This window comes from Capra hircus (genome assembly GCF_001704415.2).
Source record: "Capra hircus breed San Clemente chromosome X unlocalized genomic scaffold, ASM170441v1, whole genome shotgun sequence".
NCBI lineage: Eukaryota > Metazoa > Chordata > Mammalia > Artiodactyla > Bovidae > Capra > Capra hircus.
The window spans coordinates 41,202,659-41,346,837 of NW_017189516.1; positions in this window are offsets into that span (position 1 = coordinate 41,202,659).

Genomic DNA, 144,179 nt, shown 5'->3' on the forward strand with positions numbered 1-144,179 from the left:
ATTTCCTCAAGGAAGACATATTTGATGTCATGTCATTAACCAATCCATGACATACCCATTTCATCTTCCACCAAGTAAATGCTTATTCATATTTGACTTCAAATATAATTATTGGAGAAGGAGATGGCAACCCATTCCAGTATTCTTGCCTAGAGAATCCCATGGACAAAGGAGCCTGGTGGGCTACAGTTCATGGGGTTGCAAAGAGTCAGACATGACTGAGTGACTAACACACACACACATAATCATTTCAAGATAGAAAATGAAGAAGCAGTTACAGTTTTAACTTAATTGCAAGGGCATGAATTGGAAGGTTGCCTATATATCAGGAGGTTCACTGTGATCCCCCTGCTGGCTCCCGAACTGATCCACAGAGACTGGAAAATTGTTGCCCTGGCTTAATGGGCATTGAAGCTTCCATGATAATTAGGACTTCCATGACTTCCATGATAATTAAAAATAATTCATGCCATAAAACTGTGCACATTACATAGAAGCAATGATCTAGTGGAGTAACAAGAGTATTCAATTTGACTACTGAAGTGGATCATATTTTACTATCTTCTTCTATCTGCTAAAATTAGTCTCATTAAAATCTATATAACACTCAATAGAAGTCAATTTTTCAATCTATTCTTTAGTTTCAGAACAATAAAAATGAAAAAAGAGATTTCAATTATAAAGGTATTTTTCAATTTCAGTAACATATTTCATGTATCAAAGATGTACTCTTTCCAAACAAAAATATTACTCCCTGTAGTTCACACTCTGCATCAATCTTTTAAATTTTAAACACAAACAAAGACCCTAAGGGGTCATATATAATGTCAAAATGGAAGCAATTCAAGTTCTATTTGTTCATCTTTACAAACATTGTTCCACCATTGTTTAAATCAAATCTCCTGTTTAAATAAAAAAAAAATATCAAGTACCACTGGACTGGAGACACCAACATTTTTCAAAGTCAGCTCAAGCCAGTTCTAAACTATTTCAAATTTACTCTAGAAATAAATGCATTGTAGCTGAGAATGCATGTTGGGGATCTAATATATAATTAGGAGGTTCGAGTTAACTGCTAAGTTGAATTAAATATTTGTTCAAGGATAAGTAATAAAAATGTGTTACTCTGAAACTTACACAAATATTAAACTCAGCAGTAGCCACATCAATTGTTTAGAAATTAGCCCAACAAAATATTTTTTGGGAAAGAAGTATTTTATCACAGACATTGTTTAGAACTGGTGGTATATGGTGACAATAAAAAAGGTAAACAAAGTCTTAGTCAAAGTTTGTTTTTATTTTTCTACAGACACTTCACCGCCTTATTGTCAACTCATTAGGAGGATGGCTTTCTATTACTTCCCACCTCAGGCTTCACTGATATAAATTGATTTAACACTTGGATTTCATTGGTAGCCTTTCATTTTGTACCTGAAATTCCATCTTGCAACATGAATGAAATTTAATGAGAAATTCAAAATTTTGTTGATGCACTTCTAGGCATAACTTACAGTGGAAAACCATAAAAACTCTTTTGCAGTATTTTCTCTGAAATATCCTGAAAAAGACAAACTGGGGGCATAGACTTCATGGACAATTAATAGGAGAAAGGTATTTAGAGGTGATCATTTCTATATCTGATGAGTTATGACATTGAGTAAAATGGAATTAGATTATAATCATATATCATCCATCCTCTAAATCCACCTATTTATTCAGTTAGCCAACTTTTAATTATGTCTTTCACGCCCTTCTTTGTGCTAGGTGTTAGGAAGTAAAAAATATCTTGTCAATCAACATTCTACTTAACTTTTTCCTTCAAACAGCATTGCACACTTAATACATTTTCAGATTTTTTGATGGAAGTCTTTGTAAAACATATGCTTCTCAGTCTTTAATAAAAGGATAATTTAACTTTTCTCTTTATGGCTCAAAGTCATCATTATGAGCATCCATTTTGTGTTTTTGTTCAGTTGCTAAGTCATGTCCGACTCTTTGCAACCCCATGGACTGCAGCATGCCAGGCTTCCCTGTCCTTCACCATCTCCTGGAGTTTGCTCAAACTCGTGTCCATTTTGTGTATTTTGGTCCTGTCAGCTTTCACATCTCCTACTGTCATCTGCTTGCTTTTTACAGCCTCTTACCTGATGTTAATCTTAAGGTTTCCTGGTTTGAAAGCCCTATGTGCAGGGAAACTAGACAAGGAAACTTGTTAAAAAAATTTATTGCTGAATAATAGTAACAATGAATGAAACTCTAACATATAAAAGTCTATGATCAAAGTATAGGTAGATATATGTTAGGTTATAAACTGCAAGAAAAAGAAAACTCCAACTCAATTACTTAAAAAAAAAAAAAATAAGAGGACGTTATTGACACACAGAAATATTCAGTCCAGTCTGCCATCTTCAGCCTTATTCACTTGTTGCTTGCCTTTCAGGTGACTGATGGCTACAGCATCTTCAGGCATCATGCCCTTCAGATAACATACAAAAGAGCAAAAGGGAACTTTTTCTTCCCTGTTCATGTACGTTTTTCAAGACTCAGGAATTTCTGCAGAGAAGCATTCCCACTAAAATCTATGCCTCTCAACTCACTGGTCAGAGTGTAACATGTACCCTTTCCAAAATGAAACAGAGGCACAGGGAATGAGTCTGCCATGATTGGCTGAGACCATGTTGGCCTGGGTGGGGAAAAGAGTCAGCTTACTCTGACAATACCTGGCAAATCAGAAGAGGGCAGATCATGAACGAAATAAGGAGTGTGTTAAGAAAGTCAAAGCTGGGGAATATAACAGGCAACCAGCAGCATCTTTACCTGGAAGCTTTGTGATCAAATGCCAATTTCCATTTCATTCTGTTTGTATTTATGGTTTGGAGTGTTTAAGTTGTTAGAATATTAAAAAATGATTTACATGCTGCACATTTCTCCTGCATCAGAAACTCTTAGTTATTCACCACCACCATAAAGTGAACAGGGAGGATACAAAAGCAACAGTTTATCTCACTGGCTTCTGAAAATGAGGTTCACGAGCCAATCTGAGTACAAGAAGAAAATATTTTATATTGTTTTTTATACTCATTTTCTTTTTATTCACTTATTTTTTTTAAAAAAATCAAAGCTTTACTAACATTTCTTCATGTAGATTGACCTTGATCCTCCCTCTGTCTGTGTCAGACACTTATAAGACCCACCACACCAGCTATATGGAGAGAAAAACAAGTCAAACAGGGAGGGGTTTGACAATGCTCCCCTCATTCATTTCTATATCTTCAAAATATTTTGAGCTATTATCAAGGTAAAGAGATTTATAGGTTTCATCATCTTAAATAGTAAAATCTCTTCAATACTCTGCAATGAAATGAAGAGCGATTATGAAACTCCCTCAGTCCACATGGGAGTTTATTGGTTATTTCATGGCAAAGTACTTAAAAGAGCTGTCAGATTTACACATAATTTAAGGTTTCTTTTAGTGTAAAGAAAGGTAGGTGTTCAGAACTTGCCACCTTGTTTGCCAGTAACCTATTTCTTACAAGATACTTAATCAATCAATAAATGGCACAGAGTCAGTCTAGTCAAAGTTGAGGATTCACTTTAAGAATGAGAATGTAACTTAAAAAAACAATTACTGTTTGTTGGAGAGAAAATGTTGAAAATGGCATGTTTGCAAATGTATCCATTATTATGTAATTTTGGGCCCCAAGTGATCATATATGCATATTTAAAAAACTGAGAAACAGAAGTCAAACTCTTAATTGCTAAAATTTCCTCTACAAAATATTTGTCAGTTTTGTGAATAAAGTACAAAAACATAACAATTGACTACATTGGAAATATAACTAGTTGCCTTCAGGGAAAATGAAAACTGACTAATTAAATTTCAATAAAAAGATCTGCATGTTGGAAAACATGCTTGAAATACCAATCGTGGTTCTTCAAGTCCAGCTAACCAAGCACTTATCAGCTGAAGATATTCATTTGGGTGTCCTGACTCCCAAAGTTCTGGGAAAAATAAAATTTCTGTAAATATTTATTTCTTAAAAATCATGCTAACTATATAGAACAGATTTCATAAACAGTTTTAACTATTATATCTGATTTGATTCTAACTATTGTAATAAATTATCAAAACCCACAACTATTTGGCATTCATTCACAAATGACGATTATATGATGTAAATCCAGAGTAGCCTTTAAAATGTACTTATAGTTACCAGGGGGGAAGGGTGGGAGAGAACAGATCGGGAGTTTGGGATGGACATGTATACACTGCTATATTTAAAATAGATAACCAACAAGGGCCTATTGTATATATAAAAAAAGAAAACTGTCTTTGATGTTAAAATTGTATCAGATCTTCAACTGGATACATAGAAGGGACTCAACAGAGGAACAACAACAACAACAAAAACAGAGCAGTCTCTAAAAGTGCTAAATAGTCAATAAAAAGTCTAAAAAGTGCTAAATTGTCAATCTTCTGGATTGACAATTCTGAAGCTCATCAATAGTAACACAACAGATAAACTTATAGTTATTTCCATAAGAACAAATTTCTGTGATTTCTCCAGGGATCCTCTAGGGAATCTTAAAGAAAGATTTAGAAAGAAAAGATTCTGTGAAAGTTTCATACTTTTTTTTTCCATTTTCCAGCGAGGATTCGGTTTGAGGAAGGCAGAAATTAAAAATTGCCAGATTTGATCACTTCAGATGGGATCGTGTATGCCTGAGAACGTGAATGATTGTGACAGTGTGATATTTGAAGAACAAAAATCCTCAATGTTTTCAGAGATGAAGAAAATTTGTTGTTTCTTTCATTTTGAGGAGAATAATCAAGGACACGACAATGTCAGCAACACAGTGTAGAATGTCATTCTGCTGAGATAAAGAATCTTCACTATTTGGGAAAAACTAGCCTCTCAGGCAAAGAGCAAACTTTTATAACCTCTTATTAAGAGAGGACGAAGACAAAATACTGTAGGATATTACATGTAGAAACTAACAGTTACAAGAATCCAGTGATTATAATAAAAAAGAGAGAGATTCACAGATACAGAGAACAAAGTAGTGGTGACCAATGGGGACAGGAAAGGGGGGAGGGGAAATTTAGGGGTTTGGGAGTAAGAGGTACAAACTATTATATATAAAATAGGCTACAAGGATATACTGTACACAGGGAATATAGCCAAGAGTTTATAATAATTATAAAAGGAGCATAAACTTTTAAAAAGTGTGAACCACAATACTCTTACACCTGTAACATCTAAGATTGTACAGCAACTATAACTCAATAAAAATTATAATTTAAAAAAAAGAGCAAATGAACACTTCAAGGAAACTTTGTCACAGAAAGGAAATCAAACTTTAGGTTTGCCCCACTGAAATATTTGATTCTAAAGGAACAAAAACTTTTTTTAAAAAATCTCATGATGAAACCCATCAAAACTGAGTCCTACTTGGCAAAATATTAACAAAAATTTGTCCTCCTTTTCAGGTTATCTTTCTGTGAATCTTCTTTAGATTGATCCATATGCTCAGTATTGTCTTTCGCCATGTTCTTTCTTATTCTGCAACAAAAGTCATTTCACTTCAGGAAAGGAGCATTCTCCTTTTTCCCCTTAATCTAACTAAAATAAGCATTATTACACTGAAACTTCTAATAGAGTCTCATTTACTCATATTAATTACAACTTTTCAGCAAAGTTACTTCCATTTCACAGAGAAAACTAAACAATGGATAATTGTGAATACTCTGTCATTTTGGTGGACTAGCAGAGCCCAGAATATACACAGTTCAGTTCTCTATAGCAGCACAATCTCTTTGCACAGTTTCTCACCATGGCAGAATAGAACATGTTCAATGACAAACCCAAAGATATAACCTCTCTGTAGCATATATAAGAAGCAAAATTTTAAAAGCTTAAAGTTATGCTTAACAATCAGTACTTCAGTATTATGTCTCATACAGAAATGATCTAGGCATCCCATGGATGTCCATCAATTACTTCAATACAATATCTATTCAAGGGTTAGCTGAATATCTTGGAAATTCTGTTCAAACTGACATATTCCTAAACTTACTTACTGTGGAAACTGTTAAAAAAAAAAAAAGGTTCAGTTTGGCCAAACATAAATGTATGTTTTTCACAACATTAAGTGATAACTAGGAGTAATGTTAGTTTTATGATCAGTTGATCTGCATATATTAGGAGAAACATATCCATGTAGAAAAAAAATTATGCTTCTGTGATACTTGATACTTAACACTGCCAAATCGGAAAAGATATGGTTGATTTTATTAAACACTAAAGATTAAATGTGCCTTTTCTTACCAACTCTTTACCTAAATTACATAAATTTGAAATCTTACAATGCTTTCGTGTTGTAATTGGAGAATATATTTTTTTAATCCAGTACATTTAAAGGATCAGTAGTTCAATTTCCTAATTTTCAGGGAATTTTGGAAACGTTCTGCTTATATAAGTAGGTATTTTGAAATGCCTCTCAGAATAGTTTCTCTAATTTAAGAGACTTTATAAGCTAATATATTAATACCACCTGGAGGAAGGAAAATAAACACTAACATAGTAAGAGGCGAAGGTATTTCTGAATTATAGATATATAGACATACAGGCACAGAAAAATAGATCTTATAACTTCAATTCTGCAATTTCAGCTATAGGGCAAAAGCCAACAAAGAAACAGAAATACTGCCTGGTTCAGATGAAAGAGCTGTTCTCCTGGACAGCATACCATTCTTTATTGATTTGAGCTCAAAAATAGACAGACAAAAAGACTAACAAACCAGATTCCCTGTTGTCACTCATTCAACAGAGATTAGGGCTCTATAAACCATTAGTCCATTTAGAGGGATCTCCAAATTGTCAGACGTTAAAACCAAGTTCCCAACCATTGCTGCCAAAAATGGGTAATAACTTACTGGCTGTAAATAAACCAAAATAGAATAGAAATACAAAATTATTAGAGAGGAAAATTAAAATCAGAAAAACAGAGTCAACAATGTTCTCCCGTTGCTTTGGATTCACCCAAGGAGAGCTAAGAAAAGCACATCTGGGCTTCAATTGCATATGACATATACATATCTGTCATGAAAATCTACCTGGCTCTGTCAGGTGAATTTATTGGACATCTTGTTGCAATTTCCAAAAGAGTTAAAAAGTATTATTTTCAAACAGGATCAAGTCATGGGGTTCATATAGACATAAAATGAGCACATGTTTACAAAGAGTCTAATTTAACCCATGAGTGAATGTGTAGGTGTTACAACTGGTTCCAAAAATGGATCCAAAGATAGACACTGGAATATTGATCGAAGTATTGGAATTATTAGGTAAATAGAGATAAAATTGGTTTTATTACAATGGGAAAGGGAAGACAATTGTTAACTTTTTACGCCAAAAATCAGGACCAATAGTCTGAAAGCAAAGAGAGTATCTGAAAATAAGGCTGACAAGGAAAACACATTAAACTAAAGCTTCATGAAATCAGTGACATGGCTTGTTGGGTTCACTCCTCTATCCACAGCTCCTAGAGCAGTGATTAACACCAAAGCTACATCAGTTTGTATTAGACAAGTACTTCTCAAACTTGAATGTTCTTCCAAATCTTTACCTGGAGATCTTGTTCTAATGCAGATTGTGTTTCAGTATGGGTAGAGCCTGAGATCCTGCATTGCGACCAAGCCCTGCAGATATTCACACTGTTAATTCAAGGACCATACTTTGAGTGGCAGGGACGAGCACACCTGGGTGGTATAAACAATTGTCAGGGGATCTCTACCTTAGGATCTGGAGCACTGGTAGACTGGCTGGCTCTGAACAACACTGAATGCAAGTAGCATAAATAATTAGACTTGATGTCATTGATGAACCTATATAAGCATTCTACTGAATTCTTTGTTCTTTAGCTCAGCTGGTGCCTGGTTTTCCTTTAACATAATTTACCAGGAATCAGTAACTTCTGACCATCTGCCAGAGCTTCGTTTAGATGATCTCCAGGGACTTCAGTTCAGTTCAGTTCAGTCACTCAGTCGTGTCCGACTCTTTGCGACCCCATGAACCGCAGCACACCAGGGCTCCCTGTCCATCACCAACTCCCGGAATCCATCCAAACCTACGTCCATTGAGTCAGTGATGTCATTCAACTATCTCATCCTCTGTCATCCCCTTCTCCTCCTGCCCTCCATCTTTCCCAGCATCAGGGTCTTTTCCAGTGAGTCAGCTCTTTGCATCAGGTGGCCAAAATATTGGAGTTTTAGCTTCACATCAGTCCTCCCAGGACTGATCTCCTTTACGATAGGCTGGTTGGATTTCCTTGCAGTCCATGGGACTCTCAAGAGTCTTTTCCAACACCACAGTTCAAAAGCTTCAATTCTTCAGCGCTCTGCCTTCTTCACAGTCCAACTCTCACATCCATACACGACCACAGGAAAAACCATAGCCTTGACTAGACGGATCTTTGTTGGCAAAGTAATATCTCTGCTTTTGAATATGCTATCTAGGTTGGTCATAACTTTCCTTCCAAGGAGTAAGCATCTTTTAATTTCATTACTGCAATCGCCATCTGCAGTGATTTTGGAGCCCAGAAAAATAAAGACAGCCACTGTTTCCACTGTTTCCCCATCTATCTGCCACGAAGTGATGGGACCGGATGCCATGATCTTAGTTTTCTGAATGTTGAGCTTTAAGCCAACTTTTTCACTCTCCTCTTTCACCTTCATCAAGAGGCTCTTTAGTTCTTCACTTTCTACCATAAGGTGGTGTCATCTGCATATCTGAGGTTATTGATATTTCTTCTGGCAATCTTGATTCCAGCTTGTGCTTCCCCTAGCCCAGCGTTTCTCATGATGTACTCTGCATAGAAGTTAAATAAGCAGGGTGACAATATACAGCCTTGACGTACTCCTTTTCCTATTTGGAACCAGTCTGTTGTTCCACGTCCAGTTCTAACTGTTGCTTCCTGACCTGCATGCAGGTTTCTCAAGAATCAGGTCAGGTGGTCTGGTATGCCTATCTCTTTTAGAATTTTCCACAGTTTATTGTGATCTACACAGTCAAAAGCTTTGGCATAGTCAATAAAACAGAAATAGATGTGTTTCTGGAACTCTCTTGCTTTTCTGATGATCCAGCGGATGTTGGCAATTTGATCTCTGGTTCCTCTGCCTTTTCTAAAACCAGCTTGAACATCTGGAAGTTCAAGCCTCACATATTGCTGAAGCCTAGTTTAGAGAATTTTAAGCATTACTTTACCAGTGTGTGAGACGGGTGCAATTGTGCGGTAGTTTGAGCATTCTTCGGCATTGCCTTTCTTTGGAATTGGAATGAAAACTGACCTTTTCCAGTCCTGTGGCCACTGTTGAGTTTTCCAAATTTGCTGGCATATTGAGTGTAGCACTTTCACAGCGTTATCTTTCAGGATTTGAAATAGCTCCACTGGAATTTCATCACCTCCACTAGCTTTGTTCGTAGAGATGCTTCCTAAGGCCCACTTGACTTCACATTCCAGGATGTTTGGCTCTAGGTGAGTGATCACACCATCATGATTATCTGGGTCGTGAAGATCTTTTTTGCACAGTTCTTCTGTGTAGTCTTGCCACCTCTTCTTAATATCTTCTGCTTCTTCTTTCTGTCCTTTATTGAGCCCATCTTTGCAAGAAATGTTCCCTTGGTATCTCTAATTTTCTTGATTTTCTAATTTCCAGGCATTTAGCACTAGTAAAATGTGATGGAGGCCAAGCGTATCCTTACTGCCTTCCCAATTCTCTCCTTATTCTTTCCCACTCCTTGATACTCTTCATCAGAGTGTGGCCCCCCTTGTGTCTTCTACCAAGAAGGCACATGCTACAAAATAATTTTCCCTCTTTTAACCATACCGTCCACATACAAGGTGGATGATGACAAGGTGATGATGATGTTAAACAACTCAAGCTCTCATGGGCAGGTTTTAGACAGTTTCAGTAGTTAAAATATTTCACTCTAAGTTGCATATGACTCAGAGCTTCCATTCATTCTCAGCACTACAGTTCTCCATACTACACAAAAGTAATACCACGTTCCTCATTACCTTGCTCATTGTCATTGTGGTTTATGCAAAGAAAGCCTTATCCATTATGTAGTAAATTCATAGGGGCAGAGGCCTTATCTATTATTGCTTACCATGGAATATCTAACGCCAAACTTAGGGGCTGCCATATAATAGGTGCTCAGTAAATATTTTACTGAGTGAATGAATGTGTCCATATTCAAAGAAAGCATGTTAATGCCAGTAGGCCTCAAGGGCAGTATTTGTTAAACTGAGTTTTAAGAGTTCACAAGAGAAACTTTAAAGTACTGTATTTTCACTTTGGAGATAATCCAAAACTATTAGCTACCATATAATTAAGTATTGCCACAAGACTTCAGTGCTGGAGTTGTATCTGTGCTTATGACTGAACCAGAGCCAAACAGTACCACTGGGTGGAAAAAAAACAAAACAAAAGGTGCAAATGAAGGGTCTGTCGTAGTTTGAATAGAAAAAAGCAAAGGGAAATGGAGCTATAATTTAGCATTCAATGGTGTGCATGTGCAGAACTCAAGAGTGCTACTGCAATTGACAGAATACGGACAGTAGATATTTTTAAGCAGAGGCCATTGGTATCATTTACCCATTTGGAACACTGGGCATGTTATCTTGCCTCTGATAGCAGTTTTCTCAGGGAAGAGCAATAGAGAAAAGAGAAAAAAAGCTCAGTGGCTTATGTCTTTTGAACTACATTTATAAAAATCAAATGATTTTGCCAAATACCATTGTTTCATTAGTTTTGAGACTGAAACTCAAGATATGATTTCAATAACACGTGAAAGAATAACTGAGCCAACCCCTCTTTTGCTCCTTAAAATTAGAATGGCACCTCCTGCTGGTGTCAGCTTCACATAAGACCTTGCAATGTCCATGGCTAATGTATCTGCAGTCTAAGTTTCAAATTCCAAGGTGTTCATGAGAAATGCCCCTTGCATGAAACTGGGTTGACCGAGTTTCATTTTTAGGATAATGCAATGTTGACCCATTAACAAATAAATATTGAACAAATATACCAACATATCTTTAGGGGGTAAACAATTATAGGAGGATGTACACTTTTCTGGTTTTGTTCTAAAAGTGCTGCTGCTGCTACTGCTGCTAAGTTGCTTCAGTCGTGTCTGACTCTGTGTGACCCCATACACGGCACCACCAGGCTCCTCCGTCCCTGGGATTCTCCAGGCAAGAACACTGGAGTGGGTTGCCATTTCCTTCTCCAATGCGTGAGAGTGAAAAGTCAAAGTGAAGTCGCTCAGTCGTGTCTGACTCCCAGCGACCCCATGGACTTAACAGGCTCCTCCGCCCATGGGATTCTCCAGGCAAGAGTGCTGGAGTGGGGTGCCATTGCCTTCTCCGTCTAAAAGTGCTGGAACCAGACAAATATAATTTATCTATATGTTCCGAGAAATAACTGCTCTTGAACAGAATAACTGTGAACCAATCAAACACTTCATTGAAAAAGACTAATGCTCACTAACAATCATATAAAGTTCCACGTATTATGTGTCTATTCATCCAAAACAGTGGTGATATAAACTCAGTCCAACCCCAACCATTCTCCCACTTTCCAAGAACCACCATGAAATTATCCAGCCTCAGCTAGAAAGCCTCAAAATATCCCTTTTCAACACACTCCCAAGGCTCCAAGTAATCAGTGTTCTTCCTTCACTGCAGTAGGACTAATTAACTTAGCTTTTGCTCGGTCAACAGGTTATTCTGTTGTGGTTTGGGGGAGTTTCCAGTCAACAGCATTAAGTAGTCAGACCTGCTCTTAACTCTGAGAGAGGGTGTAAAGGATAAAGAGATATATTTTCTAGGCTTAAGAATATTATCCTTTTGACAAAATGTGTAAGTGCCACAAGAATTCAAAGATGAGAAATAGTGTCAACAATGTTTCTCACAGGATTCCAGAAGTTTTAGAAGGACTTTGAGGTGCTTGCAAGACTAATTTAGGAATTAAAACACTTTTAAAAAAGTCTCCACAATAATAGAGTTCAGGACACGACTGTGGCTCATCTTCCCCTCTGCAAACTCTGTTGGCATTTCGTCCCAACAGGGGCCTGGGAGGTATAGCAGTAAGATGGAAAAAGCCCCTTGGTTATTCAGGAGAGCTAGATTTCATTTCTAACTCTTCCAATAATTTATAATCCAACATCTGAGAAGCTATTTGATGTATCTGAGTTGTACTCTGTAACCTGATAAATGTGGAAGCTGTATATAATACATGATCTCTAACATCACTTGCAGTGTTAACAGTTTAGAATTCTTGTTCATATCCCTTACTTGAATTATATATATATACACACTTGTAGATTTCCTTTAAAATCAGCACAAGCAAAATCTCAAAATGATAAAGCAGTTTTAAAATGTGTATTGTGACGGCATCTTTGCTCTGTTGCCCTTTATGCATGTCTATCTGTTTGATGTACACAGCTCATATAAATGCTAACGGAATACAGGACATGACGTGAGTGGAGAAATTGATACTGCAGACCCACTCCACTTGCTGAGAGGAAGCCATCTCATTGAACCTATTTTGGACTCTATTGAGATGGAAGATGTTTTATTTCCATAATGTCAAGTTATTTCATACTTAGATTAAGATGAAAGGAGTCACATGTGAATTCCATAAATTGATGAAGAAGGCTCAAGTTCACAAATAGAATGGAGGATGCAACAGTCAAGGAAAATGGAACTGCTTGTCATCTTGTATAAGTCAATAATGTATCCTTGCATGTTGTTTCCCGTCTTCACATCTTATATATTGAGACACCTTGTTGTCTGCATTCAAATTAACAAATAGAAAAATTGCTGTCAGAGTCACCTACCAAAAACACACCAAGCTCTAAAACCTACAACGGTTCCGAGGAGAATAATAGACACATGACACTGACCTAGATCCAACCTACATCTCTTGGAGTCTAATGCAGCTGAGCCCAGACTAGCTGAGCCCTTCCCCGCCAGCAGGTCCACAGATGCATGAGTGAGAATTAGGGACTGCTCTTTGAAGCCACCAAATTTTCAGATGGTTTTCAGCCTTAATGGGGAAATTTTCAGCCTTAATGGGGAAATGGGGCTTCCTAGGTGGCACTAGTGGTAAAAAACCCACCTTCCAATGCAGGAGATGTAAGAGACAGGGGTTCAATCCTTAGGTTGGGAAGATCCCCCAGAGGAGAGCATAGCAACTCACTCTAGTATTCTTGCCTGGAATATCCCCATGGATAGAGGAGTCTGGCAGGCTACAGTCCACAGGGTCACAAAGAGCTGGACACGACTGAACACACACAATGGGAAAGTACCTAAGTAATAGATCGAGGAAAGACTATAGGGAAATAAAAAGAAATAGTTCTTTTGCCTGAGACAGAAACACAGGCTTTCCCACCTGCAGAGTGAGCTCTCCACGTGGAGACACAAACCTACAATCAGGGCTGGTAACATGAGCCCAAGCTTATCAGAGGAGAGAAAAAGAGGACAAAGTAATTTAATTACTTTGAAACACATTTTAAGTCATGAAGATAAGTATCAATAGTAACAGTAATAAAAAAATCAATAAAAAGCACTAGTAGAAGTGGTATTGGATATTTCTAAGCTAATATTAAAGAATTTTAATTCATGAAAAGATGTTCCTTTAAAAGTACTTGATATAGTATGCATCAAAGGGAAAAGAAAGATTTTCAGGGGCAAAATACCACAAAAGGAAAAGGAGAGACCATCTTGCTATAGCAAAATCACTGTGAATACTAAATCAAGAAAGGAAAAAAAAATGTCTACCTTTGTCTGATTTTATTTCACAGTCTAGTGGTCTATATAAAATGGTTACATAAGAGCAAATCAATTTAAAATTCTATTCATGAAAGCAAATCTATAACAAAAACATCTATAAAATTTGGAGAAGAATTCTATATAGAGTAAATAAATACAGAAAATGGTTAACTGCCACTGTATCATTTTTGTTGTCATAAATTTCTCTCGGGTTCTCTCAGGATGTGACATAGACTTTGGTCTTGGATCAGAGTTAGATATTTTGGTTCTGAAACTGAATAACCTGCTTTGGAGTTGAGATTAGAGGAATTTCCTTTTGGACTAGAAATGACATATATTACTTATACCTTTTATTAGCATTCTAAAAGTTTATGAAGGAGTCAACTAAGAAATAGAATATTTAATTGGTCATTTGAGTCCTTAATGAGTTTTAAAATACGCCCTGCCCCTGGAGAAAAAAAAAAATGGTTATCAAAAGAAAGCAATTTCAGAAAGGAAATACAGTCTGGGTCTGTTATAAGAGAATACATAGATAAGACCCTGTGCTCATTTGCTGCCTTCTGCTTTCCTATTTCAGTTAATCAAAGTTCAGTTCTCATAATAACTGAGGTCTCAGCTTCTACTTAAATATGCCTGTCCCTTGCCATGCACACCAGATTATCTGCCAAATCCTATCTCTAATGTGTCTTTTATATGCCCAAGCCATCACCCTTACTCTGACCTCAATTCCTCCTATCAGTCCTATTTCAACAGGCTACTGTGAAAGATGACAAAAAAAGGCCACAGTACTTTGTAGCAGCTTCCATCAAAAGTGGAGTACTTTTCCCTATCCTTTGGACATGGGCTAGCTACATGACCTCTTTAACCTAAAGAATGTAATAGAAATGATATGGTGTCGGTTTGATCTTTGACCACAAGAGCTTCCAATTCTCCACTCCTATAAACTGTTACCATCACATGAAAACACCCAGGCTAACTTGCTAGGTAACAAGACACCCACAGCTTAGTCCTGCCTATCACCCCAACTGCAGCCAGACAGCCCCAAAATAAAGAGCCGGTAGGATGAATAACAGCTGACACAGATGCACTTTTGAGTCCAGAAACACAACCACCCAGCAGGTGGTGGTGGGGTTCAGTCACTAAGTCATGTCCGACTCGTGATCCCATGGACCAGCAGGCTCCTCTGCCCATGGGATTTTCCAGGCAAGAATACTGGAGTGGTTTGCCATTTCCTTTTCCAGGGGATCTTCCTGACCCAGGGATTGAACCCGGATCTCCTGCACTGTAGGCAGATTCTTTACCGATTGAGCACCACCCAGCAGAGCACAGGTCAAATCACCAACTCAAAGGACAGTGAGGCAAAATCAAAAGTAGTTGTTGTTTTAAGCCACAAAATAGTGTTTGTTCTGAGGAAGTATGCCACACAGTAAACTCTCAATTGATAACCTACTAATTCATCTACTCATGTATAAACAACACTTCCAATCTGTTGGATGGAACTGTGGGTATAAGAATCCAAAAGAGCAAGAAATACTTGGAGGCTGAGAGTGGGGATAAGGTGCTGGAAAAATAAGAAATATAATACGATCTTTTTCAGAAATTTTTGATGTCCATCTCCCTAGTTTTTGTGTGGTCTGCCTACTGAAAAGAAGTCAAGTAGACTCTGGTATTTCTGGGGTCATTATCATAATAATTAGCACACATATGGGATATCTGTTTGTTATGGCCCAACATAAAGCTAAGTACTTTATGCTTATGACTTCACTTAATCCTTACAACAATCTTAAGGAACAGGTATAATTATTAACTTCATTTTACTAATAAGAAAAGTGAAGCATAAAGAAGTATCTTGCTCAAGCTCACACACTAAAGGGCAGAAAAGTGCTTTAATCCGGGGGATTTCTTTGGTCCTCTTAATCAACCTGTTTCCCTCCCTTCAACATTGGATTGGAGCTGAGTAGCCAAGATCTTCACTCTCCAGTTTCCACAGACTCCATCATCTACAATTTTTCTTGCATGGCTTCTTAATGTGTAACTATTGAGACTGGTCCTCTGTAGGCATCTGACATCTACTTCACTCCTCATCCTTGTTTAAAGCACTGGTTCTGGGAGCTTTAAATACCCCAGTGACTGTATTCCACTCCCAGAGAATCAGATTTAATTGGTTTGGAGTATGGCCCGGACATCAGGATTTTTAAAAGCTCCCCAGGTGATTTTAACGTACAGCCAAGGATGAGAAAGAATAACTGGTACATAGTGATGAGAGAGTATGTATCACCCCACTCTGCTCTTCTGAAGAAAGGTACTTACAAAAAGGACCTTGTAAATCAAAATATCAAGTCAGGTTATAGCAGAACCAGCGGTACTAGGAGGCAGAAAAGCCCTCCTGATATCATTTTAGGATTCTGTCCCCAAAATTGCCTTTCTCATATGCTGCACTGCTTGAAATTTTACCACTGGGAAGCGTTAAAGTTTCTACCATTGTATTTTTCCACCATGATTTTCTAAAGTCCAAATACACTTTCCTTTACCCCCAGAGAGGATACACTTGCTCATGGAATTCTTACAGCTGCGATTCTTCATTTCCCAGATCACTCTCCTCGGAACAGTCAGAAGTTTAGATTGGGGCACCGAGGGAGTATGAAGTCTAATGTTAGAGAAAGGGAAACGTGCTCTTGGATCGTGGATCACTACTCTTGGGGGTTGTGGCTCTGCTAGGGAACCCAGGAATGAATTCTGAGAACTTCTGACAGTGTGTGCGAGAGTGGGGAGGTAAGGAACAGAACCTGCAGGCTAGGGTGGGGTATAGTAGTATTCCGTTGGCCAAGAAGTTAGTTTGGGTTTTATGGAAAAACCTGAATAATCTTTTTGGCTAAGCCAATATATGGAGGACTCTGCTAAGTATTGCTTTTTACTTCCACCTAGAGTCTGATAACAGCACATTTCCTTTTTTCTTTATAACATGTGTTTGTCCACTCATTTATGAAATATGCAAAAAGTATCTGTGGTATAAGAAAACACTACTGGAAATACAAAGATGTCAAAGATATATGCCCTCCTGGAGTCTAAAGTCTTAAACAACTTTTAATAACATTGGGATAAAATAGAGAAAATAAGATTGAATCACATTTAGTTTTCTTAAATTCAAGAGCCTATATTAAATGCATTACTTTGACTGGCCTGAATTACTGTCTAATAGCCTTTTGTAACTCACAATACTTTTCTATTTCACTGATAATTTTAATTCTTAAAATGGAAACTGAATCACTGACAAACACTTCTCATTTTGAAGTAAAGCAGTGCCCTAGAAGTGGAAGAATTTACTGAAGGTTTTTTTTTTTTGTAACCAGCAACATCTTTATGAAATATAAATCAATATTAGAAACCAAAATTAAATTCAAAACCCGCAAAACTTAACCTAGACTAATGGAAGGCTTGACAACTTCAGCAGAACAACAAAGGGATTTTTTTTTCTTTCATCTCAGGTATATCTGAAATTAATTCTGCTAAAGAGAGTGAAAGTATTGATTTTCACTTGTTTTGTAAGACCTAATATAATCTCCAACCTTCTAGAAAGAGTCACTATCTTACAATCAAGGCAATAGTGACAAGAGAGATAACATGATGGGAAATAAATCAACAGTTCAAAAAGAATTATCATATGGTACTAAGAAACTATATGTCTTAATAATCATAAGGATCATAGAGGACCAAGGGGACTTTGAGAAAGGTGGATAATGATAAGAAACTGTCCCAAAGTCCCTAATCTGAATTAACTAAAAAGATCTCTTCTAGAGTATTGCCATCTCTGAAACTCCCAGTTACTTACTCCTTGACAGTCTTCTGAAGAAATGAACATTTTGATTGCATTAAGACACAATGTAGAATGAGAGGAATAAATGATTAGAATTATACAGTCATAGAGAGCTGGAATTAAAACATAATCTAAAGAGTGTCATGTTTAGCTGTGTACTCCTGTATCATAGATCCGTGCATGCTCAGTTGCTTCAGTCCTGTCTGACTCTTTGCGACCCTGTGAACCATAGCCTGCCAGACTCCTCTGTGCATGGGATTCTCCAGGCAAGAATACTGGAGTGGGTTGCCATGCCCTCCTCCAGGGGATCTTCCCGACCCAGAAATCGAAGCCAAGTCTCCTGCATCTCCTGCATTGCAGGTGGATTTTTTTTTTCTTTTTACCCATTGAGCCACCAGGATAGGAGGGGTTAAAAATGTAGACTTCAGTGCACCATTTCCAAAGATTCTGATTTCATTGTTCTAAGGTGGGACCTAAGAATCTGGAGTTCAGGAGATTCTGCTGAGGGTTATCTGAAGTCCACACTTAGAAAAACCCCACTCTAGTCTTTTCATTTTATAAAGGATAACAGAGATGGTGAGAATGAAGCTGCATATTTGAAGAGTAGAGAAGGATCACTGTAATGCCCAGGGGTTCTTCTTACAGTCAACTAAACACTCAGAGTCTCAAGACTGGGACAGTCACACTTGCCACAAGTCTACTGAGAAGATAGAAATCTGATGATAGAGGTCCTCTGCATCAGAATTCTTGCAGCAGTTCACATAAATGAGAGTTCACACAGTCCTCTGAGAGCGAGCCTTTCCCAGATGACGCAGTTCAGGTTCAAGGAAACAGTTCTATTAATGCATCAGGCAGTTGAGTAACTGCCCTAGATTAGAAGAAGTCTCACTCCTCATAGATACAAATGTTGCTTGAAACATCCCACTGGCATAGCTTCCAAAGTCCTCCAAGGGGCATGCCCCATATCAAGAGTCCCTACAGGGAACCTCCCCAGTTAAGACTCCGTGCTTCCACTGCAGGAGGCATGCGGTTCGGTCCCTGGTTATGGAACTAAGATCTAGCATGTTATGTGGTACAACAAAACAAAACAAAACAAAACAAAAACTGTAAAGTAATTAACCTCCAATTAAAATAAATAAATTTATATTTTAAGAAAAGAGTCCCTATGCCCAAGGAAGCCCACAACTTCAAAATCTGCAAAAATATGTATGGTTTTTCCAGTCCAGGTGCATTTAACCCATTAGGAGGCATTTTAACCTATTAAAATAGCACACTATCTTACCTAGGTTTCTAAGATAGTAAGGCTAGGACAGTAAAGCAAGGTGTTAAGCCATAAGTCAGTTTCTCTTGCAATATGGTTTTGTTAATACCACAATCATAAACACAATTCCTCAAATGATATTTTTACATGGATCTACCTAAATGGTTATTGCCTGTATCATCTCACTGTTACAGAGAAGTTCCAGGAATTGGTGGATGATGAAGTACAAAAAACAAACAACCAAAAAAAACACTTTCCTTTTTTTTTTTTCCTTTTAAACCAGGTAACTCTTTCATACAACTCAATGAAAGTTCCTATATGGTCAAGAAAGTGCCTCAGGATATTCATCTTTCCTTTCTCTCATTTTACCAAACAGAAGCCTCATTTCATAAGGAAAAACAAATTTTCAAGAAACAGACTAGTATAACAGACCTATTAGAAAACAATTATTTATTTGTAAATTTATTGGAGTTGGGGAGAAATAGGAAAAAAGAGTCTTTCCAGATTTTACAATTAAGAACAGTACTTGATATATACTGAATATTGCTGAATAATTATTCATTGAATAAACTGAATAACAAAAAGCAGCATCATTTAATTTCAAGACCTCTAGGGGCTCTGAATTATGAGACATGAATTATAGAATATAGTGGCATCACAGGAAGAAGAGACATAAATACTATGATCATTTAGCACTGAAAAACCCATTTTTTTTAATCCATTCTCTTTATCTCACCCTCTCTCAGAAACTCAGAATGCCACAACACAGCTACTGAAATGCAACTGGGAGAGTTTACGTTGCCATTTTAGCCATGTCTGTACATTATATACCTTATATATGGGAGGGGAAACATACAAGATAAAAGAAGAGACAACAGCTACAGACTAAAGAAACAAGCTTAGAAAGGAATCTATTAGAACAACAAGGAAAACTGCAATCTAACTGGAAATAAAGTGCTATATTTTCCTTGATATCAAATATTCTCAGGTCTCTTGATGGATCTAATGGATACATAGTAACTACTAGAAACTAATCTTATTTTCATGCATTCTAGCCTACATAAAAGGGCATTAGGGACAAGCTTCAATATGTTTAATAGGGTACAGTTCTTAAATTCTAACTCTGGAATATTTAGGGACTTCGAATCAGCATCACAATATGAAAAGTATGCTCAAGAGTAACCGCTTAGGCAAATGATTTTGCACATATCTTTGGGATGAAAGACAAATAAGATACACAAGCTTTTTCATATATTTTCTCCTGCTTTCATTTATACAAGTACAATAAAGCAATTCAAGTATAAGATTAGAAGCTCTTATCACAACTATTTGTGGGCAATTTATTCAGTGCAATCTAGTACTCAATACCATTTGTCAGGGGAGGCTTCCGGGGCTCAAGAATGGAACTTTCCTGGTATTCTGTGATACTCACCTAACTCTTTTGTTCAAGGCTGTGGTCTTAGGCAGACTTATTAAATCAGCCTAGTATTTAGGAAATAAAGCAGAAATTGTAGATGTATTCATGCTTATTAATGTCCTCTTTATAACTGAGAGCTAGAAGTAAGGAATCACATAACGCTACCATAAAAGTCTTAACAATCTGAACAACTGTGTCCAAATTCTCAACACCCCCTTACTTTTAGTAGTCATATGTTGGCAGAAAAGATATCAAGGTAAACTCACCAGTGTAATTGTATTTAACCAGTCGGAGCCTTTTCACCTTTAGATCTTTTACTAAGAAAGCATCTAATGTCCACTATATTAAAAAATTCTTTTCATATTCATTGGACATGTTTTTGTTTCATTCGTCATTTAGATTAGTTATAGCTGTTTTAGAAGCCAACTTGGAATTAAGGAACATGAACACAGATTAATAGATAAACACACACTACTTAGATACCTTTGATTAAAAAATTCATTTAATAATAAAATTTGCAATTGGGTACCTATAAAATCTTTCTGAAACATAAATCTCACAGTTTTGGATAGTTAGCTATATTTTTAGGGTCCAATATATCAATATGTTTATCTTTTATTAGCAATGCATTTGTCTGATGGAGAAAATAATAATCATTTCACTGTTCCATATGACAGTGACATTGCTATGTCCTCACAAAAGACTGGAACTGCCTTCACACATTTCCATATGATGGATCATATTAAAACATTACTTAAATGCCCTCCTATATCCATCATAACACACATGGGTTTACCAGACCACTAGGTTCTAAATTATAAACCTGTGTTTGGTTGTGTTATTTATAGCCTAAAGCATTAGTTTGATAAATTCTTGGGAACATGTGAATTAGCAAATGTTACTATTCAAATAATAATATATTTTCATTTATCTTATGCATGCATGCTAATCACTTCAGTCCTATCTGACTCTGTGCGACCCTGTGGATGGTAGTTCACAGGCTCCCCTATCCATGGAATTCTTCAGGCAAGAATACTGGAGTGGGTTGCCATGCCCTCCTCCAGGGGATCTTCCTGACTCAGAGATGAAACTGTGTCTGGTGTCTTCTGCATTGCAGGCGGGTTCTTTACCACTAGTGCCACCGAGGAAGCCCTTATCTTATATTGATAGGCATTTTAACATGACTATAAGTTATTAAAAGGTAGCTAGACTTTTGTTTAGACAATCTGTTTTCTTATTATTAAATGTAAAATAGAAAAAGATGGCATCTGTCATTATTTTGCATAGTACTTACGGTCATGACAAAGTAACAAGAAAATTAATCATTGTATATTCTTTATACTGAACTAAGGGTATAGCGATGGGACAATATGATAAAATGCGAGGATTAGGCTTTGAAGTTATATAGTATTTTTTTTTATTTTTTAACTGTACATGAACATGCTCAAAATGTAAAGTATTTCCTGTTTTCACCCTGAAAATGACCCTTGTTTATACACCCCAGGTGGGTCATGTTCTAGCCGTGTGGTCTTGGACAAGTTCCGCAGACTCTCTGAGGTTGAAGTCATAATCATATTAAGAGGTGCATGGAGAGAGTAGGCAACAAAGAAGAAAATACCAACTCAGTTACTTTTTTCCAGTCAAACTCTAGTCAGAACCTGAATACTGTTAAAACATACCATATCTCATATTCATGGCTCCATCCCCAACTCTGTAATGATAAAGCTTCAATGGTTGGGATCACCTAGCTAGAAAATATAAGGCATTAAACTGCTAGAAGGTGGAGGAATAAGGCATATTTCTATATTATATAGTAAACAATTCTTTTCAGTTTTGAGGAACAGAATTGTTCATCTGTTTGGTGGAATAAAAATTGCATCAGAAAAGATTTAAAGTGGCTGTCAAGGCTCAGTGACAACAAAACCTACGGTGGGTAGTTTCTCAAAGTCATCTGCAGTTGTCTCCATGGACGTGCCCAAGGACCATCACGTCTCTTTTTTAACCAAGTGATACAGGGCTGAATAAATATTCTGTCTAAGACCTTCCTGGCTTTCTTTTCTTTTATTGAATTGAGATCTTCTTGTTTCTCGAGCCATGGAAAACTTTTGGTCTGTATTATACAGTATTTAGTTATGGCAAATCCTATTTTTTAAATTTATGAAATCATCCCAGTTGAAAACATTACCGAGGCCTAGTCCTAAATACTATCTGTTTTAACGACTCCTTCTGTATTATATATGATCCATAGTTCTAAATAAATATGCTCAATTGAGAGTTCACTTGATAACTGTAAATAATTTAGTTCAAAACAATATGGACGATTTCCCCAGAAAATCACCATTTTAAAGCTGATGTAATAACAGTAAATCATCTTGCATTTATATAGAACTGATGCTTTTGAACTGTGGTGCTGGAGAACACTCTGAAGAGTCCCTTGGACTGCAAGGAGATGCAACCAGTCCATCCTAAAGGAGACCAGTCCTGGCTGTTCTTTGGAAGGACTGATGCTGAGGCTGAAACTCCAATACTTTGGCTACCTCATGTGAAGAGTTGACTCATTGGAAAAGACCCTGATGCTGGGAGGGATTGGGGGCAGGAGGAGAAAGGGACGACAGAGGATGAGATGGCTGGATGGCATCACCGATTCGATGGACGTGAGTCTGAGTGAACTCCGGGAGTTGGTGATGGACAGGGAGGCCTGGCGTGCTGCGATTCATGAGGTCGCAAAGAGTCGGACGCGACTGAGCAACTGAACTGAACTGAACTGAAGTTCTCAAAAGAACACAAAGTTCACTGTTCCTGAAAAAGTGCCTGCGTACACAACTGGTATACTCATAATCCTGAGTTTATAACATTTTTCATGCATGGCTCTCTTTTATTTGATTTAATTTTACTTATATGAATCTGTTGTTCTGTTGTTGTTCAGGTGCTCAGTCATGTCCGACTCTTTGCAACCCCATGGACCCCAACACACCAGACTTCCCTGTCCTTCACCATCATTGTATATTAGATGAATAATATAATAATGAATCAATTACTCTTGATCTTGAAAATAAGTTTAATAGGTCAGAACAGAAATATATTACTTATTATTAGCTCAACATATAACCACTGAGTTCTTATTATGTACCACACAACAGATTTCCTTCAGTAATCTGACACATTACGTTGGAATTAGGGGTGATTCCATTCCCTTTTCATAAGATTTGTATGAAAATATTGACAACCCTCACGTAGCTGGTTGCTGGTTTTCTGCACTACTTTTTCCTCACAAGTCCCTTTGAAAATGCCACAATTCTCCTGCCTTTTATTAATAAACAAGGAAGATGCTTTCCAAAAATAAAATCTTAGTACCCTGTATACAAACAGAATATCTGTATACTAACTTAAATGTCTAGTTCTTCTTTTTTGGTAATGAAAGTAACATTACATGTAATTTTACTTTGTTTTCTATGTCAGTCTGCTTTAGAATCAAAGACTGCCAATTTCTGTATACTGGCATGAACTACATCAATTTTATCAAATAGTTGACTTATAGTCAGTTGACTTATTTTGAACTTTTCATAAAGTTGCATCAAGAATAAACTTTCAGGAGTAGAATACAAGTTTTTTCTTACTTGGTTTCTAAAGGAAAAATACTGGAAATCAGATTGTCTCAAACAGAAGCTTTATCTTTTTTGAGAGAAGAGAAAAGGAAAAAAAAACTGCATTGCTACTTAAATCCATTCTGGTCACTTGGCTTCACTTTTCTTCATGCTTTTGAAGCCTCAAACCTTCAGGTGAATTTATGGGCAAAACGTGGTCTCAGTTTTTCACTGACAGAAGATATGTTTATTTTACCTTCTTAATAATAATTTAGCTAGGCATAGACTTTGAGGTTGACAGATCTTAACTTTGGTGCTTTCATGAAATCCCTCTATTGTTTTCTGGCATCAATTCTTGCTGTGACAAGTTTGCTATTGTTCTTTTTTTTAATTTTTATTTTTACTTTATTTTACTTTACAATACTGTATTGGTTTTGCCATAAATCTGCAAGCAATAAATGCTGGAGAGGGTGTGGAGAAAAGGGAACCCTCCTACACTGTTGGTGGGAATGCAAACTAGTACAGCCACTATGGAGAACAGTGTGGAGATTCCTTAAAAAATTGCTATTGTTCTAATTGTCTTTCCTCTAGTTTCTAGTAGGTAGTCTGCCTTTGGTTCCTGGTAGCTAATGAGATGTTCTCATTAAACTTGATGTTTCTAGATATGGATTTGGTCCTACTGGACATTTGATGTGCACATGTAAACAGTGGACTCCTGTACTTTTCAGTTCTGGAAAATCCTCTGACATTACCATTTCAAATATTGCTCCTCTGCCACTTTCTTATTCATTTCCTATAAAATAAGAATATAAAATAATAAAATAATGTTGGAACTTCACAAGCTATGTTCCTTGTCTCCTAATTATTCCCTTATGTGTCATTTTGAATCTCTTTGTCTCCTTATTCTGCTTTTGGTATAAATTCCCCTGCACACTAATTTTCATATTGACTCCGTACTTTCTAAAGTTAATGTTGTTAAGCTTTTTTTTAAAAAATTTCTTCTGGTAAAATTACCCTGAAAATATGTTTATAAATTTCAAAAGCACATAAAAAGAAATAAAAATAAGAGGCACCTATAATGCCAGCTGCCAGATTTAATTACTTTTGCAATTTAATAATTAACATCTTTTACCTTTATTTGTGTGCTTTAAAAACTAATATGTCCAACAAATACAATATTGTAAAGTAATTAACCTCCAATTAAAATAAATAAATTTATATTAAAAAATAAAATAAAGCACTGATATTACAAAGTAAAAAAATAAAACATAAACTAATATGAATTTAGGTATATTTTTAACCAAAATAGATCACACATAAAGCTCAAGTTCTCTTCAATCACCACTTCCATTGCTGATCCATTCTTCCACTATATTGACATAAACACTATTAAAAATTTGGTTTCTATCTTTAAAGTAATTTTTAAAACACACATATATATGAATATATATGAATATGTACCCATGTAAATTCAGTAACATTTTTTACATTCCCCCATATGCTGAAACACATAAATTTAGAGCATCTCATTTAATTTCATTATATGTTTTGCCACATCATGTTTATTTACTCCTCTTTTGTTAGCTTTTGCCTATTTTTGTCATCAATTTTTCTCTATTATAAACATCAGTGGAAAAAAACAATATCGTGCATGTCTTTTGATACATGTGCCTGAGTATCTCTCTAGGGCAAACACCAAAAGGTCAGATGTGAGGGTGATAAGGTTTTAGATTTACTCAATATAAAAGTGTACCTGTGCCATCAACCTTAAAAATGACTATTTAAAATTTTAAGTCTATTCAGTAGAACATGGTACAGTACATGTATGTTGTTTAATTGATATTTTCATGATTACTAATGAAGCTGAGAAAACCTCTGTGCTTATTGGTTTCTTTATCTGTTTAAATATTTTTACTATGTTGAATTAGGTCATTTCCTGTTAAGGAAGAAATATTTGCATATTCAAAATAGAGATCCTGTTCTATATATCGTACAAAATTTCCCCAACAATAACATTTAGTTTATTCACTAAGTTCATTCTTTCAGGTATTTTTAGGGCCTCTTATTGTTTTCTTAATAATTCTTCTTTTTGAATAACTGCTATCTATCTCTTTGGCAATCATGAATATAATTATTTTAGTATTTTCCCATTATTTTATTTTCATCTGAAGTAACTATATAACTTGACTGTCAATTCACTGTCTGTTTTCTTTTTAAACTTTTAATTTGTTGTCATTTTAGATAAACTTATTATTATTTTACAAAATATGATCAAGTATCTTTTTTTAGTCATATTACTGCCATTGCTCCTTTAAGAAATAAAAAGAGGAAGGCAGGAGGGTAAGAGGAAACAGAGGAGAGGAGGTGACGTGACAAAGGCAGAGAGTTGGTGAAAAACATATGATTGTGCTATGCTGCTACTTTGAAGATAAAAGCATGGGCCAAGCCCCTAAGAAATGCAGGTGGTTTCTAGAAACTGGAAAAAGCAAGGAAACAGATTGTCGCCTGAAGCCTCCAGAAGGGATGCAGCCTTACTGGTACCTTGATCTAGCCCAGTGAGACCCATGTTAGATTTCTGACCTACAAAATATGAGATAATATATCTGTGTTGTTTTAAGCCACTAAGTTTGTGATAATTTATTACAGCAATAATAGGAAACGTAGCTTGCTCCATTGTAGCCTCCGAAGAGTTAGACTCTGCCAATAGGGAAGATCTCATCAATCAGCTTCCATCCCACTCACCAGTCTGCACAGTGAGCTCTGCCCTAGTTAAATCCTTCACAAGGGGCACTGTTAGTTCCATAGCCCGAAAGGATATCAATTCCAGGACATCTCTTCTTACTTCCAGGTTTTGATCCCAGCACCTTAGGCCCTTAGATCTGCCTGCCAAACTGCATATTTTGTTTCTGCCTTTTGTGTTTGGTCTGGAGAGGTTTACTTTGTTGGCATATGTCTTTTATCTGTTTTTATGTTTTATTCATTATTACTATTAGAAAAATAATGACAATATTTTACTGACTTGTTGGTGAAGACAGTTTTGTAAAGTAATGCCAGAGACTGTCCTACTATTCTAATAGCAAACAAAGAATACATTTATAATTTCTAGCCATTTCCTCTCTTGCTCTATTTGTTCCCTCTCATTTCTGTTTCTCCCTTTCACACACAAACTTTCAAAAGATTTCCCCTCCACTTAGACTTTGGGATAAGGAAAACACACAGAACTTGCAAAAGTGGCAACATCTTGAACCAAGTACTCTCCAGAGTATCTTGCCAATTCTGTCTGTTTACTGTGGTCATTATTTCAGAGGAGGTCAAGATGCAGGAATGACCATAAAAGACAAAATTTGAAAGGAGGAGTTCAACCCACATGGCTCCCATCTCAAAAGTTTGCAAAAAAAAAAAAAAAAAAGAAGAAGAAGAAACTTTTTTATAAAATGTAAGGCAATGGCACCCCACTCCAGTACTCTTGCCTGGAGAATCCCAGGGATGGAGGAGCCCAGTGGGCTGCCATCTATGGGGTCACACAGAGTCGGACACGACTGAAGTGACTTAGCAGCAGCAGCAGCAGCAATACATCTTTAAGACTATATCCAAGTGAAAAAACTTGTTCAGCAGAAAATAGGATCTCATTTCTTAAAGTGTTATAGGGAAATTGGACATGCAGAACAGGATTCTAAATCAAGTAGTTAGTATTACAATATCACTAATCTAGTACACTACAATCTGCATTACTATAAGAATCCATGGATACCACTTTTCAATATGTATTAAATTTGGGAACAGGGTTGGTAGGCTCTAATGGACCCGTTATATCCAGTATCACCTCTTGATATCTTAAATGAAATAAATAATTATCAGTAATAAAATAAACCAATCAAAAGTACCTGAAAGCTCTCTACAAACATGTATTACCATTATATATTTTTTCAACTTAGTAAAATAAAAAAAAACAACTCTTTTTAACAAGAAAAAATTTAAAAACAAAAGATTATGATTGTCATCTTATAAAAGACTTTCCAATTTATGAGGGAATGTTTCTCAAGGTCCTACCCAAACTACATAATCAACTATAAAGAAACATGTCACCTAAAGTGACCTCTGATTCCTGATTCTTAAAACCATTTAAAGATTGAAGGCATTAGGAGAAGGGGTTGACAGAGGATGAGATGGTTAGATAGCCTGACCAACTCAGTGGACATGAAACTGAACAAACTCTGAGAGATAGTAAAGGACAGGAGACCCTGACGGGAGGCAGTCCATGGGGTCGCAAAGAGTCAGACACAACTGAGCAGCTGAACAACAGCAACAAAAAGACATTTAACTATTACTTGATTGATGGTATCAACAAGGAAATAACATGGACTACGTATGTTTTTCACTTTTTGCTTTCAATTCTTTCTCATTTAAATTCCACATCAAGACAGTATGGTACTGGCACAAAGACAGACATATAGATCAATGGAACAAAATAGAAAGCCCAGAGATAAATCCACACACATATGGACACCTTATCTTTGACAAAGGAGGCAAGAATATACAATGGAGTAAAGACAATCTCTTTAACAAGTGGTGCTGGGAAAACTGGTCAACCACTTGTAAAAGAATGAAACTGGATCACTTTCTAACACCCCACACAAAAATAAACTCAAAATGGATTAAAGATCTAAATGTAAGACCAGAAACTATAAAACTCCTAGAGGAGAACATAGGCAAAACACTCTCAGACATAAATCACAGCAGGATCCTCTATGATCCACCTCCCAGAATTCTGGAAATGAAAGCAAAAATAAACAAATGGGATCTAATTAAAATTAAAAGCTTCTGCACAACAAAGGAAAATATAAGCAAGGTGAAAAGACAGCCTTCTGAATGGGAGAAAATAATAGCAAATGAAGCAACTGACAAACAGCTAATCTCAAAAATATACAAACAACTTCTGCAGCTCAATTCCAGAAAAATAAATGACCCAATCAAAAAATTGGCCAAAGAACTAAATAGACATTTCTCCAAAGAAGACATACGGATGGCTAACAAACACATGAAAAGATGCTCAACATCACTCATTATTAGAGAAATGCAAATCAAAACCACAATGAGGTACCACTTCACACCAGTCAGAATGGCTGCGATCCAAAAATCTGCAAGCAATAAATGCTGGAGAGGGTGTGGAGAAAAGGGAACCCTCCTACACTGTTGGTGGGAATGCAAACTAGTACAGCCACTATGGAGAACAGTGTGGAGATTCCTTAAAAAATTGTAAATAGAACTACCTTATGACCCAGCAATCCCACAGCTGGGCATACACACCGAGGAAACCAGAATTGAAAGAGACACATGTACCCCAATGTTCATCGCAGCACTGTTTATAATAGCTAGGACATGGAAACAACCTAGATGTCCATCAGCAGATGAATGGATAAGAAAGCTGTGGTACATATACACAATGGAGTATTACTCAGCCGTTAAAAAGAATTCATTTGAATCAGTTCTGATGAGATGGATGAAACTGGAGCCGATTATACAGAGTGAAGTAAGCCAGAAAGAAAAACACCAATACAGTATACTAACACATATATATGGAATTTAGGAAGATGGCAATGACGACCCTGTATGCAAGACAGGGAAAGAGACACAGATGTGTATAATGGACTTTTGGACTCAGAGGGAGAGGGAGAGGGTGGGATGATTTGGGAGAATGACATTCTAACATGTATACTATCATGTAAGAATTGAATCGCCAGTCTATGTCTGATGCAGGATACAGCATGCTAGGAGCTGGTGCATGGGGATGACCCAGAGAGATGTTATGGGGAGGGAGGTGGGAGGGGGGTTCATGTTTGGGAACGCATGTAAGAATTAAAGATTTTAAAATTAAAAAAAAATAAAAAATAAAACATTTTAAATCTTAAAAAAAAAAAAAGAAATATCATATGAAAAAAAAAAATTCCACATATGTGAATTATCTTGACCAAAACTACTTGAACAGGTCATATAAAGTCACCTGCTAGACTATAAGTTCCCCCCAGGAGAGCTGCATCGAGACTGTCATGGGAACAGCCTCATTCTGAGAGGCGCCTTTCAAACCTATGTTTATTTGTATGTATGTTCATTTTAGTTTAATCTATTTCATAGTTGTTGTTTTTCTCTTACTAAAAATTAAGATTCATAATTCTTATTGGATGACTGGTGTAACCCCAGCATCTTGCACTCGGCCTGGCACAAAAGAGGAGTTTAACTTATATGCACGAAATGAACAAATGAAAGTGTCTTATCCAAACTGTGGCCACTGCAGTTTGACTTGAGATGGGTATTTGCCAAAAGCAATCACATCTGGTATGGCATAAGAGCCCAGTTCAAGATGGATAACCTGTCCTGAATAGTGATTAACTGACCAAGGAAAGATGCAAAGATGGGCTCAATAAAGGACAGAAATGGTATGGACTTAATAGAAGCAGAAGATATTAAGAAGAGGTGGCAAGAATACACAGAAGAACTGTGCAAAAAAGATCCTCATGACCCAGATAATCACGATGATGTGATCACTCACCTAGATCCAGACATCCTGGAATGTGAAGTCAAGTGGGCCTTAGGAAGCATCACTACAAACAAAGCTAGTGGAGGTGATGGAATTCCAGCTGAGCTATTTCAAATCCTAAAAAATGATGCTGTGAAAGTGCTGCACTCAATATGCCAGCAAATTTGGAAAACTCAGCAGTGGCCACAGGACTGGAAAAGGCCAGTTTTCATTCCAATCCCTAAGAAAGGCAATGCCAAGGAATGCTCAAACTACTGCACAATTGCACTCATCTCACATGCTAGTAAAGTAATGCTCAAAATTCTCCAAGCCAGGCTTCAGCAATCCATGAATCATGAACTTCCAGATGTTCAAGCTGGATTTAGAAAAGGCAGAGGAACTGGAGATCAAATTGCCAACATCCACTGGATCATTGAAAAAGCAAGAGAGTTTCAGAAAAACATCTACTGACTTTATTGACTATGCCAAAAGAAGGAAATGGCTACCCGCTCCAGTGTTCTTGCCTGGAAAATTCCATGGACAGAGGAGCCCATGGGGTCACAAAGAGTCGGGAACACACCATAGTTGCTCTATTTTTAGTTTTTTAAGGTACCTCTATACTGTTCTCTCAGAGAAGGCAATGGCACCCCACTCCAGTACTCTTGCCTGGAAAATCCCATGGACGAAGGGGCTTGGTAGGCTGCAGCCCATGGGTTCGCTAAGTGTCAGACATGACTGAGTGACTTCATTTTCATTTTTCACCTCATGCATTGGAGAAGGAAATGACAACCCACTCCAGTGTTCTAGCCTGGAAAATCCCAGGGACGGAGGAGACCGGTGGGCTGCCGTCTATGGTGTCACACAGAGTCAGACATGACTGAAGTGACTTAGCAGCAACAGCACACTATGCCAAAGCCTTTGACTGTGTAGATCACAATAAACTGGAAAATTCTGAAAGAGATGGGAATACCAGACCACCTGACCTGCCTCTTGAGAAATCTGTATGCAGGTCAGGAAACAACAGTTAGAACTGGACATGGAACAACAGACTGGTTCCAAATAGGAAAAGGAGTATGTCAAGGCTGTATATTGTCACCCTGCTTATTTAACTTATATGCAGAGTACATCATAAGAAATACTGGACTGGAAGAAGCACAAGCTGGAATCAAGATTGCCGGAAGAAATATCAATAACCTCGGATATGCAGATGACACCACCCTTATGGCAGAAAGTGAAGAAGAACTAAAGAGCCTCTTGATGAAAGTGAAAGAGGAGAGTGAAAAAGTTGGCTTAAAGCTCAACATTCAGTAAACTAAGATCATGGCATCTGGTCCCATCACTTCATGGCAAATAGATGGGGAGACAGTGGAAACAGTGGTAGCCTTTATTTTTGAAGGCTCCAAAACCACTGCAGATGGTGATTGCAGCCATGAAATTAAAAGACGCTTACTCCTTGGAAGGAAAGTTATGACCAATTGGACAGCATATTAAAAACCAGAGACATCACTTTCCCAACAAAGGCTATGGTTTTTCCAGTAGTCATGTATGGATTTGAGAGTTGGACAATAAAGCTGAGAGCTGAAGAATCGATGCTTTTAACTGTGGTGTTGGAGAAGACTCAAGAGTTCCTTGGACTGCAAGGAGATCCAACCAGTCAGTCCATCCTAAAGGAGATCAGTCCTGAATGTTCATTGGAAGGACTGATGTTGAAGCTGAAACTCCAATACTTTGGCCATCTGATGCAAAGAGCTGACTCATTTGAAAAGACTCTGATGCTGGAAATGATTGAAGGCAGGAGGAAAAGGGAATGACAGACGATGAGATGGTTGGATGGCATCACCGACTCAATGGACATGAGTTTGAGTAAACTCGGGGAGTTGGTGATGGACAGGGAGGCCTGGCGTGCTGCCGTCCATGGGGTCGCAAAGAGTCAGACACGACTGAGCAACTGAATTGAACTTAACTGAACTGAACTGACCAAGGGAATCATCTCTCTTGGAAAGCTTGAAATGAGGCAAACAGAAGGGCTAGCAAATAGCTGTGGAGAAGGCAATGGCACCCCACTCCAGTACTCTTGCCTGGAAAATCCCATGGATGGAGGGGCTTGGTAGGCTGCAGTCCATGGGGTCGCCAAGAGTCAGACACGACTGAAGCTACTTAGCAGCAGCAGCAGCGAATAGTTGAGGGGCAGAAAATGGATGCTATTACCAGTCAGTATGCTGAGGCCACAGGCTAGAGCAAGTAGTGAAGTAGAGAGGAAAGAAGAGAAAACTAAGTCAGCGGTGGCACTGGTACTAGAAGTGTGCTGAATTTACCAGTAACATAAATAACAAGGGATTCTGCCCCCTAAGAAGAGATGATGTGACAGCTCCAGTTTTACCATACATGCACTCATGCTACTTTCTAGAGTCTCACCAAGATGCTTCCGAAATGACTGCCTGTCACCTTCACGTTCCCATGGGTCTTTAAGGCCAACCACCATCAATCCAAGTGTGGCTGTGCTTCCTTGGTGCTCCAAAGAGTCCAAAACATCTCACTGAATACACAACTCTGCCCTAGATTATTTTTTTCCTTTCATTTTAAATTCACAAAAGGTTGGATCCAATTACTTATTTATTTGACTCTAAAGCCAAGGACTTAATTTTTGTTTGTTTGTTTTTGCAGGTCTTTCTCGAGTCAGGTTCTGAATCCTTTAATAGCATCTTCCTCTATTTTTTTTTTTTCTATCAAGAGTGATAGAAGATGATTTCCCTATTATACATTTCAACTTTTTGAAATCTGTGCATTTCTCTTTACTCAATCTAGTAAGCTTTTGTGATCATCGTGCTTATTTGCTACTTTCACTGCCCCCGGGGTCTGGAAATACCCTTTAATTGTCACTTACTCTTAAAATCACAAAGTGGAAATCAACACTTCCTGGTCAGCTGAATCACTTTGAAAATGCCATCAGTAAGTTCTAAGACACTGACTTTTCCACTGGGTCCAAAAGATATAATACGTTTTCCTTGCAGTTTAAATAAATTAGCTCACATCAGTTTAAAATAGACTTCTGATGAGATAAAGATTAATTTTTTAAAGAAAAGTCAAATATTTAAGAGAGGTCAAGACCTTTCTACATACTGAGTGAGTATAATTGTCTATAACAGTAAAGAAACTCTTCTCCAAGGTAAAAGACAAGACAGAACAAAAAATATATTATGATTTACAAAGACTGAGGTATATGAGTATTTGATTTCAGCCTCCCTTTGTTGCTCCTAGGACTTTAGCATTAGATACAGAATTGCCAGTTTCACTACTTTGAATCCATCAACAATGTCAGCACTACAGGCAAGTAAACTGATGACTGAAAATAAGGTAGTCAGTTTGAATCTGAGAGTTGTGTGCAAAGTGATGAAAATAAGGAGTTAAGCTTAGAGCTGAAGTTCTACTTCTTCCTGCTCAGAGATCTCAAAAACAAAAAAAAAAGTTTCATTTAACAGGAACTTTCAGAAAGTGAAAGTGAAAGTGAAGTTGCTCAGTCGTGTCCGACTCTTTGCAACCCCATGGACTGTAGCCTACCAGGTTCCACCACCCATGGGATTTTCCAGGCAAGAATACTGGAGTGGGTTGCCATCAGCTTTCAGAAGTCACCATTTAATGATAACCTCTAAGTTATATTTGAAAAAATAATGCTGTGTGATGGCTATATTAACTGCAGTGACCAGCAATAGAACTTTACAATCTGAAAAAATGGAAATGAGTGTCTTAAACTTCTTACCAGCTGCTGCTTAAAATCTGACTTGTAGATTACTAAGAAGATAGGTACTATTTTTGGAAAACTAGGTATAATATCTCTGAGGAACTCTTTATTAACATAAATTTTTAAAAATCTCTGAATAACAGCTTTAATTTAACTCTGTTATTGAAAGTCTAGTGGGACCAAAATTAACTTATTCAGAATTGAAAGAACATGCCCCAAATATAAAGGTCCATGTAGGTTCTTATTTAGAAAGCACCTCTGTAATATATGAAACTATATAAATATGTATATATGTAACATATAAAATTATACTATTTTGGATTTATATAAGTAGTTCTGTATTTCCAAAAATGTTTATCATGAGGTCATATTTCTCAAGTTTTATGAAAAATATAAATAAATTTTTTAAAATAAGGTTATTTACTTCTGCATGGTAACCGAGCACATCCTGATGGGTACACCATTTCACCCACCATGTGGTGCACTGTTGATGGGATGCTCATGTTCTGCCTGTCTATTCCATCTTTCCAAAAGTATCAACTCCTTTATCTTTGCCACTCCCAATAAGAATGCCTTTCCATCTGTTTTTCTGATTGCCATTAACTACCAAGATGAGATTCACAGAGTAACACAAACTTTGGGAGGTTTGGTGATAGAAAGAATCTTGGGGGCAAGAGAAACAATATCCACAAGGAGTAAGCACTTTAACTCTCTAATACCCCAATTAGCAATATTGACAGGTACAAACACTCTCTGATAACAGGTAAACATAAATATTCATGGATAATAACTCTATTCTCTTGAAACTCACCTTTTGGTCTTTTATTATCTAAATTTGCATCCTAATAATGCTTATGTATTAATAATGACCTAATTCTTGACAATTCACCACAATAATGATTTTATTTTGCCCTTCTTTCCAGGTTTATCACTTTCTGCTTCAAATGAGAGACCTGCTAAGCATCTCCAAATACCCATCGTTTTTGTGTCTCTCCTTCCTGCCAGAAAGGTCATTCTATGATTTTCTTAGGAGTCTGGCATCCAGTGAATAATCTATGGCTTTCTTTCATCAAATCCTTCTTTCAAAAAAAAATTAACAAACAAAAAACAAAAACAAAAACTCATAGCTACCTTTTATCTTGGGATATTTTTCCCAGAAGTAGCTGCATTGTAAACCATGGCTTTAAAGAAGGTGAAAGCTCCCTTACTTTCTTCAACATACTACTCATTGGTTGTCATTTGGTTGGTTTTCTGACAAAAGAAACATCTTTCCAAATATCTAATAAGAAGTTAAACAGCCAGCAACTTATTTGCTACCAACTTAGTTTGTATGAAGAAGGCTCCCCTAATGCAAAGCACATCCCTTTTGGATTTTTCATGAGTATTTGCCATTTTGGGGAAAATTACTGTCTAAGTATTTAAAAGAAAGGGCTGAAAAGATAAATAGTTTTCCTTAGAATGATTATGAATTACTTGGTAATCTAGGGTCAGTCGTATAAAAAGCTTAAACTTTCTTCAGACCAAAAGAACCTGAATCAGAAGTTGGATTTAGGTATCTGTTTGTATTAATTAAAAGCTTCTCAACAATTCTGATGCACAAACTGAATTGAAAAGCACTACTTTAAGGGACACCAAGTTTACTTCCTTGTAAAAATATGTATTTTTAAAATTAAGCCAGCCCTTTTTCTAAACCAAGTATACCTTTCATCAAGTAGTTTCCACACCACACACTCAAACCACAATATACATTCAGCTTTGATGTTAAAATATGGTTCTTAAGAGTTCCTCAGATGCAATTAACACATAATTAAATGCACAAGTACTGTTTTTTGGTTTTGTTTTTTAGCCAACAGTTACTGCATAGAGATAAACAGAAAATCATCTACGCCTTTCAGTCTGTCCCATATTACTACACAGAATGAAAGTGGAAGATAATGTCCGAGGAAGTACCAGGGGAGGAGAAGCCATGGTTGAGGCAGAAGGTGAACAAATCGTGGAAATAAATACAGACACTGGGTTCTGCTACTTCTTTCTAGAAAAGCAAGGTTTTTGATGGAAGGGCGGAAGACACTGGACTTATTTACCTTGATTATACAGTACACACTGCTACAGATGTCAGCATGGCCAAGTTACTTCCCCAACACACAGACACGTACACTCTTCACCCTTCCTAAATAGTTTTTCCTTAAGGAAAACTGAAAGGTGACACACATATGGGCCATTCAATTACGTATTGAATAACCCCACCAAATACCAATTACGTGCCAGGCTTGATACCAGAGCTTCAAGGAATGCAGAAATAACTCATTATAAAGCTGATCTCAATATCTTATCCTGCCATTGAAGGCACTGAAAAAGATATATATGCACCCAGGTAACTTAAAGGGTTAGAAGGACTATACTGAAGCTTGGAAACATCTGAGCTAGCACAGAAGGGATGGCCAGGCATCTTTTCAAGACTTCGGGAGAGTGTGGCAAGGATGTCACTGGGCATGTGCAAGGATGGAGGCAAAACCTAAGAAACTTTTCTGCTCATTTTTTGTTTTTCAAAATTTGGGCTAAAGGGAGCTAATTCTTTGGCTTGAAATGGTATACCAGTGGGATGTCAGAAGCCTTAGGTTCAGGGTGCTTCAAACTTGTACTCAGTTTATAGCTGCTTACAAAATGATTCCCTCTCAACACTTACCCCTCATTTAGAGCTGCTCATAGAGCACTACAGGTCAAATACATATGGCAGTGAAAACTGCGGAATGATGCTACAACACTGTCTGAGAGCACACTTTGAAATGCAGGCATATGGTTATAATGGCATTATTTTTAATCCAAATGCTATATAACATGCCTCATTTAGGATTTGCTTCATGCCTGGCATGAATTAATGGGAAAAGCTATTTGTGAATTATCCAAGTGTAACAGGTGGTCTGGCAACTCAGTTTAGGGGGTTTCTCAGTCTCACTGCCACCAGGGGGGTGACCTCTGGGTGGACTTTCAAGGCCACCTGGATTTCCCAACATCTGTAGCAAAGGGTTATTTCAACTGGTGTTTCAGAAAGCATTGAAAATTGCTGTTTGAGAGGAGAGGAGATTAAAAAAAAACATTATGGAAAACAATGGACAGAGTTAGTGAACAGTTAAACACGGAATGTGTATGTGTGGTTGTGTACATAAGTATACTCACGGCATGCTCTCAGTGACCTCAGTTTTATAGTAAAAAGAGAATTATAATGTACATGATTGATTTTTGAGGCAGCCTTTGAAAAAAGCCCAAGGCACTACACAACTGTGCGTCATATATGTGCAGTGGTCCCTACCCTTTTTGGCACCAGGGACTGGTTTCGTGGAAGGCAAGTTTTCTACAGACTGGGGTAGAGGGTGGTTTTTGGATGATGATTCAAGCACATTATGCTTATTATGCACTTTTTTTGTATTATTATTACATTAGCAATACCTCAGATCATTAGGCATTAGATCCCAGAGGCTGGGGACTCCTGTTGGAGGCACAAAGCGAATATAAGGCTATAAACTGTGGTCTTGAGGACACTTACACAAATCCTAGGGTAGAACTTGAAACTGTTAAAGGAGTGAGTGAGTAGACAGCCACCATCTGAGAGGGTATAGTGAATATATTACAGTATTACCTCTTTTGTGGGTTATTAAGGCACTGGCTAGCAGGAAGTCTGAGATAATCTTTCTAATGAAGACCTTAGAAGGCTGTTTACCTTGACTAAGACCAAGTTTGGTCCCTACAGAAATCAGCTAAAGAGGTGTCAGCATTGACATATGAAGAATGTTGAGGGGGCAGACCACTGAACTCTCTCAAATCAAAGACCCTTCATTTGTATATAAATCATATATTATAATTTTGAACCCTTTCACCCCCAAGTTTACAAGAGGAAATGACGTATTTGTTTTGGTAACAGACAGAGGCACTTGGATAACTGATCTTTTGTTCTAACTCTGAATTAGGGGATTCCCAGGTGGCGCCAGTCCTAAAGAATCCACCTGCCAATGTAGGAAACACAAGAGACATGGGTTCAATCCCTGGGTTGGGAAGATCCCCTGGAGGAGGAAATGGCAACCCACTCCAGTATTCTTGCCTGCAAAATCCGATGAGCAGAGGAGCCTGGTGGGCTACAGTTCATGAGGTCGCAAAGAGTCAGATACCAATGAGCACACACACATGCTGAATTAGATGGCCAATTTGTGGTCCAGGCTCTGCTGTCTGATGATCTTTTTTCACCTTTACTACATCCCACTGGACTAATTAGTAGTTTAAAAGGCCACCCAAGAGCTCCAACATGTGAAGAGTTTAGAAGTTACACTTCCATTTTTACAAGTCAAAGCTGAACCAACTCAGTTTAGTTCAGTTCAGTCCAGTCGCTCAGTCATGTCCAACTCTTTGCAATCTCATGGGCTGCAGCAAGCCAGGTTTCCCTGTCCATCACCAACTCTTGCAGCTTGCTCAAACTCGTTTCCATTGATGCCATCCAGCCATCTCATTCTCTGTCGTCCCTTTCTCCTCCAGCCTTCAATCTTTCCCAGCATCAGGGTCTTCTATAATGAGTCAGTTCTTCAAATCAGGTGGCCAAAGGATTGGAGCTTCAGTTTAGCATCAGTCCTTCCAGTGAATATTCAGGACTGTTTTCCTTTAGGGTGGACTGGTTTGATCTTCTTGCAGTCCAATGGACTCTCAAGAGTCTTCTCCAACACCACAGTCCAAAAGCATCAATTCTTCGGCGCTCAGCTTTCCTTATGGTCCAACTCTCACATCCACACATGACTACTGGGAAAACCATAGCTTTGACTACACAGATGTTGGTCGGCAAAGTAGTGTCTCTGCTTTTTAATATGCTGTCTAGGTTGGTCACAGCTTTTCTTCCAAGGAGAAAGTGTCTTTGGAACAAACTGAACAAACTGAAAATCAATGATTTTTCTTAGACCCATGAAGAAATGACATCCCAAAGCAAACTTCCACCCTGAAATCTGGAGAGAGAGGCAAGACCACAGCATCATAGCTGAGAACTGATAAAGCTGCTGAAGCAGTTAACACTTAAATGGTCTTATCAAATGGCAATTTTGAGAACCACTGGAAGCTTACTGAAAAGCAGACATCACTTTGCCTACAAAGGTCAGCAAACATTAGAGGCAGGCCAACTCCTCGTCATATTAACATAAATCCTCACAGTGAAAGACCGTTTACTTCAATTCTTTTGACCCAAAGCAAAAATGTACTGCTTTCAGTAAAAACTCTGTCATGCTGAAAAACAAGATACAATAGTCTGAAGAGACAAAACAAACATCAGAACCAAACTTAAATATGACACATGTTGAAAGAACTAGAGAGGAAATATAAAATGACTATGATTAATATGTTAAGGGTTCTAATGGAAAAAGTAGACAACATTCAATGACATATGAGTAATATAAGCAGAGAGGTAGAAGCTCCGAGAAAGAATTAAAAGGAAATGTTAGAACTCAAAACCACTGTAACAGAAATGAAGAATGCCTTTGATGGACTCATCAGCAGACTTGACACAACCAAAGGAAATCAACTGACTCTGTCAAGAGAAACTTTTCAAATTAAAATGGAAAGAGGAATGAAAAAAAATTTATATTTAACCATGGTATCAATTTAAAAAAGTTAATTTTTTTAAGTGAATGAACTTAGTATACCAGAATTTAAAGTTTAAAATAGTTTGCTAATGATTTAATTACACAATAAGTACAGATTCAAACATCTAAAAGGACTACTGCATATCAGTGGAAAGAGAATCATTACAAGAAATTAATAAATACTAGCCAGTAAAGCAAACATTTTCTACTTTATAAAATGAGTGAAACTGTTACATGACAATGTGAATGTACTTAATGCCACAAAACTGTACACTGAAAATGGTTAAAATGGTAAACTTTATGTTATTAATATTTAACCATGGTATTAATTTAAAAAGTTAATTTAATTTTTAAAACTGAGTGAAACCATGTACACCACTCAGATTCCCCCTCAGTCTCTCCCATCAGGAAGCTTCCATAAGCCTCTTATCCTTATCCATCAAAGGGCAGACAGAATGAAAACTGCAGTCATAGAAAACTAACCAAACTGATCACATGGACCACAGCCTTGTCTAACTAATGAGACTATGAGCCATGCCATGTAGGGCCACCCAAGACGGATAGGTCATGGTGGAAAATTCTGACAAAACGTGGTCCACTGGAAAAGGCAAACCAGTTCCGTATTCTTGCCTTGAGAATGCCACAAACAGCATGAAAAGACAAAAAGAACACTGAAAGATGAACTCCGGGAGATGGTGATGGACAGGGAAGCCTGGAGTGCTGCAGTCTATGGGGTGGCAGTTGGACACAACTGAGCAACTGAATTAAATGTACACCACAGGTATTCATTTTTTTAAAAAAAATTATAAATTTATTTATTTTAATTGGAGGTTAATTACTTTACAATATTGTGTTGGTTTTGCCATACATCAACATGAATCCGCCACAGGTATACACATGTTCCCCATCTTGAATCCCCCTCCCTCCTCTCTCCCATCACCAGAACTACACACTCAGATATAATAAAAAAAAAATGTGTATCTCTGGAAAAATAAAACAAATATGAAATTGGAGAAACAAGGTAAGGCCAGTGAAATCAATACATCCAGGGATTAAGAGACATTTACATCAATTCTTATATATCCCTTCCATAGATTGATTTATAAAAGTAAATTTATTGAGATGCTATTATACACTAGTCATGTTCTTAATAGTTCAGCATTTGACATTCAGAAAAAACTCTTTCAAATTGCATTCTATATTTTTGGAGAGTTTTTTTTTTAATAACAATTTCTTAATTACCTTTCATACACAGTCCATAGCATTTAACAAATATATCTCAAATCTGCCCAGTTCTCTTTTTCTCCTTTTCTAACATCTGAATCTAAATGATCATCATTTTTCGCCTGGATTGTTGAGATGGCTTCCACTCAATACAGACCTACTTCGACCAATTCTACACTTCCACGCCAGAGAACTTTTAATGGCATTATTCAGTTAAGAGAAAAGAAAGTCTAGAGAATTAGCAAGTTATGAATTTTTCAAATAAAGCTTTGTGCCTATAAGTACTGAGAACAGGCTTTTCACTTTTAATAGGGCAGAGATCTAGGTGCTTCCCTGGAGGCTCAGTGGTGAGGAGTCCACCTGCCAATGCAGGAGACACAGGTTCAATCCCTGATCTGGGAAGATTCCACATGCTATGGAGGAACTAAGCCTGTGCACCTCAATTACTGAGCCTGTGCCCTAGAGACTGGGATCCACAGCTACTAAGCCCATGTGCTGCAACTACTGAAACCCATGTGCCCTAGAGCCTGTACTCTACAACAAGAGAAGCCACCACAATGAGAAGCCTGCACACCACAACTCGGGAGTAGCCCTCACTAGCTGCAACTGAAAAAAAACCCACACAGCAACACACACCCAGCACAGCCAAAAATAAATGAATAAAAGTATTTTAAAAAATTGGGCAGAGATCTGGAATACATATACCATACTTGGACTGAAGAAAATTCTAAACATTAAATTTGAGATGGCTTTATCACTTTGCCATACAGCAGAAATTAACACAACATTGTAAATCATCTATACTTCAATAAAATTGTTCTTTTAAAGTGCTTAAAATACAGTATGTAAAATTTAAATGATAAAAAAATGTATTGCACTAAAAGAAGTTGTAAAATAATAACTTTGTATGTTGAGAAGGATTTTATATGTCAAATTCATTGTTACTAGTTTGAATCTTCAGACATCGATATATATTACCTAAAAAAGGTTGTGACAATATAGCTTGAAGTGAATGTCATTAAGGTAGGAGAAATATCTGGAGGTGGCAGGCTTCCCAGAAGGAATGACCATATAACACATAATTCTGGAAATAATGATTCAAAGTCATTAGGCTTGGAAGTTTTAAAGGCTTTTATTTAGCTGAACGACAGAGTTGTAATGCTATCCAGTTTATACAATCATCATTACAAAAGGTAAAAGGTAAAAAGAGCTGAAAAACTTTAAAGCACCTTCATCCAAATATATTTTAAATTCCCTAAAAAGCATTCCACCTAGAAGGATACATGCATAACAAAAATGAGTTTTCCACTGGTACAGGAAAACTTTCCCATCGTTAAAACTTTTCTAATCAAAAAGAATATTCCCATTTCTCTGTACAATATATGCATAGAAAAACTTACAAATAAATAACTTACTGGTTTCAGTTTCCTGCCGAGAATTCCAATAGATGATTTCCAGGGCTATAAACGCCTATTCATTTTAAAGAAATTTCATCTATGATGTGATTTATTGAAAGTAAGAACTTTGAAATAACATTTTGGAAACCCCTTGAAGACTGAGGGCCACCAGTTTACTGCAATCAATGTCCATAGACTTTATTTCTCATTGGACTTTCTTTGCCACCATATCTGCATAGTAATAATCTTTTCTATCCCTATTGAAATAAATCATCACAAAAGTTCAGCTACACAATTCATTCCAAGGAGTTTTATTTTATTTTCCTTAAAATAATATGAGTGGATTTATTTTATATATAGGGATTATCGAGAAATTTAATGGAGAAAATACAAGCATTAAAATCAATAAATTTATTAAATGGGTGCTAAATGATTAAACATTTCATGCCGATGAGTAGATTTCATATAAAAGCTTTTGTTTCACAATTTCTATTTATTTATTTTTCTTTTCGTCTCCCATGTGCTGTGCTGTGCTTAATCACTCAGTCGCATCTGGACTCTTTGCGACCCCTTGGACTGTAGGCCTCCAGGCTCCTCTGTCCCTGGGATTCTCCAGGCAAGAATACTTGAATGGGTTGCCATGCTGTCCTCCAGGGGATCTTCCCAACTCAGGGATAGAACCCAGGTCTCCCACACTGCAGGTGGATCCTTTACCATCTGAGCCACCAGGAAAGCACTTTTTAAAAAATTTGGAGGATAATTGCTTTAGAATGTTGTGTTTGTTTCTGCTGTACAACAAGGTGAATTAACTATAAGTATATATATATATATATATATATATATATATATATATATATATATACTCCCTCCCTCTTGAGCCTTCCCCTCCACCGGGCCGCATCGCACCCCTCTAGGTCTTCATAGAGCACCGAGCTGAGCTATACAGTGCTATATAGCACTGCGGTATATAGCAGCTTTCCACCGGCTATCTGTTTTACACATGGTAGTGTATATATGTCAATGCTACTCTCTCAGTTGCAATTTCTATTTTTAAACAAAAATTTATATTAGTTTTGAAAATATTTACATAGTAACATATCATATTGGGACAGTCATAATGCATAATGCAAACGTTAAGATATGGGTAAAATTTAATAGATATATTGGGTCAGGAAGATTCCTGGAGAAGAAAATGGCAACCTACTTCAGAATTCTTGCCTGGAAAATCCCGTGGACAGAGAAGCCTGGTGGGCTACAGTCCATGGGGTCGCAAGAGTCGGACATGACTTAGTGACTAAGGCAATAGATGAATTTCTAATCTAGTTCTTGAAATCTTTCAGACACCTAAACTTAAACTCTACCTGGTTTTTATGTGCAACTTTAAACCTGTGCAACTTCCATCTGCTCTCCAGACAAAGAGAAAAAGACAGCAGTGACAACCTGTCCAATGAGCAAAAAAGCTAAAACCAAATCAGATTATGAAAACTAGTTTTACAAACATTAAATGTCCCTTGTCAGCATAAACCTCAAAGCATCTTATGAGAAGCAAGACATGTAAAACTGCCCTCTTCATTTGCATAAGCCAGGAACAAGTCAGGGTTGAAGGTCAGGTGTTTTGTTTCAGATCTTATTTGACAAAGCTGCAACACTAATGAACTAACCATGTTGCTTGACTTGAAACGGGAATAAGTGTTTCACTAGTATAGCCAAAGATTGTAAAAGGTAAAACAGGGAAAAAAAATCTTTGTTAGAAAATAGAGAAGGAAATGAGCATGAATATGATTAATGATAATGTTCTATTTTTTAGAACATTTTGCAGCATTTATTTTGAAATTTTATTCAGAAGAATGTCACACATAATGACTGTGAATATGGAACTGATCTTGATTCTGTGTTTAAGAATAACTTGTCTGTCACATCCTCTTTCTAGAGTTGAAAAAAAAAAAAAATTTACTACCAAATTACTGACCACAGTTCACAACACTGATTATTATGGTTTCACATTACGTGTGCTTTGTCAGACTCTTATTTAAGGAAATGATTCACTTCATGTTCTTTGTTGAAATGCAAATTATCCTTAAGATAGCAATGTAAGGGTGGTCTTAACAAAGAGAAGATAATGTTGAAGAATCTGTTTGGATTTACCAATTAGGTAATTAAAACCATAGATTTAAGAGGAAGGTTTACTAGGGGATCTTTTAAGGTACTATGAAACACTAAACTCTTTTATTCTATGCAATAAAAATGCTGGCTTTGAATATTATTTTTAAATTTTGACTAGAATGAGAAATATTACTGGATACTCTGACTTTGCGTAGTCATTTTTCAAAATGTTTTTCATAGAACATTTAGTTCATGAGATATTACTAGATGTTAGGTGAAAAAAAGTGCCCTGTAATCTTATGCATTTAAAAAAATAATGCATATTTAATTTTTTAAGGACCGCCACACTATTTTCCATAGTGGCTACACCATTTTACCTACTAACAGTGTCCAAGTGTTGCAATTTCTTCACATCCATACGAAAACCTGTTCTTTTATTTTTCTAATAACAGCCATCCTAAAAGGTGTGAAGCCAGATGTGGTTCTGATTTGCATTTCCCTAATGACTAGTGATATTTTCAGATATCTGTTGGCCATTGGTATGTCTTCTTTGGAGAAATGTATATTCAGGCCCTTTGCCTATTTTTTCATCAAGCAGTTATTGTTATTACTGAGCTGTATGAGTTCCTAACATATTTCAGATATTAAACTCTTGTCAGATGTTTTACAAATATTTATTGCCATTCCATAGGCTGCTTTTTATTCTGTTTTCTCCTTTGCCATGTAGAAACTTTGTACTTTGAGGTAGTCCGACCCGTCTACTTCTGTTTTAGTTGCTCGTCCTTTTGGTGTCATGACCAAGAAATTATTTCCAAGACCAAATTCATAAGGGTTTTTCCTTGTGTTTTTCTTCCAGGAGTTTTACAGTTTCAGGTCTTATATTAATCTTTTTCTGGTTGATTTTTGTGTATAGTATAAGGGTCCAATTTCACTCGCTTGCATGTGGATATCCAAGTTTCCCCACACATTTGTGGTAAAAAACAAAAAAACTATCCCTTTCCCATTGTGTATTCTTGGAACTCCTGTCAAAGATTAGGTGACTAAATGTGCTTGAGCTGATCTGTGGATCCTCTATTCTCTTCCTTTGGTCTATACATCTGTGTGACAAATGGATGAACATGGAGGACACAATGCAAGCAAACTAAGCCAGTCACAGGACACATGCTGCATTGTTCCACTTATATAAGCTACCTAAAATAGTCAAACTCATAGGAACAGATAGTAAAATGGTCGCTGCCAGGGACTGAAGAGGGAGGGAAGTGAGGAGTGTTTGTTCAATTATAATAAAGTTTCAGTTATTCACAATGAATAAATTCTAGAGATCTGTTATACAACGTAGTGCTTTTATAGTTAACAATACTATATTGTGCACTTAAAATTTTGTTGGTCAATCTTGCGTGAAATGTTTTTGCCATAGTAAGAAAGAAAGAAGGAAGGAAGGGAAAAGAAAAAAAAGACTAAAATGACTCTTCTGTATAGTAAAGGCTTTGATTTTTCCAGTAGTCAAGTATGGATGTGAGAGTTGGACTATAAAGAAAGCTGAGCACTGAAGAATTGATGCTTTTGAACTGTGTTGTTATAGAAGACTCTTGAGAGTCCCTTGGACTGCAAGGAGATCCAACCAGTCCATCCTAAAGGAGATCAGTCCAATTCACTGGAGGGACTGATGCTGAAGCTGAAACTCCAATATTTTGGCCACCTGATGTGAAGAGCTGACTCACTGGAAAAGACCCTGATGCTGGGAAAGATGGAGGGCAGGAGGAGAAGGGGATGAGACAGGATGAGATGACTGGATGGCATCACCATCTCAATGGACATGAGTATGGGTAAGCTCCGGGAGTTGATGATGGACAGGGAGGCCTGGCGTGCTGCAGTCCATGGGGCTGCAAAGAGTCAGACACGACTGAACTGACTGAACTGAAAGCTTTCAATATTCAAATCCACCTGGTTCAACTAAGGCATCATAGGGGTGGAGGAAAACTTTATGCAATATTTAACTAATTTTTTTACACCATAGTAGTAGTCAGGGATTTCCACAGACAGAACCAAAAGGATATATAAATACCCATAAAAGAAGAGATTTATTATAAGAATTAACTCCAATAGTTTTGGAGGCCTAGATGTCTTAAGATTTGTGGTCTGCAACCTGGATGACCAGGAAACCTGGTGGTTAATTTAGTATAAGTCCAAAGGCAACTGGGAAACCAAAGATATAGATCTGAATCTGAAGAGCTGAGAATCAGGGTTTCATGATATAAGTCTGGATTTAAGTCTAAAAGTCTGAGAACCAGAAGCATTGATATCTGAGGGCAAGAAAAGAAGAAGGTCTCAACTCAAGCATTGCCCTCAGTGGACTGGATGACGCTCAGTCATATCAGTCTACACATCAGACCTTTCTTCCTCAGTCTACAGAGTCAAATGCTAATCTGTTCCAGAGATACTCTCACAGACTCACCCGGAATTAATGTTCTGCCAGCTATCTGTGCATCCCTTAGCCCAGTCAAGGTGACATATGAAATTTACAGTCACAGCCACAGAACCCTTTTCTTTCCAAGGATATATCACAGTTAATGCTTAGTTAATGCTGCTGAAGATGAAAGGAAAAAACATATTTTTTCTTTAAACAGACCAAAGAAGTCATTTCTCTATGATAATAGTTAATAGCTTAAAGAGATATTTCCCAAGAGTTTGAGTGCAGATCTAGTGTGTCCCATAGCTTTTCTATGATGATAGAATTACAGATTGAGGATCATTTGAAAAATTGTTATCCTCTTTTATGTTGCTGATTGCCAAGGAAGTCATTAGTATGTCTTAAAAATAGATGGTCTTTCTTTCTATGAGACATTTTCATAGTATGGCTGTGAAACATCATAGAGCCAAGGCACTAAATATCAATAACTATGAGTTTTAAAATTAAGGAACCAGAGAGCTAAAGTTTAAGTTATGAAAGCACTCACCCGCCAAAATCTCTTGACATGTTAGAGCTGCACAGAAAGAATTATTTGTAATAATTTTTAATTTAAGAGGCAGTTATATAGTATTAAATGTGTTCTATTCACATTTAGTAGTCTTAGTTACCAGTGGTTTTCAATTTTTGAAAGAGAAGAGGGCAAATGATGACTTTTCAGTTTTTTAAGTGTCAGGCACTACTGAGTTGTCAGCCAAAAATATTGCATATTGTGTGTTTAAAGCCCAAAGCCAACAGAACACTATTCTTCCTTTTCAATGTCACTGAAATAAATGAAGGCAATCATATGAGGTGGAAATTCTATGCCTATTTGGAGTGGTAAGTAATCCCCTCTGTCAGACCTGAAGCTAGACAGATGATATAAAATCAGCAAATGTATAAGTCTTAAGCTCAGTTTCCAGAAGCAAGGACTGGTGGGCATATGGGAGAAGAGAAGTCTCAGATGTATGGAAACAGAAAATCATGTTCATTTTTTATTTTAAGTATTTCTGATAGCTAAAGTGAATATAATATACTTTAAGTTACTCTGAAGGTTAGAAGAGGTTGCCTGATAAAACAATGAATGACATGTGGTGGTCAGAATGGACTGATCAGTTCCAGAGACTGGGAAAACTGACAGGAGGGACTTCAGGAATATTCTGTACAAATTTTGAAACAGAATAAGAGACCATGGCATGGATGCCTAAGTAGAAACAATGGATGGCATTTATAAAGATAGACATATGATTTTTTTCTTGCATAGAATGCCGTATTATAAGCTTAAAGTGGAGACATGCTATTTCTCTTTTCCAGAAATATTTATTGACAAAGTCAAGCTCATTTGATGCCTGAGCTCCTTTGACTCAGGCCACATAGGTGCTGAGAGTTGATCCTGCAGACAGAATGGGGAAGATGATGCTCCATTTACAACTACCTTTTAGAATTCCTAATGAAATACAATATAGGGAATAGGCTGGTTGGTCAAGCAATAAAAACTGGTGTTGATATCCAGAAGGTGAAAATACAAAGTTAAATGCTATTGATCTAATATACAGGGCTTCTCAACAAGCACTGCTAACATTTGGTAAAGGACAATTTGTTGTTGTCGGGACTTCTCTTGTATGTTGTAGGCCATTGCAGCAATCCTGGCCCCTACCCACTAGATGCCAGGAGATGTGATAACCAGAGAATCTCCAGACAAAATATTGCCAAATATTCCTTAGGGGGCAAAACCATCCTTTGTTTGGAAAATGTTAGAAAATTCTATTGGGGAGAGTAAAAGGAAGTACTCAAAATACAGAAAAATATTGAGTTCATGGTACTACTAACATTAAAATGGAGACATTGTATAGCATTGTCATGTACTTCTTATACAAGAGAAATCAGTGGCCCACCAAAAACAGCTACAAGAATGTCCACAGCAACTTCATTTATTATTAAGAAAAACAAGCAACTACATAAATGCTCAACACTAAAATAAAAAAACTGGAACATATTCACTCAATGGAATAATATTAAAAACAGGGAGACATGAACTATTTAGCATATAGAAACATGGATAGAAAGCAGAATCAAAAGAGTAATGTGTGATTCCATTTATATGAGGTTCAAAATATATGCAATGCCAGAAGTAACATGTGGTTACTTTGACAGGGAGGAGCGGTTGCGGATTTGGAGGAACATGACTGAGATCTCTAGGGAACTGAAAAAGTTCTAAGTTTTTACCTGCGTGATGAATACACGGATGTGTATATGCGCACAAATTCAATAGTATACATTGGGTTGGCCTAAAAGTTCATTTGGATGTTACAGCAAAACCCAAATGAACTTTTTGGCCAACCCAATACATTTAAGATTTGTGCTCTTTATACTGGGGTTTCCCTGGTGGCTCAGATGGTAAAGAATCTGCCTGCAATGTTGGAGTTTCAGCTTCTATCTTTGGGTCAGGAAGATCCTCTGGAGAAGGGAATAGCAACCCACCCCAGTATTCTTGCCTGGAGAATTCCACAGACAGAGGAGCCTGGTGGGCTGGTTCTTTGTACCAAATAAGTTATTAGTCAATAAAAAGTAAATTATAACTAAAAATCTATATACTTTAGACAGTGAATGAATAGAAAAAGATTCAGGAAAACACAGCATGTTATTATCATTTTTATATTATTACAACCATTTTTTACCTGTTTTAGATATTAATAAATAAACAGTATTAGTTTGTGAGGGCTGCCAAATAAAGTACAGATCTTTTTCTGACTTATGGTGGGGATACATCCTGATAAACCCCTCATAAACTGAAAATATGGTAAGTCACAAATGCATTTAATATACCAAACCTACTGAACATGATAGCTGAGCCTAGTCTACTTTCGAGGTGCTCTGAACACTTTCAGTAGCCTAAATTTGGGCAAAATCATCTAACACAAAGCCTATGTCATGGAATTTTTGAGTGACCATGCTAAACATAAAAAATAGAACCATTGTCTTAGTAGAGAACATTTGTATCAGGCAGCTGACCCTGGTGGTCACATAGCTGACTGAGAACCGTGCTTGCTGATGCTGCCCAGCTACACAAGAGGGGGTCATGCTGCATATCACTAGTCCAGGAAAAGATCACAATTCCAAATTCAAAGTCCAGTTTCTACTGAATGTGTATTGCTTATTGTGAAGTTAAAAAATTCTAAGTCAAACCATTGTAGGTTGGGGACTATGTGTACCCCAGACAATTTTGGAAGCTAGAAGCATAAGATCAAGGTGTCAGCAGCCTTGGTTTCTTCTGAGGCCCTTCTCCTTGGTTGACAGTTGGTTGCCTCCTCCATGGGCTTTTACATGGACTTCTCTCTATGTGAGAGCCCCTGGTGTCTCTCTATGTGTTTTAATCCTCTCCTTGTACGGATATCAGTCAGATTGGCTTAGAGTCCACACTAATGGTCTCATTTTAACTTATTGATAATTATCTATTGAAAGGCCTTATGTCCAAATACAGCCACATTCTGTGGTACTAATGTTTAGGGCTTCAACATGTGGTTTTGGAAGAGGAGGAAAACAATTTAGTCCAATATATACAACGGACTAAATTCTACAAAATCTTCACATTTAAAAAATACTAGTATGCAAACCTGCTCAGTGCCGCCCAATGGTTTACACAATTAAGACACTGTTGAATTTAATTAAAATTAAAGTATTTATTAAAATTAAGTAGTTAATTATTAATACTCACTTCTGATGGGAAAATAGATCCAGAGCACTAAATAACTTATTCAAGCTTAGCTAGCTTTTAGTTGGCTAAACTGGGACTCAATCACTGGTCTCTTTACTGCCAAATGTTATTATATCAGGGATTCTGCTGTATCCATCATATCAAGCCATCTCTTCTACGATATACACACACAGACACAGATACACATATATATTTGAAAGATATAAGTACCATTATGTATTTATTGTGTGAATTCTAAATAAATTAGGTACATTTTTTAATATACTGGGCAACTATTGACCATTTGCATATTTAATTGATGTGATGTAAGCAATACATAACTGGGTATACACACACACACACACATATATACTACACATTCAATATTATTTTGATTTTGTATTTTTCCATTACCTGAAACCTAGGTACCATAGCAACAGAGCTGGTTTAAACCAAATTTCCATGAAAGAGAAATGTTTGGCATAAATAGATTTTAGAATCCTTCTGCACATCCAGAGAGAGAAAACAAAGGACTGGGTGACAAGTTAAAAAATTTAAAAATTAGCCAAGTCCCTGAGCCCTTATATAGAAGATATTTAGGTCAAAATACCTATGTGACTCTAAGACTCAAAATTCTTTCAAATTATATTGTATAACCATATATGTGACATGTAAACAAAGAATCAATTTTAAAAATCTGTTTTCAGTATAGATTTTGAATTCTAATATTAATCATTTTGACACTTCCCTCTCCCAAGTCTACAGAATCTTGCCCCTATTCCCTGGCATGAATTTTTCACATAGTCTTCCCTTCACTCTCCCACTGCTATCACTCCACTCTGTTACTATAAATTTCTTTTCCCTGACCTCTCAACCCTATGTCAGGATCCACAGAAAGGTACAGAATGGCAATTGTCTAAATGGTCATACAGCAAGATCTAAATTTTAATCCAGTTATGAAATGGGTAAAAAAAAAATTATTATGGTCATTTTAGACAGGAGAACATTGAAAAACAAAGGTTTAATTACTATTGAATCTTAGTCACAAAGGCATCTTTTGCTTAAAGGAGTTATTAAATACCACCCTGAAATGATTAAAGTAGCTACTCATATTCCGTGTTCTAATTTGTGTCTTTGTATGGGGAGAGAGTCTTGATTAGGTTTAATCTCTAATCTGTCCTTTTTGCTTTCTTAATATCTTAGAGCATCAGACAATGTAACAAAAAAGTGCACTTATTTTCACAGGAAAGGATATCTTATTTCACTACCCAGTAAGTAATTTCATCTCTCATCTATCTATCAGTCCATACAGTCATTCTTCCAACACATATTTTAAACACCTGCTAAGTGTTAGGCCTTGGATTCAGCATTGATAGTACTATGGTGAAGAGAAGATGGTTGCCAGGCTACATAATGGGCCCATAGGACCAGAAAAGAGGTACTTACTATAAAAGGAAAAGGTATATACTATAATGGGAAAAGTGCTAAAAAACAGAAATGCATGGTATTATAAGCAAACAAATAGGATCCACTAACCAATGGCTAACTTATCTGGATCACAGAAGATACACAGACCTATATTTGGAAATATGAACCCTGAATCTTGGTTTCCAGTCTATCATCTAAGTTATCATTTCTTTATTCACCCTGAGTCATTCTAATAGACACTCACAACAACTTGGTTTCCTTTTAAGTATATTCTGGTTGGAGCCATTCAAATAAAAAATGTGAAAGAAATTCAGGGGAGCCAAGAGAGGAGCCTAGAAGTGTTGCATAACAGATGTGAAGTTTTGTTTTATTTATATTTGTGTTTATGTTTAACTGAAAGCAGGTCGGCATCACTGGCCTAAGTCTTAATCTCAAATAATCATACAACTATTTGTTAAATAGGTAACAAATATGCTCAACATTGTTTATGGCAGTACTAGATAAATAAGTTTTGGGAATGTTATCACATTCAGGGAATGTATAATTTGGTTTTGGAGATAAAATTAGCTTGTAGGAAACATTTAGAGAATGATGAAGTGTTGAGCTGCATGTTACTCTCCACAGGAATTCTGAGAACAAGAAAGTTCTTCATGTACTGTATCCTCAAGTATGGCTGGATATAAAAGGATAAGAATAAATGGCATTCCTGGGACAGGAACCAATGGAGAAATAAACTTATCTGAATTAAGATGAGTGTACAAGAATAATTACCATCCAACATTTTCCTGTGATGCTAGTAGGAAATAGTGAGTGTTATGGGACATCTAATACTATAGGAAATATGGAAATCTGGCCTCAGGAGGATGGCTATCAAGTCTCTAACTCAGATAACTAATATGAATCAGAGTAGAAGCTGGATCAACAAAAATATATTTATAAACATTTCAAGAGCACATTAGTTTATCAGAATATAAGTTACTTCACAAAAACCACTGGACCAAGTATAAGGTTTTTTAAATGTATATTTTGGATAATAAACTTGGAAGTGCTTGCTACAAAGTAGATGCCTATTAAAAATTAAAAACTCATACTCAGCACCCCAGGTCATAATTATGGGCTGCATGGTCGGCTAATCAGTGACCTGATGGGAAACAAGAAGTGGAAGGAAATGAAGCAGAGCAAACTTGGCCCAGATGACGAAAGATGATATCCCTGGTTTCAGTCTTGGATTAATTTCACTGGTAAATGAAAAGCATGCGGAATATTTGACCTAGGTTAGGCTTTCTCTCTATAATAAATTCAGTTATGAAAGCATCTAGATGGTTGTAAATTAGTGGTTTTGGCCTGCCTATCTTAGATACTGATGCTTTCCAATGTATGCTCTTATTCAAACCAGTAAATATTCTATGCCTCTAAACTATACCAGATACTATTGTTTGTTTTTGTCCATTTGTAAGTAAAAGCAAATATATTCAATTTCCAGACATTCTTTGAAGGGCAAAAGGAGTTCACAAAATTTGAAGTATACTGCAAAAGAAAGGTAGCGATTTGGGTTGAACTTCACCCCACTATGACTGTTATCTTTTCAATAATGTATTTTGTATTTTTAACCTAAATTCTCTTATGCTACAGTTCTACACGCTTACTAATATTCTGGTCAGCAATTATACCCTAATGCAAATTATTTTCCAGTTGAAAATAGAGTGAAGACTACATATTTGTATAATGGGAATACCAGACCACCTGACCTGCCTCTTGAGAAATCTGTATGCAGGTCAGGAAGCAACAGTTAGAACTGGACATGGAACAACAGACTGGTTCCAAATAGGAAAAGGAGTATGCCAAGGCTGTATATTGTCACCCTGCTTATTTAGCTTATATGCAGAGTACATCATGAGAAACGCTGGGCTGGAAGAAACACAAGCTGGAATCAAGATTGCTGGGAGAAATATCAATAACCTCAGATATGCAGATGACACCACCCTTATGGCAGAAAGTGAAGAGGAACTAAAAAGCCTCTTGATGAAAGTGAAAGAGGAGAGTGAAAAAGCTGGCTTAAAGCTCAACATTCAAAAAACGAAGATCATGTTATCTGGTCCCATCACTTCATGGGAAGTAGATGGGGAAACAGTAGAAACAGTGTCAGACTTTATATTTTTGGGCTCCAAAATCACTGCACATGGTGATTGCAGCCATGAAATTAAAAGATGCTTACTCATTGGAAGGAAAGTTATGACCAACCTAGATAGCAGAGACATTACTTTGCCGACTAAGGTCCGTCTTGTCAAGGTTATGGTTTTTCCTGTGGTCATGTATGGATGTGAGAGTTGGACTGTGAAGAAGGCAGAGTGCCAAAGAATTGATGCTTTTGAACTGTGGTGTTGGAGAAGACTGTTGAGAGTCCCTTGGACTGCAAGGAGATCCAACCAGTCCCTTCTGAAGGAGATCAGTCCTGGGTGTTCTTTGGAAGGACTGATGCTAAAGCTGAAACTCCAGTACTTTGGCCACCTCATGAGAAGAGTTGACTCATTGGAAAAGACTCTGATGCTGGGAGGGATTGAGGGCAGGAGGAGAAGGGGACGACAGAGGACAAGATGGCTGGATGGCATCACTGACTCGATGGACGTGAGTCTGAGTGAAATCCGGGAGTTGGTGATGGACAGGGAGGCCTGGCGTGCTGTGATTCATGGGGTTGCAAAGAGTCGGACACGACTGAGCGACTGAACTGAGTGATAATTTAGAAGGCTACTGAATTATTTTGAAAAAAGAATTTTTAAGGTTATACTCTGGATATTTTGCTATATTATCAAATTTACTTCAATTGTGAACATAACGAGACTTATTTTGTGTTCCAACACATCTCTGTCCTTTAGAATACTCCACATGCACTTCAAAAGAACGAATATTCTGCTGCTTTTAGATGGAATGTTCATATATCTGTCAGGTAAATCTGATCTAATGTTTAATTTAAGGCCACTGTTTCCTTGTTGACTTTCTATCTGGATGATCCATCTATTGATATAAGTGGGGAGTTGCAGTCATTTTTTCACTTTATATCTGTTAGTAATAGCTTTATGTATTTTGGTGCTCCCATTATAGATGCCTATATATTAATAATGTTATGTCTTCTTTATGGATTGTCCCCCTTAGGTCATTATAGAATGACCTTCTTTGTTTCTTGTTACCTTTTTTTTGGCTTGAAGTCTATTTTATCTTATGGGTATGGCTACATCCTCTTTCTTTTGGTTGTACCATTTTCCATTCCTTCACTTTGAGTCTATGTTGCTCTTTAGAGCTGAGATTAGTCTACTGGAGGCAATCTGTAGTTGAGTCTTGATTTTTAATCCATCAAGCCACTTGTGTCTTTTGACTGGTAAATTCAATCTATTTACATCTAAGATAATTATTGATATATGAGGATGTACTACTGCCATTTCATCTTTTGTATTCTGGTTGCTTATATCTCCATTGTTTCTTTTTATTATACTTGTGTTTCCATCTGCCATTTTACTTTGCTGGTTTCAATGATGTTTTTCTCAGCTTCCTCTTTGTTTATGTTTCATGTTTCTACTCTAGATTCTGTGAGTGTGTGTGGTTATCCTGAGGTTTGTATAGAGTATCTCATAGATAAAACGATCTTTTTTTCTGCTGATAGTACTTCATTTGCCATACAGGTTCCATCCTTTTCCATTTACCCTTTTGGGTTTTTGTTTTCCCAAATTATCCCTTTCTATGGTTTAAGTTCATTACCAAATTGAAATACCTATAGTTATTTTAATGCCATTTTCCCCCATTAATTTTTATGCTATAATTAAGTGTTTAGCCTCCTATTCTGATATAGAGTTGTCATTTTCTGATTCTGTCCGGCTATTTATCACCTTACTGAAAGTTTCCTTAGCCTTTTTGTTTCATGTATAAGAGCTCCTTTCAACACTGTAGTTCAGAGGTTAAAGCGTCTGCCTGCAATGCGGGAGACCCAGGTTCGATCCCTGGGTTGGGAAGATCCCCTGGAGAAGGAAATGGCAACCCACTCCAGTATTCTTGCCTGGAGAATCCCATGGACGGCCGAGCCTGGTGGGCTACAGTCCATGGGGTCGCAAAGAGTCGGACACGACTGAGCAACTTCACTTTCTTTCAATATTTCTTGTAAGGCAGGTGAAGTGGTGATGAATTCCCACAGCTTTTGTTTGCCTGGGGAAATGTGTATTTCTCCTAATATATGAAGGATAACTTTATTGGATAGAATATCCTTGAGTGACCATTTTTATATTTCAATTTTTTTTTTGAGAATGTTATTATTTTACTCTCTCCTGACCTGTAGAGTTACTTTTGGGAAATCTGCTGTTAGCCTAATAAGGCACCTTTGTAAGATACTGTCTTTTTCTCCCTTGGTTGCTTTTAAAACTCTTTACCATTGGCATCTGACAATTTAATATAATGTGTCTTGAAGAGGTCTTTCTGCATTGAGATAATTAGGCATTCTATTAGCTTTGTGGACTTGTATTAATATAGCCAGTTCATTTTCCATATTTGGGAAGCTCTCAGCTATTATTTCTTTAAGTTCTCTATTCCCTTCTCCCACTCTTCTCCTCCTTGGCTACCCATTATTCCTATGTTGCCTTTTCTAATGGAGATGAATACTTTGTGTGAATTGTGTTCACTTTTTTTTTCTTTTTAAATCTTAGTTTGCACTCCTCTTTTACCTGAAATTTTCTGGATTTCCATCTTTAAACTCTAATTCTCTTTTCCATAGGGTCTGCTCTATTTCCAATGCTTTCGAATGCATCCTTCATCTCATTTATTGAGTTATTCTGTTCTAGAATTTCTGTTGAGCTCTTTATCAGAGCGTCAATCTTTTTGGTAAAATATTCTTTCTGTTCGTTACTTTTATCCATGAGCTCACTGAACTGCCTTTCTGAATTTTTTTGTAGTTTGCTGATAAATAGATAACATTTTATTAAATGGGATTATGTTAAGCATGGTCATACATTTTGAATGACATATAATTGATGCAATTTTATTTGCAAATAAATGAAGAAATAATCAGAAGCAAAATGATTATCAGTTTGTTAGTTATCCATCTAGGTGCTTTAGAAAAAACTTAACATGAAACAACATTAAGGGGTCAGCTTCAGTATAATTATATTTTAAAAATATGTAGTTTAATTTTAAGCCAGACTGACTGCTTTCTTGTGGGAAAAACAAGAAAATAATCTTGTTGTTCCTCTTTTTGTTTCATTTTTTTTATTAACTTACTTCCATAAATTTATAACATTTACTTTCTATTCTACAAATGATTTTGTCTTTTATTTCCAATTTTATGTTTATTTGTATTGAAAACTCTTCAATTCTTTTACCAAATATTTAGTATTTGAGTTTTTTTGTTGTTACTGTTGTTTTATTTCATTTTGTTTTGGTTTGATCTTGATTGCCTGGACTTTATCATCTAGTAGTCCTACTACTCCCATAAAAGGGGGTGCTAAGAACTTTTAAGCTTTATTATCTTTCTTTATCCTTTAATCTTTGGCCTTTATTATTTCCTTACATTGTTCCAAATTATAAAGTAAAAATAAAATCACTCCCCAGAAACTTCTCTTCCAAACAGCTACAATTTCTTCATATATATGCATCATATCTTCACATTTTTCTGACATACCTATTTCCTTATCTTTTCCTCTAATATTAAATAATGATAAAACTATTTTTTCATTAATGTTTTTCTCCTTTAGCTTTCTACTTTTCCTGAAAAATGGATCAATTTGGAGTAGACATGCCATGAATACATTTTTTGCCTATATCTCACTTGTAAAATCAACATGGATATCACTTCAAAATATTCGTTTTCTGAAATACTGATGTTTGTAATTTATTAATGTTTCCTTGAAGTGATCATCACTCATTTATTTTAATGCTATTTTGTAGTATACAATAAATGGTAGATTTATTTTATTTCTTTTTCAAGATTTTTTCTCTTAAGTTCCGAAAGAACGGAGTCTGAATTTATTTAACCGTTACAACAGACTGGTTCCAAATAGGAAAAGGAGTATGTCAAGGCTGTATATTGTCACCCTGCTTATTTAACTTATATGCAGAGTATATCATGAGAAACGCTGGGCTGGAGGAAGCACAAGCTGGAATCAAGACTGCCAGAAGAAATATCAATAACCTCAGATATGCAGATGACACCACCCTTATGGCAGAAAGTGAAGAAGAACTAAAGAGCCTCTTGATGAAAGTGAAAGAGGAGAGTGAAAAAGTTGGCTTAAAGCTCAACATTCAAAAAACTAAGATCATGGCATCCAGTCCCATCACTTCATGGCAGATAGATGGGGAAACTGTGGAAACAGTGGCTGGCTTTATTTTTCTGGGCTCCAAAATCACTGCAGATGGTGATTGCAGCCATGAAATTAAAAGACGCTTACTCCTTGGAAGGAAAGTTATGACCAACCTAGATAGCATATTAAAAAGCAGAGACATTACTTTGCCAACAAAGGTCCAAATAGTCAAGGCTACGGTTTTTCCAGTGGTCATGTATGGATGCGAGAGTTGGACAAAAAGAAAGCTGAGTGCAGAAGAATTGATGCTTTTGAGCTGTGGTGTTGGAGAAGACTCTTGAGAGTCCCTTGGACTGCAAGGAGATCCAACCAGTCCATTTTAAAGGAGATCAGTCCCGGATGTTCATTGGAAGGGCTGATGTTGAAGCTGAAACTCCAATACTTTGGCCACCTGATGTGAAGAGCTGACTCTTTTGAAAAGACCCTGATGTTGGGAAAGATTGAGGGCAGGAGGAGAAGGGGATGACAGAGGATGAGTTGGTTGGATGGCGTCATCGACTCGATGCACATGGGTTTGGGTGGACTCTGGGAGTTGGTGATGGACAGGGAGGCCTGGCGTGCTGTGGTTCATGGAGTCGCAAAGAGTTGGACACGAATGAGCAACTGAACTGTACTGATAAAGCCCTTAGCACAATGCATAATCAAAAAGGCTTTACTGGTTAGGTTAATGATACTGTTGTGCTCTTATACAATTTTCAGAGCAGAATAGGCTCTTGGAAGACACTGAATTAGTCATTTTATTCCAGAAGGATTGCCATATATCTAAACCAACTCCTCCAAAATGATTATATACATTTAAAGTCTTCACAGAAAGCAAGTACACAGATTTTTCTGGGTAAATAGTTCATTTTAACTTTTTCAAATCATGACAATTCATTTAATTCTAATGTAAATTCTTGCTGGTTTAAGAGAATTTGCCATTGTTCTTGTTTTTTTTTAAGCTTAAGATGGCAAATTTTCTTCCTTACACAAGTTCTATTGAAATGTGTCATCAAAATTCTCCTTCCAGAAAAAAAAAATATTCTCCTTCCCTACATCTCTCCATGCAAAGAAGGCAACTCTGAGATGAGGATTTGTATATAAGTGATTCATTAAAAAATTAATAAACACTTTCAGGGCAAGCCAGTGAGTAAAGCAGGACAGGAAAGGGTTTTATCACTAGGGAAATTTCTAAAACTTCAGGGAAAATTCAATGTCTTTAAGCTATCCCACTTGGGAGTAGGTAAGGAGATAGGCTCCAGTAGTAGCCTGAGAACAATCCTCGAACAAGAACTGGATAATGAGCATGAAAGCACAAAAACTGGGGCAAGGACAGACTACAAAAATATTCAAAACAGACCTGAGAGGATCTGGGCAGAGAGAAGCAAAATAATTGCTCTTAACCTTTGCAGATTTTTATGCATTAGCTATTTTTAATATACTCTCAAGCTTCTCTTCCCCCTACTTGTGAACAAGAGAGATTAATCTTGTCATCTAGGGATTTTTGCTCATCTGAGAACTGAGAATAATAATATCTATTTAGTAATGTTCTCATATATATCAAGGAAGTTAATGTATGTAACGTATATGTAGAGCAATGCTTGTTACAAACATCCCTTTCTCCTTTGGAAACCAGAAGTTCACTTTCTTTTTTTTTTATTTTTTAAATTTTAAAATCTTTAATTCTTACATGCGTTCCCAAACATGAACCCCCCTCCCACCTCCCTCCCCACAACATCTCTCTGGGTCATCCCCATGCACCAGCCCCAAGCAAGCTGCACCCTGCGTCAGACATAGACTGGCAATTCAATTCTTACATGATAGTATACATGTTAGAATGCCATTCTCCCAAATCATCCCACCCTCTCCCTCTCCCTCTGAGTCCAAAAGTCCGTTATACACATCTGTGTCCTTTTTCCTGTCTTGCATACAGGGTCGTCATTGCCATCTTCCTAAATTCCATATATATGTGTTAGTATACTGTATTGGTGTTTTTCTTTCTGGCTTACTTCACTCTGTATAATTGGCTCCAGTTTCATCCATCTCATCAGAACTGATTCAAATGAATTCTTTTTAAGGGCTGAGTAATACTCCATTGTGTATATGTACCACAGCTTTCTTATCCATTCATCTGCTGATGGACATCTAGGTTGTTGGAGAAAAGGGAACCCTCCTACACTGTTGGTGGGAATGCAAACTAGTACAGACACTATGGAGAACAGTGTGGAGATTCCTTAAAAAATTGCAAATAGAACTACCTTATGACCCAGCAATCCCACTTCTGGGCATACACACCGAGGAAACCAGAATTGAAAGAGACACATGTACCCCAATGTTCATCGCAGCACTGTTTATAATAGCCAGGACATGGAAACAACCCAGAAGTTCACTTTCTATATCTGTGAATCTGTTTCCATTTTACATATATATTCATTTATATTAATTTTTAAACTATACAAATAAGTGATATCATACAGTATATGTCTTTCTCTGACATATTTCACTTAGCATAATATTCTCTATGCCAACCCATGTTGCTGCAAATGACAGTATTTTATTCTTTTCTAATGCTGAGAAATATTCCACTGTATAAATATACCACATTGTCTTTATCCAGTTGTCATTTTAAGGGCACTTCGATTGCTTCCATGCCTTGGCTACGTAAGTGCTGCCATGAACTTTGAGGAGCATGTACTTTCGAATTTGTGTTTTTGGTTTTTTCTGTATATATACCCAGCAGTGGAACTGCTGGATAATATTGTGGTTCTACTTTAAGGTTTTTGAGGAACCTCCATACTGGTTTCCACAGTGGTTGCATCAATTTACATTCTCACTAACAGTGTAAGAGAATTCCCTTTTCTCCACATCCTTGCCAACATTTGTTATTTGTAGACTTTTTCATGACAGTCCTTCTGACAGGTGTAAGGTGATACCTTGTTGTGTTAATTTTTATTTCTCTGATAATTGGTGGTTGTTGAACATTTTCATGTGCTTATAGCCATTTGTATGTCTTTTTGGAGAAATGTCTATACAGATCTACCAATTTTTTGATTGGGTTGGTTTTTTTTCTGATAGAGTTGTATGAACTATTTATATATTTGTTGGTTACATCATTTGCAAGTATTTCCATACTTTCCATAGCCTTTCTTTCCATTTTGTCAATAGTTTCCTTTGCTGTGCAAAAGCTTTTAGGTTTAATTAGGTCTCATTTGTTTCCTTTGCCTCAGGAGCTGAATCCAGAGAAATATTGCTATAGTTTATGTTGATGAGTGTTCTGCATATGTTTTCTTCTAGGAATTTTATGGTTTCTGGTCTTATATTTACGTGTTTAACCCATTCTGAGTTTATCTTTGCATATGGTTTGAGAAAATGTTCTCATTTCATTCTTTCACATGGAGCTGTCCAGTTTTCCCAGCATCATTTATTAAATAGACTATCTTTTCTTCATTACATATTCTTGCCTCCTTTGTTGTAGATTAACTGACCATAAGTGGGTGACTTTATTTCTGGGCACTCTATTTTGTCCCATTGACCTCTGTTTCTGTTTTCAAACCAGCATCATGCTGTTTTAATGACTGTAGCTTTGACATATAATATTGTCTGGGAGGATTCTTTTTCCAGCTTCTTTTTTTCCTCAAAATTGCTTTGGCATTTTGGGGACTTTTGTAGTTCCATGTGAATTTTAAGATTATTTGTTCTAGTTTTATGAAAAATTTCATGGGTATTTTGATAGGGATTGCATTACATCTGTAGACTACTTTGGGTAGTATGGTCATTTAAAAAATAGCATGTCTTCCAATCCAAGAACACAGGGTAGCTTTCCATTTCTCTGCATCACCTTCAATTTCTTTCATCAATGTTTCCTAGTTTTCAGAGTATAGAGGTCTTTTACCAAGTTTATTTATTCTTTTTGGTGTGACTTTACACAAGATTGGTTTTTTACTTCTTCTTTCTGATATTTGATTATTATTGTATAGTAACAACAGATTTCTGCGTATTAACCTTATATCCTGTAACCTCACTGAATTCATTTACTAGTTAGTAATTTTAGGGTCGAGACTAGAGTTTTCTATGTAAAGCATCATGTTATCTAAAAGTAGTGACAGCTTTACTTCTCTCCTTCCAAGCTGGAGACCTTTTATTTCTTTTTCTTATCTGATTGCTGTGGAAACTGACATTTTAACTGAGTGCTAAATATTACCATTTTTCTTGTCATTTTAAAGATTTAGCAAAGGACTAATAATTCTGAGAAAAAATATAGCAAGTACAAACTATTTAGTCATCCTAAAGAAAGAGCAATAGAACACCTACAAAAATATGGTGAGATGATATGAAACAATTACTTCCCACCCACTAAAATAGCTACAATAGAAAAGACAGACAAAAACTAGTGCTGGTGAGAATATGGAGAGGCAGTCAAAATGTAAAGTGACATAATCACGTAAACAGCATGGCAGTCCCTCAAATGTTAAACATAAAGTTACCATATAATGGAGAAATTCTACCTAGGAGGAAATGATAATAGGTATCCACATAAAAACTGTACACAAACTTTCATAGCAGCATTACTTATAATAGTAAAAATGTAGAAACAACTCAAATACCTATCAACTGATGAACACATCAATGAAATGTGAGACATGCATGCAATGGGATATTATTTGGAAATGAAATAAAATACTGACACATGCTACACATTAATGTATGACTATTAAAAACATTGTGCTAAGAAGCCAGTCAGAAAAGACCACATATTATATGATTCTATTTATGTGAAATGTCCAAAATAGGCAAATCTACAGAGACAGAAAATAGATTAGTGTTTGCTTTGGGCTGGAAGGAGAGAGAAATGGGTAATGACAGCTAATGGGTACAGGGTTTTTATTCTAAAATTAGGTTGTGTGATCTTTGCAAAATACTGTGACTATACTAAAAAGGATTGAATTGTATACTTTGAGTAAAATGTGTGCTGTGTGAATCAGGGAAGCCTGGAGTGCTGCAGTCCATGGGGTCGCAGAGTCGGACATGACTGAGCAACTGAACTGAACTGATCTTTGTGAAACACTGTGAACATACTAAAAAAGATTGAATTGTGTACTTTAAGTGGGTAAAAGGTATGCTGTGTGAATTGTATTTCAGTAGAACACTTTAGTAAAATACATATTAGAAAGTATTAAAATACAGATTCTAACAAGTTCTTCCAGGTTTTGATTAGACTGCTATTTAACTTGGCAACCCACTCTAGTATTCTTGCCTGGAGAATCCCACAGACAGAGAAGCTTGGCGGGCTACAGTCATTAGGGTCACAAAGAGTTGGACACATCTGAAGAGACTTAGCATGCATACAAGAAATCTTTGGGCAAGTCATAATATCCTGCAGTGTGGCTTTCTTTGGAGGGAATTGTTAGTATGCTGCGATTTTGCAAGACAGAAAATGTGTTCTCTTTCTTTGCTCACCCCTTCCAAAGGAATAAGGAAGAGGTGTGCTTCACTTCACTACAAGCTTAGTGAGAGAACCCCTATAAGAGAAAACTTTGATTTGGAGAGCTTAAAATATATCCTCTGGAGACTGATGACTATAGGGACTAATATCTAACTCACTCTTAAAAATTCAAAGACAGTATCTGAGGCTGGAGTTTTACTAGTTGATGTCTGAGGAAATAGTTCCAGCTTCTTGGGACAAGGATTCACCGGTTTATTGTAGGGCCACTGTCAAACTTGGGGAAGGATGCTGAGTTCATTTCAAGAGAGATTCCACCCAACATGACTGCCTGGAGGGTATATAGATCCCAACTGAGAAATAGAATGAGACACCAAGGGACTGAAGATTTGATTGTGATAGAGACACTGTACATATAAATTAATCTTTAAGTGAGAGATACTTAGAATTCAGGGTAAGTGAGTTTCTGAAGAAGCATAAAAACAATCTAATGAGACTAAGAAGAAGAATCAGAATTTGCAATCTACTGCCCCAGGGGACACCAGAGCCAAAATAATTCTACCAGTCAAAAGAAGAGGTTTCTTCCTCCTTTCCTCTCTCCTCTCCTTCCAGCATCAGCACCTTTACCCTATCTACCTGCTCAAGCCTTGAAAGAGTCAGCACCATTCAGGTCATGCTCAACCCAGTATGTAGGCTTTCAGGCATAAAGAAGTCCTGAAGAGGAGGGGAAATTGTTTAGAATGGAGGAGATATAGGGATTTTATTACTGATGAGGCTAGATTATAACTCTCTGTTTGCTATGGGTTGAAATATATTCCCCCCAAAATGATATGTCGAAGTCCTCCACAACCTCAGAGTGTGACCTGACTGGGAAATAGGGTTTTTTGAGATATAATTAAGTTGAGATGAGGTCATAATGGAGTGGGTGAGCCCCTAACTCAATATGACCAGTACACGTAATAAAATAATGGCCTTGTGAAGCTACAGAAACACAGATAGAACACTATATGAAGATGAGAGTAGACATTATAGAGAAGTAGGTATAAGAAGTTAGGAAGAAGCAAGGAAGGATCATCTTCTAGAGACTTCAGAGAAAGCAAAGGTCTGTCAACACCTTGATCTTGAACTTCTAGCTTCCAGAACTATGAAAGAACAAAATTCTATTCTTGCAAGCCACCTATCTTGTGGTATTTCATCGTGGCAGCCTTAGGAAACTAATACACTCTGAGACTGGTAAACTATAGCATTGTCCTGAGGTTTCATTCATGGGTGGGGAAAGGATAACACATGACGGCAGTTTCGAAGGTGCAGTGTAGAAAGAATAGATGGTTTTCTATACCCAGTCCAATCTAGTCTATGCAGTTAACCAGTTAAACTATGGCTATTCCATAAATACATTCAAAGCATAATGCACATGGCTAGTCTAGTCCTCATAATGTTTATTTTTCTTCCCTTTATGTGTCACTCACAACTTATATTTTTGATGGTTGTTTGAGCTTCATTATTTGGTTCCAATCTCTCTGACTTTCCTTTGTATTTTTTTCAATGTCACTTTCTTAAGTAACTGATTGTCATTTTCAAGAATAGATGGCAAATAGGAGTCCCTATAGTCGTGAGTCTTCAATGGTTATAAAAATGTCACATTTGTTGAAGCCAAGATACACATTAATAACAGGTTGGGGTGCATCTTATACTTCAAGATAAGAACAATTATTTCTAATAAACTGACTAAAAATGAAAAGTAATAACAACTATAAAGGATACAAATAAAATTAACAGTCAGTAATCATTTTCTGACTCCTCTAGTGGCTCAGCTGGTAAAGAATCCTCCTGCAATGCAGGAGACCTGGGTTCGATCCCTGGGTTGGGAAGATCCTCTGGAGAAGAGAAAGGCTACCCACTCCAGTATTCTGCCCTAGAGAATTCCATGGAATGTATAGTCCATGGGGTTGCAAGAGAGTCGGACACAACTGAGTGAGTTTCAGTGTCATACTTTCAATCATTTTCTAGGACTAAGATTTCAAAAGCAAGATTTTGCTACACCTAAAGAAATTCTATGATGATTTACTATTATTGTCCCTATTTTACAGATGAGGAAACCAAAGTTTTGAACAAATAATTTATCTAAGGTTGTTGAGCTAGTAAATGGAAGAGATAATAATTACTTCCGATCTGTCAGACCCTGGAAACAGAGTTAAGGTAAAGACCTCATTATGATTATGGCTGCAGTGATTTGGAATGCTGGCTGAAATACCAGGGGGACTGATTCAGCCGCTTTCTATTTCATCGGAGGCACTCACCAGTAACCCCTTGGTGTTCATCATTTTTCACACATGCAGTCTTATCTCCCAAATATCAGCTCTTGTAACTGGTTGCTTAGGGGAATCTGGTGGAGCACTGGGGCAGTCTGAAAGTACCAAGAATTAATTCACATGCTCCAGCAGCTTTCAATCAATGTCTGAGAGTCAGGGTATAGGCAATTCATCCCCTTCCCTCCTTGGGCAGGATAACTCGCGTGTGTATTACATTGTTGTCCAGAGTTTCCCAAAGGGATAAAGCTCAAGTCCCCCAGTGGTAACTTGGTCAATAACACACCCTCTATTAGATGCCTTCCCTTTCTTATCGTGGGACTTCAAAGGTGGCTCAGTAGTAAAGAATTCGCCTGCAATGCAGGAGATGTGGGTTCAATCCATGGGTTGGGAAGATCCCCTGGAGAAGGAAATGACAATCCAGTATTCTTTCCTGGGAACTTCCATGGATAGAGGAGCCTGGTGGACTTCAGTCCATGGGGTCGCAAAGAGTTGGGCATGACTTAGCGACTGAACAATGATAACAAAACCCTCCCTATCTCATCTGCCCTTATCTATTAATTTTCTAGTATCCCTTCCCAAATAAACTACTTGTTCTTGAATCTTTGTCCCAGGATCTAGGGTCTTTTTATGAGGGGACCAAATTCAAAACAATTTATTCAGTGACAGTAAATTAGAAGAAATTCTGGTCACCACTTAGCCTATACAATCTACAGATTCAATGCAATCCTTATCAAAATATTAATGGCCCTTCTCACAAACAATTTGAGAATTTATATGTAAACACAAAAGACCCCTGAAGCCAAAATAATCTTGAAAACAAAGAATAGAGCTGGAGACATCACAATCTCTGACTTCAGGTAACACTACAAAGCTACAGTCATTGAATCAGCAAGATACTGGTACAAAAATAGACATACTGAACAATAGAACAGGATAGAAGGTGCAGGAAGAAAACTATAAACTTATGGTCAGTTAATTTATGACAAAATAGGAAAGAATATATAAAGGAGAAAAGACAGTCTCTTCAATAAGTGGTGCTGGGAAAACTGGACAGCTACATGAAACAATAGAATTAGAACGTTTTCTCATACCATAAACAGTAGTAAACTCAAAATGGATCAAAGATCTAAATGTAAGACCATAAAACTCCTAGAAGAGAACATAGGCAGAACACTCTTTGACATAAATTGTAGCGATATTTTTTTTGGATCTGTATCCTAAGACAAAGGAAACAAATGCAAAAATAAACAAATGGGATCTAATTAAACTTAAAAGCTTTTTAACAGCAAAGGAAGCCATTGATAAAAGGACAATCTGTTGAAGTGGAGAAATTATTTGCATATGATGTGAGTGATGGGGGTTAATACTCAAAATATAAAAATAGCACATACAACTCAACATCAATAAACAACTGACCCAATTAAAAAAGAACGGGCAGAAGACCTGAACAGACATGTTTCCAAAGAAGATGGACAACAGGCACATGAAAAGATGCTCAACACCACTAATCATCAGAGACAAGCAAAATAAAAGTCACACAATGAGAATACCACCTCACACCTGTCAGAATGGCCATGATCAAAAAGACCACAGATAACAAATGTTGGCAAGAATGTGGGGAAAAGGGAAGCCTGGGACACTGTTGGTCAGAATGCAGATGTAACAGCTAGTGTGGAAGACAGTATGGAGGTTCCTCAAAAACTAAAATTAGAACCACCATGTGATCCAGCAATTCCACTCATAGGTATACATTCAGCAATTAGAAAAGATACATGCACCCCGATGTTCATAGCAGCATTATTTACAACAATTAAGATGTGGAAACAATCCAACTGTTCATCAACAGATGAACTGATAAAGATGTGATACATACACACACACACACGTGTGTGTGATCTCTCTCTCAACTACTCAGCCATTAAAAAAAAAGAATAAAATTTTGCCATCTGCAAAAATATGGGTGGATCTGGAGGTTACTAGGCCTAGTGAAATAAGTCAGAGAAAGACAAATAATGTATGTTATCACTCATATGTGGAGTCTAAGAAATAAAACAAATGAATACAACAAAACGGAAACAGATACAGAAAACAAACTAGTGGTTAGCAATGGGTACAGGGAAGGGAGAGGGACAAATTAGGGGTAGACAGTTAAGAGGCACAAACTACTAGGTAAAAAATAAATAAGCTACAAAGATATATTGTACCACACAGGGAATATGTGCAGAAGGCAATGTCCAGTTTCTCATCTTCTTTACTTTTTTACACAAAAGCAGCATACAAGAGAAACTTTCTTTCCCTTAGAAATTACTGATGTAAGAGTCAATCAATATATCCTCATTATTTTATACCTGCCTACAGCTTTATTATGTGCATGCACTATAATTTATTCAACTGATATCCTGTGTTTGGCTATTTAGGGAGGTTCCAATATTTTGCAGTTTAAAGTAATACTGCAATGAAGAACTCTTTGCATATGTATGTTTGTTTTATAGGTGTATCTTCAGGTTAATTCCTAGAAATGAGACTGCTAGGTCAAAGTGTAATCACGCATCTACTTTTATGAGAAATTGCCAATTTCCCTTCTTTTTGTTGTGAACAGTTTCGCAATTCTAACAATGTACGAGAGTAGTTCCTGAACGGAGTAAACTGTCAAGCTTTCAAATTTTTGCAAATCTGATGGCTGAGAACAATACCTCATTACAGTTTTTACTTGCATTTTCCTTACTGTTACTGAAAGCAATCATTTTCATATGATTGAGGATCATTTTGGGGCTTCCCTGGTGGCTCAGCTGGTAAAGTATCCGCCTGCAGTGCAGGAGACCTGGGTTCGATCCCTGGGTTGGAAAGATCCCCTGGAGAAGGGAAAGGCTACCCACTCCAGCATTTTGGCCTGGATAATTTCATGGACTGTATAGTCCATGGGGGTCACAAAGAGTCAGACACAAATGAGCGACTTTCACTTCAAGGATCATTTTAATACTTTTGGTAAATTGTTAATGTTTTATGTATCTTAATAGGACTTTTTTTCTCATTTAAGATGTAAACATTCTTTACATATTAGGAATATTAAACCTATGTGATATATATTAGATAATTTTTCCCCAATTTTCATTTGTCTTTTGATTTTTCCTTGTGAAAGTATTCTATCATGTATAGTCAAAAATTTATTAATGTTTAAATTTGTGGCATCTCAATGTTTTAAGTCAAAATTAGAATGTCTTTCCCTACACTCAGGATATAAAGGAATTCTTCAACATTTTATTCTAGTACTTGTATAAATTTATTTTATACATTTAACTTCCTGATTTAGTGTTTATTCTTATGCATGGATTAAGAAAGAAATCTAATTACTTCTTTTTATGAACGCTATTTACTATTAAATTCACTTTGTCTCAGTGATTTGAGATGCTAACTTTATTATGTATTACAATTCCATATGTATTTGGGTCTATTTTTGGACTTTCGATTTTGTTCCATTGGTCTGTCTATTCATGTGCCATGAAATTTAATTACTGAGGCACTGTAGCATGTTCTAATACCTTGCAGGGCAAGTCCTTCGCATAGCTTTTCCTCTTTAGTGCTCTCCCAGCTATTTCTTGCACCTATTTTTCCATATAAAGCTTAGTTTGAATTTGTGTTGCTCATAGAACAGAGTATTGTTATTTTTATTGAGATCACACTAGATCTATCAAATAATTTAGGGAGAACACATGTTAATGATGTTGAGAAATCCTGTGAAAGAACAAGGGATGGTCTTTTTGTTAAAGTCTACTTTTTAGTCTTTCAAAAGGAATCCATAGGTATGTGATCTATAGGTATCACACATTTCTGTTAAGTTTATTCCTATTTTATCTTTTTTGTTGCTTTTATAATATGATTTTATAATTCAGAAGAGTCTAAAAATTTTTTCAACTCTTCTTATTTTTTGCATATAGTATCAATTTTTACTTGTCAATTTTACATATTGCCAACTTGTTGAAACATTTTATTGATTGAGTTAGTAATACCATTTATTCTCTATAATTTTCCAGCTATACTATTATGCCATCTGCAAGTTGGAGGTTTACTTCTTCTTTTCTAAATCATATGCCTCTAATTGACTCATCTCTTTGGCATCTGTGAAGTAAATGCATATTTTTTTCTTGGACCTATTACTATGGGGAGTTATATTAATCAGTTTTCCAATATTAAAACATTCTTGCAATCCTACTTGGTCATATTGCATTATTTTCAAAATGTGATATTGGAGTTTATTCAATTATATATTTTTTTGAATTATCTCTAGATATATTTTAAATCCTCAATGATATGACAAAGACATGCTGATGGAGAGGTCGCTGAACTCTTAATTGCAAACAATGATGCATATATATATATAAACAAATTCAACTTTTATTTCCCTTGTCACTGGTCTCATTTATATAATTTTTTCTTTCACCTCACTCTGTGAAGATTATTTGATATTTCTTTTAAATTTATTTTTAAAATTAATTTTTACTGGAGTGTAGTTTCTTTACAATGTTGTATTAGTCCCTGCTGTACAGCAAAGTGAATCAGCTACATGATACATCTATCCCCTCTGTTTTTGGATTCCCTTTCAATTTAGGTTACCCCAGACCACTGAGTAGAGTTCCCTGTGCTATACTGTAGGTTCTCATTAGTTACCTATTTTTAGCATTTCTCTTATTTATTACATTTCTTTACATGCAGCACTTACATGCTTTATAAAGGGACACTCTCAACTCTCTTCCCTGCTCAGATTGCAGATTTCCACCATCTGTGGTACAGACGATGTTAACACATCTGGCACATGAAATGTCATCCCTGCTGATCCTTGGCAGTGAAATAATGACCAACCTCAGCTAAGGTGTCAGGGCTTTCTGTCTGGACTAACAGTGAAACAAGCCACCAGCCAACTGTCTAAACAGACCCTTGTTTCAACCATTCCATCCCATTTCCTTTACCTACATCTTTCCTCCAGCTCCAAGCTCCCTATGGAGTTTCTTGTTTCACCTTAATGGCCCAAGTCACATTTACAGTAACAGGGGATTTCTAAAGCGCCAATGTTTAGTTGAGCTAGTTGAGCGCCAGTCCCAACCTGCTGGGACTTGGAGCTTGGGATTGCAGTGCTTCCTCTGTCCTGCAAGGCAAAAAGTTTATCTATCTGCTCGAATGAGCTGTTAGGTTCTTACAATAAGTTTTAAAGTTTAGGGACTTCACAATCTTTGTCATGGCACTCTGCCCCTAGCTCTGATGACTTTCTGAACAGGATCTGCATTCCCTAGAACTTCTGGGGATTTCTGATGAAAGCTGCCTACCTCTCACCTTCTTTGGAAATAAAAAGTAGTGATGGCATTTGTAACTATTGAATTTTTAAATCTTATAGCTCAGCCTTCTCAATAGTCTCAGTAGTTGAAAGTCTTCACTCTTCTAAGAACTGCTTTGAACTTCAGAAACAAAATTCATTGAGAATCAGATTCAATAAGAGTTTAAGTTGTATGCTGGGCAATATAACTTTTGGCCAGATATGAAGTTTTAACTATAAAGAAATGAATCTTTATTTTCTGGTCCATAAACTAGCCAGTGAGAGCAGTTTTAAAAGGGGAAATTGTATTGTATTTGGGCTAATGAATCACGGAAATCAAGAAGTGTGGCTTCTTTGAGATGACCCTAATGATTTAGATGCATATGTCCTACTTGCTTTGTTTATTTAAAAAAAAATCTAAAGGCAGTTATGTCATTTGTCCATTTATAATAGTGGCTAAAGGTGAAACACTGCTGCTATGATTTCTCTCAGAGTTTTCTGTTTCTACATTTAAAATGGAAGCTTTGTAAATGTACACAAAGCCAGCTACAATCACAATGATAGTCTTCATAGAAAATACACAAATTGAAAAGCAGAAATCTGCTTTTAATGACCACTTTAAAATCTATATTAATATATTCTCATCCAATATTAAACAGTTTCTATACAGTGCTCTAGTGTAATGAACCAAAGATTAATGTCATGCTTCTGATGAAATTAAATAGGATAAGAATTTCAATACATATTTTTGAAATCTGAAGACACTATAGCAATCAATAGTGTGTGAAATTTGGTTTGCTCATGTACTCTTTTCATTTTTCTTTTATAACCTGTACAAAAATGACAGTTAATTAACAACCAAGTCCAAGAAAAGTATTTCTAGTGATAATAAACAAAAGCTCTTGTCAAAGTATAGAAAATTTACTATGGCCAGAAAAAAGTGAACTTTAGAAACAAATCACATAGAAATCTTGTGATTAAAATACTTAAGCTGACATGCAGATGTATGTATCACTGCAATTAAATATAATTTATATCAAAGACTAAAATCTATTGTACATATGTCTCTAGAAATTTAATAAATCAGTTCAGTTCAGTCGCTCAGTCATGTCTGACTCTTTGCGACCCCATGAACCACAGCACGCCAGGCCTCCCTGTCCTTCACCAACTCCCGGAGTCCACCCAAACCCATGTCCATTGTGTCGGTGATGGCATCCAACCATCTAATCCTCGGTCATCCCCTTTTCCTCCTGCCCTCAATCTTTCCCAGCATCAAGGTCTTTTCAAATGAGTCAGCTCTTTGCATAAATATGTGTCTAATAAATATACAGATACATATTGTTGTTTAGTTAAGTCATGCCTGACTCTTTGTGACTATAGCTTGTCAGGCTCCTCTGGCCACAGGATTTCCTAGGCAAGAATACTGGAGTGGGTTGTCATTTCCTTCTTGCAGACTCAGGGACTGAATTTGCATCTCCTGCATTGCAGGTGGAATCTTTACCTCGGAGCCAGCTGGCAAGCCCCCAGACACATATACATACACTTAAATACAAACATATATACATATACACACACATAAATACACAAAGAGATACATCTTTTGTTATGTAATGAAGAGGGCTTGTAAAATAATGATTTTTTAATCTATTGCATGGTTTGCTTAGCTTACATAAGTGTGACTTGGGAAACTTTTTAAGAATATTCGACTTGTGGATACAGGATGGGAAGGAGAGGGTAGCACTGACATATATACACTACTGTGTATAAAATAGTTGGTAGAGACCTGCTATAGAGCACAGGGAGCTCAGCTCAGCAGTTCCATCATGACCTAAACAGGTGGCATCGCAGGGGTGGGGAGGGAGACTCAAGAGGGAGGCGCATATGTATACGTATAGTTGAGTCACTTTGCTATACAGCAGAAACTAACACAACATTGTAAAGCAATTATACTCTAATTAAAAAAAATAATACACATAAGAGCAGATACTTCAAGTATGCAAAAATTAAACTTAAATGAGAGAAAAATATATTTACAGCATTGTCCTCAAATGTATATTTGGAAACATTCAGGAAACTACACATTTTAATGGCAACTTCATCATCAAAATAGATTATAAGGTATTATTGTTAATGTGTCTTTGTTCTCTTTGTTCTCTTCTTGCAGACTCATCTTTGTTTTCAACTAGATAAGAGACATAAATAAAAGACACTATTCCTGGGTGAAATACCATATGAACAAATGCTGAAAGAAATGGAGACATGTTAGGGAGTATTTTCCTCCCACGGGTAGATTTGAAACAAATTTACCAAAGAAATAAAGAATAACTATTCTTTACAACATGCACAGTTGGGAGAAAACAAGAGAAGCTAGTAAATTAAACTGTCAAAGGAAAACAAGTAGAATGTTAGAAATACATGTAACTTAACTAATGGTTGAGAAAAACACATTCAGGTCCAGTCTAAAGATAAAAGTGTTGGTCATATAATTTAAAACTTAATTTCAAACATGATGTACTCTGTTGCACTTTAATCTTTCTCAAGATTATCTTTCTTTATTATCTAACACATAGGAGACAGTGTCACCTTAAAAGTGATATGATCCATGAGAGCTACATTTAATGTTTTTATAAAAGACTTAATTAAAGATGGTCTAATATTCTTAGTGATAATAAATTGTTTTATCATTTTACTATTTAGAAATTAATTTCATTTTCAAAGTTAGCCTGAATGACTTGTTAAATTTTGAAAACATTAATCAAATTCAAATGCTTTTGCCTCAGAGTTGTTTATACCTTCTCACATTTTTTCAGATACAGTGAAATCCTCAGGAATGTGGATAGCGTTCTTGAAACTAGAAGAAATATGGGAAGATATTTTCCTCGTTAGATTTAACACTGAGAGACAGATTCAACAGTAAAACAAAGTTTGAAAAAAAAATGAAATATCATATGTTGAATTACTAAAACCTTGTCTCATTAAAAAATAAATTATTGAACTTGTGTTTTCAGAAGACTATATACCATATTGGCTTCCTTGGTGCCTCAGACTATGAAGAATCTGCCTGCAGTGCAGGAGTTCAGATCAGTCACTCAGTCGGGTCCGACTCTTTGTGACCTCATGAACCGCAGCATGCCAGGCCTCCCTGTCCATCACCAACTCCCTGAGCTTGCTTAAACTCATGTCCATTGAGTCGGTGATGCCATCCAACCATCTCATCATCTGTCGTCCCCTTCTCCTCCTGCCTTCAATCTTTCCCAGCATCAGGGTTTTTTCAAATGAGTCAGTTCTTCGCATCAGGTGGCCAAAGTATTGGAGTTTCAGCTTCAACATCAGTCCTTCCATTGAGTATTCAGGACTTATGTCCTTTAGGATTGGCTGGTTTGATCTTCTTGAAGTCCAAGGGATTCTCAAGAGTCCTCTCCAACACCACAGTTCAAAAGCATCAATTATTTGGCGCTCAGCTTTCTTTATAGTACAACTCTCACATCCATACATGAACACTGGAAAAACCATAGCCTTGACTAGCTGGATCTTTGTTGACAATGTAATGTCTCTGCTTTTTAATATGCTATCTAGGTTGGTCACAACTTTCCTTCCAAGGAGTAAGCGTCTTTTAATTTCATGGCTGCAATCACCATCTGCAGTGATTTTGGAGCCCCGAAAAATAAAGTCTGACACTGTTTCCACTGTTTCCCCATCTATCTGCCATGAAGTGATGGGACCGGATGCCATGATCTTAGTTTTTTGAATGTTGAGCTTTAAGCCAACTTTTTCACTCTCCTCTTTCACTCTCATCAAGAGGCTCTTTAGTTCCTCTTCACTTTCTGCCATAAGGCTGGTGTCATCTGCATATCTCAAGATATTTATATTTCTCCCAGCAACCTTGATTGCAGCTTGTGCTTCATCCAGCAGTGCAGAAGACCTGGTTTCAATCCCTGGGCTGGGAAGATCCCCTGGAGAAGGGAATGGTTACCCACTCCAGTATTCTTGCCTGGAGAATTCCATGGACAGAGGAGCCTGGGAGGCTACAGTTCATGGGGTCACAATGAGTTCTCTTTTGTTGTTGTTGCCTAGTTGCTAAGTAGTGAATGACTCTTTTGCAACCCCCATGCACTGTAGTCCACCAGGCTCCTCTGTCCATGGAATTTCCCGGGCAAAAATACTGTGTGGGTTGCCATTTGCTCCACCAGAGGATCTTCCTGACACAGGGATCAAACCTGAGTTGCTTGCTTGGCAGATGGAGTCTTTACTACTGAGCCACCTGGGAAGCCCTATTATCTCTTTACTGTTACTCAAAATGCAATTTTTAGTGGACTTAAAGTTTTAACTGTGATGCCAAAACAAAATATTATGAAGTCATAAATTCCTTTCAGATGAAAATAGAATAAGAATATAACATAAAAATCAGTAATTGGAATGTGTATTAGAGAACTGGCTTCAAAGTCCCAATAGTATAATAGTATAAACATGGGAAGTGGTTGTTTTTAACAAGCTTTAGTATGAATTAGGTATTTTAATGACTAGCTAAAAATAGCCTCCAATATTAAAAAAAAATCATTTTCTGAACTAAGCTTACCAGATTCTAAAACTTTGTCAATACAAGGACCTGCAGTATAAACTTAAATTTTGAGAACTACTAAATATGTTTGCATGAGAAGTTAAAACTTCATTGTTCATTTTGGTGATGGGAGTCTTTATGACACTTAGAATGGAATTTATATTTCTACAACACTAGATGCCAGAAATCCAATACAATAAGTACATGTTTTCTTGAAAATGGAGAGTAAGAATTATAACAGGCTCTGATTCTTTTTCAGTATGACTGGTTTCTCTTAGGGAATTATAAATAGTGAACAGAGAACTTTAATTGAAAATTGACTCTTCATGGATATGTGTGATTAACTCCATTGGGCAATAAAAATTAACATTTAGCATTGCCATGTTTTAACAATGCTCTGAGGGTCTTGGGATATAGAGACAACAGCGATGCCTGTGACAGAGCATTAATTTGTCATGGTGGTGGTTTTGGATTGCCCATGGCATGGACTTCAAGTCTAAATGAATGGTCAAATTAGTCTAAAATCCACAAAGGCTGATAAATGTTGTAGTGGCCTCTTAAAGGACATGCAGTTCTGTTGCACATGTGTAACAAAGCTATAATCAGACAGAGGTGATACTAACAAACCATCAGCCTGGCCAGTGCCTTCTCCAAGAGGGAATAACACAGAGACAACACACGAAAGATCACAGGAAAGAAGTAAACTTGAGGTAATTGGAAAGAGAAACCAGAAAGGATTAAAGATGTCCTGAGAAGAGAAAAAAAGTGCATTGTCCCTTCTTTCCCATTATTTGGCTTTGAGGAATATATAGGAGAATTTCAACTGTCATGGGGAGCCAAAACATGGCCTATGATTTGATGAACTGGGTTGAACTTTTGGGGTCCTAGAAGTACCAGAGGTTTCATCTACCATGCAAATTGCAACAAGCTAAGAGCCAGGATCACCTCATGTAAAGCAGCAAGATAAAAGTGGAATGTAGAGGTGATCTGAAAGGTTTAAGAGTGGAAATCTAGCAGTGTGAGGAATATATATATATATATATATATATATATATATATATATATATATATATATATAATATATATTTGTAGTCACTGAAATTTTCTGATAACTCTTTGGTAGGAACGCTAACAGGAGGATTGAGGTATTAATAAAGAAGTAGAAGCGATGTATAAAATTAGTAACTAGAGAACTAATTTAGGTATACTATCACATGAGCATCAAAGAGAGCAGGGAGAAAATGAGTTTGGCCTAGCACTTAAAAATGACTCTATGAGTTTAGATAGAAGGAGAGTTCGAGGGAGAATGGGTACATGTATATGTATGGCTGAGTCCCTTTGCTGTCCACCTGAAACTATCACAACACAGTTAATCAGCTTTACTCCAAAATAAAATAAAAAGTTACATAAAACTCCTAGAGGAAAACATAGGCAAAACACTCTCTGACGTAAATCACAGCAAGATCCTCTATGACCCACCTCCCAGAGTAATGGAAATAAAAGCAAAAATAAACAAATGGGACCTAATTAAACTTAAAAGCTTTTGCACAATGAAGGAAACTATAAGCAAGGTGAAAAGACAGCCTTCAGAATGGGAGAAAATAATAGAAAATGAAGCAACTGACAAAGAATTAATATCAAAAATATACAGGCAGCTCATGTAGCTCAATACCAGAAAAATAAATGACCCAGTCAAAAAATAAGTCTACAGTCTACAAACATTGAAAATTACGTTTACAGTAATTTTACGATCTATAGTAATTGACGATTATAGTCATACCATCTACCCACTGAAGCTAAACACATGAAGAATTATGTTTTAAAATTTTAATAATTTCATGAATTTCAGTGTATTTGATTATGCTGATATTGGATGAGGCTATAAGAAATATGGGAAATAATTACAAGCAAATCTTCGTGTATTTTAACATACCAAATATACTGCCTAAGATAACCCTTTCTTTTGAGTCACCTCTTAACATGCAGTTTGTACATTTTCTCAACAGTTTTTAAAATATAAATATATATATATATACTATACCACGGATTGCATTGCAAACATCACAGCAACATAAAGCCACTGTCAGAGGGTAATGCATAGACCATTTAACATATGCAAAGGAAATTAAGACACAATCGCCTTGCATAGTCTCCTTTTTTCCCTCTTCAAGGCAAAATCCTACTGTTAAGACCTAGGTTAACTCTATTAGTCACTGACTAAAGCAGACACTTGACCAACAAGAAAATATGTGTTTGAAGAAAGAAATGGATTCCATAAGAAAATGAAAGAAATGAAAAGTCATTAATCTAAATAAGAACCAATGAAGAAAATAATAATAAAGCCTTATTTTGCTTAAGAGCAATTCCACACAAAAATTATGGAAGTAGACAAGAGCAGCTAGGAGGAAAAGTAAGCTCTTGCCTATATTTTGGGGAGACTAGAGAAGTGTGTTAATGGTAACATTGTTAAAATATTAGCTCATTACTTGTAGTCACACATAAAAATATATATTCATGTGTTCCTTAAAGATTTACAGAAAATCACTAGAAAAAGAAATAGAACTAAATAGTCTCAAACCCTGTAGAGGGGGGAAGATAGGAAAACTTTATCAACTGGAATGTGGAAAATATATAATATGGATAGAGCTAAAAATCATAAATCTGATAAAAAGGCTTCTGGGAAGGTATGTAAAGGAATGAGACTGGCAGCAGGAATGACAAAAGGGAATTTATTTTTTTTTCTATTAAAAATGGATTTGCCTAAAATAACCATAACACCAACTACTATTATTGCTTAGTGATTATTAAGAAAAGTTGGAGCCATTTGGTGACTGGCAAATATTTTTTGAGACTGTTTGCCAGGTGCTGTAGTAGAAATCAGAAATAACTATTCTGGATAGATCAATCAAGCACATTTTACACAATCACTTGCCTTACATTATCCAGAGACATGCTCCTGGGTACAGACAGTCTATTTGGGAGGTGATCCCAAGAAGAAGTGAAGAATGGGAACGATGAGGTGGGGATAGAAATAAGGAAAGTCAATGTGTATGGGTGATGAGTCGCTCAGTTGTGTCAAACTCTTTGAGACCCCATGGACAGTAGCCCACCAGGCTCCTCTGTCCGTGGGGATTCTCCAGGCAAGAATACTGGAGTGGGTTGCCATGCCCTCCTCCTCCTTCTCAACCCAGAGATCAAACCCAGGTCTGCTGAATTGCAGGCAGATTCTTTACCATCTGAGCCACAAGGGAAGCCCAAGAAAACTGGAGTGGGTAGCCTATCCCTTTTCTAGGGGAACTTCCTGACCCAGGAATCAACCTGGGGTCTCCTGCATTGCAGGTGGATTCTTTACTGGCTGAGCTACCAGGGTAGCCCCAAGGAAAGTCAATAAATGATATTAATTAGTGGGTTGCTGCTCTGGGAAACTGGGGCTCAGTCCTGCTGGCAGACCTCAGAGAAACCATGCAGAACATTCTTCATAATCATCTCCCTGGAGGATAGGGAAGCTCCAATATTATCCACCTGCTTCTCTACCCTTCTAAAACTGAGAAAGCACAGATTTCTTCACTATGAACCCTAGATCACAGACCATATGTTATCCTCTCCCCTAGTAAGCTGTAAAAGAAAAGAGTGATAGAGGAAAACATGAGTCACATTTACATGAGCATGACACTCTAGAACACAGGGAAACTTGCCAAGAATTGCCCTAAAGAAATCTGTCTATAGTAAGCAAACAAGCCAGCTAAAAAGATGAACAGCCAACTCTATTTCCCTGCCTAAGGATACTATTGACTTGCTCTGAGTTAAGGCATAACCAGTTGCAGTGACCAGTGATGATTGGTTTACTACTGAAGCAGGTGGAAGAGTGTTAACATTTGGAGTTAAACAGATACGCTCTTGAGTTTCCATTCCCCCATTTGTCAGTGAAGTCAGTTAGTTAAGTTCTCTGATCATACTTTCCCAATTCCAAAACAAGGATAAAGGATTAACAGCAGAAGATTATGAGAATGTGAGACAGCAAATTTCAACCTCCAGACTCCACCTAGCCACTTGGAGGGCTAAATGACACAATGAGACACAGACTGAAATTCTGACGTGCTTCTGGAAACATAGTCTTTTTCCCACTTCAGTTGATAATAACTCCACCCTTCGAAAAACTTAGGCTCAAACCTTGTCATCATCCTTGACTCTTTTCTCTTTTTCCACAGCTTACATCTAGCATGTCAAAAAGTTCATTTGGTTCTACTTTCAAAGAAAGTGAAAAGTAAAAGTGAAGTCGCTCAGTTGTGTCTGACTCTTTGTGACCCCATGGACTGCAGCCTGCTAGGCTCCTCTGTCCATGGGATTTTCCAGGCAAGAGTACTGGAGTAAGTTGCTATTTCCTTCTCCAGGGGGTCTTCCTGACCCAGAGATAGAATCCAGGTCTCCCACATTGCAGGCAGACTCTACCATCTGAGCCACCAGGGAATCCCTTTCAGTACTCTCTCTACTTTCAAAGTGGATTCCAAATATGACCACTTCTCATCATCTTTTCTGCTATAACCTTTGTCTGAGCCAGCATACATTCTGAAGAAGCCTAACTGGTCTCACTGTTTCTACTCTGGCCCATCAACAGTTTATTGTCTCTATAGCAGCTAAAGTGATCTTTTAGACAAAAGTTACAGCACACCACTCCCCTGCCCAGAACTCCAGAGTGGGTCCTCATTACAAAGTAAAAGGCAAAGAACTAATAAATGGTCTGCAAGTTCAGCCCCCATCCACTGCCTCTCAAATCTGGTCTACTACTTCTATACATGTTCATTCCGTTCCATCCATACTGGCCTCCTTGCCAGCATGCTCCCATCTAAGGCCTCTGTATTGTCTGGCTATACGTCCATAGATTGAGTGTATGGCTAAAATCTCTCACCTTCTTCATATCCTTCCTGAATCATCACCTTTTCAGTAAGATGCATCCTAATCATTATATTTACAATTGCAACCAGGGACTTCCCTGGCAGTTTAGTGGCTAAGACTGTGCTTCCAATATACGGGTCACAAGTTCAATCCCTAGTCAGGGAACCAAGATCCCACGTGCTGCGTGGCCTGGCCAAAATAAATTAAAATAAAAGAAAATAAAATTGAAGCTAGTCTTCCTTTCATTCTCTATTCTTGATCCCCACACTCCACCCACCATTTGCTGTAAAATACTCAAAATGTGTTCCTAAACTAGCAGCGCTGGCATCACTCAGGAACTTGTAGAAATGCAGAATCTCAGGCTCCCACTCAAAAACAACTGTAATAATCTGCATTGTAACAAAATCTCCAGGTGATTCACATGTAAATTAAAATATGAGAAGCAGGACCATATGCTATTTTTTATAGAACTTGTTAACTTTTACATATCTTTAAGCCAATAATCTATTATACTTTTTGCTTAAATTCCATGAAGATAAGATTGTTTTTCTTTTTAATTCATTGCTTTATTCCAATTCCTATAACAGAACTTGACACATAGAAAAGTACTCAAAAATATTTGTTGACTGAATGCATGCATGCATGAATAAAGAATATCTGAGATAAGATGGCCAGAATACTCTCTAACCTATACTGAGTGTTTAACCAATCACAATGACCCTTCCTTGTTTCTCTGGATGAATTGCAGTCAGTGCATTAGCATTTGAACAATCAAAAATACACTCTGCCAGAAACCAACCAACAAAAGTTCATTAAAGACAAAAATCCTATTTCATCACTCTGAAAATACAAATGAACAATCTTCTAATCTGTTCCTCCTCACCAACTGCCCAATGATTACTGGATTTATTAAAAAAAAAAAAAAGCCAAACACATTAGCACTAATGGAAGGAGCTTTTAGAAAGTAAAACTTGATTGGCACAGTCAAAAGATTGCTACACACAATAATTACTAAAACAAATTGCACTGAATGTATTGTTTTATTTCATGGGACATTTGAGTTGGAATCAATTGTCCAAATAACAATAAATCATGAACATGATGATGTCTCATAAAGTTAAAAATCCCATAGTTTCTCTCCTGATGCTGAAAGAAATCACAGTATCTATCAAAGAGAAAACGCAAACAACTGAAAATCCACAGCTACTACAATTTCTGCCAGGTAGAAGTGTTTTCAGAAGCTGGCTAGAGTAATAAAGTTAGCAAAAGGCAGTTCAAGCATAAGGCAGATAAATGAAAATTTAAGCTAAAAACCTTAAAAGACACTTTGCTGTGTGTGTATGTATAGTTGACCCTTGAACAACATGGGTGTGAAGTGTGTGGATTTACTTATATGCAAGTTTTTTGAAAGTAAATAACATAGTACTACATGATCCACAGTTGGCCGAATCTGCTGATGTAGAACCATGAATGGGGGGGAATCATGTTCATGAAGGACCAGCTATAAATTATACTCAAGGTTTAAGCTTTGGAGATGGTCAGTGCCTCTAACTGCCCCTTCCCCATGATATTCAAGGTCAACTGTGTGTGTATGTTTATAAATGTGTGTATATATATATGTATATGTATATATATATATATATATATATATATATAGAGAGAGAGAGAGAGAGAGAGAGAGAGAGAGAGATTATGTGGGTGTGGGTGTGTGTGCCAAGTCACTTCAGTCTTGTCTGACTCTTTGTGACCCCAGGGACTATAGCCTGCCAGGCTCCTTTGTCCATGGGATTCTCCAGGCGAGAATACTGGAGTGGGTAGCCAAGCCCTCCTCCAGGGGATCTTCCCGACCCAGGGATCAAACCTGTGTTTTCTGCAACTCCTGCATTGCAGGTGGATTCTTTACCACTGAGCCACTGGGGAAGCCATCTCACATTTTACATATGTGTGTATGCTAACAATTTTTATAAAAGCACATGTTATAATTCTAGATAAATAGTCTTATTCTGGTAAATATTTCACTGATATGAAACTTAAGCTATACACTCTAGTAAAAACAAAATTTAAAAATATTTTCAAAGTTCAAACTGGAAAGAAAAAGGACAATACATTTTAGCAGAATGAAATTAAAAACTGATTTTGATTATAGGTAACACAAAGAGAATAAAAAGATAAGTCACAAACTAAGAGAAGATATTTGCAGTATTACTAGCAAAGGCATTGCATGCAGAATATGCAATATACTCCTTTGAATCAAGAGGCTTAAGACAAATAACAAAGTACAAAGGTCAAACAAAGGCAACTGGCCCAGTTACATATGTGGCTGAAAATGCTTGCTGGTATGTAAAGTGTTATAACACGTATGGAGAAGAATTTAGTGTTACCTAACATAATTCAAAATATGCACACAGACTCAGCAGTTCATATTCTGGTGACATATTTCCATATGTACATGAAGAGACAAATATAGACATAGTCTTAGCAGCATTGTTATGAATAATAATATTAATAGCAAAAAAATCCTTGAAATAGCTCATATGTCCATCAACAGTAGAATAGTTAATTAAATAGTGGTATACTGATGCAATTAAATACTATACAGCAATAGAAACAAATAAATATTGATGCTGCCACCATTATAGCATTATCTGAAAAACAGTAAATAAAAAATAGGTCACCGAAGAATGAATATATTCAAATGAACACATTTATATAACAAAACTAGCAAAATTAAACTATGTATTTTTTAGTTAATATATACGATATTTTAAAACTAAAGAGGAAAGGAATGAGAAACACAAAAATAGAATGGTAGTCACACATAAAGTTAGTTGTGTTGGACGGGAAAATGGGAGTTGAGATCCAGGTAGTCATGCCCCAGGGTGTTTATGAAGTGAGGCATTGTACTGCTCTATTCTCAAAAACTGATGACTGATACAAAGGAGTTCATTTTTGTTATTTTTAAAACTTTCTGTTTGTGGCACATACATTATTTTGTTTTTTTTAATTATTATTTCTTTTTTCATTATTTTGTATGTATAACATATTTCACATTTCTTTAAAAGTATAAATAGGTATATTAAAAGGCATTACAGTATATCAACATACAATTTTTCCATAATTTGTTAAATTATATCTTTATATTTTCTAGTAACCATTCTTTTGAAAGTGAAAGTTGTGTCTGACTCTTTGTGAATCCATGGACTATACAGTCCACGGAATTGTCCAGGCCAGAATACTGGAGTGAGTAGCCATCCCCTTCTCCAGGGAATCTTCCCAACCCAAGAATTGAACCTGCACTGGGGTCTCCTGCATTGCAGGCAGATTCTTTACCAGCTGAGCCCCCAGGGAAGTCCAATCATTCTTTTACACAATGAAAACAGATGTGTAGGTATTTCCTACAGCCCAATTTAGATATGTCCATGATGGAGATTTGTATTACACTTTCTGCTGTACCTACTGTAGAACTAAATTGACAGAAGCAACTAGAAGTAATTAATAAATTCCTAGAATCAGAAGGGCTGTGAGGGAATCACACCACCACTGAAACTAAATTCATTCATTTAACTATTCCTAAAACCCATCTTCGAGACAACTTGAAAATTTCTTGAGTTGGCAATTCTATGACTTTCCTTGAATTGAGAAAATTTTCTCACTACCTTAATATGAAATATCCTTGACATCATTTAAGATATCTTTCTCTCTGTAGGCCATTACTGTGTTTAAGCATACGCTTATTTTGCTACTCTTTTTTTTTTCATATCTTTATATTAGAACTTCATTCTCTCCACCTCTTCAAAAGTTTTACTTAAATTCTATTCAGTAAACATCTCCACAGTTTGCTGTAGAAGTTGAAGTTGAGTAAGAGATCACTGGGGTGAGGCACTTCAAATAGTTTTGTTCATATTAGCCCTCTTGATTTCGACAGGGCCAAGGAAGGAGACTGCAACTCATTTAACTAACTTCGCCAAAGATCTCACTTCAAATAACCAAAGCAAACCCACTCAAAGTGTACTTCAGCAACACAGCAAGATTGCTACAGGTAGACAGTAAGATCACTTGGTTTGTGTCATGTATGTGGTTTTTATATAGCAACAAAGGCCAAACCTATGTTTTTCACCAGAACAACAACAACAATTCTCCAGCTTTCCTGGGAATTCTTAATTCATTAAAAAGATTTCCACAGGAATTCAGACTACATTTATGTTCTAAATGCTTTGATATTTGCTTCATGAACCCAAAGAAAATACATGTGCACATATGTGGCTCAATATATCTTTCAGGAAGGTTTCTGAAAATGTTAAAAGAATAATAACTGCAAGAATTTTAATACCCTATGCAGCAATCAGTTTGGAAATCCAAAAAAAAAAAAACACATTTATACTTAAGTTTGAAACAAATATCTTAATAAAAATAAATGGGGAATATAATTTTTAAGTGATTTAACTTAAAGAAGGACACAGACTTCTGAGCAAAGGGAATTACATATCTTCTCCTGTCAAAATGAGGGTCCTAGTTCTTTTCATCAAAAACAATCATTATGATACCTAAAGTCACTGAACATTCTGCCTTTACTTGTGAGTGGCATGATGTAAATCTTTTAAGAAAAAGCTTTTAGAATATCAATTATTCACCCTGTAAATATCTACCATAATTAGAATACACATTTAACCAAAATGTTATCCAAATTACTTAAATTTTATATTAAATATTAGTAAATTTAGTATTATGTTTACAACAGCATTATTAAATTCACAATGGAAAGGTCTGCAAGTATACCAAGCCATTTTTCAAAAACAATGGATGTTCAAAAACTGAGAGGATTTCCCCTAACATGAAGAACAAGATAAGGATGGTCCACTTTGCCACTTTTATTCAATATACTTTTGGAAGTTCTAGTCATGGTAATCAGAGAAGGAAAAGAAATAAAAACAGTCCAACTTGGAAAAGAAGAAGCAAAACTATCACTATGTGCAGATGACATGATTCTAGACATAGAAAATCTTAAAGATGTTACCAGAAAGCTACTAGAACTCATCATGAATTTGGTAAAGTTGCAGGATATAAAATTAATACATAGAAACTTCTTGCATTCTAATACACTAGCAATGAATGATCAGAAAGAAAAATTAAGGAAACTTCCATTTTACCATCACATCAAAAATAATAAAATACCTAGGAATAAATATACCTAAGGAGGCAAACAACCTGTATTCAGAAAACTGAAAGACATCAAAGAAGATACAAAAAGATGGAGAGATATATCATGTTCTTTGATTGGAAGAATCAATATTGTGAAAATGACTATACTACCCAGAACAATCTACAGATCCAGTGCAATCCATATCTAATTACCAAGGGCATTTTTCACAGAATTAGAATAAAAAAAATTACAATTTGTACAGAAACAGAAAGACCCTGAATAGCCAAAGCAATCTTGAGAAAAGAGAATGGTGCTGGAGGAATCAGACACTCTGACTTCAGACTATACTACAGTAATCAAAACATTTTGGTACAGGCACAAAAAGAGAAATACAGACCAATGGAACAGTATAGAAAGTCCAGAGAGAAACTTATACATGTATGTCCACCTATGACAAAGAAGGCAAGAATGTACAATGGAGCACAGTCTTTTCAATAAGTGGTGCTGGGAAAACTGGACAACTACATGTAAAAGAATTAAATTAGAACATTCTCTAACCGCATACACACACAAAAACTTCAAATGGAGTAAGGATCTAAATGTAAGGCCAGATACTACAAAACTCAAAGGAAAACATAGGCAGAACACTATTCGACATAAATCACAGAGATATCTTTGATCCACCTCCTATAATAATGAAAATAAAAACAAAAAGAAACAAATGGGTTCTAATTAAATGCTTTTTAACAGCAAAAAACAAACAAACAAACAAAACAAAACAAACCATAAACAAAATGAAAAGACAACCCATAGAATGGGAGAAAATACTGGCAAACGAAATAACCACCAAGGGACTGATCTCCAAAATATACAAACAGCTCATGCAGCTCAATATCAAAAAAACAAACAACTCAATCAAAAAATTGGTAGAAGATCTAAATACTTATTTCCCCCAAGAAGACATTCAAGAAGACATTCATTTCCCCCAAGAAAGACATATTTTCCCTAAGAGCACATGAAAAGAGGCTCAACATAATTATTAGAGAAATGCAAATCAAAACTATAACGAGGAACTATCTCATATCAGTCAGAATGGTCATCATTAAAAAATCTGCAAATAATAAATGCTGGAGAGGGTGTGGAGAAAAGGGAACCCTCATACATGTGGTGGGAATGTTAACTGGTATAACCATTATGGAGAATAGTATGGAAGTACCTAAAAATAGAACTACTATATGATCCAACAATCCCACTCCTGGGCACATAGTCAGAGAAAACCATAATTTGAAGAGATACATGTACCCCAACATTTATTGTCACACTAGTAGGCAAGACATAAAGCAATCTAAATGCCCATCAATAGAGGAATGGATAATCAAAGAAGATGTGGTACATGTATACAAGGGAATACTACTCAGTCATAAAGTAATGAAAAAATGCCATTTGCAGCAACATGGATGGACCTAGAGATTGTTACACTGAGTGAGGTAATTTACACAGGAAAATATCATGTAATATTACTTATATGTGGAATCTAAAAAAAATGGTACAGATGAATTTATTTACAAAACAGAAATAGATTCACAGATGGAGAGAAAAAAACAAAACAAAACAAAACTTTACAATTACCAGGGGGGAAAGCGGGAAGGGATATTGTGATATTGTGATTGACATATACACACTACTATATAAAATAGATAACTAACAAGCATCTACTGTATACCACAGGGAATTCTACTCAATACTCTGTAATGACCTACATGGGAAAATAATTTTAAATTCATGTCAATGTATGGCAAAAACCACTACAATATTGTCAAGTAATTAGCCTCCAATTAAAATAAATTAATTAGTTTTTTTAAAAAGAGTGTATATAAGTGTATACATATATAATTGATTCACTTTGCTGCATACCTTAAGCTAATACAATATTGCAAATCTACTATACTTCAATAAAAATTATTTTTTAAAAGAGATATTCATTAATTAAACACCTGTGGTGGAATCATGTTGATATATGGCAAAACCAATACAGTATTGTAAAGTAAAATAAAGTAAAAAAAAAAAAAACATATATCCAAATAATTTCACTGCTACTATTTAATTTGATACATGTCTTTACCCAGGAAATATTGACTAAGAGTTACTGTGGATCAATATATTTCAATGAAAAATGTAATTATTAGAAATACAACTGATTCTGTATCTGTATTGAGGCGACAGCTTTTACTACAATGCACAGCATTTGTATAAAGAAAGCAAAAAATAGTATTACATTTTAAGAGAAATAGTGAATGTCAAGGACCTGACAAAAAGAAATTCAGTTAAGTACAACCAACTTGACTGATTTCACTACAATTCTTTGGGTTTTACAAGTCAATTTTGATTTTAAAATCAGTTACAGTGTCCTTTTATTAAATATGTTTATTTGGATAAATATAACTGCATTTAGCAGTGAAACTTGTATGTCTTCATGCTTATTTCTTAGGTAAAAACATTTTAAAAATGAAAACTCAGCACATAATTGTGTTGTCAGTTAAATATGTATGATACGAATGTGTCTCATTTAAAACAAAATATGAAAAATGTGTGAAAAAAATTCCAAAGTTATTTACTTTAGTATACTTAATTTCTGGTATTCTGGCGAATCTAGGACAGATATTGTATGTTTCAGTAGACAGTTTATATTTTATAATTTTATGACAAAATTGAACCTATCAAATATTATACAGACATATATTTCTTACTATATAATGAAAACATGATTGGACATTAACATTTTCTCACTTGTAATTAATTGTTTGCTTACAACTGTGTTAGTATTATGGACCAATACAACCTTGAAAATCACCTACATCCATAGATATAGAAAAATAAATACATATATACTAAATGTTAGGTCAAACCAGGTTAAGATCAGTAGCATTTTAAAGAAGTTTCCAGAAATTAAGAAAGATTATATTCAACTAAAGAAGCATGGTAAACTTTACTGACTGTTTTTATAAGACTTGATTATTTTTTAATGATATTTAGTAAAAATATATTCTTACATTAACTGAGGATATTAACAGACATTTGATTCTTTTGGTAAGGTATCCAGTACTTTTATAAATGAACCAATTAATTAGATCCTTTTTTAAAAAAGCTACTTGCATACAGGGTATGTGAGACAGCAAAAGAGACACAGAGTTATAGAACAGTCTTTTGGACTCTGTGGGAGAGGGCAAGGGTGGGATGATTTGGGAAAATGGCATTGAAACATGTATAATATCATATGTGAAATGAATCGCCAGTCCAGGTTCGATGCATGATACTGGATGCTTGGGGCTGGTGCACTGAGACGACCCAGAGGGATGGTGCAGGGAGGGAGGAGGGAGGGGGGTTCAGGATGGGGAACACGTGTACATCCATGGTGGATTCATGTTGATGTATGGCAAAACCAATATAATATTGTAAAGTAATTAACCTACAATTAAATAAATTTATATTAAAAAATAAGCTACTTGCGTGTTAAAGAATATTAGACATACTCAACATTACTGCAGTAATTTCCAAGTCCAAATCTAGGTTTTGATAGAGGCATCTCCAAGTTTCCATCAGAATGCATTAAAAATTATTCTAGCTAACCATTTGTTTCATTACAACATTGACATAATTCTACAATTTTAGGTGGAGAATAAATGATGGGCTCTTTTGAATGTATATAAGATAAATAAATACTTCTTGTACAGAACCAGGCTCAGAGTTTTACCTGTTCATTTAAAATGGCATTTTTAGAAACATCAAGCTTTTTGCTTTCATCAATAGCTTAAAATTCACTTAAGCACCCATCAATAGGAGATTGGTAAGCAAATTCTGCTCTAGCCCAAGAGGTGTTCAGATGCATTGTTAAGAGCAAGAAAAGAATGTTACCTAGAAGTATGAAGATTATAATCTACATTTTATAAAAAGAAACTACAATTACACTGAGATAGAGCATTCTCAAAATTATAGGTGGTAGTCTTAGGTGATGGGATGGTGACAAATTTTCCCTCACCATTTTTTTAGGAGGGAGGGGGCGTGGCACAGGGCATGTGGGATCTTACTTAGTTCCCCAGCCAGGGATTGAACCTGTGGCCCCTGCAGTGGAAGTGTAGTCATAACCACTGTACCACCAGGGATGTCCTCCTTCTTACTTTTTATGCTTCTCCTATGTGTTCCAAATTACCTCCGTGAAAACAATTACTTTGTCATAAGTAAGACAACATATATTTTTAAACTGACATTTTCTGCTAAATTAGATAGCAAGATTTGTAACTGAAACAGAATTAAGACAAGAGGGCATGATTACTCGTCTAGAAATCCAGACCATTAACACAAATGGACCATATCACTAGTAATTTAATGACACTATTTATTTTATTATGTTAATGTTTTTACTTTTAGGTTACATATTCATGAGTCATTAAGTCAGACAAACAATATGGAATTTCCAATAGATGAAAATCATTTGAAGAGTAAAGGATTGTTTTGAAAAGATATAAAGGTTTGGTTTTACTACAGTTTACAAGAGAGTGCTTATCTATATTCTGACAATTAAAGAGTGGTTATTTTCATGATCCATGAACTGTGGAGTCATTATTCTTTTGAATATACAATGCTGAACACCTGATCACAGGGAGACAATCAGTGACAAATGGCAAGCTCTAAGCATTATGTGAGTATTTAACAACATGAATAGACAAGCTTATATAATTGCCTGTGAAATTTACTGGTTTAAGTATCCTTAAGCTTTTCCAAAACAAATAATTAAGCAACCTCAGCAACAGTAAACATCTCTAAGGAGTTTTAGGGGTTTTTACCATACAAACTTTAGAGAGTACAGATCATTTTATGTCTTGAGAATATTGTTTAGCATTAAATTAATTGTTTTACACTACTCCTGATATGTTTGGGAATATATTTTATTCTATAATGAAGTTATAATATTTTTGCAAATTTCCCTTGAAATCTTTTGCTTGACTTTAGGAAGTATAGTCAAATAATTAACAATTAGAAGGAGAGAATATACATAATAAAGACAACTAATAATTTCAATATGCATGTGCTATGTACTCCCTAAAGTCTTATATGATTACATGAAGTGTGCTATATTTATATTATCAATCCTTTTCTTTTGAATAAGGCCTGTCATTTCATTATATTCCCATCACAAATCTCACCCCACCAGTTTATTTACATGAAAGGAACCAGTTAAGGATGTATTCCTATATACACTAGTATATAGTAAGAGTATATATATGTAATATATAGAAATACAGCAGAAGTATATAATATTATAGTAAAACAGTATGGCTAGTGGATCTATTTGAGATAGAAAGAGAGAGAAAAAGTTCTAATGGCAGGTCTCAAGCCTTTCTCATATTCTCTTCAAAATATCTTAAGTCAATGACATGGATAAAGTCATACAATAAATAAATATGCAATTTCCAAGTAATGTGAATCTGGATGGATTACCAAATAGAGGATAACAGAATAAAAATCCAAAATGATCTTGATGAGGGGGATTGAGTGAGACCTAATATAATAGCATAAATTTAACAAGAATAAAACATACTGTAAATTTGGATCTCGGAACACAAAAGGCACAAAAACAGGGTAAGGAAGAGATGATTCAGGATAAAAATAAAAAATAAGTCATAGCAGCTGCAGTAGTAGTATAGTTTGGTTTTGAGTATAAGCACAATTATTGTCAACAGGGTGATGAAGCTATGAAATATTAGCAAATGTGAACATGGGCTGCCTTTCTGGAAAATACAATAATTTTGTTATAGTGAGTGTATTGCATCAGGGATTATAAAGATAAGTCTATACCTGTGTATTCCCCCTGAGGCACATAAACAAACCATGGTTCATAAGGAGAAGAATGGGGAGGAGAGTGAAAGAACTCAAGCACAGGTTGTATTGAAAAATATTTTTAACATCTATTGACATGGCCAATATCATGCTAGCAATTGGAGAATAAAAACCTATCCTTGCTCTGAACAAATTTAAAGAGACTAGTATAAGGGAATAGGAGAGTAAAGAAAAAATGATAATGATTACATAGAGGCGAGTCTTAATACAAGAACTTTCTAACCTTCAAAATTGTTCAAAGACTGTACCTCACTGGAAAATAATGAGTACCCCTTTGCTAGTAGTTTTCAAGCATAATTTCCATGGACACAGATCATTTGACTTGACTATAAAATAAGGGATTCAAGAATCAGATACCTGTTATCTTCAAGCTCCTTTCAGATTTATTTTAACTATGCAAACCCTTATTGAAATAAATTATTACATAGAGTCTCAGCAGGTAAAACAAACAAACAGACTGCAATCCTGGAAATCCTCTTCTATGACTGAGTCTGAAGAGTTCCCAGGAGTTAGGAAGAAGAAATTACAGATGACTACCAAGATTTCTGAGTGCATGTTGGTGCCATTCACAGACTCAAGGAATACAAAAACACTGGCCTTATAGTCTCTTTTCTAGCTCTAGAGTTACTGTTACGTTCCTTTCAGATTTAGCCTCCTATCTGAACTTAGTGAAAGGAGAGATCAGACTAGAGGAAATTTCATGAGATTTGAAATGGGGAATGGACAGGATACAGATATTTGATGTGGAAAAGAGAGACTATTAAGCCAACAGTGGAAGTGGAAGTACGGCTCTAGGAATGTGTAGAATTGTGATGAGGATCAATAGTCCAGGATGACAAGAAGATGTCTGTGTTGGAAAGTAAAAGGATATAAGTGTTGGAAGGTAATTTGGGGTCTAGAAAGAAAAGTTTTTTGTAGTCTATGGGCATTATCTCATGCTGAGCAAAGACTTAGTAGAAAAAAAAAATGAACGTTTGTAGGAAGGATGTTGTCTTGCTTTTTATATAAGGCTGACTTTTCAAAAAAAGGCAACCAAAGCAGGGACTCTACTTGAAGACATGTCTAGTCTAATTGGGACTTTTTCTGATATTTGAACAAAAGTAAAATGGTAAAATTGTGAAGCAAAGTACGCACAAATGATTTAGAGCAAGCTAAAATACTGTGTCTCTGGAAAACACAAAACTTCAGAACAAAAGTCACATTTCACAGGGTTTTTTTGTTGATTGTACTCTTTTTTGTTCTCTTTTTGTTTTTCCATAGCTTAGCACTCTGTGGGGAGTGAACGTCCTCCATTTAGCTTCTCCTGTTTTTCAAAGTACATACGTATTTCAGAGCTAGAGTAAATTAGAGTACCATTTCTGAATACATACAGAAGAATAAAATATATCATGAATTCAATCACTAATGATAAAATAATAAATACTTTCTTAGTTGCTATTGCCTCCTCTATGTGCTAAGGGTGTTAGAGTGACTGTTGTACAAATTTCTGCCAATCATCTATTAAGCCAATATGCAGAAATTCAATAAATTAAACACAATACTTTATAGATTCATATTTGTAGTTCACTTACTACCAAATCCAATAATGATATAAATCACATTCTGTTTTCTTCAGTTTAAACTGACAGTAATTACTATGAGTGATCCCATTGACTTTAAGAGTTTACTCTTGACATTTTATTTCAGTTTTATGAAATGATGATTGACTGTCAAATTATTTCCAAGATTCTTTAATTCGCAAGGAACAGATCATTTTTCCTGACTTCCAAAAAGAAAATTAACCTGATAGTCAAGGCTGTGGTTTTTCCAGTGGTCATGTATGGATGTGAGAGTTGGACTGTGAAGAAGGCTGAACGCCGAAGAATTGATGCTTTTGAACTGTGGTGTTGGAGAAGACTCTTGAGAGTCCTTTGGACTGCAAGGAGATCCAACCAGTCCATTCTAAAGGAGATCAGTCCTGGGTGTTCTTTGGAAGGACTGATGCCAAAGCTGAAACTCCGGTACTTTGGCCACCTCATGCGAAGAGTTGACTCATTGGAAAAGACTCTGATGCTGGGAGGGATTGAGGGCAGGAGGAGAAGGGGACGACAGAGGATGAGATGGCTGGATGGCATCACCGACTCAGTGGACATGAGTCTGAGTGAACTCCAGGAGTTGGTGATGGACAGGGAGGCCTGGCGTGCTGCAATTCATGGGGTCGCAAAGAGTTGGACACGACTGAGCGACTGAACTGAACTGAACGAAAATGCTAGCCAATCTCCACAATAATAAAAAGTGCATTCAAATTTCCTAAATATTCTCTTTATCATTATTACATGAATAGTAGTAGAGTGGTGGTAGCATCCATGTATAGGTGTGGACATGTGTGCCTCTGTATGTGTGGAGAAATCATTTCTTTAACAGGTAAATGGTCAATTGTCAATTTTCCTGTTTAGCATCTGGGTTTTACAATATGGGCTCTGAGGGTAAGACAGGCTTGGGTTCAAATCATGTTTCATCACTTATTACTTGTAGCAATTCAACTTTTTCGAAGTCTTTTTTTCTGAATCTGGGATATTACAACAATAAAAGTACTTGCCTGTGATGGTTAGTTTTGTATGACACTGTAGCTACACTATACCTATAGGTATTGCTTGGAAGGAATTTTGTGGATGTGATTAAAGTCCACATTTAAGTGAGAGAGATTATTCTGGACAATCTGAGTGGGCATGATTCAATCAGGTAAAAGGCCTTAAAGAGCAGAGTTGAGGCTCCTCTGAGCCTCTACTCTATAGCACTCTCTGTGTACTATAGCTTCAGTTTATGTCCAGGGGTTCCAGCCAGCCCTTCTTAACTGCCTCCTCTATATATTTTAGATTTGTAAAGCCAGGTCTCCAAATTGCACAAGCCAATCCCCTGTAAAAATAAAATTCTTAATATATATTTCCTATAGCTTTGTTTTGCTTACCACAGCATTTTTATGAGGATAATAAGCCTGGTGACTGGCATAAAGTATATGTAGTATGGCTAGTACTTAATACATGTTAACAAAAATAAAGAAGTGCAGGTTACTTTCTCAGTTTATAGGTACCAGGTGTCAGTTTTCCTATGTTAAAAGAGAACGGGATTAATATAACAAATTTACCAAGAGACATGAGTGTACCTAGAAATACTAACATAAAAATCTCCAGTCCTCCACCAATTCTACTTTAGTTTTTCCTTATGGAAAGACTTCTTTCATGCCATATTGGTTGATTTTAAGGGACTTATGAGAGTGGACTCACCTCTGGTGTCTTGACCTTTTGAGTGTATTAGGGGTCAACAGTCCTAAAGGACTTAAAAAATTCAACATAGATGATACATTACATTTAGAATTAACTCTGCTTCTTTTTTTTCCTTTCATTATCAGAAGGCTCAGAAACAAATATGAAACTTAATTTAGCTTCAGCAAGATTTTGCTTTAGCGATACTGTATATAGCTAATAGATATAAACCAATCACTTTTACATCACAAGAAATGCTGGGCTGGAGAAAGCACAAGCTGGAATCAAGATTGCTGGGAGAAATATCAATAACCTCAGATATGCAGATGACACTACCCTTATGGCAGAAAGTGAAGAACTAAAGAGCCTCTTGATGAAAGTGAAACAGGAGAGTGAAAACGTTGGCTTAAAGCTCAACATTCAGAAAACGAAGACCATGGCATCCAGTCCCATCACTTCATGGCAGATAGATGGGGAAACTGTGGAAACAGTGGCTGACTTTACTTTGGGGGGCTCCTAAATCACTGCAGATGGTGATTGTAGCCCTGAATTTAAAAGACACTTACTCCTTGGAAAGAAAGTTATGACCAACCTAGACAGCGTATTTAAAACCAGAGACATTACCTTGTCAACAAAGGTCTATCTAGTCAAGGCTATAGTTTTTCCATTGGTCATGTATGGATGTGAGAGTTGGACTATAAAGAAAGCTGAGTGCCAAAGAATTGTTGCTTTTGAACTGTGGTGTTGGAGAACACTCTTAAGAGTTGCTTGGACTGCAAGGAAATCCAAACAGTCCATCCTAAAGGAGATCAGTCCTGGATGTTCACTGGAAGGACTGATGTTAAAGCTGAAACTCCAATACTTTGGCCACCTGATGCAAAGAGCTGACTAATTGGAAAAGACCCTGATGCTGGGAAAGAGTAAGGGCAGGAGGAGAAGGGGATGACAGAGGATGAGATGGTTGGATGGCATCATCGACACGATGGACATGGGTTTGGGTGGACTCCGGGAGTTGGTGATGGACAGGGAGGCCTGGTGTGCTGTGGTTCATGGCGTCACAAAGAGTCGGACACGACTGAGTGACTGAACTGAATTGAATCACCTTTTAGAAATTACATTACAAAAATATTTTCATTTCATAACCAGTGGAATTAAGCTAGCCTTTTCAATAGACACACTTCTTTGAAGAGATAGTAAGCCTATATCATGGCTTAGGTTACAATGATTCTAACCTTGTAGGTGATGTAAGATTCAAATTCACAAATTGCAAAAAGGATTCCCAATCCTGGGGCCTAGTGTTGGATACTTGGATTCTGTCCATCTGAGTTGGGATCAGGAATTCATTTATTTACATGTGTCTTGTGTGCAGTCTTAGATAACAATTATGTGACTCAGACAGTAAAGAAGCTGCCTGCAATGCAGGAGACTTGGGTTCAACCCCTGGGTGGGGAAGATCTCCTGGATAAAAGAATGGCTACCCACTCTAGTATTCTTGCCTGGAGAATTCCGTGGACAGAGAAGCCTGGTGGGCTACAGTATATGGGGTTGCAAAGAGTCAGACAGGACAGAGAAACTAACACTTTCACTTTCAATTTCTGCTGGACAGAGCAAAGAACCCAGATAAAAAATTTTTTAAAGCTAAAAAAAAAAAAAAGTTAAAAATAAACAATGGAGGAAGGGGACTGATGGCAGAATAAAGATTCATGTCATCAAAACTGTTATCTATGGGAAGACAATACTTAGAGTTCCTGAATCTTACAGCATTTCTAAGGAAATAAGTTGGAGGTTCTCCAGGTATAAGGTGCAAGGTTTATACTGATCTTATATAGACTAATCTCCAAATAGTTCCTGGCTAGAGAAACAAAGCATTTAAAGAAATCAATGTAAAATGTATTGCACTAAAAAAAAAAAAAAAAAAAAAAAGAAAGAAATCAATGAAATTCCCAAATAATACAATTGTCAACAAACTTTTCTATAAAAATTTAAAGAGTGTAAGGGTTATCATTATTAGAACAGCCACAGTTAAAGCTTAATTTTATGTCAAATACCATATCTATAAACATTGGCTTAAAATTGTCAGTAGAGAAATTAACAACTGATAACCTGGTTTGTTGAGCACACTATTGTTACTACATAGAATGGAAGTTTTTGAGGGTGTTACATACTTCAAGTCCTACGAATATAACACATGTAGTTGTCTTAATAATAAATATGACAAGATTATAATCCAACAAGCAGAGCAGAATTAAAGTCATTGTTGGTTTGTTTAATGTAGGGTTTAAAGCTAGCTACATTACCTCCCTATAGCTCAGATTGTAAAGAATCTGCCTGCAATGCAGGAGACCTGGGTTCTATCCCTGGGTCAGGAAGATCCCCTTGAGAAGGAAATGGCAACCTACTCCAGTATTCTTGCCTGGAAAATCCCATGCACAGAGGAGCCTGGGGGACTACAGACATGACTGAGCGACTAACACTTTCACTTCACATTAACTTGGAGGAAGCCAACAGAGACCTAGCATAAGAATATTTGGAGGTACATTTGTACTAGGATTGTAGAATCGATTACATTAAGGCTTCCACTGCTAAAGGAGAATGATAAATGGACTGACCTATATATTTTTAATTGTACTACATATTTATATTTGACCTATAGCCTAAATCTGTTTGTCCTACAATGAATCTCGTCTGGTGTGTGTGTAATAGAAGAGAAAGTAAATAATAGTTCAAAGAGGGGATCCAAAATAAATAAAACATAAATAGTATTTTCAACAAATTCACAAGGCTGATATACATGCCATACTTTAACTTCATGAATGATAATTTTTAAAAGGGTAGCAACAAAGCCTTCTTAAAGTTCGTAATAGCCAGAGTATGCCATGAACATTTGAATATTTTGACTGAATCTATGACTGTACTAGCCTTCACCTTGTTGTTGCTCAGGCGCTAAGTTGTGTGTGACTCTTTGCAATCCCATGGACTGCAGCATGCCAGGCTTCACTGTCCTTCAGTATCTTGTGGAGTTTACTCAAATTCATGTCCACAGAGTCAAAGATGCTAACTAACCATCTCATCCTCTGCCTCCCCATTCTCGTTTTGCCTTCAATCTTTCCCAGCATCAGGGTCTTTCCAGTGAGTCAGCTCTTCATATTAGGTGGCCAAAGTACTGGAGCTTCAGCTGCAGCATCAGTCCTTCCAATGAAGATTCAGGGTTGACTTCCTTTAGGACTGACTGATTTGAGCTCCTTGCAGTCCAAGGACTCTCCAGAGTCTTCTCCTGCACCATTACTTGAAAGCATCAATTCTTCAGTGCACAGCCATCTTTATGGTCCAACTCTCACATCTGTACATAACTACTGGAAAAACCATAGCTTTGACTATATGGACCTTTGCCAGTAAAGCAATGTCTTTGCTTTTTAACATGCTGTCTAGGTTTGTAATCGTTTTCTTTTCAAGGAGCAAGTCTTTCAATTTCGGCTTCAGTCACCATCTGCAGTGATTTTGGAGCCCACAAAAATAAAATCTGTTACTGTTTCCACTTTTTTCCCTTCTATTTGCCAGGAAGTGATGGGACCAGATGCCATGAATTTAGTTTTTTGAATGTTAAATTCTAAGCTAGCTTTTTCATTCTTCTCTTTCACCTTCATCAAGAGGCTCTTCAGTTCCTCTTCACCTTCTGCCATTAGAATGGTATCATCTGCATATCTGAGACTGTTGATGTTTCTCCTGGCAATCTTGATTCCCTCTTGTGATTCATCCAGTCTGGAATTTCTCATAATTTACTCTGCATAGAAATTAAATAAGAAGGGTGACCATATACAGTCCTGACATACTCCTTTCCTAGTTTGGAACCAGTCCATTGTATCATTTCCAGTTCTAACTGTTGCTTCTTGACCCGCATACAGGTTTCTCAAGAGAGAGGTAATGTGGTCTAATATTTCCATTTCTTTAAGAATTTTCTACAGTTTGCTATGATCCACATTGTCAAAGGCTTTAATGTAGTCAGTGAAGTAGAAGTAGATATTTTTCTGGAATTCCCTTGCTTTCTCTATGATTCAGCGAATGTTGGTAATTTGATCTTTGCTTCCTCTGTGTTTTCTAAACCCAGCTTGTACACGTGGAAGTTCTCGGTTCATGCACTGCTGAAGCCTAGCTTGAAGGATTTTGAGCATAACCTTACTAGCATGTGAAATGAGTGCAACTGTACTCAACTGTGTTGGAACATTCTTTGGCATTGCCATTCTTTGGGATTGAAATGAAAACTGACCTTTTCCAGTCCTGTGGCCACTGTTGAGTTTTCCAAATTTGCTGACATATTGAATGCAACACTTATCAGCATTATCTTTTAGGATTTCAAATAGCTCAGTTGGAATTCCATCACCTCCACTAGCTCCGTATAGAATTCTTCATCTTCAGCTGCAAAGAATATAATCAATCTGATTTTGGTACTGAGTATTTGATGATGTCCATGTGTAGAGTCATCTTGTGTTGTTGGTGGAAAGGGGTGTTTGCTATGACGAGTGTATTCTCTTGACAAAACTTTGCTAGCCTTTGCCCTGCTTCATTTTGTACACCACAGTCAAACTGGCCTGTTACTCCGATATCTTTTGATTTCCTATTTTTACATTGCAATCCCCTATGATGAAAAGGACATCTTTTTTGGTGTTATTTCTGGAAGGTTTTGTAGATCTTCATAGGTCAACTTCAGTTTCTTTGGCATTAGTAGTTGGGGCATAGATTTGGATTGCTATGATGTTGTTTGCCTTGGAAACAAACCAAGATCATTTTGTCATTTTTGAGATTGCACCTAAGTACTGCATTTGGGACTCTTCTATGAGGACTACTCCATTTCTTCTAAGGGATTTTTGCCCATAGTAGTAGAGATAGTGGTCATCTGAACTAAATTCACCCATTGTTGTCCATTTTAGTTCACTGACTCCTAAGATGTCAGTGTTTACTCCTGTCATCTCCTATGTGATCACATCCAATTTACCTTGATTTATGGACCTAACATTCCAGGTTCCAATGCAACATTGTTCTTTACAGCATTGGACTTTCACCATCAGACATAGCCACAACTCTGTTGTTTCCACTTTGGCCCAGCTGCTTCATTCTTTCTGGACTATTTGTAACTGCCCTCCACTCTTCCCCAGTAGCATACTGGACACCTTCTGACCTGGGTCACTCATCTTCCAGTGTCATATCTTTCTGTCATTCCATCCTGTTCATGGGGTTCTTACAGCAAGAATACTGGAGTGGTTTGCCATTCCCTCCTCCAGTGGACTATGTTTTGTCAGAACCCTTCACTAGGACCCATTCATCTTGGGTGGCCCTGCACAGTATGGCTCATAGCTTCACTGAGTTATGCAAATCCCTCTGCCATGACAAGGCTCTGATCCATGAAGGTGTGGCTTTCACTACTAAGCACAATTCTTTGATATAAATGTCTTTTTCTTGATTAAACATGCCATCAAACTGGCCAACCCACAAACCAAAACCAAATCCTCCCAGATTCAATCCGTTTAGTTCAGGTCAGTTGCTCAGTCATGTCTGACTTTTTGCGACCCCATGAACTGCAGCACGCCAGGCCTCCCTGTCCATCACCAACTCCCAGAGTTCACCCAAACCCATGTCCATCGAGTCAGTGATGCCATTCAGCCACCTCATCCTCTGTCGTCCCCTTCTCCTCCTGCCCCCAGTTCCTCCCAGCATCAGAGTCTTTTCCAATGAGTCAACTCTTCGCATGAGGTGGCCAAAGTACCGGAGTTTCAGCTTTGGCATCAGTCCTTCCAAAGAACACCCAGGACTGATCTCCTTTAGAATGGACTGGTTGGATCTCCTTGCAGTCCAAAGGACTCTCAAGAGTCTTCTCCAACACCACAGTTCAAAAGCATCAATTCTTCGGCGCTCAGCTTTCTTTATAGTCCAACTCTCACATCCATACATGACCACTGGAAAAACCATAGCCTTGACTAGACAGACCTTTGTTGGCAAAGTAATGTCTCTGCTTTTTAATATGCCCTATTTATATAGTTATGCATTTATATCACAAATAAAATTCAATTAGCAGTGATAATTTTCAAACCTGCTATCTTGGGGACTTCAGATGCTATCTTTAGTAATTCTTATTTAGAATAACATTTTACAAAGTAATAAAATTAATGCACTAATATTTTTGTATCCTAAAATCACTAGCTGCTTTAGTCAATAAGGAACACTTGTGATTTGATTCTTACTAATTTTTGAATTCTCATTGAATTTACCACTTCTCAACTGTTTAATTATAATTTCTTTGATGTATATTCAATAAAATTTATAGTTTTATTCTCAACAAAAAAGGTTTTCTGAAGATAATATCTGTCATTGAATGATATTCTTAATGCCTAAATATGCAACTTACACATACCCAGAATGAAGCATGATATGGCTAGGTAATAGAATAATTATTCCAAAATTTATGCGATGGGATCTTTAGTGTTAATCAACAGAAATAGCATTTTTAGTGAAGGATTCAATAGTTTTGTGTCAAACCTATGGCATATTTCACCTGGACTCATTTTTTAAATAATCAAAACTAAAGAAATGGACAAAAAATGAGTGAATTCCTTAAGAATGACAAAATGAGTGGACTAGGTTTAAATAATGGGATAAAGAAAGAAATGAAATAAAGATGAAAGGCAAGAAAGAAAGGAAAATAAGGGAAAAATGAGAGGACAACAAAATAAATGAAGTAGAAGTGAATTAAGTGCTAGTGAATGTAATAGACAAGGTAAACTGCAAAGCCTTCACAGGAATTGCACCCCCTTACTGTTTGCAGCCACTCAGCACAGCAGGATGGAACTTGGGTGCGCCATAAAAAGGAGTTGAGGGAGCCCCATATTTTGAAGTAAAGGAGACATGGACTGACAGAAAAATCATGACTGTCAAAGGGGAAGTAAGATAGGAACTCAATCTTTATTGATACAAATGACTGTTTCTTGATTGAACATGTCAGCATAGTTAGCACCTTTGGCAAGAGCAACCTTATTTGCCTGCCAAGTAGCTAGTAAGAAATTTTCCAGTAACTTCTCAGTAACTATTTTAGTGTCTGTCTGTCTGTCTGTCTTATTTTAAGAAGTTTTAGAGAAAGCCCACGTCAGAAAATTCTGACAGTTGTTAGCTGTATCCTTGATTAATTAAACATTTGGTTCTGGCAACTACTAAACTATGGAGGCTTATCAAATTTAAGATGAACCAATTAGCATTTAAGATAGCATAAAAATAAAAGTGGTTTTAAAATACAATGCAAGTAATGGCATAATGTACTTTCTTAAGTGATTACATCTTCCCCCAGAGTTGGTAAAGAATGACACACAGTTTTTATTCAGAAGGAAATTAGTCAAAGAGACAGTTATGTATTTTTCATATGGAAAGTAACATAAGCAAAATGAAGAAAAACAAGAGGATGCATAAATAGACAATGAAATGAATTCAGCTTACACATAAATTACAGCTATATTAACGTTAGAAAACTGACAATCCTGAAAAAAATCACAGAATGAAATATTTTTTAACAAACCAATGGAGAAAATAATTCTCTAAAAAATAAATAATTGCTATGTAGCTGCTACATGCAAGAATATTAATTACTGTCAACACCTATTCTTCCCTCAAACGTCTCATAAAGTTTAAGGAAGTAGCAACTCTTAATGAGCAAAATAAACTTAAATGGTGCTTTAAAGATGTTGAAATTGGTGAATGGCTATAACATGAGCTGAACTAGAAATGTCTACAAACTTATGAGTGTAAAAAAAATTAAACAAGACAAAAGTAGACAAACAGGAAAAGCCAATATGAACCTCAAAAGATGCTTTGCCAAATGTTAGTGTTATTCCAGTGTTATTCTATATTTGATGATGTATGCCTAAACTATATCTTAATATATTTTCCACATTGTTTTCTATTTAGTTCAGTGCCATTACCAAAACTATAAAAAATGTTATTGCTTAAAAAGACAACTTCACATTCTGAATATGAAAAAGAAAAAAAATGCTTCAAAAAATTGCTCAATTGTGGTTTCTAGTAGTAAGACAGTGAAAGGTGCATGAAATAATTGATGAGATGCAAGATTACATTAAAGAGTATCTATGAAAGGGAAGGAATGATGCTAAAGCTGAAGCTCCAGTACTTTGGCCACCTCATGAGAAGAGTTGACTCATTGGAAAAGACTCTGATGCTGGCAGGGATTGGGGGCAGAAGGAGAAGGGGATGACAGAGGATGAGACGGCTGGATGGCATCATGGACTTGATGGACGTGAGTTTGAGTGAACTCCGGGAGTTGGTGATGGACAGGGAGGCCTAGCGTGCTGCAATTCATGGGGTCGCAAAGAGTCGGACAGGACTGAGCGACTGAACTGAACTGAACTGAACTGATGAAAAGGAAAACTATAAACTCCAATGTGTGATCAATGAATATTGGCAATCATGCGTACAACAAAATAAAATTATGGTAACAAAAATAGTATTGCAAATATGTTCATTTATATCATTTTAAAAAATATGACCCAGCAATCCCCCTGCTGGGCATACACACCGAGGAAACCAGAATTGAAAGAGACACATGTACCTCAATGTTCATCGCAGCACTGTTTATAATAGCCAGGACATGGAAGCAACCTAGATGTCCATCAGCAGATGAATGGATAAGAAAGCTGTGGTACCTATACACAATGGAGTATTACTCAGCCATTAAAAAGAATACATTTGAATCAGTTCTAATGAGGTGGATGAAATTGGAACCTATTATCCAGAGTGAAGTAAGCCAGAAAGAAAAACATCAATACAGTATACTAACGCATATATGTGGAATTTAGAAAGATGGTAACGATAACCCTGTATGCGAGACAGCAAAAGAGACACAGATGTATAGAAGAGTCTTTTGGACTCTGTGGGAGAGGGCAAGGGTGGGATGATTTGGGAGAATGGCATTGAAACATGTATAATATCATATATGAAATGAATCGCCAGTCCACGTTCGATGCATGATACTGGATGCTTGGGGCTGGTGCACTGAGATGACCCAGAGGGATGGTACGGGGAGGGAGCAGGGAGGGGGGTTCAGGATGGGGAACACGTGTACACCCGCGGTGGATTCATGTTCATGTATGGCAAAACCAATACAATATTATAAAGTAATTAACCTCCAATTAAAATAAATTTATATCTTCAAAAATATATATGCCATATATGAGTGATATCATATGATAAATAAACTTATTTACAAAATAGAAACAGACTCACAGATTCCAGAAACAAACTTATAGTTACCAAAGGAGAAATGTGTGGGGAATGGATAAATTGGGAGCTTGGGATTAACATACACACACTACTATACATAAAATTGGTAACCAACAAGGACTGAACAGCACAGGCAACTATGCTCAATATTCTGTGATGGCCTATACAGGAAATGCATCTGAAAGAGAATGTGTGCATGCTGTGTGCCTGAAACTGACACAACATTGCAAATCAACTATACTCCAATAAAATTTTTTAAAAACTAAAGGTAGAGTTATTGTTTAAGACAAAAAAAGTTTAGAAATTGCTTTAGCAACTCATTGGAACCTGTGTCTTGATAAAGACCAGGTTTCAAAGGGAAATCAGATGAAGACTAAGTAGAACAAAAAAGATTTTATATTTGAGAGAAAATATTATTCAACATATGGATAACTCTTAAAAATGGAGCATAGGGAATTATGTTACTGTGACAGGTAACTAGAGGCATGAGGGAATATGAGTGAGAATCACATAATTCTGAAAGAGTAAATGACAAAATATCTGTTACAAATAAGAAATGTTAAGAAACAACCAGTTTAAATGGTCTTTTAATGCATACACAAAATCCTACATTAAACAGTGATCAAAGCAGAGGACATTCTACATTTAACTGACATGTCAATTGTAAATAACTTAAAAGCCTCCAAGGTTTTCCCAAAACATATGAAAAAAATGTGAAACTATGAACTTCACTATAAATGGACGTAATTTAGCTTTAAACATGGGGAACTCATCAAAATGACTCACATTATCAGTATTATGTTGTCTCTTATGTTCTATGAGTCTGCATACCTGGAATATTGAAGGTTCTGCTGTTTGAAAGTATAAATATTTCCCAAACCTTATTACAACCAGCTTTTATCTTTCTTTTTGGCTGTGGTGGGTCTTCATTGCCGTGCATGGGCTTCCTCTAGTTGTGGTGAGTGGGAGCTGCTCTTCTTTGCAGTGCACAGGCTTCTTATTGTCGTGGCTTCTCTTGTTGCAGAGCACAGGCTGCAGGCGCACAGGTTCCAGGTGCATGGGCTTAGCTGCTCTGTAGCATACGGTCTCTTCCTGGACCAGGAATCGAACCCATGTCCCCTGCACAGGCAGACAGACTCCTATCCACTTTACCACGAGAGAAGTTCACAACTAGATGTCACTTCTAAATGGAGTATTATGTGTATTTCCAATCACTGGGAATTCATGAATGCTATTTACGGCCAGTCTGTTTCACCCAACAAATTGCAAGCTTTTGGAGGATGAGGAATTTATACTAGTGCTTCCTTCTTTCAGTGGTCAGTAGTGAAAACTTCATTTGGAATTTTTCTCAAAATTTTCATGAACGAATGCATAAAAGTGGAGATATTTCTACTAAAATGAACTAGCGTTAAGTCTTACATTAAACTATGTGATTTAATTTTATCAAATTATGGAGATTGTATTGAGAAAAACACACTTTTTAGTTCAGCAAATTTTAATATTCTCATGTAGGAAGTACCTTATAACAGGTAAATGGTAAATTCAGAAGTTTTTTTTTTTTTAATTGGAGGCTAATTACTTTGAGTGGACTGTTATTTATGTTAATAATAAATATAATGAAACTTGTTATCTACAATGTATATGACATATTAAAAGACAGTTTCTATAAAAGTTAAATATAATAAAGATTAGGGTGGGGTCGGGTCATCTGCTAAGTTTACTCAGGTGTTCTACAATTGGCAGTCTTCCGATCTACTTACATAGGGACTGCAGGAAAACAAATAAGAATATATCACAAGAAGAGACATCTAATGTAGGGCCCTAGATCAGAACTAAGAAGAACTGCAGTCTATAAACAAGGCAAAAGTAGCAGAAATAGGGACTAGTGACCACTGAGCTACTGGCTTGCCATACCTCACCTCTAAGGCACTACAATCTCTATTTAGGGTTTAAGTAAGAGAGATTTGGGCGTAAGTGGTGGAGAAAGTAACTTTGGCTCGGACTGGAACCCTCGTCTGGAAAGGTGATTCAATGTAAAGCCCCATTAACCTAGATATGGGATTAGGAGATAGAGACACAAGACTGGCAAACTCTACTGTCTTCTGTGTTCTTATTTCTACTGTCTTTTCCCCAAACTACTCCATAACCTGAACCTATATACTTTTTGAAATAACAACAGCAGCAGCAATAAAAATTTTATCTGTACCTGTGCACTCTCCTCTTATTTTACCTAAATATGTGTGTGTATATGTATATAATACCACTTGATATTCACTTTCTACAAATGGTGGTGGTGGTTTAGTTGTTAAATTGTGTCTGACTCTTGCGACCCCATGGACTGTAGCCTGCCGGGCTCCTCTGTCCATGGGATTTCCCAGGCAAGAATACCCGAGTGGGTTGCCATTTCCTTCTCCAGGGGATCATCCCAACCCAGGAATTGAACTGGGTCTCCGGCCTTGCAGGCAGATTCTTTACTGACTGAGCTACAAGAGAAGCACAGCTTAGTTATATTTTCAAAATGAATTTGGAGATGTCTCGAGATCAAGTGATAAAGAACAAAATACAAAGAGAAATAATAAGGCACTTGCAGTTGATGTCATTATCAGATCAGTAGTTCTAACATACGGAAACTGGAAATCAAAATACTTCAATGACTATAGCTTGTGGTAAGAATGGTGTTTATGGTTGGCAGTGTACCATAACCCCAGAAGACCTGAATTTTTCTTTTAGAAACCTGAAATGTACTTTTAAATTGGTCTTTGAGCTCTTTTGAATTTTCACAGGTTAGAAAACATTTCATTAGCGAATTGAGACACAGGAACTTAAGCAATAAAACACAAACAAACTCAAATGGAAATTGAGGCTTAATGAAGCATAGTCCAAATACAGTATAAAATAAGCATTTAAATGAAAGTTAATCAACAAAATGACGATTGTTTTTCTAAGGATGAAAGAAGTAAAGTTAAAGTTTCTGCATTTAGTTGGTTTAGAGTCATATGCCTATCTTAAGCCTGTCTAAAGGGATTTCAGTAAAGAGACACAATACAAGCAGTTACCCTCCTTAAGGCACTAGTTAGATTAGATGTTGAGAGGAACAAATTCAGGAACCTCATTACATTTACCTTATACAGAAATAGTCATTAAAAACAGCTTTAGGGAAAAAAAAAGGTAAATAACATGCTTAATTTTAACAGTACAACTTGGCACAGTCTTTTTTGACAAAAGGTAACTATATGAGAAATGATTGAACCTAATAACACCCATTTCAAAATGGATTGTCTAAAATATAAGGGAATGTTCAACATGTCGCTGTATTTTTGGAAATTGATTTTTTAACTTATAAGTTCACATAGAAATGCTGTTTATTCAACAAGCAGTGACCAGTTTTTCTTCTGAGCTAAATATCAAAATGGCTGAAAAGTAAACTGCATACTTTGCATCCTGATTTATTTAACCAAATGCACAAAGCAATGAAGAAAGTGGGAGGTGGGTAAAATACTGCAAAATAAAGGAGAGATATCCCTAAAATCCCTTTAGACAGATATACCTAAAAGGTACAGATATTAAGGGTGTCATTCATTAAAGAATGCCAGAATAAATCAGTCTGACTTATACTTTAATTATCTATCCAAGCAACATGTGAATATTAAATGTGAATTAATTAATATTAATAATTACTATGACTATTAAACAAATCAAATGATAGAAATTTGTAAAAGTGCCCTTATTCAATACCAGTGTTATCTACGATATTAGTTAACAAGAGCTGCCTAGAGATTGGAGCTCCTTTCTCACCAGATAAAACCAACTCTCCCATAATTCTTGGGCTGAAAATGGAGAATCCCCCAGTCAGAAAAAGCTGAGCTCTTGCTCCTAAATGGATACAAATTTAACTGGACTCTCAGCCTCTCTCTGCTCATCAACAAAATTGGCAATTTCTTCAATGTTGCATTGCAATACTGCAAAAAGAAAAAAAATTACTCTATCATCCATTTTTATTTAAATAAATAAATAAATGAGAAAAGTACAAGAGAAAGCTGCGGCTGAAAATGAAGTCTAACTGTGTTCAAACTTTTTCCAGAATTAATTAGTAATGATTGCAATGCTTGGCTTCATAAGCCAAATGTCATATTTTATGAAATGCAGCATGTCATCCATAGAAAGCACTCAGCTGCATTAGATACAACGATTAGTAAGAGACTGTGTATAGTGGGCAGAATATCAACTCCTCCAAAAATATCCACAGATATGCATGCACTCATCCCTGAAACCCATGAATATGTTGCCTTACATGGTAAATGAGACTTTCAGATGTGATTAAGGTTTACTGACTTTAAGAAGGCAAGCTTATTCTGGGTAACCTAGGTGGGCCCAATGTAATCACATGAGACCCTAAATGTAAAGAAGCTTTTCTCGCAGCAATAAGAGAAATGTGATGATAAGAGAAGGGTCAAGTGATGTGATGTGAGAAGAAGGTGACTGACCATTGCTGGCTTTAAATATGGAGGGAAAAGCCATAAGCCGAGGAATCTGAGCAACCTCTTGAAATTGGAAAAGGTAAGAAAACATTCTCCCTTGAGATACCAGAAGAAAATGAAGCCTTCCCAACATCTTGATCGTACCATATCAAGACCGGTGTCATAATTCTGACCCACAGAACTGTAAGATAATAAATTTGTCTTCCTTAAGCCACTAAGTTTGTGGTAATTTGTTATGGCAGTAATAAAAATAATGACATCTCACAAAACATTAGGAGAAGGTGAATCATTCAGAAAATAAACTGGGAAAGGCACGTGTAAATATTAGCTATGAATAAGACTTAATCTACTGTTAAACAATAATTCAGAAGCTATGTGATCATCTTATCTAACAGTCTTGTCTCAGTAGAATTTATATTAAGGTTGAATGAGAACTAGGATAAGAAACTATGAATCAGACACATGTGTTACTCCTAACATTCACCAGTGCAGACATATAAGGCTGGGTAAAGAAAGAAAGATTATTATAGGGGTTTGGGATGTGAGATGAAATACTATAAAGTTTTGGTGGTTTAGTCACTAAGTTGTAACTCTTTGCGACTCCATGGACTGTAGCCCACCAGGTTCCTCTGTCCATGGGATTCTCCAGTCAAGAATACTGGAGTGGGTTACCATTTCCTTCTCCAGGAAACCTTTCTGACCCAGGGATCAAACTCTGGTCTCCTGCACTGAAGGTAGATTCTTTACCAACTGAGGCACCAGGGAAGCCCTACAAAGAGTTAGTCATTCAGCCATGTCTGACTCTTTGTGACCCCATAGACTATAACTCACTGGGGCCCTCTGTCCATGGAATTCTCCAGGCAAAAGTGGGTAGTCATCCCCTTCTCCAGGGGATCTTCCCAACCCAGGGAGCAAAACAGAGTCTCCTGCATTGCAGACAGATTCTTTACCATCTGAACCATCAGAGAGGCCCCTATAAGGTTCCAGAGTGACATTTCTAGAAAACAGTAACGTTATTAGCCAACTAGACTTATTAAGATAATGGTTACAACTATAATTGAAGGGGATGTGAGACAAGATACAGTCTTTTCTAGAGTGCTCCCATTTGGGCATCATTAGTAGGAAATAAGTTTTTTCATTGCAACTGAAACTTTTGAGTGGCTTTGCTTAGAGAAGGAATAACAAGTGATTACAATCTAAATTTATTTGTAATTCAACATCTTAAAAAAAGGAATGTGCTATTATTCTAGCAATAGAAACAATGCAATTAAATACTGCTAGATGAGATGCAATTGTCTTATAATGAGAAATTAAGAAACTAAATACAGACATTACCTGTGTAATTGTAGGCAAATGAGTACTGTATGTATAATATTTACTTGTTCTACACAATTAGGTTCTTTTGTTGAATTATTTCCACTCATCAATGAAGCATCATTTGAAGCTAATCAAATGCAAGGGCTTTTCTATTTTTCTAAAAATAATTATGGTGACATATATTGAAGTAGAAGTTTGTTACTGAATACTAAGCTACTAAGCTTTCAACATAGCTGCTGTAGAAATAAATCAGCAACTTCATGCTTCACTTAAGTGAGGAATAACTTTTATCAAAATAGCTTTATCACAATTAATTCACCTTTGGCAGCAAGCAGTATTCTATTTATAGCTTCTGAAAGCACATTTGAATAGCAGACAATTTTCATATGCTTCCATTCAATATGGGATGAGTTAGAATACTCAGTAAGTCATTTCAAATCGCTAAAGGCATCCAGATAAGCAGATATGTATACTGAAATTATAATTTAATTAGAACACTGAGGTGAACATTCAAAAGTGTATTTGAAAGCATCATTTTTAATTTAATGGTTCTGACTTCTTTAATTTCTTCATTAGAAGATGCTTGCTGCCCAAAAGGAATTTGCAACTTAATGATGGAGACATAGTTACCACATATTTATCTATAAACAATGATGATAATGATAAGGACATAAAATGACTATAAGTGGTGAGAAACACATTCATAAACAACTATAGCTATAAAAAGTACATAATACACACATACCTGGATAGAAATGTGTTACTCACAAACACTTCTGTGTGTATGTATGTAAATATTTACTACTTTTAGGAAGAATGAAAGGTTAAAAAATTCCTTTTACTAAGGAAATTTTGGTATGCTGTAGAGTAACAAAAGAAAAATATTAGAAACGAAAAAGAAGAACAAAGTCTTGTTTACATTAAGATTTGAAATACAAAATCAAACTAGATACATTACTCAAAATATTTGTGGAGCTGCTTCCATTTTTTCAAATATTCTTTTTAAGACATTTAAAAAATATATTCACTCACTTTTTCAACAATTATAAATTGAGTTATAATTAACATAAAATATTATTAGATTCAAGTGTAAGATAGTGATTCAATATTTTTATACAATATGAGATGTACACTGCAGTAAGACCAGTTACCACTCATCACCAAAGTTTTTATGATATTATTGACTATATTCTCTATGTGTACATCATATCCTCTGGACTTACTTATCTGATAGTTGGAAGTCTGTACCTCTTAATCTCCTTTACTTACTTCATCTGTCTCCCAACCCCCTTCCTCTATGGCAAGCACTAGTTTGCTTTCTATGCCTAACCTAAGAATCTGTTCCTATTTTGTTTTGTTTGTTTATTTTGCTTTTTAGATTGCACATATAAGAGAAATCATATAGTATTTTTTCTTCTCTGACTGGCTAATTTCACTTAGCATAGTACCCTCCAGGTTCATGTTGTTGCAAATGGAAAGATTTCATTCTTTCTTATGACTGAGTAATATTCCATTGTATATGCATGCACATGTGTATGTGTATTATGTATGTATATGTGTATATATGTGTCTATCTACATGTCACACCTTCTTTATCCATATATGGATACACACTTAGGTTGCTTCCATATCTTGTCTATTGTAAATAATGCTATAATGGACATAGTACTTACATATATCTTTCTGAATTGGTGATTTTGTTTTCTTTGGATAAATACCCATTAATGGAATTGCTGGATCATATGCTGGGGAAGATAAAAAACAGGAGGAGAAGGGGACAACAGAGGATGAGATGGCTGGATGGCATCACCGACACAATGGACATGGGTTTGGGTGGAATCTGGGAGCTGGTGATGGACAGGGAGGCCTGGCGTGCTGTGATTCATGGGATCGCAAAGAGTCAGACAAGCCTGAGAGACTGAGCAATAATGGTAGTTCTGTTTTTTTTTTTTTTTTGAGGTGCCCCTGCACTGTTTTCCATAGTGACTACACCAATTTATATTCCCACCAACAGTGCACGAGCGTTCCCTTTCCTCCATATTCTTACCAACACTAGTTTCTTGTCCAAAATTTTTACTGTGACTCTATATAACGTACCTGGAACTTTTTCAGACATTTGAAATACATCAATTAACAAATAATAGAAGTCTCCTACCCTCTTGAAAATAAGATAGCAAAAAAAAAATTAAATAATAGTAAATCACCCCCAGAATATCAGAGATTAATGAGTACTATGCAGAGAATTGAATAAGGTGATCTTTGAACTTCTTTAACCTTAGGGGCCAGGGAAGGTCTTCAATGATAATGACATTGAAGAGGATAGCATTATCCAGCCAAATGCTTTACTCTTCACTGTACAGATCTTCAAAGAAGTAATTTTTGTGTGAGAAAACCAAAGGCCAGTGAAATCATCTCTTCTCTTGCATACTCTTAAGCCTATTCTAATAAGTATCTGTACAATCATTGTCTCATGTGCTATTCTAACTATGAAATTATAGTAGCAGACGCAAGAACCACAAATTTATCAGAATATTTTAAAATAATAGATGATGAATCCCCTTATAAATATAATGATAGTGATGTCACTAGGTGAATTGTAAATTAAAATTATACATTTTTTGTAAATTACTCTTTAAAGAAGATAAAATGGTTGTACTGGTACACTGGGTCAATATAGAATAAACACCAAATTTGTAATTTTATAAGAGCACTGAAAGATGGGTTAATGGAAAAATAATAAATTTTTAAAAACTTTATTAAGTTTAGACTTCTCAGAATCCTTTTTTCCATTGGTTAGCATGTTAGAATTGTCCAAGCAAACACTATGGGTGATAAGAACTTAATTCTGCTTTGGATGCCATGTATCAATAAAGCATATGTTCTGAAGCATGGAGTTGGACTATGTGACTCAGTGGTGTCTTTCTCTACTGAATTATGCAATACAGATGTAGACCTAGTTAAGGACTTGGATTCTATCTATACATCCTTGCAAATAAATCAGGAAACCCTTGGGAATACTATACATGAAAGAAAAAAATAAACAGTTTCAAAAAGAGAAGCTAGATAACAATGGGTAAAATGCCATAAGAGAAAGAAGATACTAGATTGAAATGGACTAGACCACATTCAGTATCATGTGGGTAAGTCATGCTCTGCACAAGAGATCTAGCCAAAGGGTGATGGGAGTGGAAATCCAGTCATATCTCACTCAATGAAATTCATCTTCCCAGGAAAAGAAGTTCCTTTTTCTAAGTTACACAAGGATGTCCTTTGCTTTTCTTTTTTTCTAGCTTTACTGAGATATAATTTGCATATCACATTGTGTAAGCTTAAGGCATAAAACATGTTGATTTTATGTACTTATACATATATTACAAAATGATTAAAATAAGGTTAGTTAACATTTCCATCACCTCACTTAATTGATATTGCGTTTATGATGAGAATATTTAAGATCTACCCTTTTAGCAACTTCCCAATATATAATACAGTATTGTAAACTAAAATCATCATACTGTACATTAGATCCCCAGAATGTATTCACTTTATAAGTTTGTACCCTTTGATCAGCATCTCTCAATTTCCTCCACTCTCCAGCCCCAGAAACCACCATTCTATTATTCTGTTTCTCCAAGTTACGTTTTTTAAAATTCTACACAAAAGTGATATCAGACAGTACTTGTCTTTCTCTGTCTGACTTTACTTAGCATAATGCTCTCAGACTTATGTTGTTGAAAATGGCAGAATTTCCTTCTTTCTCACGGAATAATAATTTCACATACACACACATACACATACCCCAGATCTTACTTATCCACTAATAACATCTTGACTACTATGAATAATGCTGCAGTGAACAGCTTGAAAAACCCCTTTCGGCATTTCTTTTAAGGCAAGTGTGGTGGTAAAGGAGCCTCTTAGCTCTTTTCTTGTTTGGGAAAGTTTTTATATCTCCTTAATTTCTGAAGGATAATATTGTTCAAAAGAATATGGCTGACATTTTTCTTTTTTCTTCAGCACTTTGAATATATCATCCCAATCTCTCCTGGCCTGGACAGTTTATAATGAGAAATCCACTAACTGTCTCATGGAGGTTCCCATATAAGTTACAAGCTCTTTTGCTGCTTTTAAGATTCTCTCTTTGTCTTTTTGACAGTTTATTATTATAGTGTGTGTTGGAGAGGATAACTTTAAGTTGAACCTGTCTGGTGACCTATGAGCTTCATGAACTTAGATATTCAAATCTCTTTTCAGATTTGGGAAGTTCTCCAGCCATTACTCCTTTACATAGGTTTTGTGTCCCCCTTCTCCCTCTTTTCTCCTGGAACTTCAATACAATACTATATAAATTGTTTATGTTGATCATATTCTATAGATCAGGTAGATTCCTTTCACTCATTTTCATTCTTTTTCCTAGTTCTCCTCTGACTGGATAATTTGAAAGTTTCTGTCTTTAACTTGTAGATTGTTTCTTCTGCTTGATCCATTCTGCTTATGATGCTCATTATTACATTTTAAATTTCATTTATTTATCTGTCAGCATTTCAGTTTGGTTCTTTTAAAATTATTTTTATGTTTTTGTTAAAGTTCTCATTTTGTTCAAGTTCTCATTTTGTTCATACACTGTTTTCCTAATTTTGCTAAATTATCCTTCTGTGTTTTATTGCAGCTCACCAAGTTTCCTTAAAACCTTACTTTGAATTCTTTACCAGGTAAATCCTAGATCTCCATATCTTTGGGAACATGTACTAGAAGATTATTGTGATCATTTGGTGGTGTCATGTTTCCTTGATTTTTCATTTACTTGAAGTTTTCCATGCTGTCTTCCCATCATTCCTCCTACTGATTTTGAGGCTTTCTCAGACCACCAATGGATATATATGCTCCATGCTTCTTACTCCCTCTTGTGACAGAATTCTTCATCTTATATGCCTTCTCCTGATCCTGTAACACAGCAGGCCAGGTCTTCTTTTTGTTTTCCCAAAGATGGTGGTAAATTTCAAACCTGTTGTTTCTCCCTGGCTCATAGGTTTGGTCCTGCTTTCTGTGCATGCTCGTTAAGTGTCTGTTAAAGCTTGTTCTTGCTGCTTTTCATCTGGCTGTGCATCCAGAACTGACCAAAGGATGGGGTATGTATGTGAGTGAGGCATACAGAATTGTTATACATGAGCCAGCAGGGCGGATTTATGGGCAAGGTGTCCCTGGTAGTTCATAGGTAATCTTGATGTAGTCTTCCACACAGTTAGTAGGAGCTTCATGCTTTTAATGCCCTCCAAGAATCTTACCTGCTGATTTTCCAGCTTCTTCATACCCCCTCTTCCCAGTAAAGGAGCTCTTGATTCAGTACTCTGGATGGCATAAGAGAGAAATGGGCCTCTTTGACAAAAAGCTATTGTTTTTCTGTTTATGTATTTTCAGATGATGAAACAGAATCAGAGAGACACTGCACCATGCTGGAGGGTTTTAGTGGCAGTTGGTAAAAGCATTCACTGATCACAAGAACCACTGGGGATCTGCAAAAGTTAATTTTTAACATGTTTTAGGGTAGAAAGTAGATTTACTGATATGATTATTTGTTCACCTATTTATTGTGTATCTGTCTTTCTCTATAGAAAGCAAGATTCTGGAGGAAAGAAATGTCCTTCTTTTATCCTCAGCTAGAACAGTGCCTATTACAATATAGGTGCTCAATAAGTATTTTTAGTAAATGGTTTCATGTAATACTCACAACAGTATTAAATGTTTCTAGTATGTGTCATAAGAACAAATACCAGGTATTTCTACATTAATAACCGTTTATTACAGCTTCACAGTTGTAGTATGACTAGGGGAGCTTATTTCCCTCCCATAATTTTAACTTCTTTCTGCGTGCTACTGAACATACCACTATAATTCCAAAGAAACATATTTGCCTGGAAAATAGCATCTCAGAATTTACGGCTTCAACTGTAATGTGGTAGCACATGGAAGTCGATGACATGATATTTTTCACACTAGCTACCTACACACCATACTGTCTAGGATAGATTGTGAAATTAATCCATGTGGAAGAGCATACAGACTTCCTCAAGCTCACTGAAGCCTTCGCCCATCATAATTCAGCTCAGTAACTCTCCACTGAGTTCAAGAGGCTTTCTATCATTTTTGGAATGAAATTTCAGACTCTAAACATATGAACTTCTAAAATATGTCAGTGGAGAACAAGAGGATTTCAATTACACTGGTTAAAATAGCTCTGAAAATGTCACTAAATTTAGGAATATAGTGTTTTATCCCACTGGCATCTTTTAAATTATTCCATTTTCTTCTTCGATATATCAGAGGAAACAAGATATAATGAAGGCTGTGCACTGGAGCTGAATAAGGGGAACTGACCATTTTATGTTTGGCATCAGATAAAAGCTAGTATCTTGAGGCTCTTAAGTGTGTTTTCTAATGTAAACACAAATAATTAATAGCATTTCCTTAAGATATGGAGGCTCCTATACTTTAAGACACAGCTATCATTTTAGTTTTATCAGAGTTGGTGATTTAAAATGAGTATTTAAAGTGAACTATAAGAATGGCCATGTGTTGCTAATTATTGTAACTGGGTAAGAGATCAGTCCTGGATGTTCACTGGAAGGACTGATGCTGAAGCTGAAACTCCAATACTTTGGCCACCTCATGCAAAGACTTGACTCATTGGAAAAGACCCTGAGGGAGGGATTGGGGGCAGAAGGAGAAGGGGATGACCGAGGATGAGATGGCTGGATGGCATCACTGACTCGATGGACATGAGTTTGGGTAAACTCCGGGAGTTGGTGATGGACAGGGAGGCCTGGCGTGCTGTGATTCATGGGGTCGCAAAGAGTCGGACATGACTGAGAGACTGAACTGAACTGAATGGTTACCTGAGGATTCATTATACAAGTTGACCTACCTTTGTTTAAAAACTCACATAATAAGAGTTAAAATGTACTTTAAGTAAAAGTGGAATGATATAAATGTCTGAATATAGGGAACTAAATTATATCTATATAATAAAATTTTGTACAGCTTTTAAAAACTGATGCCCCAAAATATGTATTTATTAATGATTAATACTTACTCTATATTATTGAGTGAAGTAAGGATGTTTCAAAATGCTATATATTCCATGATTTAGTTTTTCTTTTCAAATGTAATTATTGTACTTTCAAATGCTAATTTTGTACATGCTACATGCCAGGCACATTTTAAGTTCTTTAGAAAGTGTAAATCTAAGTGGTGAAATATCCTCATAATTGAGGTAGCTCTGTGACTGGTAGATACTAGTATCATACCTGTATGTATAATATGTAAAAGGCACAGAGAGGTTAAGAATTTTGGCCAAGGTCACAAAGCCAATAAGGTATAGTAGAGGAGAAGATACTGGGGTTTGAACAGTTTGGTTCCAAAGCCTTGGTCTTCAACTGTTATGTGATACTGCCTCCGCTAAACACATAGGTATAATCAGATATAGTCACCTATATTGAAAAAAAAAAAAAAAAGCCTTAAAGGTTTAATCCACATTAACAGTGGTAAATAATGAATGGAAAACACGGGCAGCAATTTAAAACTAATTTTCATTTCAGTTTTTGTTCATGTTTATTTCTAAGTTTTCCATATTATCACATTATTTTCATAACAGGGAAAACTTTTTAAATTTTTTTAAAATAAAAATGTTAGACAAGTTCCTGTTTAACTTTTTGTAAAAGAAGAAGTCTATACATGTAAACATATCTACCCCTTCCTCCTCCTTCTCTTGTGTCCCAGAAGCTCAAGGCTTTCATGAGAAAATCTGCCTGACAATATTAGATGACATGATAGAATAATTCACAAGTATGTTTTAATTCAGCTATCCATTTTCATGTGAAAACTTAATCCAAGATTTATTGACTTAAAACAACTCATTTTATTTTGCTCACAATTTTGTGGGTTTGGAATCTAGGAAGCTCTCTGCTGACTCATCTCTTATCTGTGGTATTAGCTAGAGCAGCTTACCAGAAGGATTCCCTCTAAGGTGCCCACTTTACATACAAGTCTGTGGCCTAGGTGCTTCTTGGCCTGTCTCTGTCCCCATGATGTCTCTTCTTCCAGGAACCATGTAGCTGGAGGTTCTCATATTAGGGACACAGCCCTTCTTAAATGATGGCTGACTTCGAGGAAGCAGGAGCAAGCCAGCCAATTAACTGCTTTGCTCAGAAAGCACTGCTTAGTTTCCCACATGAACAGTGGGATGAAAATGGAATGGCCTCTCTTTATCACCATCACATCTACCCAAAGTCCCCCAAATCTCTCCCAGTCTTCCTCCCGGAATCTGGTTGCATAGAATCGATAGGGCCTACGGCAGATTCTTCAGACTGACACCTCTATTTCAGCTAAGCAGGCAACCGTCATTGGCTCTCTGAGCTTAGAATGTCTTATGGCTTTGATCTTCAAATGTGGGTGGCTGCCAAAGTTCCTGATGCACCCTCTCAGTTATTGGAATAAGGGATGGATGCATGGATTGCTAGCACCTTGGACTATGTTACTGCTTTTTTGAAATGATTGAAGGCTAGTTGGCCTATAAGAGTTATTTTTGAAAGAAGTGTAGTGACTAAATTTATCACGCTGATGCAATTAATGCAAAAGCTTTGGCATATGCATCCCATTTGTCAAAAGAACTTCTAAACTTCAAAGGCCAGCATTTATTGACAAATGACTATCATTTTATCTAGTTGCTAAAGACGTATTTACTTTAGCCAAAAGAAGCAGAGAATGTAAAAAAAGAAAGTCACATGATTGGCTGATTCCTGAATACTGTGTTATACATCATCAAATACCTAAAAATTCAGCATCAACAAAATCTGAAAGTGGATCATGTATAAAATAGAATCACTAAGTATAATTTGTTTTGAGGACCGATGCTATTAATATTTACTTTTACAGTAAAGAAAGTATAACAAAGAAACCTACTGGAACAAGTAAAAACATTAAGATAAAAATGGTGTTTTCATTTAGTCATAAAATGATAGTACGGAAGTATATTTAATAGCAAACTCTTATGTTTGTTACAGTAGCTATTATGTATTGTCAAAAAACATCAAGTAGTAAAATACTGAAATTCCACTAGAGGATAGAAGGAATAAAGGAAAACAATATATATCAAACTATTTATTGGTATTGTGGTAAAATGATCAGACTTAACTTATTTTTTAAAATTTACTTATTTATATTTACTATTACACACACAAAATAGGGGTTACCTTTATTAAAACATTCTACCCGCCTCCCCCAAAATAAGTAGCTCTGCAAAGGCTGAAATTTTAATTATGCATATTAGAAATTATCTCCATCAAAAGCAAAAGTGCCAACACAAATATTACATTAAGTGATATCATTAGATAAATTTAACCTTTCTTTTCAAATAATTTTATTCCTTTAATGAAGAGAACAGACATAGAAGAATATTAAAAGGAGTACACCAGGCTAGACTGACACATTTCTTTGGTAATAAATGATATTTCAGACCCATAGATTTTATTTGTAATATACATACCATATATTATAACATACTGTATTTGTGTACATATATTCATATATATATATACATATATACATTTGAACCATAGGAAAAATCAGATTTCTGCTCTAAGTGACCCATTCCCTAGTCTTGACAATCTTTAAAAAAAAAAAACTGGTGTGGGAGGCTCATGGCTAAAATATTTATTTTTAATTCCACTAATGTTATTAACTATACCATTTGTATTTTGATTGTTACACAAGATTATTATTTCTTATATTACCAAGTATATGACTGAGCCTTCAACACAAATGGTGACTAGACTTGAAGCAGTTGATCAAATGTAGAGTTCGATATATGATCAATGATTGTAATAGTGTAACTCTAGCAGGCAATGGCACCCCACTCCAGGCCTCTTGCCTGGAAGATCCCATGGACAGAGGAGCCTGGTGGGCTGCAGTCCACATGGTCGCACAGAGTCGGATATGACTGAGTGTCTTCACTTTCACTTTTCACTTTCATGCACTGGAGGAGGAAATGGCAACCCACTCCAGTGTTCTTGCCTGGAGAATCCCAGGGACAGGGAGCCTGGTGGGCTGCCATCTATGGGGTCGCACAGAGTCGGACACGACTGAAGTGACTTAGCAGGAGCAGCATTCATATATATATACATATATATGTATATATGTATACATGCATAGGCATATATGGATACATATAGTCAGTAAACTGTCAATTCAGCAAACTAATTTATTACTCCCCCAAAAGTAAATATTGGGGCCCACAGTACTAAAGGGAGCTTCCAGATCAGAAAGAATGCAGCCACTGAATCTGGACAAGAAAAGGTCCCTGAATATTTGTTAGTGACCAGGGAAGAGTGGGAGGGCAAAGAGAGATGGACTTCTGCCAAGTGGTTGGCTTGAAGCCAAACGAGAGGAAGAGGTGAGTCAAATAGAACCTATAGAACAGAAAATAAAACTACTTTAAGAACTGAAAGAGAAATGGGGTTGTCACTAGCGGGATGAATGGACAATATTGGTCACCCCCGAGCACCTGAAACTAGATGTGTGGGAAATATGGCAAAAGTGAAAACAGGGAAGAGAGAAAAATATGAGCCTATAGGGGAGGAATTATTCTATACACAATATTTTTTCAGCTCATATTTTTAACAACAGCAACAAACCATTATAAGAATCTTGCTGTATAGTGCAGGAAGCTCAGCTTGGTGTTCTGTGTTGACTTAGATGGGTGGGATGAGGGTGGGGTGGGAGGCAGGTTCAAGTGGGAGGGGATATGTATGTATGAATTATAGCTAATTCACTTCGTTGTACAACACTGTAAAGCAACTATACCCCAGTTTTAAAAAGAAGGGATGGATTCAGTTTATCTTTCTACTATGAATGGGAATTAAAAAAAAAAAAAAACTGAGACCTGCTCCATTCTTTCCAATACTGATGTATAATATTCTGTAGAATAAATGAACATTAACTATTTAAATATAATCTAGATTGTTGACAATTTTATCCATTGAATACAATACTGGAATGACTAAAATTGTGCATTAATCTTCCACCCTCTAAGCTTTTTTCCTTTGGATTTGAAATTGGAAAAAATCAAATCAAAGTTCATATGCATTTTAAATTGTCATAAGCCATATAATACTTGTGCCTGGGACAGAAATGGTATGGACCTCACAGAAGAAGAAGATATTAAGAAGAGGTGGTAAGAATACACAAGAGAACTATACAAAACAGATCTTCACAACTCAGATAATCACAATAGTGTGATCACACACCTAGAGTTAGACATCCTGGAATGTGAAGTCAAGTGGGCCTGAGGAAGCATCACTGCGAACAAAGCTAGTGGAGGTGATGGAATCCCAGTTGAGCTATTTCAAATCCTAAAAGATGATGCTATGAAAGTGCTGCACTCAAAATACCAGCAAATCTAGAAAACTCAGCAGTGGCCACAGGACTGGAAAAGGTCAGTTGTCATTCCAATCCCAAAGAAAGGAAATGACAAAGAATGCTCAAACTACAGCACAATTGCACTCATCTCACACACTTGCAAAGTAATGCTCAAAATTCTCCAAGCCAGGCTTCAACAGTATGTGAACCATGAACTTCCAGATGTTCAAGCTGGATTTAGAAAAGGCAGAGGAATCAGAGATCAAATTGCCAACATCCGTTGGATCATCAAAAAAGCAAGAGAGTTCCAGAAAAACATCTACTTCTAGTCAAATGCCAAAGCCTTTGACTGTGTGGATCACAACTGTGGAAAATTCTGAAAGAGATGGGAATACTAGGCCATCTGACCTGCCTCCTGACAAATTTGTATGCAGGTCAAGAAGTAACAGTTAGAACTGGACATGGAACAACAGACTGTTTCCAAATAAGAAAGGGGTATGTCAAGACTGTATATTGTCACCCTGCATATTTAACTTATATGTAGAGTATATCATGAAAAACTGGGCTGGATGCAGCACAAGCTGGAATCAAGATTGCTGGGAGAAATATCAATAACTTCAGATATGCAGATGAACCCGCCCTTACGGCAGAAAGTGAAGAAGAACTAAAAGCCTCCTGATGAAAGTGAAAGAAGAGAGTGAAAAAGTTGGCTTAAAGCTCAACATTCAGAAAACTAAGATCATGGCATCCAGTCCCATCACATCATGGCAAATAGATGGGGAAACAGTGGAAATAGTGACAGACTTTATTTCTGGGGGCAGGGGGCTCCAAAATCACTGCAGATGGTGATCGCAGCCATGAAATTAAAAGACCCTTACTCCTTGGAAGGAAAGTTATGACCAACCTAGACAGCATATTAAAAAGCCGAGACATTACTTTGCCAACAAAGGCTCACCTAGTCAAAGCTAAGGTTTTTCCAGTAGTCCTGTATGGATGTGAGAGTTGGACTATAAAGTAAGCTGAGTGCCGAAGAATTGATGCTTTTGAACTGCGGTTTTGGAGAAGAATCTTGAGAGTCCTTTGGACAGCAAGGAGTTTCAGCCAGTCCCTCCTCAAGGAAATCAGTCCTGAATATTCATTGGAAGGAATGATGCTAAAGCTGAAACTCCAGTACTTTGGCCACCTCATGTGAAGAGTTGACTCACTAGAAAAGACTCTGATGCTGGGAGGGACTGGGGGCAGGAGGAGAAGGGGATGACAGAGGATGAGATGGTTGGATGGCATCACTGACTCAATGGACATGAGTTTGAGCAAACTCTGGGAGTTTGGTGATGGACAGGGAGGCTTGGTGTGTTGCAGTCCATGAGGTTGCAAAGAGTTAGACATGACTGAGCAACTGAACTGAACTGAATTGATATAATCCTTTGAGAAGGTTGTGAAATTTTACTGTTTTAAACATTTTTCAACAGCTATGATGAATGAATGAACTGATCATTTATGATGAGTATGAAGAATATTCATATTCTTTTGTTCATTTAAAAGATACTCTACACTAAGGGCTGATGCTGAGAATACATTAAGTGAGGAAATCAAATGATCTCCTGTCCTCAGGTTTTACAGTCTACAAGGGGTGGGGAGGAAGCAGAGAATAAAGAAATTCACAATTTACATATATAAAATGTCTGGTAGCATGAAACTAATGAAGGGGAGGGCACACAGAGAGTGAAGGGTGTGGACAGAAGATACTGTCTCAGGCAGAGAGAATCACTAAAGGAGTGTTAGCTATTAAGACTCCAAGTTCCCAATGCAGAGCATCCAGGTTTAAACGTTGGCTGTGGAACTGGACCTAAAGTTCCTGCATGCTACAACTAAGACTCGGCACAACCAAATAACTAAATAAATATTTTTTAAAAGAAGTGATACCTATTACCATTTTTGCTGTTTTCAGTCTACTCAGAACTGCAGTATATACATATACTAGGTAAGTAAGTGCCATGTGACAGGAAATCTTGGAAAATGGTGCTCCCTTATGAAGTAGAAGGTGTGGAAATGAGGGGCCAAAATGTACACCTATCATCTTGCTGATTGCACAGACTTCATTAGATTTCTCTATTTTAGCCCTCTGAATTTACAGCCTAACTTATCCACTATTGGAAGAGATGACAGTCGTAGCAATAATAGTCATAGTAGCTAAAATATCTTAAGCAATTCTGCTCTGCCAGTCTAGGCCACGTATGCTGCAAGCATTGCCTCACTTAATCATCACAAAACATCCTAGGAGATCAGTCCTTTTTTCTCCATTTTATGAATGAATCATAGCTTCTGTGAAAGTACAGCTGATCTATATCATGTAGAATCCATATTGTGTATTACTTAAAGGCATATGTTAAAAAAACAACAACAAAGAAAAAACAAAGGGAGTGCCTAGAATGTTGGGTGGCACATAATAGGTGCTGTATAAACGAAAGCTATTATTGTAATAATTAGTTTACTTCTTTCAAAAAGTACTTTTGAGTGCCTGCTCTGTTCAAGTGCAGAGTTAATTTCAAAGATGTGGTTTAATATAGCCCTTGACCTCTCGGAACTTACAATTGACTACAAAAATCAGTTAATGTTAAGACATCAAATGTTTTGAACCAAATGATCATTCTGGGCTTATTGTTTGTTATTGATGTGGTGAAACAATTTGTTAGCTCACTAATCTAATGAGTATTGATATGTATGGTACCAGATACTCTGCTAGGTCCTGCATAGAACAGATAAAGGATGATTACCTACAATAAACTCATGTAAACACGTGACAATAATGTAACATGGTAAGTGTGTTAATAGCAGCATTAAGTTATTATAGAAATACAGAGAGGAAAATGCCTAGGATTACCTTAGCAAAGATGGGGTGATACTATTCACAAGACACCCTTAGCTATCACCACTATCGAACTTCAGATCCACATACTGCTTTTGCCTTTGACGTAAGCTAATTTTTCCCTCTATGTGATTTCTAACAACATGGTCCTCTTGTGTCCTGTTATGCTCAATAGCCCAAAAGTCACAAAATCACAGAACTTGTGGGTGCCTTGAGCAATCTTGTTCAGTTTCTGATCTTCAGTCAGGGAGATAGTTCATCCATCCGGCTCAGGTAATGACCTTAGTGTCAGTTTTATGTTCTGCTCTGCCTTGGCTGCTACATCAAGACAAAGATGCCATTATGAGCCCTAAAGAGCTCCAAATTTTGAGGAGAGAAACTCTAAAAAAATTTATTCTTTAAGTCTATCTGTTAATATTCTTTCATTCTAATGAAACTAAAATGTAGTCATGCTAAGTTTCCAAAAGAAAAATTCTGATATGCAGGTAAACATCATCAGATGTATATTGAAGGAAAAACTTAAAGGAAACTATTAGGTTGGTGATGAATAATTGCAGTTTTGGACCATGAAACTTAAATCTTTATAACTAGGCTAATCACATCTTTATTAATCAAAATATATAGGAATCATTACAATCAACACATCTTTTTTGCCAGTGAGAAACTTTTTTTTTTTTGAACTGTTTATTCCTGTAGCGTAAGAATCGGTGCTTCAGGATCTGATGAACTTTGGGAAAGCATTTTCTGCCTCCTGCTGGTTGTGGAAGCGATTTCTTTGCAAAAAAAAGGTGTCGAGAGGCTTGAAGAAGTGGTAGTTGGTTGGTGAGAGGTCAGGTATATAGTGGATGAGGCAAAACTTTGTAGCCCAATGCATTCAACTTTTGAAGCATTGGTTGTGTGACATGTGGTCGAGCATTGCCATGGAGAGGAAGTGGGCCCTTTCTATTGACCAATGCTGGCTGCAGGCACTGCAGTTTTAGGTGCATCTCATCAATCTGCTGAGCATACTCCTCAGATGTAATGGTCTCACCAGAATGCAAAAAGCTGTAGTGGATCAGACAGGCAGCAGACCACCACACAGTGACCATGACCTTTTTTTGGTGCAAGTTTGGCTTTGGGAAGTGCTTTGGAGTCCAATCACTGAACTGTTATTGCCAGTTGCCATATAAAATCCACTTTTCATAGCACGTCACAATATGACAGAGAAATGGTGTTGTTACATAGAATAAGAGAAGACTACACTTCAAAATGATTTTTTTTTTTTGTGGTCAGCTCATGCTGCTGCTAAGTCACTTCAGTCGTGTCCGACTCTGTGTGACCCCATGGACGGCAGCCTGCCAGGCTCCCCCGTCCCTGGGATTCTCCAGGCAAGAACACTGGAGTGGGTTGCCATTTCCTTCTCCAACGCATGAGGAACCCACTAATCAAGCTTTTTTACCTTTCCAATTTGCTTCAAATGCCAAATGAATGTAGAATGGTTGATGTTGAGGTTCTTTTGCAAAACTTCTTGTATAGTTGTAAGAGGATCAGTTTTGATGATTCACCTCAATTTGTCATCAAATTCCGATGGCCGGCTACTGAGTGCCTCATCTTCAAGGCTCTCATCTCCTTTGCAAAACTTCTTGAACCATCACTGCACTGTACATTTACTAGCAGTTCCTGGGCTAAATGTGTTGTCCATGTTGCGAGTTGTTTCCTCTGCTTTATGACCCATTTTGAACTTGAATAAGAAAATTGTTTTGTTTTTTGTCTAACATCATTTCCCTAGTCTAAAACATATATAAAATAAACAGCAAGTAATGTCATTAGCAAAATAACATAAAGCAAGAAATGTACATTAAAAATGATGTATAACAACATTTACTTAAGAATGCATTCTGATATCAAATAGCAAAGTTCAACAATGCAAAACCACAATTACTTTTGCACAAACTTAAATATGTAGAACACCACTTCAGAATGTGTGATAAATTATTGCAGGCAACTTGCAACTAATGGCAGGAAAACAACACATCCGTAGCAGAAATAAACAGTTTGTCTTTATCATCATATTAATTGAAAGATGAAATGAAGAATATATCCATATGTTGTAAGAACTTGCATAAAACTTGCTCTAAAACACACATTCTGAAATAATGTCAACATTTTAATAAAAATATATTATGTGGTATTTTATGATTTAAAGAGTTCCAGTTCAGAGAGAACATTAACGATCCTAAATTCATTGGTGCTTTCCTATCATATTTCAGCAGAAGGATTATAGGAAAAGTAATAATTTTTTCCATGCCTTATCTACAGGTTCACAGGGAGAAGGCTATGGCAAACCTAACTGCATTCACAATGAAATGAAAGTGGAGTACTGTAGAGGTGAAATTTTCATTAAAACAATTACTCATATCTTTAAATGTTAATTCACACATAGATGCTAAAAAGCAGGAGTACCTCAGGTTATAAAATATACATCAACTGTATTGGAGTACTAATTAACATCCTGCATTACTTATCTCAAATAGGCATATATTCAAAGGATTTGTCTTGATGACAAATCAACATCCAAATTACAGTGTAATGTCTTTTCCAGACCTGCAGTAAAGTACAGACAGCCACTGGTATAAAAAGCATAAACAACTACAAACCAGATAATAGAACTAACTCTTTATTGAGTACCTACTCTGTGCCAAGTCCTGAGGAAGCAAAGATGACCAAAAGAGATCTCTTTCTTGTGAGGGATACAGAAGGGAAAAACACGTCATTCTAGCTGGAGAGACACTTCTTTATAAATATTACTATTCCTACTAATCCTCTCCTCATTCTTCTACTAGGTAACACTTATCTGGTGCTTACCACATGATAATTACAAAAGTATTAACTCATTTCATCTTTACAATAACGCTACAAGGTAAATGCTATTTAGTTCATCAAGCAATCTGCTCCACAGCTGGAGTAGTATAGGAAATGGGATTCCAACTTTGGCTTTGACTTCAGTTTCAAATTTCACATTCAATTGCATTATTAGAGACTGAATTGTATATGTCTCTGAGAAAGTCAAAATGTATACACAAATATAGACATATACACAAATATACACATACTAGCAATCTGTTTTAAAATTTGAGGGACAGAAACAAAGGGCTTGACTTTGTTATTCTTGAAAATCAGCTTTAATGTAATAATCAGTTAAATATTACGAATATCTAACAAAGAAGAATCTTTCAATCAACTTCTCTGTGTTGGGAATAGAGCATCTGATAAAAATGTGTCCTTTCTCAAATCTTCCCTCAAGCAAAAGATGCAGTCAAGTGAAAGGATTTCAAGGTGCATGGAATGTTATTGGGGGAATGAGTAAAAAGAGACTGTGTGTAATAAATAGCATGGATATTGATTTGTTAAAATGACAATACTATAGTTATGTTTACATTCAAGAAATACTGATTCAGTTCCCATTGTATGGTTAAGAGGACTTACAGTACAAAGGGCAAAGCAAACTATTCAGGGTGAAATAGGCATGACTGGGGGGGAAAAAGACACAAAACTTATGTACCATTAAACATCAACATAAATGCTTTAGAGGTTGCATTCTTTGATAAATTCATAATCCAAGTGACCCAGCCTAGGAGATGAGGGAATGCACTGACTTCAAATCTGAATGATGAAAGGAATAAGTCAGGAAAAATGGCTTGGGGATGGGGAAGATGGAATGAGGAATGTTTCCAATTGAGGAAATACATTTTCAATTGAGTTTCTTTCTGGAAACTCTTCCAGAAACAGTTCTAGAAAGGTGGGAATATTGTGGCCCATTTAAGTAAGGCTCATTTATGGGTGACAGGGAGAAAATCTTTGAAAACATGAAGTATATTTGTGCCTGGAGAGGTTGGTGGGGCACCAATCAGATGTTATGGGTGGATTTGCCCCCCTCCAGTCTCAAATTCATATATTAAAATTCTTAGTGGAGTACAGTTGATTGGCAATGCTTTGTTAGTTTCAGGTGTACAGCAAAGTGAATCAGTTATACATATGTATCCACATTTTCTTTTTTAAAGATGATTCCCTGGTGGCTCAGACAGTAAAGCATCTGCCCGCAATGCGGGAGACCCAGGTTCGATCCCTGGGTTGGGAAGATCCCCTGGAGAAGGAAATGGCAACCCACTCTAGTACTCTTCCCTAGAAAATTCCATGGATGGAGGAGCCTGGTGGGCTACAGTTCATGGGGTCGTAAAGAGTCGGACACGACTGAGCGACTTCACTGTCCCCATACAGGCCATTACAGAGTATTCTGAAGAATTCCCTGCCCTATACAGTAGGTCCTTATTAGTTATCTATCTTATATATAGTAGTGTGGATTTTAAAAAGGTGATTTTAGCCAAAGTGTGGTAAGCAGTTTAGACGACACCAATGAATCTGAGTCGTAATAGGAGTTTGTTACAAGGTGGTAGAAATAGAGGTGAGCTGAGGAATTTGAGAACTACTTAGGAAATAAAGTACTAGAAACGGGAGATGAGTCAGAGGGAAAAGTGAATATTTAAAGTTCTGATTTCATGTCAGGCATGATTCTAGTCTTCACTAAAATTTTAACTAATGTAATCATCTCAACCACTCTGAAGATTATCATCTTACTAAAGAGGCAATATGCACAGGACGGTGGTGACATCTCCAAGTTCACACAGGGGGTATGTACAGTCCTTGAAACTAAGCCCAGACAGTCAGTTTCCAAAACTTTTAACCACTCCAACATGAACCTTCAGGAAGATACTTTATTTTGTGTTTTCCTAAGCTGGGTGAATAAGGAAAGTCATTCCATTCAGAAAACAAATTAAAAAAAAAAGATTCTTGTGTACAGAAGATAATGAGTTTAGCTTTGACTAGATTAAGGCATCTTTAAAATACTCCAGTACACCAGTGAACATACAGATGTGTTACCCAGAAATTTAACTTATACGCACACATTTGTAGATGATGCATAGATGATTGTTGAAAGTTCACAGATGACTGTTGAAAGCACAGGTGGAGATCACTTTGCCTAGGAAGAGACTTTTGTTTTTTGTTTTTTGTTTTTTTTTTTTTGCAGAATCAAGGGCATATTCACTCTCCAGTATATTTCTTTTTTTTTTTTTTAGTTTTTTTATTTTTTAAATTTTAAAATCGTTAATTCAAGGAAGAGACTTTTGAACGAAAAGAAAAGGTGGCCAAGGATCCAGTCTTGAACAAATCGTACTTTAATGGCCAAGGAGAGAAGTTGAGTTTTCAAAGACAGAAGTGAAACAGCTGTCCTCAGAGTAGGAAAAGCATAAAAACTTGGTGTCACAAATGTCAAAGGAAGAAGAGACACTGTCTACAGTGTCAACTGCAGCTGGGAGTTGGGACAAGCTATACTAAAAAGTGGTTGAGATTTGCTAGCATAGCCATTGCTAGTGATACCAGAGAGAGTCTTTAGGTGAGTGCTTGGAGCAAAAATCAAACGAAGCAGGTGGAGGAATGACTAGGAAATTAAGAGATGACAGTGCATATAGACAGCTCTATCAAGATGGATGGTTATGCAGCATTATTCATAAAAGCCTTCAAGCTGAAACAATGTAAATTTTCATCAATTGATGAATGTATAAATGAAATGAGGTATATCTATGCAACGGAATAGTATTCAGTCACAAAAGGGAAAAAGTCAGACATTAAGAGCCACATATTACATAAACTCACTTATATGAAATATTCAGAATAGGGAAATCCACAGAAACAGAAAGATTAGTGGTTGCCTCAGGCTGGGTAGGAAGGAGAATAGGAAATGACTGTTGATAGGTAAAATATTTCTTTTGGGGTGATAAAATATTCTGGAATTAGGGGTGATTATCTGCACAATTTTGTGAATACACTAAAAATCACTCAACTGTATACTTTAAAATGATAGCTTCTGGTATATGAATTGTATGCCAGTTTTTATAAGATTGGTATTTGGTTATAAAGGAAATGACAGATATTAGGTTGTGCTTAGAGAGGTGTGTGCTATTGAGGTATCACCTGTTACATTTCAATAATTTTTGGAAAAATAGGTTATATGAATCAGAATTCTTTTTCCCATTATTCTTTTTTTTTACATCACTGGATGATTTACCACCATGAAGGGGCTCTGATAAGGTAGGAATAAAAAGCCTTTACTGAATCACTAATGTAAAATTCAAAGCAGCATATGAAATCTAAGCAATAAATGAACTTGGGGACTTGTGAGGGTGAGACACGTCTCAGCAAGGTGCTGATGAAGTTACATGCAACAACAAGTGTTCTCTTTCACATGACTAAAGTAGGAATGGGAAAGAGTCCTATATGGGTATATCTTCCCAAAGATAGGGACCATAGGACAAACGTGTAATTGGGAAGATTACACCTCATCCAACTAGTATGTTCTTAGATGCTTCAGTGAAACTCAGATGGTACCACATTTGAGAGGTAAAATAGATATTAATTCCAACTCAGCAACAAGGCAACAACTTTGCCTTAAAGAGCTCAAGAGTCAACTATTTTCTTGCAGTGAAAGTTAGCTTTATAGTCTTCATTCTGTGGTCTTCCTATCATTAACTATATTAGTGTTATAGGAGAAATCTACCCTATGTTTTCACTAGATTTAGAAAAATCAATCATTGAGAGAGCTGAGATATGGCGTCCATCTTCTGATTAGTATCAAATAAACTAGTCCTCTTCAATAAAGCAAGGATATCAGGATGTGATTCTCATAAGTCTCAAGAGAGCAGAGAGCAGAATATATTTGACCCCATAACAACTCCTTGTACTTCAACTTTATTACATCAGGATTAGCACTGTGTTTTCCAAGTCGAGTTTGGAAATTGTCATCTATTCAGGCATATATTGGTAATTCAGAGGCAGTTGTGTTTAGGGTAGAAATGCTAGGAAAGGGTCCATACGGGGAATAGAAATATAGCAACAGAATTTTAACACTGATTTCTATAGGAGCTGTATGGGTTTCATATTTTTTTCCTTATAACAGAAAATGAAAGGTTGTATGAAATGTATTCAGCCCCTAGCTACAATGTATATGTACATGGGGTGTCCTGGATTTCTTTAATACAGGATGGTGCAATGACCTGTAAAATTCAACTTCATCAGTGCTGACTGGCTCTCTTAGTTTACCCAGCAAAATCAAATTGCTGATGCAGCACATTATATGGCTTATTAAACAAACAGAATTGCCATTTTGCTAAACTGCTAAGGTGTAGCATCATATTGTTAAGCAGAATATGAATATGAAATGCTTTAGATCTACTAATAAACCAACACCCTCCCACCAAGGACATTAGTGGATTCAGGCAGACAGGAAGAGAAAATTTGGCACAAAAACAGAAAGAAAAAGAGAACCAATTTTCTTCCACCACCACAAGGCCATGGCTGAGATGTGTACAGTGTTGATGACAGATGCTGTTATCTTTTCAGACAGACTTTCTCTTATTTTTCACTTCCTCTGCCCACCTTTTTTGAGGAGATGCCAGTGCTTTGTGGCTTAGAAAGATGCTGCTATCTAGAGGTAACCGGTAGCCAAGAGGAGCGATTTTGTAAAACATTTCTGGGAACCCCTGGTGGGAGTTTAGGAAAGTCCATTTATCTGAGCAGTTCATGTTAGGCAAATTATATAAGAGAAAAAGTTATCTGAGATATTGGAATTTGACTAAATTATTTCTGAACTTGAAGGGAACCACAAATGTGCCCATCTTAATCAAGTATTCTGGCTATGAAATAGCCTATTATTAATCTTGATTTTAAAAGTCACCCTGTGATTAATTGACTTTAGCTCAATAGACACCATATAGTGGTTTCATAATGTCTGCAAAGCAGACAAGAGAAAATGAATTAAAGGTCACTGTGATGAACCAAGACAGCAGAGTAAAGAAGTGGCTGCCATGCCTATGAGAAATATTTTCCCTAAAACATAACTGCAATCAGTATTGTATCTTTGTTGGTAGAATAAACAATGGATTGATATTTGAGAATTATAGAAGTATCTTAACCCCCTGACTGAACACATTAATATAGACACTTGGCTAAGAGATCAGTTTGCATTTTTCCTTAAACTTTTGCATATTATTTTTTCCTTCTTTTCCTACCTTGAAGGGAAAAGTAATCAACACTTTCCCTTAGTCAGAAAACAGGTCCCTGAAACATTACTTCTCTCATAAACACAAAATTCCACCATAAGTCAAAATAGAGACAGCAGGATGAACAGTTTCCATGATGAGATTTCAAACACTCTTCATGAAGTGCTCAAAATTATTCTTAACAGTATGAAAGGCTAAGGAATTAAGAAATTATAGTTCTAGTCCAAACACTTCTAGTATTTTATTGCACAAATTTCACCTTTTGCAAATTTAGCTTCTTCATGTGAACAATGAGAGGAATGAACTAGGTAGACTCTATGGTACCTTCCAGGTAATAAACAGCTGCTTGGGACATTTTCTTCCTAGAGCATCCTTGTGAAAATGATAATCCTTGAGAGAGCTGATAACTAACCTCATCCTCGGGAAAGGATTTAGTAAGAGCTAGTTCACAGCCAGTCAAGTAGGCACATCAAGAATGAGGCAGACAAGGGCAACCTTGGGAGTTTTGAAAAGTGAGGAAGTAGAAAATGAGTCAAAATGGACTACCTCAAAAATTTCCTGGGTTAGGACTTTCTTTGAATCAAGTAGCTTTCCTTTTTAAACTGTTTGTATCTGACAACAAACTCAGCACATATTTTTGGCAAAGTGTCATAATTTAGGAAAAAAACAAGGAGACTGCTTGTAATTTCTTCATCCAGATATGATAATGATGTTAACAACAACATTAATAATCATAAGTATATCTGACTGTGCCATGGGTTGTCCTTGGGCTCTTAACAAGAAAGTCTACTTAACTGCTATTACAACTCCATGAGATGTGTTTACTTATTATTGCTCCCATCTTATAAATGAAGAGATTACTTCATAAACACTTTAATGCAGGACCTAATTTCACTTAATATATCTAAAAATTACCATGTTACAAAAGTATCAAACCCTTAATTCCAGTTTCTCCCTATTGTAAACAATATAAAATCTTCCTCTTAAACACTTAAACACTAACATATATCCCTTTGGGTAAATCGATGTAGTCGATTATTTTTCTTCCCATTGGCTGAGATCTTGTCAGAGAATGAGCATTTCCCTGGTGCCTAAGCAATGGACTTTTCTAGGATAGGATACTTCTGGTAAGGCAAGTCTTGCCAATGGAAGCCCTCACATGTGGGACACATTCTTCCATTCTAGTGTTTATTAATTTATTTGAAAGATTTATTGCCTACATTGATGTGCCCAGGTAGTGTCACACCACAGTTGACCTCATAGATTTTAAAAATTAGTGGGGAAAGAGAAACTAGAAATTCAACAAGTAAATATTTTAACAGTAATGTTTCAAGTTAGGATCTTGGCCTATGCATGAAGGGCAGGCAGATACTAAATGTTGAAGGAAATTTTATTCAGGTGAAATTTGAACTTTATCCTGCAGTAAATGAAAAGCTGTTAGGAATCTTTCTATAAATCAATGAATTTGGACATAACCAAATAAATGTGCTTATAAACATTTAGGTTTAGATCCAGCCCTCCTTACATTCGTATATTTCTTTTTTATTATTTTCTTTTTTAATTGGAGGATAACTACTTCACAGTGTTTTATTGCCTTCTGCTGTAGAACAACACAAATCAGCCATAACTCTGTGTGTGTGTGTGTGTGTGTGTGTGTGTGTGTGTGTATCCTCTCCCTCTCGAACCTGGAGACCATGTAAAATCATGCAAATCCTACTACTAACGTCCTCAAGGGATATGGATTGAAATTCTCTGTTTCTTACTAGCCCACTTATTAACTATATCCTCCAGGGGAGAGGTTCTGAAGCTTGAATGTAGAAGAGAATCACCTGGAAGGCTTATTAAACACAAATTGCTGGGTGCACCCCAGAGTTTCTGAGTCAGTAAGTCTGGAGTGAGACCTGAGAACCTGCATCTCTAACAAGTTCTCAGGTGATGCGGAGGTTGCTTGTCTGGGGACCACACTTGGAGGAATACAGCTCTGAATTAAGTGAAGGTATTAGTCGTTCAGTCATGTCTGACTGCGACCCCATGGACTGTAGCCCACCAGGCTCCTCTGTCCATGGAATTCTCCAGGCAAGAATACTGGACTGGGTAGCCATTCCCTTCTCCAGGGGATCTTCCCAGCCCAGGGGTAGAACCTGGGTCTCTTGCATTGCAGGCAGATTCTTTACCATCTAAGCCACCAGGGAAGCCCACTACTACTCTAGGACAAGGCAATCTGAGTCATATTCTCCTTATTTATAGAGTGGATGTCATAATAATTGACCTGCCTGCCTTGCAGCATTGGTGAGAAGAACAAATGATAAAGTGAGCCTGGGAAATGCAAGCCCTTGGCAAATGTGAGACGGTATTTGCCAGCAAGTGCTGTAACTCTGAGGGAAATGCTGTCATTGTAAATGGGACAGAGAATCTTTGAGTTTCACAGTAGCCTCCAAGGCTATGAAGTTTTGCCAGAGATCAGAACTTTAGCACTAATCTTTTTCTATCTTCTATAATTAAATATAAATATTTCAGAAATTGTCCAAGTACTAGCAATGGAAACTCACAAAGCATGGTCTGTTTATTCATATGTTTTGGGGTTTAGTCATAACATGCGTTCTCATCATTTCACCTTATCCTGTTTTTGCTGCCAATAGACTTAATACTCATGGCAGGAGGAGGTTTTAGCTCTTTCCTCTTTTTCTCCTACATTTGTCCATTGCTTCTGCTCAATAAAGAATAGGCTACAGATGATGATAACTAGAAATAGTATTATGTGATAGAATGATTACTCCATGGCTGTTAGGGGACAGTGAGAGTATTCTAACTCTGTCCCTGAGAATGAATTAAATCCAATGTGATCATACATCACCTAATGTGTTGTTCGGGTCTGCTTCTGTCTCTTGCCTAAAACCTATGTTACAGCTGCCATATAAAATACAGGTTCCAGATAACACTGAATTCTAGATTTTTTAAAGAGGATATTATTTTATTACAAGTGTCTGCCAAATATTGCATCAGACATACTTATACTAAAAACAGTGTTTATCATTTATCTTAAATCATTTATTCAGGCATAATATCCTGGTATTTTCTTGGCAAAATCTGGCAATCCTGCTGCTGCTGCTGCTGCTGCTAAGTCGCTTCAGTCGTGTCCGACTCTGTGCGACCCCATAGACGGCAGCCCACCTGGCTCCGCCGTCCCTGGGATTCTCCAGGCAAGAACAACGGAGTGGGTTGCCATTTCCTTCTCCAAAGCATGAAAGTGAAAAGTGAAAGTGAAGTCACTCAGCCGTGACTTTGCGACCCCATGGACTGCAGCCTGCCAGGCTCCTCCATCCATGGGATTTTCCAGGCGAGAGTACTGGGGTGGGGTGCCATTGCCTCCTCCGCTGGCAATCCTAGCTGTGCCCTATTAGTAATGTGGTGGTAACTGTCTGAGAAATGCATGTATAGAGAGATAAACATTCATCTACAAGCCCAGGATGAACATGTTGGTAGAAGTTCAATCACAATCACACAAAAAGCAGGCCCAACCCCAGAACAATCAAACCAGAATATTTGGAAATGCGACCAAGTCATTGATAGTTTTAGAAGTTCCACAGATGATATAATGAGCAGTCAAGAATGAGAATTATTGAATTAAAACAAGAAACATATCAGTGGTTCTTATTTGTGGTTGCCCATTAGAATAGACTGGCAACTATTAAAAATCCCAAAGTTCAAGGTGTTCCCCAGGCCCATTAAGTTTGATTCCCTCTGGACAGAACCCAGACATCAACTGGTTGTTAAAGTCCCCAGGTGATTCCGATGTACAGTCAAGGATGGAACTTTTACATTTAGTCAGTCAACCTGGCATATTCTCATGAGACAGTGAAGTGTCTAGAAGTATTAGAAGAGCATCATAAACATTTACAAATTATTGCATATAGTGCGTGTGCGCATGCTCAGTCACTTCAGTCGTGTCTGACTCTTTGCAACCTTATGGACTGTAGCCCACCAAATTCCTCAGTCCATGGGATTCTCCGGGCAAGAATACTGGAGTGGGTTGCCATGCCCTCCTCCAGGGGATCTTCCTGACCCAGGGATCGAACCCACATCTCCTGTGTCTCTGCTTGGCAGGCGGATTCTTAACTGTTGAGCTACCAGGGGATATAAAATTCTGATTTTTCTAAATTTCAAAAATATATTAAAAATATATTCCTAGTTACCTTTATATTTTAACTAGATTTTTATTCTTTTTTGTCAACAACAGAGTAAAGAAGTTTGAAAACATATACAGTTTCATACTATTCTTTTCCACTCTAATGCAGCAATCCCTGAGACATACCAGTAAAATAATGCTTACTGCTAAAATAGCTCTTTATCTTATCTTCCCAGTAACATCTCAGTTCACAACTCAAGGAGGCACCATTGACACAGAATATCATGTGAATGGGATGTGCCAGAATTTTGATACTTGGTGATCCTGTATCTACTCTACTAACAATTTAGTTCTTCTAAGACAAAGACTATGATTGGGGCATTTTTAAGTGTCATGGTAAATGGGTTGAACATGGGTCCATAATATAAACTCAACTATTATTTGAACATGAGGCATGAAGAATATCCAAAATAAGTATATAAAAAAATATCAAAGTTAGAGAGTAAAAGCAGTTTTACTATTACAAATATATTAAATTATCAACATTTCGTGGGACAAGAATTTGGGAAGAAATTGGCTGGGCAGCTCTCCCTCAGCACCTCTCATCTCATGGGACTGCAGTCAAACACCAGGTGGGGTTGCAGTTACTCAGGGGCTAGATTGGGCTGGATATCCAAGGTGACTCAGTCACAGGACTGGTACTTGGTGCTGGCTGTTGGCTGGTGCTGTGAAATGCAATGCCCACTTGTGGCCTCCTCAAATGGTAGTCTCAGGGTAGTTTTATACATGGTAACTGGTTTCCCCAGAGTACACATCCCAAGAGAACCAGGTAGAAACTAAATAGCCATTTATAAAGTAGCCTTAGAAGTTATATAGTATTATTATTATTGATTAGAGCACACAAGCCTGCTCAGACTCCACATCTTGATGGAAGGTATGTCAAATAATTTTGGAATAATGATTATAACTATACTAATATTTAATTTAAGCCTTTCATTAAATTCAATTAAAATTTCCTCCACAATAAGTAGTTAAGTTATTCTCAAGCAAGTCCATTTTTATAGCTCCAACTAAGCCCAGAAACAGAAGTCTGAAAAGAAAAACCTCAAATCCGGACTTATTTGAAACCTAAAGATATTGTAGGATCTCTAGGCAGCCATAGACTGTCCCTAATTGGGTTTGTTTCTGCAAGCATTTTCATGTGTACTCAAATGAGTAAAGCATAAAATGAGAAGTTAGAAAGTTCAACTATATCACTTTTAAAGGCATTCCTTTTTTCTGGAATTCACCAGTATTTCACACACAAAAAATTACCTTTTTCCTAAATCTACATCAACCAATATTGTATGCATTATGAAGGCTAGATGTGCCGCTAATATGTTCCTTTTCATAAAGCATGTGGTATTCCTTTATTAATTCTTGTGTGAATCTCTCTATGCATTTGTTAAGAAATAAAATAGTAGATACATTTTAATTATTTGAATTGCCTCTAAAACACCTATTTTTCTATGCACAGGCCACTACGGTAGTTAAACATTTTAACATTACCAAAATGAAACATGTCTATTTCCCAAACGCCATCTTAATCCACATGGCTGAATATTTTATTTTATGCAGGTCATCTACAATGAAGTGAAATGCCAAACTTAATATTAAATGTTAAGCTCCAATACAATCTTTTCGTGATACTCACGGGAAAGACCTTTGATTTATCCTAGGACTGTTAGATCAGTTGTGCCCCAAATACCAACAGGCACACATACACATGGCTGTAGATAAACAATTCATTTTCTCTGTTCTGGGGAATCTCCTGTGAGATGATTCAAGGCCATATAGCACATAGCTAAGGAAGAATTTTGAGGCCAAACTAACTGGGAGGATAGAAACTGAAGGGAAGGCAGTCAATACCCATCGTGGCTGGACTTCACCAGTTGGGTGTGCTTCACTTGGCCTGGAACTGTCAACCAAAACTGCAATTACTGACCTTGCTAGAGGCTGTGGCTCCCTGGAGGCAGCAGAGAGAGAGGGAATGATGGATGCTTCATGGTGTTTTCTCCAAACAGGAGGAATAATTATGAAGTACTCATGCTGTCACAGACCACAGTGCCGGGTCTCAGGAGGATCATAAGATTAAAATCGTCAGATTTTGGAATGAAAATAGGTTCAGTGAGAGTTCACTTCAAGTTCTCATTAAAATTTTTATAAGAGAGAAGGAAATGCACATGCCTTTATCACAGAGCAATTATAACTTATAAGCTAGTGAGAATGCTTGGTGACAAGCAGTAAGAAAGAATTCCCCAAGCAATATTTTATTTCAGTGAGCTGTTTTTCCCTTCAAAACTATGAATATAGTTTCTCTATAAAAAGTTTCATTTTGTGGGTCATAAACAGAACTATACAATTTTGCAATATGCACGCCTACAAAAAAGATGCCTTACTTATATGCACTGCTGCTGCTGCTGCTGCTAAGTCGCTTCAGTCGTGTCCGACTCTGTGCAACCCCATAGACGGCAGCCCACCAGGCTCCCTCGTCCCTGGGATTCTCCAGGCAAGAACACTGGACTGGGTTGCCGTTTCCTTCTCCAATACATGAAAGTGAAAAGTGAAAGTGAAGTCGCTCAGTCGTGTCTGACTCTTCGCGACCCCATGGAGTGCAGCCCACCAGGCTCCTCTGCCCATGGGATTTTTCAGGCAAGAGTACTGGAGTGGGGTGCCATTGCCTTCTCCGACTTATATGCACTAACTCTCTTATAATGCACTCATATGCACTATTTTATATTTGAGACATTCTAAAATCTTTGTGATGAAGTTTTATCAACAGCTTTTGTTTAATACAAAAATTGTCTTTTAAACTAAAATGTATCCTTCGATAACAACAGTCTATAGCTTCTGGACAGCATTTCTGAGGTGTGATTTACATACAGTAAAGTTCACCATTTTAAGCATTCAGTTCAATGAGTTTTAGTAAAGTTATACATCTAGGCAGCCATCACCATAACCCAATTTTAGAACACTTCCATTACCCTAGAAAGTTTCCTCATAACCACTTGTAGCCAATCTTTGCTCCTACCCCTGGGCCAGAGGCACCCATTGATCGGGTTGGTCTCTGTTGTTTTAGTTTTTTCTTTTCTGAATATTTTATATAAAAAAATTATACAATATGTAGTCTTTTGTGACTGGATTATTTCAACTCAGCATCATCTTCTTGGACATTCATTCATGTTATGACATGTATCAGCAGTTTATACTTTTTTATGGAGTATCATTCTATTGTATACTTATACTGTATTTCATTTATTCACTCACTAGTTAATGAAAGTATAAAGAGTCTCCAGTTTGTGGCTGCTCTGAATAATTTAAGTCTGAACAATTAAGTACCAGTGTTCGTATGGACATGTTTCCATGTATCTTGGGTGGATAGCTAAATGTGGAGCTGCTGGGTTTTATAATAAATGTTCATTTCAAAGTGGCTATGTGTGTGTGCTGGTGTGTGCTAAGTCAATTCAGTCATGTCTGACTCAGTGTGACCTATGGACTGTAGCCCAGCAGGCTCCTCTGTCCATGCGATTCTCCAGGCAAGAATTTTGGAGTGGTCTGTCATGCCCTCCTCCAGGCAATCTTCCCGACCCAGGGATTGAACCTGCATCTCTTATGTCCCCTGCTGGTTTACATTTGTACCAGCAATGTATGAGGACATTAGCTTCTCTATCAATTTGCCCATACTTAGTGCTGTCATTCTTTTGGATGCTAGCCACTGTAGTGGGCGTGATGTGATATTTCAATATGATTTTAATTTGTATTTCCCTAATGACTAATGCTGTTGAATATCTTTTCATGTGCATATTGGCCATTTGTAGATCTTTGCTGGTGAAGTGACTGTTCAGATATTTTACCTATTTTGATGTTGTATATTCTTATTATCAAGCTGTATACATTTTCTATGTTCTAGATAAAAGTCATTTATCTGATATATAATTCACACATACTTTTTCCAAGTCTGTGCCTTAGTTTTTCATTGCCTTAAAGATATCTTTTGAAGAACAAAAGAGTTTAATGTGCATGAAATTTAATTTATTAATATTTTATTATAATGCTCACCCTTTTAGTATGAAAAGACCTTTTGGTCTGTCGCAAGGTCACAGAGATTATCTGCAAGAGATTATCTGCTATGTGTTTTTCTAGACATTTATAGTTTCATCTCTTATCTCTAGTATTTTTTATAAAGATTTATTCTATTTTTCATAGGTAAGACTGATATTTCTAGCTGGTAGGCAAAGAGTTATTCATGTCTGGCAACTGGTTTGATGGATCAGTGACCAGACAGTATCAGCTGTAAATTATGTTAAATATAAGTTCTAATTGTCTGTAATAGTTTTTGACAAGTCACACACTTGATTTAGTATATATATAGGTGGGAATACATCAAATGTCTATAATTCTTACTCTTTAGTTTAAGAAAAAAGAGCTAAAGAATGGCATATCTCAGGATTCAGGTCTGTGGTGTGGGTGGTTTTTCAGAGGAGAAAAGAGTAAACAGAAATGGTACCTGGCATGTACTCGACAGAGTGGGACACAGTAGCTGTGGGGAGAATTTGCCCAACCACAGGCTTGGTGGTCATGAATCCATATGACGGGTCATTACAACACTGCCCTCCAAATATGAATGTGAGATTTGGGAGATAGTGAAGGTCAGGGAATCCTGGTGCGCTACAGTCCATAGAGTCACAAAGAGCCAGACACAGCTGAGCAACTGACCACCACCACCAATGAGAGTTGAGACAGAAAGCTACAAGGCCCGAGATGCAGTAGGGTCTGGGTAGGGAGTTACAAACTCATGTCAGGGGAGTTGACTTGACCAACTTGAAAGTGCACAGAGGAGACTTGTTGTTGTTGTTGTTAGTCACTCAGTCGTGTCCGACTCTTTGCGACCCTAGGGACTGTAGCCTGCCAGGGTCCTCTGTCCATGAGATTCTCCAGGCAAGAATACTGGAGTGGGTTGCCATTTCCTTCTCCATATAGTGTGTGTGTGTGTGTGTGTGTGTGTGTATGTATATATATATATAAAATTATGTATTATCATTCATGAGGACCTCTGCCATGCTGGGCTTGAGCTGCAGGCTGAGGGCTCTGGGACTGTGGGAAGCCTGGGTTCCCCCCACTGTCAAGGAGCTCCTAATACCAAGTGGCTCAGTGGTAAAGAATCTGCCTGCCAATGCTGAAGACAGAGGAGATGTGGGTTTGGTCCCTGAGTCTGGAAGATCCCCTGGAAAAGGACATGGCAACCCACTTCAGTGTTCTTGCCTGGGAAATCCCATGGACAGAGGAGCCTGGCGGGCTACAGTCCATGAGGTCACAAAGAGTCAAACATGACTGAGTGACTGATTGAGCAGGCACGCATACTGGATCTGGAAACCTAGCTTTTTTGAGGATCATCATAATGGCATCGTTCCACTAAGTTGCCTCTTTTTTTCTCTTTTCCACTGAAAAGAGGCAACTTACAAGACCACAAGGTCTGGAAACAGTGGGCCTCAAGAATCTAGGCAAGTTTTTGTCTCTAGGAAATGGCTTAGCCAGAGGACAGGATTCAAAGACAAATGTTTCATTGAGAACTTTTCTAGAAACAGGAACTGAGCAGAAACAGGATAGCTGCATATAGTGGCACTAAAGCTTGGGAATAATTTAAATTCCCAGTTGTTAATCATTAAAATGTTACAGTTCACTTTAACAGCCCTTATTTCCAAACTGTCTTGCCCCAATAAGCAGGGCCCTCATTATCTCCCTTTGAAGCTATTACCATAGTCTTCTAATGTGTCCTTTTGTGCACAGTCCTCCACTTCTCCAATGCACTCTATATACCATTCATAGATTGACTATCTTCAAGTTTGTTTTCTATAAAGATCCCTTTGTAATATAAAAGTTAATAACTTGCCACTGCATATCAAATTAGGTATAAATTCCTCATAGTAACACTGAACACTGTCAAAAAAGAGCGAATCTACATTTGAACTTCTCTAGAGTTATTCTTTATACAGAGTCTACATTTCTTCCATAACAGACCACTCGGTGCTCATGACAATTCTGCTTCTCATACTCTGCACATTCCTTCCACTAGAAATCACAATCTCAGCTCACCAAAATCCTCCCAGCCTTCAAGCTTGTCCCAAATGCTCCCTCTTCAATGAAACACTTTTCAGTCTCCCAAAATGGAAACCGTACTTTCCTCCTTTCAACTTTTACGTTGTCTACATCAGTGGTGAACAAACTGTGGCCCACAGGCCAAATCAGTCTCACAGTGTCTTACTGGAACCCAGCCCTGCTCACCCATTTGCTTGTCGTCTGCATCTGCTTTCATGCTGCAGTGGCTTGAAGTTGAGTGGTTTTGATAGAGACTGCATGGCTCACAAAGTCAAACACATTTACTATGTGGCCTTTCATATTAAAAGTTTTCTGACCCAGGATCTAGATGATGCTGGTCAGGGAAATACCAATGTTTTATAACTAATTGTCCTAATTAAAGAAAATATGTAAAATACAGATTTCTGTAATATAATATCACCATCATATAATCACCAACTATTGCTTAATTCAATGTTGTTTGATATGGTCCAAGGATCCATTTGAACACAGTGTGTATGTATGTGTGTGTAATCTGACTACTCAAGTAGTACAAGCCCTTTTGCACACATTCTTCTATTGATCTGGCAGTAATCCATACTTCAGGGTGTTGAATTAATTATTCAAATATGTTACTTAACTTACTGCAATAAAATATTTATGGTGCATGACTGAACTTTTCAGAACAGAGGCATATAAAAACTGGCATAAATTACATAATAAAATTTTATTTTAATGGAATGATTTGGGCTCAAGATTCTTTCATAAAATCAATTTTTTCAATGTACTTTCTAGTGTTATTAGAAAATAGTTTACTCTATGTAAATAATGATCAAAATATGCACATATGTAAATGTTCTTTTGTTCTCCTTAATGAATCAAAACAAGAAAACAAAAGGTCAATAAAAAGTGGGTGGTATTAAAGCTTTAGAAACCTTGGAGACTTCTGTAAGAGACAGGCCCCCTTGCAATCTCTGCTGCCATGACTGGCATGTATTTGGTTATTGTTGCTACTGTATCCTCCACACATAGCACAGCTGACAGCATTTGGTAGTGGCTCAATACATATTTATTTTTTAAAATATTTTTCTGTTCTATGACTTGGGCAAATTTCTGGTGGAACACTTCCCAGTAAACAACTTTCCTTTAACCAAAGTCTTAGAGCATATTCAACCGCACACCACCCAACTGAATGGCATCAATATAAATTTTCTAGGTATTAGCCATGACTACTAGCACCCCATCTCCCTGCATTCCTGCCCCAGCAAATTTGCCCTGACTTGGGCAATGATGAAAAACCAAATACCATTTAGCTCTTTCATGTCCTAAAGC